Source organism: Babylonia areolata, chromosome 29 (genome assembly GCF_041734735.1).
Source record: "Babylonia areolata isolate BAREFJ2019XMU chromosome 29, ASM4173473v1, whole genome shotgun sequence".
In the NCBI taxonomy this organism is placed as follows: domain Eukaryota; kingdom Metazoa; phylum Mollusca; class Gastropoda; order Neogastropoda; family Buccinidae; genus Babylonia; species Babylonia areolata.
The window spans coordinates 1,321,682-1,448,599 of NC_134904.1; the positions used below are offsets into that span (position 1 = coordinate 1,321,682).

The 126,918-nt window shown below is 43.9% G+C and overlaps 7 protein-coding genes and 7 non-coding genes across 18 annotated transcripts in view; 10 read left to right on the plus strand and 4 right to left on the minus strand.

The window, feature by feature from the left end:
* LOC143302262 (putative NADH dehydrogenase) overlaps positions 1-5,220 on the minus strand; it is a 20,529-nt gene extending 15,309 nt beyond the window's left edge. Inside the window, exons 1-3 of the mRNA XM_076616854.1 lie at positions 4,916-5,220; positions 1,524-2,693; positions 274-460 (exon numbers count right to left, since the gene is read on the minus strand). Coding sequence (XP_076472969.1) covers positions 274-460; positions 1,524-1,722 — 386 coding nt within the window. The 5' untranslated portion in view covers positions 1,723-2,693; positions 4,916-5,220. The remainder of the gene's footprint in view (positions 1-273; positions 461-1,523; positions 2,694-4,915) is intronic.
* Positions 2,704-5,195, minus strand: LOC143302263 (tRNA-specific adenosine deaminase 2-like). The gene is given in 3 exon segments (XM_076616855.1): positions 2,704-3,590; positions 3,592-3,788; positions 5,115-5,195. Coding segments are annotated over 2 exon segments (522 nt in total). The 5' UTR covers positions 3,748-3,788; positions 5,115-5,195; the 3' UTR covers positions 2,704-3,224.
* Positions 5,221-5,858: 638 nt separating the features above from the next.
* LOC143274817 (uncharacterized) lies at positions 5,859-26,913 on the plus strand. The gene is made up of 8 exons (XM_076578746.1): positions 5,859-5,997; positions 7,384-7,576; positions 8,278-8,468; positions 12,607-12,775; positions 13,115-13,311; positions 16,015-16,137; positions 20,009-20,248; positions 22,997-26,913. The coding sequence occupies exons 1-8, from the start codon at positions 5,977-5,979 to the stop codon at positions 23,408-23,410; spliced, it is 1,548 nt and encodes a 515-aa protein (XP_076434861.1). The 5' UTR covers positions 5,859-5,976; the 3' UTR covers positions 23,411-26,913.
* A 2,762-nt stretch (positions 26,914-29,675) lies between these two features.
* On the minus strand, positions 29,676-48,738 carry LOC143302271 (uncharacterized). 4 transcript variants are annotated; one of them, XM_076616868.1, is made up of 9 exons: positions 48,648-48,738; positions 47,710-47,786; positions 45,894-45,964; positions 44,290-44,412; positions 41,437-41,551; positions 40,816-40,885; positions 37,139-37,340; positions 35,864-35,906; positions 29,676-32,395 (listed from the first exon to the last, which is right to left on the minus strand). In XM_076616868.1, exons 1-8 carry the CDS (start codon positions 48,661-48,663, stop codon positions 35,876-35,878), a joined length of 705 nt encoding a protein of 234 aa, XP_076472983.1. In that variant the 5' UTR covers positions 48,664-48,738; the 3' UTR covers positions 29,676-32,395; positions 35,864-35,875. The 4 variants fall into 4 exon arrangements, with proteins under 4 accessions (XP_076472983.1, XP_076472982.1, XP_076472981.1 ...); XM_076616867.1 differs by having other exon boundaries at positions 37,127-37,340; XM_076616866.1 differs by lacking the exon at positions 35,864-35,906.
* A 45-nt stretch (positions 48,739-48,783) lies between these two features.
* On the plus strand, positions 48,784-58,339 carry LOC143302272 (large ribosomal subunit protein eL6-like). Its single transcript, XM_076616869.1, has 5 exons — positions 48,784-48,879; positions 49,044-49,235; positions 50,504-50,552; positions 53,821-54,005; positions 58,127-58,339. Exons 2-5 carry the CDS (start codon positions 49,044-49,046, stop codon positions 58,286-58,288), a joined length of 588 nt encoding a protein of 195 aa, XP_076472984.1. The 5' UTR covers positions 48,784-48,879; the 3' UTR covers positions 58,289-58,339.
* On the plus strand, positions 51,494-51,564 carry LOC143275114 (small nucleolar RNA SNORD31). Its single transcript, XR_013053366.1, has one exon. It is a non-coding gene; the product is annotated as a small nucleolar RNA SNORD31 (small nucleolar RNA).
* LOC143275115 (small nucleolar RNA SNORD31) lies at positions 52,237-52,304 on the plus strand. Its single transcript, XR_013053367.1, has one exon. It is a non-coding gene; the product is annotated as a small nucleolar RNA SNORD31 (small nucleolar RNA).
* Positions 52,578-52,646, plus strand: LOC143275116 (small nucleolar RNA SNORD31). The gene has a single exon (XR_013053368.1). It is a non-coding gene; the product is annotated as a small nucleolar RNA SNORD31 (small nucleolar RNA).
* LOC143275118 (small nucleolar RNA SNORD31) lies at positions 52,850-52,918 on the plus strand. Its single transcript, XR_013053370.1, has one exon. It is a non-coding gene; the product is annotated as a small nucleolar RNA SNORD31 (small nucleolar RNA).
* LOC143275119 (small nucleolar RNA SNORD31) lies at positions 52,940-53,008 on the plus strand. Its single transcript, XR_013053371.1, has one exon. It is a non-coding gene; the product is annotated as a small nucleolar RNA SNORD31 (small nucleolar RNA).
* On the plus strand, positions 53,199-53,267 carry LOC143275120 (small nucleolar RNA SNORD31). The gene has a single exon (XR_013053372.1). It is a non-coding gene; the product is annotated as a small nucleolar RNA SNORD31 (small nucleolar RNA).
* LOC143275113 (small nucleolar RNA SNORD31) lies at positions 53,562-53,629 on the plus strand. Its single transcript, XR_013053365.1, has one exon. It is a non-coding gene; the product is annotated as a small nucleolar RNA SNORD31 (small nucleolar RNA).
* Positions 58,340-61,652: 3,313 nt separating the features above from the next.
* On the minus strand, positions 61,653-97,569 carry LOC143302270 (eukaryotic translation initiation factor 3 subunit C-like). Its single transcript, XM_076616864.1, has 22 exons — positions 97,512-97,569; positions 95,498-95,621; positions 94,937-95,002; positions 93,961-94,037; positions 93,056-93,168; positions 91,936-92,061; positions 91,445-91,496; positions 90,273-90,340; positions 88,829-89,101; positions 86,710-86,972; positions 83,520-83,616; positions 82,310-82,422; positions 80,920-81,043; positions 79,679-79,717; positions 78,157-78,354; positions 76,589-76,714; positions 75,881-76,034; positions 72,668-72,861; positions 68,209-68,412; positions 67,141-67,300; positions 62,932-62,982; positions 61,653-62,131 (listed from the first exon to the last, which is right to left on the minus strand). The coding sequence occupies exons 2-22, from the start codon at positions 95,587-95,589 to the stop codon at positions 61,947-61,949; spliced, it is 2,775 nt and encodes a 924-aa protein (XP_076472979.1). The 5' UTR covers positions 95,590-95,621; positions 97,512-97,569; the 3' UTR covers positions 61,653-61,946.
* Positions 97,570-101,416: 3,847 nt separating this feature from the next.
* LOC143274893 (uncharacterized) lies at positions 101,417-109,732 on the plus strand. 2 transcript variants are annotated; one of them, XM_076578876.1, is made up of 2 exons: positions 101,417-102,220; positions 104,515-109,732. In XM_076578876.1, exon 2 carries the CDS (start codon positions 105,527-105,529, stop codon positions 107,309-107,311), a length of 1,785 nt encoding a protein of 594 aa, XP_076434991.1. In that variant the 5' UTR covers positions 101,417-102,220; positions 104,515-105,526; the 3' UTR covers positions 107,312-109,732. The 2 variants fall into 2 exon arrangements, with proteins under 2 accessions (XP_076434991.1, XP_076434992.1); XM_076578877.1 differs by lacking the exon at positions 101,417-102,220 and adding an exon at positions 102,338-102,412.
* Positions 109,733-126,918: the final 17,186 nt, after the last annotated feature.

The following is a 126,918-nucleotide window of genomic DNA, read 5'->3' on the forward strand; positions in this document are numbered from 1 at the left end:
TGAATCCTTCGGATACATGTACTGATCTGAATCCTAAGGACACATGCATCAACCTGAATCCTAAGGTCACATGTACCAACACAATCCCTAAAGACGTCTACATGTACCAACCAAAATGCTAAGGACATGTCTACCAACCTGAATCCTAAGGACAATGTACCAACCTGAATCATAAGTACACACATACTGACCTGAATGCTAAGGACACATGTACCAATCTGAATCCTAAAGGACACATGCACCGACCCGAATCCTAAGGACACATGTACCCACCTGAACTCCAGCGTGCCGACGGTGGTGCTGGCCAGGAGGGGGGTGAAAAGGAAGTGGTTGCGGGGACTGACGACCAATACGTCGTAGCGCCGTTTGTCAATGCAGCGCAGAACGCTGTAGCTGCCCCACCCGGTGCCCAGAATCACCAGGCGGCCACGCCCCTCTCTGGTGGCGACTGCGTCTGGCGCTGAAGGATGGGTGACGTGGGTGAAAACATTGTACAGCGAATGTTACAGAATGTATCACTGCTTTCCAAGTTGATGCGTCTGTGGTGACTGCGTCTGGCACTGAATGATGGGTGACGTGGGTGAAAACGTTGTACAGCGAATGTTACAGAATGTATCACTGCTTTCCAAGTTGATGTGTCTGTGGTGACTGCGTCTGGCACTGAATGATGGGTGATGTGGGTGAAAATGTTGTACAACAAATGTTACACAGTGTGCCAATGCTTACCAAGTTTATGTATGTACAGATGTATGTGTTTCTGCATGAAAGTCACCCATATTCTGTTATTTAACTGAAGCAATGCTACATACAATATGATACATTACTGTTTGCATAAATAGTAAAAAAAATATTATTCTGGGGAATACTTGGATCCAGAAAGTGTGTGTGTGTGTGCGCGCGCGTGTACAAGTGTGTGAGTATGTGTCTATAAATGCATGTGTGTGTATATATACTGTGCGAGCACATGTCTACACATGAACAAATGTAAACAATTTGCATGTCACTCACATTAAGTGCATGCTATGATGTATGGACTGCATAGTCTATCAACATCAGTGTACAGATAAACACTACCATTCCCATCTAACATCAGTGTACAGATAAACACTACCCTTCCCATCTAACATCAGTGTACAGATAAACACTACCATTCCCATCTAACATCAGTGTACAGATAAACACTACCATTCCCATCTAACATCAGTGTACAGATAAACACTACCATTCCCATCTAACATCAGTGTACAGATAAACACTACCATTCCCATCTAACATCAGTGTACAGATAAACACTACCATTCCCATCTAACATCAGTGTACAGATAAACACTACCCTTCCCATCTAACATCAGTGTACAGATAAACACTACCCTTCCCGTTGACCGTCAGAAAACCTGGCCTTTTTTAAGGTTGCAAAACTAACTGTTACCAAAGACATTTGTGACCACCCTCCATATCTCCCCACTCTGACCCCTGAACCATTGGTATAAACAACACACCAACCAAACACTACACAACTTCACCTGTCTGTGAGGTGTTGACACAGGGGGACTGGCAGAATCCCCTGCAGCACACAGACCAAACGGGGATTTCCCCCAGCGCTGATCCCCAGACACACACTGCACCTCTCCTCTGTCTGCCGGCTGCCACTGACAGGTGGCGACGATTCCATCGCTTCAGACATCGCACGGCCCCCACAAGGTTCCTCCCCTCAAATGCCATCCTCACTCAGTCACAGCAGCTGGTTATTTGAATGAAAGTATAATGTATCCTTTATTTTCAGTGAGCACACGTCACATTCCGCTGTTGGCAGTTCAAGGAATCAATCACTACTTTGTGTCCTTGCTGTTGTCCCCCAGTCAGCAGTCACTGCTACTGGCTCAAACCACAAACCTATTTATAGATGTAGATATAGGTCAGTGGGCTCCTGCATTCAGTTCAAGCTCTGGGTGGCCTTTCATTTCTTCACTGAACAGTTGTCACTTTCACTCACTCAACTGACAGAGTACTTCATTTCCAGCAACAAGTCAGTTTTGTCACCTGACTGCCTGTCTTTTGCAAAAATGGAAGATGATTTGCCACCTGATTGCCTGTCCAATCCACAAATGGAAGATGATTTGCCACCTGATTGCCTGTCTTATGCACAAATGGAAGATGATTTGCCACCTGATTGCCCGTCTTATGCACAAATGGAAGATGATTTGCCACCTGATTGCCTGTCCAATGCACAAATGGAAGATGATTTGCCACCTGATTGCCTGTCCTATGCACAAATGGAAGATGATTTGCCACCTGATTGCCTGTCCAATGCACAAATGGAAGATGATTTGCCACCTGATTGCCTGTCCAATGCACACATGGAAGATGATATCATTTTTGAGGTACAGTATAAGACTGCAAGTTGTGTAAAATACAATGTCAGATATGAATACATACAATGTATCAAGATTTTGTTCAGCTGTATTATGTCAAAAGCTATGATGAGGTACAGTATAAGACTGCAAGTTATACAATGTCAGATATATGCATGTATCAAGATTTTGTTCAACTGTGTTATGTCAAAAGCTTTGATTCAAATGTCACTGATAACATAACACAATGAATGATCCAAGAAGCTGCTTGCCATTGGAGTCGGTCATGAACAGGTGACTTTAAGGGCACTTGGTGCAGTACACCGCCTGTTGCCAACAAGCCTGCAAAAAAATCTGAGACTGAAAGAATCACTTCGTTCTATGTCTGGCACTAACTCCTCTGCAAGCAAAGCAACAGTAAGCCTCCGTGTAAGAACTAAAATGTGTACAGAGAAAACTTTTCCAGAGACGATGATGGATAACAAACAACTTGTATGAGGATATTTTGCATTATGTATTTCATCATTTATCAGTTACCAAACATAACTCACTGTGTGACACTGACTGCAAAGAAAAATACACAATATAAAAAATAAAACTGACACTTTACAATAAAGTTTATTCCAAAAACAAAATTCACAAAATGTATCCACTTGGGCAAAGGTACGCTTTTTCACAACATTGCGGAGATGAAAAGGTGAAACCATCATGTAGACACTGGTTTGATTTTTTCACGATTGCAAAATTGAAGAGGAAAAACTTCACAAAGACACAAGTTTGACTTCTGACATGACTGCAGAATCGAAGAGGTAAAACCTTCATGAAGACAAGTTTGACTTTTGACATGACTGCAGAATCGAAGAGGTAAAACCTTCATGAAGACGCCGGTTTGATTTTCCGCTTGTCTTGTGGTGCATGAGGGTTCTCCCCTTTGTAGAACTGTTTCAACAGCAGTACAGCCTCCTCAGCCAGGACTCCCCTGATGATGTCATAGCCGGGACCTAGTGACGTCAACCCATCTGACGCAATGTTCAGAATGGAGCCGCAGCCTCCGAACCGCTCGTTGTTGCAGCCGAACACCACCAGCGGGATTCCCACCTGCCTCAGAGCGGCTGCACACATAATGCATGGCTCCACTGTCACATAGAGAACAACATCTCGGAACACGTCACCGTGGTCGCGTCCCTGCTCGTCACACCACGTCATCACTCTCTGCAGGGCCACCATTTCTGCGTGGCCCTGTGGCATTCCGTGTTTCATTCACCACGTTCCCGCCCGTCGCCAGTTCCTGGTGGTTTTGGTAAACCAGAATGCATCCCACTGGAACCTCTCCCCTGCACAGAGCTTCCTGGGCATACTGCATCGCTTTATGCATCCATTTCTCGTGATCCTCCATCTTGTTTACCAGGGTGGGGGCAGGCCTCTGGAAGAATAGCACTGAAAATTGTTACACACATGTAGTGTCCTCATTATACACAAGCTGTAATGTATCCTCATTAAACGCGTTGTGATGACTCTTCATTACATACACGTAGTAATGTATCATTATGTAGCAATGTACCCTCATTACATACACGTAGCAATGCATCATTATGAAGCATCATTACACACATGCAGCAATGTATCTTTATTACACACATATAGAAATCTCATTAGTGTGTGGAGTAATGTGTCCTCATTACACACATGTAGTAATGTATCTTCATTACACACGTGTAGTAATGTATCCTCATTGCACACGTGTAGTAATGCATCCTGATTACACATATATAATCATAATCTATCCTCATTACACATTGCACACGTGTAGTAATGCATCCTGATTACACATATATAATCATAATATATGCTCATTACACACATGTAGCAATGTATCCTCAGTACACACATGTATCCTTGTCACACATACATAGCAATGTATCCTCAATACATACATGAAGCAATGCAACAACCTTAAATAAGGTCTAGTTTGGATGAGATCAATGGTTACTTTTTTTTCTAAATGTCTGAATTTCACATCCTGTTTAAGAGCCCGACACTTTTTTTTGAAAAAATCTTTAAAAAAATTTTTTTTTAATTTAATAATCAAAAGCCTAAACTTCTTCATCAAAAACAAACCTAATCATTGGACTTCTCTGGTGAACAAAAGTCCTGAAAAATGTGTCATCCTGTTAATGACAGATGATCACAACAAGACTACGCCGACAACAACGACGATTATTAAGAAGAAAATGAAGTCAAATGATTATGCAAAAATTGTGTCTGCACCACCCTGGGAAAGTGGTTACCTATTAGTGCTTATGCTAAGATATATATGTATTCTTATTATATTTTCACACACTTGGTGACTTACATTGTTGGCCCTACTATGTATATTTTCCTGACTGAATTGAAGCTGGATACTAGCACAATTCCGTAACTGCTTCCTATCTTTAGATAGATCTGTAAGAAATGCAGTGACCTTTCCTTTCACAAAGGATTTTTTTTCACTCTAAGGTGGGAGGGGGGTATTTCTTTCAAAACGTATTCAAGCTAGTTCACACACGCATCCTTGTACTCATCACCGTGATGTGTTTGAAACATGTAGAACGGTATATGTATTGTTATCCTGCCATGGGTCGGATTTCCTTCCTGCATTGCCGATGTCCGACACACCAGTGACCCCTCTCTTGTCGTACGTTTAGTGGTTTACTCATAAGTTTTCAATATGTTGATTTTTTTTTAAAACCTGTATGTCCCCGCAATTTCAACGTGACAGCGAACCTGAGAATTTTATGCAGTGACCGTAGTTTTTGACGGATACGGCAAGAAAAAAAAACCATGCACTTCGCTGCCGTCTTGCTATTCGCTGAAGTTCGTGTGCACCCCCCTCCAGTTGACACGCGGTGTTTATCTTTATAGGCCATAGTCCACAACTCTTTTCCATGTATGTAAGAAGAAATACATATAGAAAAATATAACGGCTTGGCGTGGAGGGATTGGTGGCAGAGGGTAGCGGGGTGGGATGAGGAGATAGAAAGAGGTTCAAATCTAATGACAGCTAAGGACGAAAAAGAATACTAACATATAGCTTGCTGTTTAACAGAACTGAACCAGACACGCACTGAGACTCCCCACAACAAGAATCGCAGCAGGTCAAGCCGGCCGCCATTCTGAAGTGGCTGCACGGTAAACTTGACACTGAGCTGGGCTACAGGCAAAGGAGAGGACGGTCCAAGATGAACTGGCGACAGATAGAAGAGAGACATCAGACTTGCCCAGATATTGGGTGGCACAAACAAACAGGCTCAGAATAGCAGAGAAGAAGTTGCCTCTCATGTTGAGGTGAAATATATTCTTTGGCTGTTTCATTGAGCTGCCTCAGCGGAAAAAGCTCAGCTGCAGTTCCGTCTGATACACATTCTCGGGTGGGGAGGATAAGGAGTGTAGCGACACTCCTAACTGTGGAGTTTGGTCTTGGAATTTTTCTCTTCGCGATTTTCTGTGACGTCACACAAATCAACCATGATTTTTATGACGTGAACACAGAGCATGCAGGAAAGCACCTCAAACATCGACAGAAGAAAATTCCTGTTGTTCTTCCACGTTTCAAATAGTGTGCAAGTTTGACCAGTAACAAGTCGCAATGAGCAGCCTTGCATTTGTTGTAAGTCATAAGCTCATTTTTCATGTTTTCTCACGCTTGGTCGAAACGCCATTTTGGTTTCCATACTCGATAAATCAAATTTGTGAAGCACTTTTTTCTGTAGCAGACGCTTTTTGAGTTATTGTCCATTTGTTGCTTTCGATTTTGACATTGTGTTTGTAGGATTTATTTATCATACTTTGGGTGCAGGAGTAGAGTTGATGGTTTTCAAGCATTAACCGATACTTGATTAGGTTGTGTTATTTCATAGTCAATAAACAGCTTAATAAGTAAATAAATTATAACATGTGATTCGTCATATTCATAGCAGCGGTCAAATACTTTCCCACGTGTATTATCATTACTCAGTTTTACACTTGCGGTATGGCATCTGCAGTGCATTGTTTGAAATCACATGAAGGGTATCATTTTGATGGGAGATATTTTCACACACATCATTGTGTATGATTATAATTAACAGTTTTACTAAAGCCTAAAGGCCATGTTTTGAAAATACACATTGCATGCATATGCACACACAAATGTCAGACACTAGTTATGTAAACATTACTTTCAAGTGGTTTATGTCACTCACACACTGTGAGTATATTATTATTATCTTTCAGTACCATTGACTTAGAACATGGAACTCATCCATTGTATTTGTAAGTTAAATGGGTGTACTGACCCATGGTGTGTTTGGTCCAGAATAAACAGAAATTTATATACTGTATGTGATTGTGCACTATGATTCATTATAATGTCATCAAAATACACACACACACACACACACACTCACTCACTCACTCACACATACACACATACACACACACACACACACACACACACACACACACACACACACAAGTATACTCACACACACATGTATACACACACACACGCTCACACACAACAAATGCATGCACACACACTAACACACACACTGATCATGATGACATGACATAAGTTCATATAAGTGGCCTCTGTGATCTTAAAGACTCAAAATATTTCTCCCCCTATAACAGAGACAACATTAGTTATAATTTGATACAAAAGGAATCTAACATGAATGCAATATAGCAAAGCCACTCAAATTGTTCATTCATCATGGTTCAGTTATATCCGGATTATTAATTTAAATGCATGATATGTACATACGTATGTGGACAAATCTTCTGTAGAGAAAGTTCTGAATGATAATTGATAGTCTTGGAAAATGAAATGAGTATTTATCAGTAAGTTTATAATGTATTTTACACACACACACACACACACACGCACACATGTATATATATAGAGAGAGAGAGAAGAGAGAGAGAGATGTTAAATAATGGATTCAAATTGGTACTACCAAGTGTTTTGTCAGTATTATATTTCAGAAAGAAAAAAAAATCATGTCATTTTTAGACCCATCCTAGTGTGCGAATCAAAGGCAGCGAGAACGTGTACAGCCCAGTACAGTGTGTGGATGACCTGTGTCCCATTGGGGCGCCTCACATGCACTGCCCCTTCTGCGTGAAAACAGAGTCCTACACAGACCCGGTCATCCTCAAGGCGCACTACCGCGTCAAGCATGTGGACAAAGGAATAGAGTTTGCAGGTAACGTTTGTATTTCTTCTGTCGTGTACTATAATGATATTCATAGTTTTCTGAATTTGGTGCAACATGGCTTGTCTTGATGCTTGTTAATGTAGTTTTTAGCTGTGAAGATGTAGTGGGAGTGAATGTTTTTTGGACACTGACTTTTGGTTTACACTTACAGTTACTTACATTGTTACATGTTCATGCCAGTACTTTGGTTTACATTTTATCCTGTGATCATACCAGTAATCCTTAGCCAACTGTTCTGACTAATACCCTCATGCAGGCTGTTTGCTTGTATGCTATATAATATTTAGAAAGAACAGCTTTATAGTGAAGTTTCCTTAGAAGACCTTTAGTTCTGACAAACATAGTGTCTGCTTAATAGAATATGTACATATTATTAAAGATCCCATTATTACTGTGAAGAGTTTGGTCAGTTTAGGAAAGTACAGAAAGTGCAGCAATGGAAGGGGAGTGAATGTGCTAGCTGCTGTTAGGGAACAAAGTTAGTGATGTTAGTGTTAGGGAACAAAGTTAGTGACCTTTGGGGGAGTTGACTATATTAGTGGGTGTTTAGAAAAGAAAAATTAATTCAAGATTACATCAGATAAGATTAGTCTAGGTTTATCTTTGATTTCATTACTCATATTTTCAGAAAAGATGGTATATTATAACCCATTTCTTCATGCTGTTTGTTTGTTTTATCTTTTTAACAGGTCTGAAGATATTGCGTTGTTGTGAGCACTGTGACATTGTTGGGGTCATCAAGGGAGAGAAGAAGTTTAAGGGAGCTCACTGGCATTGCTACCGGTGTCGCAACGGATTCAACCGACGAGACGAAGCCATCAAGCACTACAAGACCCATTTCAGGAACCCACAGACCACCTTTCAGATCTCCATCACACAGGTGGGTGTGGGCAACGCTAGTCTGGTTTATGCAGGGTCTGTCATATATATATATATATATATATATATATATATATATATATATATATATATATATATATATATATATATATATATATATATATGTGTGTGTGTGTGTGTGTGTGTGTGTGTGTGTGTGTATGTGTGTGTGTGTAGAACATATCATAAATGCCACAAGCTCTGTGTCTTGGAGCTGTCAGATTCTGCCTGCAGTATTATCATTATTATAGATATATAGTGCCTGTCCTTGGTCAGAGACCAGACTCCAAGCGCTCTGAGTCATTTGCACAACAGGCTGCCCACCTTGATAGAGCTGACTGTCAGCTGTGTTCAGACACTCATCATTCGTTTCCTTTGGTAGGCTTCAGTCATGCGCGCACCAGATCATGTTTGTGTTTGTTAGGAAGAGAGGAGAAAGGTAGGAGAATGGTTAAGATGCTTATCTTCCAATACAGTGTCCATGAGGGTCAGGGTTTGAACCCCGGTTTCAGCCTTTCTCCAAAGTTTGACTGGAAAATCAAATTGAACTTTTAGTCATTCGGATGAGACAGTGTTGTTGAATGTCTCATTCGTCATTTATCAGATGGATTCCCCCGTTTCCTCGACAAAGGCGGCAGCACATCGCAGGTCCTCCAGTCCTCTGTAGAGCTTTCAGGCCACTGGGATTGGGTCAAGCCAGGTTTTCTCTCAAAGTGCTCGGTGGAGCGGGCAGGACTGCAGCAGATGTTCTGTTGTCTGGCTGCCTGTTCTGCAGGGGCACTGCTCTGTGTCGCCGATACGGAGTTTCATGTACAGGTGGTGTTTCAGGCAGTTGTGGCTGGATGAGACAATAAACCAAGGTCTGGTTTGTGGCGTGTCGCTTGGCCCACTGAAAAAAGAACAACTCACGGCAAATAAGTGTTGTCCACTGGCAAAATTGTTAGGAAGAAATCCACTCTGATAGGCACACAAATATATATGCGTGCACTCAAGGCCTGACTGAGCGCGTTGGGTTATGCTGCTGGTCAGACAGTTGCCTAGTAGATGTATTATGGCATAGTATGGATATGTCAGAACGGTGTAGCAGATGTATTATGGCATAATATGGATATGTCAGAACGGTGTGACAGATGTATTATGGCACAATATGGATATGTCAGAACGGTGTGACAGATGTATTATGGCACAATATGGATATGTCAGAACGGTGTGACAGATGTATTATGGCATAATATGGATATGTCAGAACGGTGTAGCAGATGTATTATGGCACAATATGGATATGTCAGAACGGTGTGACAGATGTATTATGGCACAATATGGATATGTCAGAACGGTGTGACAGATGTATTATGGCATAATATGGATATGTCAGAACGGTGTAGCAGATGTATTATGGCATAGTATGGATATGTCAGAACGGTGTAGGAGATGTATTATGGCATAGTATGGATAGGTCAGAACGGTGTAGGAGATGTATTATGGCATAATATGGATATGTCAGAACAGTGTAGCAGATGTATTATGGCATGATATGGATATGTCAGAACAGTGTAGCAGATGTATTATGGCACAATATGGATATGTCAGAATGGTGTTGCAGATGTATTATGGCATAATATGGATATGTCAGAACGGTGTGACATGTATTAAGGCATAATATGGATATGTCAGAACAGTGTAGCAGATGTATTATGGCATAATATGGATATGTCAGAACGGTGTGACAGATGTATTATGGCATAGTATGGATATGTCAGAACGGTGTAGCAGATGTATTATGGCATAATATGGATATGTCAGAACAGTGTAGCAGATGTATTATGGCATAATATGGATATGTCAGAACGGCGTGACAGATGTATTATGGCATAATATGGATATGTCAGAACAGTGTAGCAGATGTATTATGGCATGATATGGATATGTCAGAACGGTGTAGCAGATGTATTATGGCACAATATGGATATGTCAGAACGGTGTGACAGATGTATTATGGCACAATATGGATATGTCAGAACGGTGTGACAGATGTATTATGGCATAATATGGATATGTCAGAACAGTGTGACAGATGTATTATGGCATAATATGGATATGTCAGAACAGTGTGACAGATGTATTATGGCATAATATGGATATGTCAGAACGGTGTGACAGATGTATTATGGCATAATATGGATATGTCAGAACGGTGTGACAGATGTATTATGGCATAATATGGATATGTCAGAATGGTGTGACGCCTCCTTGAAAAACTGAAACTAGGGAGAATGTCAGTGTTTAGTCCATGGCCCCATACTGAAGGGGCTAATCCAACAGAACACAATACATAATTCTCACTATCTAACAAAGGTAAGTTTTAACAGGCATGAGTTCTACTTACAATATTAAGAGACCACAGTGCATAGCCTCTTGCTTGCTTCATAATTTACATGGCTTACTTAAAAAGACCTGTCTTGTTTCTTGTTGACAACAACAAATTTAGCCTGAAATCACAATGGTTCTGTATAATAGTGAATACTTTGAATGAATTAATTCCACTCTAAGATCAAGAAAAGCAGGGCAACAAAACAAAAAAAATGGATTTCATCTTCTTTAGCCTGGTTCACACAGTCGGTACATTAGTTGCTGTTCATTTTTGTTTCTGTAGCTGCTGATTCTTCATTCTTGGGCTGCAGCTTCCACATTCACTGAAAGGTACACGAGTGGGCTTTTATGTGTTTTTACCCCGCCATGTAGGAAGCCATACTCTGTTTTTGGAGGTGTGCATGCTGGGTATATTATTGTATCCGCAACCCACAGTACACTGACATGGATTACAAGATCTTTAACATGTGTATTTTATCTTCTGCTTGTGTATACACACGAAGGGGGTTCAGGCACAAGCAGGTCTGCGCACATGTTGACCTGGGAGATCGAGGAAAAATCTCCTCCATTTACCCACCAGGTACCAATACAGAGATTCGAACCCTGGACCCTCAGATTGAAAGCCCAACGCTTTAACCTCTCCTCTATTGCGCCCTCTATTGCGCATGGACCACTCCTCTGTTGCGCCCTCTGTTGTGCATGGTCTCTTGCCTGCTTTATAAATATACATGGGTAAATTAAAGAAACCCATCTTGTTTCTTGTTTGACAACAACATGTTTAGCCTGAAATCACGTGGTTCTGTATAACTATAATACTTTGAATGAATTAATTTCACTCTAAGATAATGAAAAGCAGGGCAACAAAACCTAACAAAAAAAAAAAAAAAGGATTTTGTCTTCTTTAGCCTGATTTACACAGTCAGCACATTAGTTCCTGTTCATTTTGTTTCTGTATCTATGTGGAGTGATGGCCCTGAGATACTGCATCTGCCTAGGAAGTAAGAGAATCAGAGCGCATTGGTTTGAATCCTGGCACAGTCACCAGTATTTTCTCCCCCTCTGCTACACCTTGAGTGGTGGTCTGGACGCTAGTCATTCAGATGAGACAATAAATTGAGGTCCTGTGTGCCACATGCAGTTAGAGCACGTAAAAGAACCCAGGGCAACAAAAGGGTTGTCCCTGGCAAAATTCTGTAGAAAAACCACTTCGATAGAAAAAAAACAAAAACTGCAGGCAGGAAAAAATACCGGAAAAAAAAAAGAGTGGCGCTCTGTGTAGCGACACGCTCGTCTTAGGGAAAGCAGCCCAAATTTCACACTGAGAAATCTGTTGTGACAGTTCAGTTCAGTTTAGTTACTCAAGGAGGCGTCACTGCAATCAGACAAATCCATGTTTAATTACACATACTTAACCGTGACCCACTAGTGCAGACTCCGGCAGGGGTCTGACATTCCTGTCCTGTGCAAACTACTATCCACCTATGCGGAGAAAACAAAAGTAGCTACGGTAACCTCCCCTTTGCCCCCCTGATTAGCGCCCTCTTTTTCCGGCAGCCATTATGACTCCTGTTCCTGTGCTCTTCATATGGCCATGATATACTCTGCACCACATCTGCTAAGCAGATGCCTGACCAGCAGCGTAACCGAACGTGCTTAGTAAAGTAACAAAAAAGAGGAATACAATACAATAGCAATGGCAAGCAATATGAGAGACACAGTGAAATCAGGGAGACGTAACGTGTTTGTGTGTGTGTGTGTGTGTGTGGCAGGACCTGAACAGCCCGGTGCCCTACCAGCAGACCCAGGACCCCCCCCGCACCACCACCCCTCAGTCCACCCTGCACACCACCCAGCCCGACAGCACCGAGATCATCCACCCCGCCCTCACCCAGGCCGTGTCCTGCATCGCCTCCCCTGGCGGCGCCACCACCGATCAGGGTGAGTGTGGAGGGAGGAGTTGGGGTTCAAAGTTGAGGTTCAAGGTCCGCTAGCCTTTTATGGGGCAGTAAATCATACCTGCTGTGTCTAGGGCTCAGCTTTGGTGAGCACTGGGGGAAGAGTTGGGTTAAAAGTTGAAGTTCAAGGTCCCCATGGCTTTTAACGGGGCGGTCTTTCTCTCTTTCTCTTTCTCTCTCTCTCTCTCTCTGTCTCTCTCTCTCTCTGTTAATCCCCATACTGCTCCACATTAGAAAAATAAAGTTGACAATGATAAAAGAGATAGATAAAAAAATGAAGAAAAAAAAAATCTCAGTGCCTTACCTCCCCTCCTGACACCAGACATAGGCGGCAGTACGGTGGCGCTGACCAACGGCAAGATTCACGACGGGGCCGTGCACGTGTCGATCGAGGCAGCGTGTAACTCTGTGGATGTGACGGAGGAGGACGAGCAGGCCATCATCGTCATTCAGGAGGAGCAGTTGGAGCCGTCCGACCTTGACCCTGCCTTCTCCACGCACATCGTCAACAATGAAGTGGTAGGTTATTGTTGGCTGCTTTTCTTCTGTGTTTTTTTATTATTTTTACTGCACACGCCTCGTCTACAGCAACAACCAGGCGGTAGGTGATGACGCCTTGAAAAAAAAAAAATTATTACGAAGATTGTTAACAGCTAGATGGTAAGTGTTGACACCTTTTTTTAAATTCTTTTTTTTATACTGCGCAACCATGTGGTATGTGTTTCCACTTTTTCTTCTTCTACACATCATCAACAACCAGGTAGTAGGTGTTGACACTGTTTACTTCAAAAATTGTCAACAACTAAGTGGTAGATGTTCATGTGTTTTTTTTACACACGTTGTCAACAACAAGGTGGTAGGTGTTGACACTTCAAAAAAAGATACTGCATACATTGTCAACAGCCAGTTGGTAAGTGTTGACACTTTGACTTTGTTTATTTCAAACATTATCAACAACCAGGTGGTAGATGTTGACACTTTGTTTACTTCATTGTCAACAACCAGGTGGTTGGTGTTGACACTTTGTTTAAATGCACACATTCTTAACAACCAGGTGGTAGGTGTTGATGCTTTGTTTACTGCACGTATTGTCAACAACCAGGTAGTAGGTGTTGACTCTTTGTTTACTGCATACATTGTCAACAACCAGGTTTTAGGTGTTGACGCTTTGTTTACTGCACATGTTGTCATCAACCAGATGATAGATGGTGACACTTTGTTTATTTCAAACAATATGAACAACCGGGTGGTGAATGTTGACACTTTGTACACTTCATTGTCAACAACCAGGTGATTGGTGTTGACGCTTTGTTTACTGCACACATCGTCAACAACCAGGTGGTAGGTGTTGACATTCTTTAAAAAAAAATGTTTTTGTAGATACTACGCACATCAACAACCAGGTGGTAGGTGATGACACTATTTACTACACACATCGTCAACAATGAGGTGGTATCTGTTGACTTTGTGCTACACCCTTTGTTCACTGCACTCAATGCCACATTGTCACCAACAATGTGGTTCCTGTTAAGTCCCCGACAGCCGCCACCATCCCCTGTCCACACTGCGTCAGAACCTTCCGGGCGCAGATTGGCCTGACAAGTCATCTGTGCACCCACAGAGCCCAACCCACCCACCCCCAGGATGACTAGATGGTCCTCGTCGATCCCGACGGACGAACCACACCTATACAGGAATGAGTTTTAAAAAAAACGTATATGACATTGTAAAACACAACGAGAATCATATGTTTGATTTATTGGTGTTGCATAAATCTCCATCATAATAATAATCTCTTGGTCGGAAAAGTGAAATGGAAACTCAGAGTGAGCGGCATGGGAGTGGCGATGCAGATGATGTGGCAGCCACAGAAATGACAAAGTTCTGTTTTGGGTTACACAATATATGTTCATGATTTGCTGCTTGGAATGATAATGGACATGATCCCTGCCATGTATTTGTTTGGTCTTTTCACTGTTATCCGCGTGAAATTTGGCCCAGCTGAGCAAACCGATAGGCCTAGTTTGCATCAGTTTGACATGGTAAGTATATGTATCACCAAAACATGGAGTATAATACAAACTCCTCCGTTTTGCTTTTGTTTTGACTGTGTTTTTATAAGTGCTGTGTTGAGAGCAGAGTGTGGTTGGCAGTGTGTGTGTGTGTGTGTTTAACTGATGTGTTTGTCTCCCCCTGCACAGTATGCCTGTGTGTGTAACTGATGACTGAGGTGTTGTCTCCCCCTGCACAGTATGTCTGTGTGTAACTGATGACTGAGATGTTGTCTCCCCCTGCACAGTATGTCTGTGTGTAACTGATGACTGAGGTGTTGTCTCCCCCTGCACAGTATGTCTGCGTGTAACTGATGTGTTTGTCTCCCCCTGCACAGTATGCCTGTGTGTGACTGATGACTGAGATGTTGTCTACCCCTGCACAGTATGTCTGTGTGTGTAACTGATGACTGAGGTGTTGTCTCCCCTTGCACAGTATGTCTGTGTGTGTAACTGATGACTGAGGTGTTGTCTCCCCTTGCACAGTATGTCTGTGTGTAACTGATGACTGAGGTGTTGTCTCCCCCTGCACAGTATGTCTGTGTGTGTAACTGATGACTGATGTGTTTGTCTCCCCCTGCACAGTATGTCTGTGTGTAACTGATGACTGAGATGTTGTCTCCCCCTGCACAGTATGCCTGTGTGTGTAACTGATGACTGAGGTGTTGTCTCCCCCTGCACAGTATGTCTGTGTGTGTAACTGATGACTGAGGTGTTGTCTCCCCCTGCACAGTATGCCTGTGTGTGTAACTGATGACTGAGGTGTTGTCTCCCCCTGCACAGTATGTCTGTGTGTGTAACTGATGTGTTTGTCTCCCCCTGCACAGTATGTCTGTGTGTGTAACTGATGACTGAGGTGTTGTCTCCCCCTGCACAGTATGTCTGTGTGTGTAACTGATGACTGAGGTGTTGTCTCCCCCTGCACAGTATGTCTGTGTGTGTAACTGATGACTGAGGTGTTGTCTCCCCCTGCACAGTATGTCTGTGTGTAACTGATGACTGAGGTGTTGTCTCCCCCTGCACAGTATGTCTGTGTGTGTAACTGATGACTGAGGTGTTGTCTCCCCCTGCACAGTATGTCTGTGTGTAACTGGTGACTGAGGTGTTGTCTCCCCCTGCACAGTATGTCTGTGTGTGTAACTGATGACTGAGGTGTTGTCTCCCCTTGCAGAGCGTGGTGAGCAGCGACAAGGAGAACCGGGACAAGGGGGGCGGAGGTCTGGCGGAGAGAGTGCGGCTGCTGGAGCAGGACAAGGCCCTCCTCAACAAGGAGATCCACAGGCTGCGAAAACAGGTACTCACCATGTCTGTCCGTGCTGTGCTGTCTTGTCTGTGTTGTGTTGTGTTGTGTTGCCCCCAGGTGGAGAAGTACTTCTAACAAAGTGCACACCTGTTCAGAGAAGTACTTCTAACGAAGTGCACACCTGTTCAGAGAAGTACTACTCCTAACAAAGTGCACACCTGTTCAGAGAAGTACTTCTAACAAAGTGCACACCTGTTCAGAGAAGTACTTCTAACAAAGTGCACACCTGTTCAGAGAAGTACTTCTAACAAAGTGCACACCTGTTCAGAGAAGTACTTCTAACAAAGTGCACACCTGTTCAGAGAAGTACTTCTCCTAACGAGGTGCACACCTGTGCAGAGAAGTACTAATGAAGTGCACATCTGTGCAGAGAAGTACTTCTAAGGAAGTGCACACCTGTGCAGAGAAGTACTTCTCCTAATGAAGTGCACACCTGTCCAGAGAAGTACTTCTCCTAACGAAGTGCACACCTGTGCAGAGAAGTACTTCTAAGGAAGTGCACACCTGTTCAGAGAAGTACTTCTAAGGAAGTGCACACCTGTGCAGAGAAGTACTTCTAAGGAAGTGCACACCTGTTCAGAGATGTACTTCTAAGGAAGTGCACACCTGTTCAGAGAAGTACTTCTAAGGAAGTGCACACCTGTTCAGAGAAGTACTTCTAAGGAAGTGCACACCTGTGCAGAGAAGTACTTCTCCTAACGAAGTGCACACCTGTGCAGAGAAGTACTTCTAAGGAAGTGCACACCTGTTCAGAGAAGTACTTCTAAGGAAGTGCACACCTGTTCAGAGAAGTACTTCTAACGAAGTGCAAGTCTGTGCAGGGAAGTACTTCCAGGCATGCCTGCCATTACTGAGGGCCCGTATTTTGTCCCGGAAAATTGATGAAATGGACAGGATGTCCGGGAAATAGGATATTTGCTGCATGTCCCACAATTTTTTTAAAATGTTACTGTAACATTTTTTTTTCCTGAAGTATCTAGTGGGTACATGTATACTGTCAGATGGCTTTTTTTCCTGACCATTGCCGATGACATTTCGTTATAACTTACGGAAATGCTGCCGAATGTTACTGAAGCCACTTCGTGAAAAGCTGGAACTGTCCGAACAGCACTTTCATTTTGTGAAAGTCTGCTCGATTTCCGTCACCGGCGAAATAACTTCGGCAAGACCAATGTGCATGTAGGTAGGCACTGACTTTTTGAATGCGGACAACCTTTTGAAAGTGGAGGCATGTTTCCTTGTTTACAACTGTTGCTTCTGGCTGTCAAACGACTGTTGTACGTTTGCTGAGATGTTCCTGAAAATAATACCGCTTCCCTGATTCTAATGACTGTGTGTTCCTGAAAAGCAAGTTTGGGGGGTAGGCATGCCTGTACTTCTAACGAAGTGCACACCTGTGCAGAGAAGTTCTTCTAATGAAGTGCACACCTGTGCAGAGAAGTTCTTCTAATGAAGTGCACACCTGTGACTCCAGGTAGGGAAGCATCTCTCCTGAGAAAGTGCACACCTGTATCCCTAGGTAAAGCAGTACTCCTACCAAAGTGCACACCTGTGTCCCCAGGTAAAGCAGTACTCCTAACAAAGCACAGACCTGTGTCCCCAAGTAAAGCAGTACTCCTAATGAAGTGCACACCTGTGTCCACAGGTAAAGCAGTACTCCTAACGAAGTGCACATCTGTGTCCACAGGTAAAGAAGTACTCCTAATGAAGTGCACACCTGTGTCCCCAAGTAAAGCAGTACTCCTAACAAAGTGCACACCTGTGTCCCCAAGTAAAGCAGTACTCCTAACAAAAAGCACGCCTGTGTCCACAGGTAAAGAAGTACTCCTAACGAAGTGCACACCTGTGTCCCCAGGTAAAGCAGTACTCCTAACGAAGTGCACACCTGTGTCCACAGGTAAAGAAGTACTCCTAATGAAGTGCACACCTGTGTCCCCCAGGTAAAGCAGTACTACTAACAAAGCACAGACCTGTGTCCTCAGGTAAAGCAGTACTCCTAATGAAGTGCACACCTGTGTCCCCAAGTAAAGCAGTACTCCTAATGAAGTGCACACCTGTGTCCCCAGGTAAAGCAGTACTCCTAATGAAGTGCACACCTGTGTCCACAGGTAAAGCAGTACTCCTAACAAAGCACAGACCTGTGTCCCCAGGTAAAGCAGTACTCCTAACAAAGCACAGACCTGTGTCCCCAAGTAAAGCAGTACTCCTAATGAAGTGCACACCTGTGTCCCCAAGTAAAGCAGTACTCCTAACGAAGTGCACACCTGTGTCCACAGTAAAGCAGTACTCCTAACAAAGCACAGACCTGTGTCCCCAGGTAAAGCAGTACTCCTAACAAAGCACAGACCTGTGTCCCCAAGTAAAGCAGTACTCCTAATGAAGTGCACACCTGTGTCCACAGGTAAATCAGTACGCCTAATGAAGTGCACACCTGTGTCCTCGGGTAAAGCAGTACTCCTAACGAAGTGCACACCTGTGTCCCCAGGTAAAGCAGTACTCCTAACGAAGTGCACACCTGTGTCCCCAGGTAAAGCAGTACTCCTAACAAAGTGCACACCTGTGTCCCCAGGTAAAGCAGTACTCCTAATGAAGTGCACACCTGTGTCCTCAGGTAAAGCAGTACTCCTAACAAAGTGCACACCTGTGTCCCCAGGTAAAGCAGTACTCCTAATGAAGTGCACACCTGTGTCCTCAGGTAAAGCAGTACTCCTAACAAAGTGCACACCTGTGTCCCCAGGTAAAGCAGTACTCCTTAGGAAGTGCACACCTGTGTCCCCCAGGTAAAGCAGTACTCCTAACGAAGTGCACACCTGTGTCCTCAGGTAAAGCAGTACTCCTAACAAAGCACAGACCTGTGTCCCCAGGTAAAGCAGTACTCCTAACAAAGCACAGACCTGTGTCCCCAGGTAAAGCAGTACTCCTAATGAAGTGCACACCTGTGTCCTCAGGTAAAGCAGTACTCCTAATGAAGTGCACACCTGTGTCCTCAGGTAAAGCAGTACTCCTAACAAAGTGCACACCTTTGTCCTCAGGTAGAGAAGCACCTCTCCTGATGAAGTGCACACCTGTGTCCACAGTACTTCACCTAACCAAGTGTGCCCAGTACTTCTAATGATGTGTACGCCTGTGTGTCCCCCAGGCAGAGAAGTACTTCTCCCAGCAAAGGGCACACCTGTGTTGGAAGGTTCTCCTAACCAAGTGCACACAAGTGTCCCCAAGCAGAGAAGTACTTTTCCTAACAAAGCGCACGCCTGTGTCCCTTGGTTCTCCTAACCAAGTGCACACAAGTGTCCCCAGGCAGAGAAGTACTTTTCCTAACAAAGTGCACACCTGTGTCCCTACGTTCTCCAAACAAAGTGTACACCCATGTCCCCAAGCAGAGAAGTACTTCTAACGAAGTGCACGCCTGTGTCCCTCGGTTCTGCTAGCCAAGTGCACACCAGTGTCCCCAGGCAGAGAAGTACTTCTCCTAACGATGAGCACACCTGTGTCCTTTAGTTCTGCTAGCCAAGTGCACACCAGTGTCCCCAGGCAGAGAAGTACTTCTCCTAACCAAGTGCACGCCTGTGTCCCTTGGTTCTTACGAAGTGCACACCTGTGTCCCCAGGCAGAGAAGTACCTCCCCTAACAAAGCGCACACCTGTGTCCCTAGATTCTCCTAAACAAGTGCACACCTGTGACCCGAGGCAGAGAAGTACTTCTTCTAATAATGTGCACACCTGTGTCCCTTGGTTCTCCTAACAAAGTGCACACCTGTGTCCCCAGGCAGTGAAGTACATCTCCTAACCAAGTGCACACCTGTGCAGAGAAGCATCTCCCCTAATGAAGTGCGTACCTGTGTTTGTCCCCCTCGCCTCCCCAGGTGGAGAAGCTGGAGGAGACGGTGCGGGCATGCAGGAAGCGGGAGGAGGAGCTGAGGGGGCGGCTGGGCAATGCCACGGAGCGGGGCATGGCTGAGGTGCTTGCCAAGATGGAGGCCGACCACCGCAGTCTGCTGCGCCAGCAGCTGGACTTCCTGCAGCAGGTGGTCAGCGCCTCCCGCTCCCCCTCCACCACCTCCACTGTGCTGCAGCTGACCGACCACAACGGTCAGGAGATACAGGTGAGGAATGGGGTGGGTGGTGTGTGTGTGTGGTGTGTTGTGGTGTGTGTGTGTGTGTGTTGTGGTGTGTGTTGTGGTGTGTGGTGTGTGTTGTGGTGTGTGTGTGTGTGTGTTGTGGTGTGTGTGTGTGTGTGTGTTGTGGTGTGTTGTGTTTATCCATTCAACCCTTGGGAGTTTACAGGCTCAGTAGGCTTTGCTTCCATGCAGAAAAAGAAAACTGCAAAAAAAAAATATACTGTGTTCCATCTGATTTATGTGCGGACACATCTGTAAAGACTGTAGAAGTTAGCTCCCTTCCCTTGCAGATCTATGACCATCAGAACAGCGGAGGAGGCAGCTGATGTCCGAACTATGTGGGCTAAAATTTGATTATAGCACAGAGTGTCTTGTCCAAGTTACATTCCCCACTCTCTCGGCCAAGGGGGTTTTAGGACAGTCAGCGTTGGGGATGGTTCCCAAATACCAACTTGCCCCCCAAGGCTGCAGCACTAAGAGTCAGCGCAATCTTGCGTCCTAGTTTGAGTCACAGTCCTTCACAAAAGACAAAGCTGTAAATAATTTCCCATTACAATAGAATTAGAAAAACCATTGATAATACAGCTCTCACTTTGCTGTTGGCCCAACTGTAAGCTTATGTCAATCTGTGATATAAACTGAGCTTTGGGCCAAGGTGTGTTAGTAGTAATGATATAACAATGATGATGATGATAATAATGATGATGATGATATGATGATAGTTTATTTTTCCCCTTTAGTGGGGTGGGGGTTGGGGGGAGGAAATCATCCCTATTGCGCCTTTCCTTAAGATACAGTAATGTTGAAGGCACATCACTTGAGTATTAAAAAAAAAAAAGAAAAAAAAAAAGAAACAAAGAAAAAAATTTACAAAAATAATCATAGTCAAATGCACGCGCATCACAGAAACATGTTGTGTTTACAACTGTACTGCAGCTGAACGACCACAATTAGGGGATACAGGTGTGGGGGGGTGTCGTGGCATGTTAGTAATAATGATAATTAATAATGATGATGATGGTAATAATAGGGAGGGTGTGCAGACCCACTGTCATTGGATTTTTGTCGGGGACTCGCCGCTTATTTTGAGCGAGAACCATGTGCGCATGCCCATCTCCATTTCCATTTTTTCCCAAGTCACCTAAAGGCTAAAATTTTGTTGTGGAAATCACTGTTTTGACGAAAGGATTTTGCACATTTTCGGTGATTATTTTTGCAAGTTTACAACACATATTTGGTTGTATAATTACACCCATTATTTGCTTTAGTCTTGAACTCTTCTATGTTTACTTTTAGCAAGTTTCTTGTCATATATCTGCCATTATGCATTCGAACTGACCCATTTATAAACTCTGCTGAAAAGTTGTCGGAACAAAAGCAGTGCAAACTCCGAGAAGCCAGTCAGGGTGGTGGGCTGCCCGTGTCGTCATATGACCTACTTCTTGCACTTCGAGCAACGAAAAGTCCACCACGAAAGCGGGATGCACACCCTCCCTAATAATGATGATAATGATAATGTGATGATAGTTTATTTCCCCCCTTTAGGGGTTAGTAGTTTGCACAGGTCTGGGAATCAGCCCCCAGTGGGTCAAGGTATGTATGTTCAGTTAAACGTGATTTTAGGTGGGGGGTGTGGGGGAAAATCATCTGTAGTGCGCCTTTTCTTAAGATACAGGGGAGGGGGCGGGTTGTGGTGTGTTGACCCATTTAACCCTGGGGAGTTTTCAGACTCAGTAGACTTGGCTTCCATGCCGTATTGATACAGGGAAAAAATGCCCCCCAAAAAATACTGTTTAACAACACATACTTACCGTGACCCACTAGTGCAGACTCCGGCAGGGGTCTGACATTCCTGTCCTGTGCAAACTACTATCCACCTATGCGGAGAAAACAAAAGTAGCTACGGCCGTCCTTTTTCCCTCTAAGTTATGTGTGGACGCATCTGGAAATAGTATTTGTATTTGTATTTCTTTTTATCATAACGGATTTCTCTGTGTGAAATTTGGGCTGCTCTCCCCAGGGAGAGCGCATCGCTGCGCAACATCACCACCCATTTTTTTGCATTTTTTCCTGCGTGCAGGTTTATTTGTTTTTCCTATCAAAGTGGATTTTCTACAGAATTTGCCAGGAACAACCCCCTTGGGTTCTTTTACGTGCACTAAGTGCATGCTGCACACGGGACCTCGGTTTATCGTCTCATCCGAATGACTAGTGTCCGGACCACCACTCAGGGTCTAGTGGAGGGGGAGAAAATATCGGCGACTGAGCCGTTATCTGAACCAGCACGCTCAGATTCTCTCGCTTCCTAGGCGGACACATTACCTCTAGGCCATCACTCCACATGTATGTATATGAAGGAACGTGAAAACCATTTTAATGAGACAAATTATTTTGTTTCCACAATACTCAAATGTAGGGTAACTTGCGTATTTGATCATCAGCATGCAGATACACACAAAGGGGGTTCAGGCACTAGCAGGTCTGCACATATGTTGACCTGGTAGGTAAGAAAAAAACCCACCCTTTACCGACCAGATGTAGTGACCAGGATTCAAACCTGGGACCCTCAGATCGAAAGTTCAACACTTTAACCACTCAGCTGTTGCGCCGGTCGGCTTCCATGATGACGATGTGTCAGAATAACGACCCTGCTGACTGACACGTGTGTGTTTGTGTGTGTGTTGTGCGTGTGCATGTATGTGTGTATGCATGTGTGTGTGTATGTGTGTGCAGGTGGTGAGCGCAGCGTCTCTGGAAGCCTTCCTGGCCAGCACGGTCAACGCCAGCTCGGGGGGTGGGGGTGATGGGGTGCAGACCTCCCTGCCCACCACCACCATCATCCAGGCGGGGGACCTGGCACTGGAGCAGATTTCAGGGGCCGGTGGGGGTGGGGGCAACACGACGACCGTCATCGCCTCCTCGGAGGTGCCGGGCACCTCCTCCACGACCGCCCCCCCCCCTCGCCTCCAACTACGTCATGTGTGTGCACAGCGTCAAGACGGAGAAGGACGAGCAGGGGGAGGAGGAGGGAGGGGAGGAGGGGACGAAGAAGGAGGGGGAAGAGGTTGGAGGGGCAGGCATTCAGACTGCCAAGGTCGCGGAACCCGAAGAGGAAGAAGAAGAAGAACCGCCCAGCAAGAAACATAAAGCTAAATGATGACTGTGTGCGTGTTGTGTGTGTGATGGTGGTCAGCACAGTTCCTTGCCGGAGCTTCCTGCGACAGGTAAAACACTGGTTGTGTCCAGCCGACCCAGGAGTCAGGACTGCTGGAGCATCAGGAGCAGGCAACTCTTTCAGCTTATGGGACAACTCTGTTGTGCCTGCATTCCTGACATCACAAGAAACCGTAGACATTGCCCGGCTGTCGGATGAAGGTTCATTGACAGTGGCATGAAAGACCCAGCGTTGGTGTTGGGGCATTGTTAGCGGTGTGATGTGAGAGGCTGACAGTGACATGAAACACCCAGCGTTGGTGTTGGGGCATTGTTAGCAGCGTGATGTGAGAGGCTGACAGTGGCATGAAAGACCCAGCGTTGGTGTTGGGGCATTGTTAGCGGCGTGATGTGAGAGGCTGACAGTGACATGAAAGACCCAGCGTTGGTGTTGGGGCATTGTTAGCGGCGTGATGTGAGAGGTTGACAGTGGCATGAAAGACCCAGCGTTGGTGTTGGGGCATTGTTAGCGGCGTGATGTGAGAGGCTGACAGTGGCATGAAAGACCCAGCGTTGGTGTTGGGGCATTGTTAGCGGCGTGATGTGAGAGGCTGACAGTGGCATGAAAGACCCAGCCTTGGTGTTGGGGCATTGTTAGCGGCGTGATGTGAGAGGCTGACAGTGACATGAAAGACCCAGCCTTGGTGTTGGGGCATTGTTAGCGGCGTGATGTGAGAGGCTGACAGTGGCATGAAAGACCCAGCGTTGGTGTTGGGGCATTGTTAGCGGCGTGATGTGAGAGGCGAGAGAGAAGCCCTGCCCCAAGGCACTGAGGATGTTTGGTTCTTCCTTCATTCTTCACTTTGCTTCTTCGTCTTCTGTTGTCAAGGGATGCAACTCCTTCCGCATTCACCCATACATCTTTAAGTGGATTCTTTTTCCCCCCACATGTTTGACCATTTTTGCACTGCTATCTAGGAAGCTATATTGTTATGAGGGGTGTGCGTGTTAGGTACATTCATGTTTACATAACTCGGATTATCTAAAACTTACATGGATTACAGGATCATTAACATGTGAATTTGATCTTCTGCATTGGTATACACACACACATGCATGCAGGCAAACACACACACACACACACACACAGGGGATTAAGACACTAGCAGGTCTGCACATTTGTTGACCTTGGCTCAAAAAGAAAAAGAAACAAAATCCACCCTCAACCCACCTTGAGTTGATACTTCTTCTTTCCGTTACACGACTAACATCGACTTGCCGATGACTCAGTCGTGGTTCATGCATGCTGGGTATTTTCGTGTCTCCATAACCCACCGAACACTGACATGGGTTACAAGATCTTTAACGTGCGTATTTGATCTTCTGTGTGCGTATACACACGAAGGGGGTTCAGGCACTAGCAGATCTGTACATATGTTGACCTGGGAGATCGGAAAAATCTACACCCTTTACCCACCAGGTGCCGTTACATTGATTTGAACCTGGGACCCTCAGATCGAAAGTCCAACGTTTAAACCACTCGGCTATTGCGCCCATACTAGTACTGAACAAAGGAATTTTAAATCAAAACCCATTGCATCCTGCTGGGCCACTGTGCCTGTTGGTTTGGTTCTGCAGTTGCATGCGTGTGTCACCGGACTGCTGTCACTTGCAAATCAGAGGAAACATAGATTATGAGTTCTTCTTCTTCAGCGTTCCCAGGCCATGTTCAGAGTGAATGATGCTGTTCCCCACAACTTATCCTAGAGTGCTGCGGGACTTGGCCAGCTCTTTGTGCTTCAGCTTTGTGTAGAGGGCAGTCGTGCAGGACATGGGCCGGAGTTTGAAAGATTATGAATGATCATGGATGGTTTTGTTGTTTGTCATCTTCTAGAATTGACACCATCTCTGAATTAATTGCCTAAGAAGTGATGAAATGGGTTGTTTTTTTCTCGATACTTTACATTGAGTGTGAAGTGGTGGTGGTTTTCTTTCAAAGACATTCAAGGCTTTTCTAGGAGTAAGTATTTTGTGATTAATTTTCAGGGGAGAAGGGGCTTTTAGGGTGTTGATATTGTTGATATTTCCATGTTTGGATTGCAAGATACAATACGGAGGATGGAGGCTGGCTCTGTAAGTGTGAACACTGACTAGGAAGGCATGCACAAGATACAATACGGAGGGTGGAGGCTGGCTCTGTAAGTGTGAACACTGACTAGGAAGGCATGCACAAGGCCTGTCCACCCATCCTCCTCAGGGCAGCAGTGTAAGCAGGGTCAGAGGTAAGAGGTCAAAGGAATTCTTAGGCAAAACAAAACAACAACAACAACAACAAAAAAGCAGTTTAGCTTGTGTCTTTCCTGTGGTTTTCATCAGACTTGATATCATGACCAGCCATGTTGACATGATCCCAGTTGAAATTCAGGGTCACATGTTAAAGGTCTAGATCAACACATTGCGTACTGTAGTAGAAATAATGATAATAATGTACATTTATATAGCACCCTTTCTAAGAGCTTGGGTCGCTTTACATGAAAGAAAAATATTACAAGTTATGTAAATCATTCATGACCACTCTTTCTCAAAACCCCTCCTCACCCTCCCTCCTCCCAATCTTCATACATCCAAAGTGAGCTGACATGGGTGTTGTTGGAGAACAAGGAAGCTGAGTGTGCTTATAGATTGGTTTTAATAGATTGGTTTTAAAAAGATGAGTTTTTTGTGATGAGTGAAAAGCAGAGATAAAATCCGATGCAGGGATATGATGAGGAAAGTTGTTCTCGATGTGAGGAGCAGCAAAGAGGAGAGAACGTTCACCATAGGTTCTTGTACTGACATGAGGAAGTTTCAAAGGGTAAACAGTCAGAGGAAGATACTGTTTGGAGTAATAGGAGAAGTTTGAAAGGTACAAAAGAGATGACTTGTTTCTGTGTGCAATGATATGGTTGATTAGGTGGTTGACATTGGTATTTTGAAAGCAACCAAAAAGTGCAGAGGTACAGTACTTGCACAGTGGAACTTTTCCACAGGTGTGCCAGAGTCATAGGGTTAGTCTTTTTTCTGTTTCAAGGAGGCGTCAAAGCGTGAGGAATGATCCATGTATGCTACACTACATCTGCTTTATTTTTATCATAAAAAAGAAGCAGTTTCCTGACCCATGCATAGATTCAAAACACTGTTTTATTCAGAAAGGAGCATTCTGATAGATACCACAAATAGATAATGTAATAAATCATAAAGAAAACTGGAGAACTCAGTTAATGAAATTTTATGATGGAGACACTGTGGTAGAGTTGATTAAGCGTTGGACTTGTGATCCAGTGTTGACCAGTGATCAGGGCTGGAGGCCCCGTTTCGCCATGTGTTGTGTCCTCAGGAAAGGCAGTTGACTCCAGTTTTCCTCACTGCACCAAGCTGTAAATGGGTAACTGACTTTTTTAGGGAGGGTTAAAACGGTGGAAGGAGAAGACTGGGCCCTGCCTTGCAATGCCGAGCTCGACACAGTGGATACGAGTTCACTGCTCCACATTGCTATACTGAGCTCCAGACACAGTGGATATGAATTCACTGCCCCACCTTGCTATACCGAGCCGTCGACACAGTGGATATGAATTCACTGCCACACCTTGCTATGCCGAGCTCAAGACACAGTGGATATGAATTCACTGCTCCACATTGCTATACCTAGCCCCAGACACAGTGGATATGAATTCACTGCCCCACCTTGCTATACCTAGCCCCAGACACAGTGGATATGAATTCACTGCTCCACATTGCTATACCGAGCCCCAGACACAGTGGATATGAATTCACTGCTCCACATTGCTATACCGAGCCCCAGACACAGTGGATATGAATTCACTGCTCCACATTGCTATACCGAGCCCCAGACACAGTGGATATGAATTCACTGCTCCACATTGCTATACCGAGCCACAGACACAGTGGATATGAATTCACTGCTCCACATTGCTATACCGAGCCCCAGACACAGTGGATATGAATTCACTGCCCCACCTTGCTATACCTAGCCCCAGACACAATGGATATGAATTCACTGCTCCACATTGCTATACTGAGCCCCAGACACAGTGGATATGAATTCACTGCCCCACCTTGCTATACCGAGCCCCAGACACAGTGGATATGAATTCACTGCCCCACCTTGCTATACCGAGCTCCAGATACAGTGGATATGAATTCACTGCTCCACATTGCTATACCGAGCCCCAGACACAGTGGATATGAATTCACTGCCCCACCTTGCTATACCGAGCCCCAGACACAATGGATATGAATTCACTGCTCCACATTGCTATACCGAGCCCCAGACACAATGGATATGAATTCACTGCCCTGATGGCTGAAAAAGGCTATGGAACTTAATCCTATTAATTTTTTTTTTTTTTTTAATACCAAATTGAAAAAATAAAATAAAAATCTTGCCTTGTACAGAAAAATATTTGTTGTCAAGAGCCAAATACTTCATGCAATTTATGGACAGGGATGGAGGGAGTGGTTGTGGAGGAAAAAAATGTTTGAAATGGGAGAGGAGTTTCGTAATCAACGTTTTTGCTCTGCAACTCACAATGTATACATATACATACCTGCTCACATTTCAGCTTGTTTTGGTTACTGTGCTTTTGGGTTTGCTGGACTGAACTTGAGAAAAGACAAGCCCAGGACATTTTATGGCAGCTGTGCAAAACTGGACAGTGACGTGAGCGGAGTGTTTTTGGTGAACAGACTGTGGACGTCTCACCGATGATGTTTCTGCTCTTCCACCGCTTCGTTTCCTGTGCATGGTTTGATGGCAGGATGCAGTGGAGTGTTTGAACTTTGAGGAGTTGTGTGTGGAAATAGGCACCTGAAGGGTATGTTATTTTGTGTGTGAATACAGGCACATGATATATAGGCACCTGAAGAATGAATATATCCACATAGAGAATGTGTGAATATGTGTTATTGTGTGTGTGTGAATAAAGGCACAAGAAGGTTGTGTGTGAATATAGGCACCTGAAGAATGTGTTGTGTGTGAATACTAGCACCCGAAGAATGTGTCATTGCATGTGTCAATATAGGCACAGAAAAATTGTGTCTGAGAATATAAGTGACTGAAGAATGTGGTATTGTGTGTGAACATAGCCACATGGAGAAAGTGTTACTGTGTGTGAATAATTATAGGCACCTGAAGAAGAGAAAAGTGTGGACAGACTGGGATAAACATGTGTTCTAAACTGTCTCTGTGTGTATTTGTTTCAGTAAATGTGTGAGAATCTGTTTTTTGAAGGAAAGAGTATGCATGCACACAATACATTCGTAAGAATTGGGGGCACTCGATTTCACTTTGTTTTCATGGCTTCTTTCAGTTTTTACAGCTTGTACAACTCTGTAAGGTGGTGAGGGAGGTCTTAACACCAGGAAAATAAACCTTGCCCTGCCAGTGTCAACAACAGTCTGCAGCAAAAAACGGGTGGCAAAGGAGGACTTTGTTTTCTTTATGAATAATGGGCACAGGGCTGTGTCTATACTGTGTGGAGAGAGAGATTGGAGAAATTGGATAGTTTTTTTCTTTTCTTAATGAAGGATGAGCACAGTGATGTGTGTGTGTAGAGAGAGAGAGAGAAGGAAGGACATTCTATTTTCTTTTCTTTTTTTCATGAAGGATGAGAACAGGACTCTGTGTGTGTGTGTGAAAGTGTGCTCAAAGAAAGAGAAAATAAACAATGGTCTTTGGTGTTTTTTTGGTATGATGCATATATCAGTTTCCAGTTGATACATACAGGTTGTACGTTTGCGCATATCTCGAGTTCAAAGCGACGATTGCACAGCATTCCGAGGCAAAGAGTCAGACAGACCAGTGTCAGACTTCACTCCCACAGTAAATCACCACCCAGAGTACAAATCCACAGTGTCCTGAGACTGACGGAAGTATCAGTGTGTCTTCTTGTAACACTGAACTAAGCGCACAACTTCAAGAGAGCACTCTTCCTTCATAATCAGATGACAATTACAGAGAAACACAGATGGATTCCGAGTTCCGGAATCTCCTCAGATAACACACATTTATTTTCAGACTGCTACGTCCTTTGAAGCAGGTGACTATGACCTAGAAACAAATGGATTCTGAATTAAAGAATCTCTTCAGACAACACACATTTATTTTCAGACGATTACAGAGAAAGACAGATGGAATCTTTCTTCAGACATTTATTTTCAGACCATTACAAAGAAACACGCGTAGAACCTTTCTGCAGGCAACAGATTTATTTTCAGACCATTACAAAGAAATACAGGTGGAATCTTTTTTCAGACAACACATTTATTTTCAGACAGTAACAAAGAAACGCAAATGAAATCTTTCTCAAAGAACACACACCATTACAAAGAAACAGATTAGATCTTTCTTCAGACAACAGATATTTATTTTCAGACAGCAGGGCTTTGGAGATCTAAGGGGAATGTGTACAAGGTGCACAACATTTCTAGCAACACAAACATGCTTTGTGTTTTCAGCTGACTCATCAATTCAACATGCATTGTCACTACATTACAGATGAGATCTACCAATACATGTTGCAAGTGACGAGGTGGATGTGACAGCCCACTGGTCACAGCATGGATTTTAATACAAGTGTACATTAATATTATGACCAAGCTTGATCCCGAAAATATGCAACCATACAGTGACACGCCCAACGGATTTTAATGAACACACTGTCGATACAAGCGAACACCAAACTGAACACCAGCCACTCACCGAACACAAGATGTACAAGTTTTGAAAAGACACATCTCGCAAAAACGGAGTATGGTTGCCTACATGGCGGGATAAAAACGGTCATACAAGTAAAAGCCCACTCATGTACATACGAGTGAACAAGAGAGTTGCAGCCCACAAACGCAGAAGAAGAAAAGACATACTGCCCTGTGGTACAAGACAAAGCCATGTACACAGATCCGAACATCAACACATGGACACATCAGTCTGACAATGCACATTGTAAAACACCTGACAAATGACCAGTTTAGTTGTGCTGGCTTTGTGTGTGTGTGATTTTGTTTTTCCTTAATGCTTCAATAAATGGTAAAATCCTCGAGTAATGAAAACAAAACACAGTTCACTTTGATAAAGAAGATTGTCCCCAGTCAAAATAATGTGCACTGCAAAAATTGACAGAAAACAGCTGTAGCTTTTTGTGCCTTTATGTACTGCACAAAACTATGCCACAGCTACTGTTTTCTCAGCTTGGGCGGACGTGTATTTTGCAAACAACAGGAATCAGACTCCTGTCAAGAGTCTGCACCAGAGGGTCATGGTATCCTATGTGTGCCAGGAATTAGCTCAGTCACCACCATAGGCGACTTTAGCCGACACCAAGGGGGCATGTTAAAAGGACCGTTTTTCACACTGTAACAAAGCTTGACAGCTGCAGCCAACTCCCCCGCACAATAGGACACTGACCAACTTCCCTCCCCTTGACTGAGTTTGAAGTGAACTCTACTGTTGTTCTGACATTGACCTAATCATGTGACTGAGAGCAGTGAGTCTAAAATATTTGGCACAGGGTAGTGTTTTTCACACACAAACTTGGCAGAGAAAGAGTTAAACACCGTTAATGAGTGAATGGATGCTTTTGTGCCAAAAGGGGAACAAGAGTACAACAGTAAGTCACAGATATGTGTCGACCAATGTGCAGCAGTAAGTCACAGATATGTGTCGACCAATGTGCAGGTGTGTGCTTTTGCTCATGGACATTTCAGCCACAGAAATAATAATCATATACAAATCCAGCAGCACACAACACAATGAGACAGTGATAATGTATAAGCTGAAACACAGAACTGAAAGCTGCTATTTCACAATTTAAAAAGTACCAACCAAACCGGAAACAACAAACTCACATTCTGCCTGAGAGAGACACACACAGAAAGATACAGCTAGAGAAAGAAAGTGTGTATTTTTTTTCCAAAGATTTTGTGGTCAATGAATATGTCCACTGAAATAAGTCACATTGCACACACACACACGCGCACACACACACACACGCACGCACGCACGCACGCACACACATTCAAAGCGTTTGTCCAGGCATAACAGAGACCAAAACAATTCTCTTCAGTACATAATCTTTTTAAAATTATGTTTTCCGTACAAATTCAGACACACTAACTAACTTTTGATTCAAATGAAAACAAGCAGCCCATCGCTATCAATCATAACGTGATGTGGAGCTCTTTCTGAACAGATTGGGCTGAGCTGTGATGAGCATGGACATCCACACTCACAGCCCATCAACACACAGTGACACTGACACACTGACACTCACTCACAGCCCATCAACACAGTGACACTGACACAGTGACACTCACTCACAGCCCATCAACACAGTGACACACTCACAGCCCATCAACACACAGTGACACTGACACAGTGACACTCACTCACAGCCCATCAACACAGTGACACTGACACCGTGACACTGACTCACAGCCCATCAACACAGTGACACTGACACAGTGACACACACTCTAACACATACTCCAAACATGGTCCAGCAAAACCCTTACAGAATATAATGAATGACTCAAGCGCTTGCAGTCACACACACACACACATGCTCACACACAAAGACATGCACACACACACAGAGTCACTGACAACACACTCACATACAAGACGCACACACACACACACAGAAACAAGAACACAGTCTCTTACACAAAAACAGGCACACATACAACACACACACACACACACACGCACACAGAGCACACACTCACATATAGACCACACACACAAAGCACACTCTCACAAAAAGACATGCACACACCCTTGGCCCCCCACCCACTCTTACACAGACATGCACCCCAACCCCCTCCACACACACACACACACACAGAGCAGTTCAGTGAGGGATGTCGATGACCAGATCCTCCTCCTCCTCCTCCCCCGTTCCTCCATTGCCCGTGGGGTCACTGAAACCAACACCTCCAACATCAGATTATTGCCACCACCCCCACCCCACAACATGTAACACAACAACAACAACTCTAACCACACCACCTCAGACAAACTTCTCCAAAACTTGGCTCCTTTTCTAAACGTGGGAGAATCTCAGAATCACTTCCAAGTTTTCACTGATATTCTTGTGACACAAAACTATCTCCAAAGTGCAGCACTGAGTGAGTGAAACCTGGGTCCCTCATGGTGATGTATGTCCCAGTGCATCATTCAACACCTCACCTCACCTACACCCGTCTGGAACACAGGATGCCAACAAGTGCTTTCCAGCCATTATGGTCCTGTGCCAGGCGCTCCAGCTGTCCTCAGGTGTATACTATGCACAACATGTCTACCTCCAGGTCGTGGCGCCTCAATTTTTTTGGCCAGCCTCTTTTCCTTTCACCCTGCAGGTTTCAGGTGACAGCTTGCCTTGTGGCAATGGCTGCAGACTTGGTAAGCGTGTGGTCAGCCGATCCATCCCCCAGCGTCTTTGGAGGATGTCTTCTGCCGTCTGCTGTCTTGTTCGTTCCCACAATTCTTCATTAACGGTTCCTTCTTGCCAGCGAATCCAAAGAATCCTTGTGAGGCAAGTGTTCAAAAATGTCTGGATTTTCTTCAGTGGTTGTCCCAGTCCATCCCCTCCATACAAAGCAGGACAGGTGCTTTGTTCGTACTTCAGACATTCTTTGTTCTATTTCAGCACCCGATTCCTTGCTTGTAATATTCCTGACAAAGTTCAGTTTTTCATTTGTGGATCTTTGGTCATTTGTCTGCACAACAGATTGTGTCTTTTTCTTCTTCTCCTCCTCCCTTCACTCTGTGATGGGGTGATGCACAGAAGAATTGTCCACCGGATTCTCCTCTGTGAATGCCAAGACGACGACTGGATTCCTCCAGGTCTGCTGGTTCTAAAAGCCTGGTTTTATGTGCTGTGTCTTTAGCAACAAGTCCAATCTGACAGAGCCCATCCCTCTCTTTGTTGGTTCACTCCCATAATGTGGCAGACAGCACTGAGGTTACCAGTAGCACAGTACTGGGTCACATGGTTACCAGTAGCACAGTACTGGGTCACATGGTTACCAGTAGCACAGTACCGGGTCACAAGGTTACCAGTAGCACAGTACTGGGTCACAAGGTTACCAGTAGGGTCACATGGTTACCAGTAGCACAGTACTGGGTCACAGGGTTACCAGTAGCACAGTACTGGGTCACAGGGTTACCAGTAGCACAGTACTGGGTCACAGGGTTACCAGCAGCACAGTACTGAGTCACAGTGTTACCAGCAGCACAGTACTGAGTCACAGTGTTACCAGCAGCACAGTACTGGGTCACAGGGTTACCAGTAGCACAGTACTGGGTCACATGGTTACCAGCAGCACAGTACTGGGTCACATCGTTACCAGCAGCACAGTACTGGGTCACATGGTTACCAGTAGCACAGTACTGGGTCACATGGTTACCAGTAGCACAGTACTGGGTCACAAGGTTACCAGTAGCACAGTACTGGGTCACACGGTTACCAGCAGCACAGTACTGGGTCACAGGGTTACCAGCAGCACAGTACTGGGTCACATGGTTACCAACAGCACAGTACTGGGTCACACGGTTACCAGTAGCACAGTACTGGGTCACAGTGTTACCAGCAGCACAGTACTGGGTCACATGGTTACCAGTAGCACAGTACTGGGTCACATGGTTACCAGTAGCACAGTACTGGGTCACATGGTTACCAGTAGCACAGTACTGGGTCACAGGGTTAGCACAGTACTGGGTCACAGGGTTACCAGTAGCACAGTACTGGGTCACTGGTTACCAGTAGCACAGTACTGGGTCACATGGTTACCAGTAGCACAGTACTGGGTCACAGTGTTACCAGCAGCACAGTACTGGGTCACATGGTTACCAGTACCACAGTACTGGGTCACATGGTTACCAGTAGCACAGTACTGGGTCACATGGTTACCAGTAGCACAGTACTGGGTCACATGGTTACCAGTAGCACAGTACTGGGTCACAGGGTTACCAGTAGCACAGTACTGGGTCACAAGGTTACCAGCAGCACAGTACTGGGTCACATGGTTACCAGTAGCACAGTACTGGGTCACAGGGTTACCAGTAGCACAGTACTGGGTCACATCGTTACCAGCAGCACAGTACTGGGTCACATGGTTACCAGTAGCACAGTACTGGGTCACAGGGTTTCACAAGGTTACCAGTAGCACAGTACTGGGTCACAGGGTTACCAGTAACACAGTACTGGGTCACTGGTTACCAGTAGCACAGTACTGGGTCACAGGGTTACCAGTAGCACAGTACTGGGTTACAGGGTTACCAGTAGCACAGTACTGGGTTACAGGGTTACCAGTAGCAGAGGACACTGTCTGGACTGACCATGTGTCAATTATGTATTCCTTGAAATTTTAACATTCTGACCATGACAGTGAGTGTGTGTGTGTGTGTGTGTGTGTGTGTGTGTGTGTGTGTGTGTGTGTGTGAGTGTGTGAGTCATGAGTGTGTATGTGTGTGTATGAGTGCATGTAAGTGTTGGGTATGTGTGTGTATGCATGTAAATACATGTGTGTGTGAGTGTGTGAATGTGTGTCTGTGTGTGTGTGTCTGTTTTCATTTTTGTCTTTTTCTTGACTTGGCATGTGTAAATAAAACAATATTGAACACAAGCATTAAAAAATGAAACAAAACAAATCAAATCAACATAGGAAGCACACACTTTCCTTCTAAACTGCAGTTAACACTTCACACAAATGCATACCGCACCACCACCACAGCTAACATTTTGATTTTGATTGTTAAAGGTTCCCCCCCACCCCACCCCCTTTCTCTTTCTTTCATTTACTAATGGTCTGATGCATCAACACAAAGATCTAACTTCCCCATTGTGCACTGCCACCCTCTCCCACTATCCATATATGCTGACCCCCCAAAAAAATCTTTCCGTTGGGAACAGATAATAACATCAAGTTCTGGAACAACCAATTTTCAAGAACGCACTAAGTTTTCCCTTTTCTGTCCTGGAGAAACCTGTTCACTGTGTCCCTTCCTGAAGATCTGGCGGTGTTGGATTTGTTTGTTTGTTGTTTTGCAGCAAGAGTTTCCTCTCCATCTTAACCAGCTCACTCATTCGCTTATGACACCTAGACAGCTTTTCAACTGAGTTCACTTTCTCTTAACTCTTCCGTAAACGGTTACCAACTTGTGTGCATGCATACAGCGTTCAAACTTTCCCATCCCCTCAAAGGTTAGTCCACCCATGAAAAAAGAACCCCTCTTTGCCTCTTTGTTGTTATTTTTTCTCCTGTAACACGTGAACCATGGCCATAACATAAGGAAAAGTAACTGATTTTTATGTGTTTCTGTAACAAACACTGCTGTTCCAATATGGTAGGTATGTATGCTACAACTCTCTCTGCATTCATACTCACCTGCTCTGTCTTCTACTTATCCACTTTCTTCTTCTTCTTTGCACTGAATAACATTTTTGCAATCCGTCACAAAACATTGAAAATGAAGGAGGAGAAGAAGAAAAAACAACAACAAAGAGACACCTAACAACAGAAATTTGATTAGGAAAAAAAAACAGTACACACAGACAGGTCAAAATAAAAAATGAATGACTTCAGGCAAATATTCACAATGTAATATTTGTAACAGTAAGCAAAAAATTAGCCTTTTATTTTCTAAACAGCAGACAGACATGCTGTTTTTCATCTATGTGGCTTATCATCATGTTTACTAAAGTATCTTAAAAACATTAACACTTTGTACCCCATCAGTACAGCTGCACTGCAGTTTCTGTGGACCAGCTCTACAACAGCTAAGTGCAAAGTGAAAGCCACACTTCCTAAATAAAACATCTTCAAAAACCACGCTCAATCGCCATCAAAACACAGGTGAACCTTCCAGAGGCTAAAGCCAACCAGTCAAAATAACAGAGTGAGAATATAACTGACTGAGAAAGCGAAACTAAAAATGCCCACAGCAGTACGGAAATATCTGCACCCTGTCCAAGGGAAGTAACCAGGTATTACAGACTGTATTGTATTGTATTGTACTGTATTGTATTATATTACTCATTTTGTCACAACAGATTTCTCTGTGTTAGATTCAGGCTGCTTTCCCTAGGGAGAGCGCATCACTACAGTGAGAGTGCCACCATTTTTTTCCATTTTTTTTCTGACTGCAATTTCATTTGTTTTCCTATCAAAGTGAATTTTTTCTACAGATTTTTTTTTTTACCAAGGGACAACCCTTTTGTTGCCATGGGTTCTTTTACATGCACTAAGTGCATGCTGCACAAAGGACCTTGGTTTATCATCTCATCCAAATAATTAGCATCCAGACCACCACTCAAGGTCAAGTGGAGGGGGGATAAAATACCGGAGACTGTGGGATTCGAACCAGTGCGCTCCGATTCTCTCGCTTCCTAGGCAGGACACATCACCACTGCACCAACCAACACTCCACACACAGATAAAAGCAGTACTTGGGGTACAAAGTGTTAATAAACAGATGATGATATTGATGATGATGATGATGATGGCAGGTTCATCGAAAACAAGGACCAATGAATTAAAAAAACAAAAACCGAAAAATAAACACTGATGGGGAATGGTGTGCGCATACATATCTTTCACACGGGTGAGCGAGTTATATAAAGTCAGTGGTATGGGTCTTACTGTACACACATTTGCTGATACCTGGCATGGTTGGAGTTGTCGTTGCTGAAGATGTCCATGGGCAGGCTGGCCGTGGCCTTCTCAATGCCGAACACGTTCTGCTTGGCGTCCAGGTGGCGCTCCAGCTCCTCCCGCGTCATCTGGCCGGGGATGGCGGAGGAGGTAGGCAGGATCAGGGAGGAGGAGGAGGGCTCTGTCGCATCCGCCGCCGCTTTGGGGGCACCTGCCACACAGGGGGAGGGGAGGTCAGGCTGTTTCCTGTTGCTGCTGTTTGTATGGTATTGTTGTTGTGTTGCTGCTGTTTGTATGGTATTGTTGTGTTGCTGCTGTTTGTATGGTGCTGCTGTTTGTATGGTATTGTTGTTGTGTTGCTGCTGTTTGTATGGTGCTGCTGTTTGTATGGTGCTGCTGTTTGTATGGTATTGTTGTTGTGTTGTTGCTGTTTGTATGGTGCTGCTGTTTGTATGGTATTGTTGTTGTGTTGCTGCTGTTTGTGTGGTGCTGCTGTTTGTATGGTGCTGCTGTTTGTATGGTATTGTTGTTGTGTTGCTGCTGTTTGTATGGTGCTGCTGTTTGTATGGTATTGTTGTTGTGTTGCTGCTGTTTGTGTGGTGCTGCTGTTTGTATGGTGCTGCTGTTGCTGCTGTTTGTATGGTATTGTTGTTGTGTTGCTGCTGTTTGTATGGTATTGTTGTTGTGTTGCTGCTGTTTGTATGGTGCTGCTGTTTCCTGTTGCTGCTGTTTGTATGGTATTGTTGTTGTGTTGCTGCTGTTTGTATGGTGCTGCTGTTTGTATGGTGCTGCTGTTTGTATGGTATTGTTGTTGTGTTGCTGCTGTTTGTATGGTGCTGCTGTTTGTATGGTGCTGCTGTTTGTATGGTATTGTTGTTGTGTTGCTGCTGTTTGTATGGTGCTGCTGTTTGTATGGTATTGTTATTGTGTTGCTGCTGTTTGTATGGTGCTGCTGTTTGTATGGTATTGTTGTTGTGTTGCTGCTGTTTGTATGGTGCTGCTGTTTGTATGGTATTGTTGTTGTGTTGCTGCTGTTTGTATGGTGCTGCTGTTTGTATGGTATTGTTGTTGTGTTGCTGCTGTTTGTGTGGTGCTGCTGTTTGTATGGTGCTGCTGTTTGTATGGTATTGTTGTTGTGTTGCTGCTGTTTGTATGGTATTGTTGTTGTGTTGCTGCTGTTTGTATGGTGCTGCTGTTTGTATGGTATTGTTGTTGTGTTGCTGCTGTTTGTATGGTATTGTTGTTGTGTTGCTGCTGTTTGTATGGTGCTGCTGTTTGTATGGTATTGTTATTGTGTTGCTGCTGTTTTGTATGGTATTGTTATTGTGTTGCTGCTGTTTGTATGGTGCTGCTGTTTGTATGGTGCTGCTGTTTGTATGGTGCTGCTGTTTGTATGGTATTGTTATTGTGTTGCTGCTGTTTGTATGGTGCTGCTGTTTGTATGGTGCTGCTGTTTGTATGGTATTGTTATTGTGTTACTGCTGTTTGTATGGTGCTGCTGTTTGTATGGTATTGTTATTGTGTTACTGCTGTTTGTATGGTGCTGCTGTTTGTATGGTGCTGTTTGTATGGTTGTTTTGTGTTGTATTGTGTTGAGTTGTATTGTGTTGCACTCCACTGTACTGAATTTTACTAAAACCCTCTTGGCTGAGACAGCAGGGATGTAACTTGGGCAAGACACTCTCCACAATGAATTGTCAAATTCTAGCCCAGATATTTGGGACAGCAGTTGCCTCCTCTGCTGTTCTGATGGTCATAGTCGGATACGACTGACTGTCACACATATTGTATTGTATTGTACTGTACTGTACTGTACTGTACTGTATTGCATTGTATTGCATTGTTACTCTTCTTGTCACAATAGGTTTCTCTGTGTGAAACTCTGCTGCTCTCCCAAGGGAGCAGTGACATTTCTTTCTTTTTTTCTTTTCTTTTTTTTCTGCTTGCTGGTGCATTTGTTTTCCTATCCAAGTTAATTTTCCTACATAATTTTGCAAAGGGCAACCCTTTTGTCAACACAGAATCATGGCAAAACACATAGTCACAGCTAAACACGGAGTCACCACAAACACAGAATCATGGCAAACACGGAACCACAACAAAACACACGGAGTCACCACAAACGCAGAATCACGACAAACCCATCTAGATACTAACCCTTTGACTGCTGGTGACTATGTAACACTCATTGCTGACAGACCTGGCCAAACTTGATTTATCTACTGAGATAATAAAGCTATTCTGATTCTGATGCCCGACTGAGATAGGAGTGAAGTGACGGGTCAAGGATATCAAGAATTCATCCTCTTGGGACTGCATTACATTTTGTCCAGCAAAATCAATAACATCGCTTAAAAGAAATGACACTTCAGAAACATGCCACCCTGTTTTCACTTGACAAGGTTCAGCAGTGAAGGGGTGAACAGAGAGGAGACAGGGAGGGAGAGGGGGGTGTCACTAACTGGCTTTGACAGGGAGAGGGGGGGTGTCACTCACTGGCTTTGACAGGGAGAGTGGGGGAGTGTCATTCACTGGCTTTGACAGGGAGAGGGGTGTGTCACTCACTGGCTTTGACAGGGAGAGTGGGGGAGTGTCACTCACTAGCTTTGACAGGGAGAGGAGGGGTGTCACTCACTGGCTTTGACAGGGAGAGGGGGGGTGTCACTCACTGGCTTTGACAGGGAGAGGGGGGATGTGTCACTCACTGGCTTTGACAGGGAGAGTGTCACTCACTGGCTTTGACAGGGAGAGGGGTGTGTGTCACTCACTGGCTTTGACAGGGAGAGGAGGGGTGTGTCACTCACTGGCTTTGACAGGGAGAGGGGGGGTGTCACTCACTGGCTTTGACAGGGAGAGGAGGGGTGTGTCACTTACTGGCTTTGACAGGGAGAGGGGTGTGTCACTCACTGGCTTTGACAGGGAGAGGAGGGGTGTGTCACTCACTGGCTTTGACAGGGAGAGGGGTGTGTGTCACTTACTGGCTTTGACAGGGAGAGGAGGGGTGTGTCACTCACTGGCTTTGACAGGGAGAGGAGGGGTGTGTCACTTACTGGCTTTGACAGGGAGAGGAGGGGTGTGTCACTCACTGGCTTTGACAGGGAGAGGGGTGTGTCACTTACTGGCTTTGACAGGGAGAGTGTCACTCACTGGCTTTGACAGGGAGAGTGTCACTCACTGCCTTTGACAGGGAGAGTGTCATTCACTGGCTCTGACAGGGAGAGGGGTGTGTGTCACTCACTGGCTTTGACAGGGAGAGGAGGGGTGTGTCACTCACTGGCTTTGACAGGGAGAGGGGTGTGTGTCACTTACTGGCTTTGACAGGGAGAGGAGGGGTGTGTCACTCACTGGCTTTGACAGGGAGAGGAGGGGTGTGTCACTCACTGGCTTTGACAGGGAGAGGGGTGTGTCACTTACTGGCTTTGACAGGGAGAGGGGGGTGTGTCACTCACTGGCTTTGACAGGGAGAGGGGTGTGTCACTCACTGGCTTTGACAGGGAGAGGGGGGTGTCACTCACTGGCTTTGACAGGGAGAGGGGGGTGTCACTTACTGGCTTTGACAGGGAGAGGGGGGTGTCACTAACTGGCTTTGACAGGGAGAGGGGTGTGTCACTCACTGGCTTTGACAGGGAGGGGTAGGGGGGTGTAAGTCACTGGCTTTGACAGGGAGAGGGGTGTGTGTCACTCACTGGCTTTGGTTTTTTTGGCGGATGTCTTGGCTCTCTTCTTGCCACTCTCCTGGCTGCCACTGGCCGCTGCCTGCCATCACACAGCACACTGTCGTCACTTCATTTCCTGCTTTCCCCCTCAACATGTTGATAATCAATTTTTTTGTATATTTTTTTAAATGTTTTCCAAAAACACTTTTGTTTTATTATGTCTAACTGCAGTTTAACATGATTCTTGTAAAATACACAGACAGACGCACAGCTGCCCCTACATAACAAGACACACGATCTTTCTCTCTCTTAGAGTAGAAGTAAAGTTGCTAGAATCTTAAAAACACACATTGTCAATTTTTTTCCTATTACATCATGCTGAATAATAGAGTATGGCTGCCTACATGGCTGGGTAAATAAACAAAACAGCCATACATGTAAAATGTTACATGTCTGTCTGAGTGTGTATGTGTGTGTGCCTGAAATCTGATTGAATGATACAGGAAACGACCCCCCCAGCCCCTAGCCCCCCCACACACCCTCTACCCTCTTCCCACATAACCCCACCCACCCACCCACACACTCCCCCCCCTGCTCCCCACATAACCCGCACACACACATACACCCCTCCCTCAACACACCCATACAGACCTGTGCCAGTATAAAGGAAGCAATGTTGGTGGGGGAGGCCAACTGTGAGGCCCCTTCCCCCACCGTCACCCCACTGCTGTGTGCTGCCCCTCCTGCCGGTCCACTCACCCGCTTCCTGCCACATCATCATCGTCGTCATCATCATTGTCATCACAATCATTATTATCATCGTCATCATTACAATCATCATCATCGTCGTTGTCATCATCATCATCATAACAATCATCATCATCATCACAATCATCATCATCTTCGTCATCATCTTCATTGTCATCATCACCTTCCTGTCGCATCATCATCACCACCTTCCTGTCACATCACTGTCGTGATCATCATCATCACATTCCTGTCACATTATCATCATCATCATCACCACCTTCCTGTCACATCACTGTCGTGATCATCATCATCACATTCCTGTCACATCGCTGTCGTGATCATCATCATCACATTCCTGTCACATTATCATCATCATCATCACCTCCCTGTCACATTATCATCATCATCATCACCTTCCTGTCACATCATCACCAGTCGCACAGGGATTCACTATTCAGCCAGACTACAGAAGGACTGACCGTTTAGCCAGACTACAAGGGGACTGACCGTTTAGCCAGACTACTGACCGTTTAGCCAGACTACAGAAGGACTGACTGTTTAGCCAGACTACAGGGGGACTGACCCTTTAGCTAGGGGACTGTTTAGCCAGACTACAGGGGGACTGACCCTTTAGCTAGGGGACTGTTTAGCCAGACTACAGGGGGACTGACCCTTTAGCTAGGGGACTGTTTCGCCAGACTATAGGGGGACTGACTGTTTACGTAGGGGACTGTTTAGCCAGACTACAGGGGGACTGCCCCTTTAGCTAGGGGACTGTTTAGCCAGACTGCAGGGGGACTGCCCCTTTAGCAAGGGACTGTTTAGCCAGACTATAGGGGGACAGACCCTTTAGCTAGGGGACTGTTTAGCCAGACTACAGGGGGACAGACCCTTTAGCTAGGGGACTGTTTAGCCAGACTACAGGGGGACTGCCCCTTTAGCTAGGGGACTGTTTAGCCAGACTATAGGGGGACTGACCCTTTAGCTAGGGGACTGTTTAGCCAGTTTCAGTTTCAGTTTCAGTAGCTCAAGGAGGCGTCACTGCGTTCGGACAAACCATACACGCTACACCACATCTGCCAAGCAGATGCCTGACCAGCAGCGTAACCCAACGCGCTTAGTCAGGCCTTGAAAAAAAAATAAATAAATAAAAATAAAAATAAAAAAAAAACAAAAAAAAAACGGGGGTATAAATAATAGATAAGCTTACATAAATAAATAAATAAATAAATAAATGAATAATAATTATAATATAGAAAAAGGTAGTAGTAATAATAATAGTAGTACTAATAAAATGATAATAATTAAAAATAAATAAATAAATAAATAAGACAACAATGGTGATAAATAAGGCCAGACTACGGGGGGACTGACCATTTAGCTAGGGGACTGTTTAGCCAGACTACAGGGGGACTGACCCTTTAGCTAGGGGACTGTTTAGCCAGACTACAGGGGGACTGACCGTTTAGCCAGACTACAGAAGGACTGACCGTTTAGCCAGACTACTGACCGTTTAGCCAGACCACAGGGGGACTGACCGTTTAGCCAGACTACAGGGGGACTGACCGTTTAGCTAGGGGACTGTTTAGCCAGACTATAGGGGGACTGACTGTTTACGTAGGGGACTGTTTAGCCAGACTACAGGGGGACTGACTGTTTACGTAGGGGACTGTTTAGCCAGACTACAGGGGGACTGACCCTTTAGCAAGGGGACTGTTTAGCCAGACTATAGGGGGACTGACTGTTTACGTAGGGGACTGTTTAGCCAGACTACAGGGGGACTGACCCTTTAGCTAGGGGACTGTTTCGCCAGACTATAGGGGGACTGACTGTTTATGTAGGGGACTGTTTAGCCAGACTATAGGGGGACAGACCGTTTAGCTAGGGGACTGTTTAGCCAGACTATAGGGGGACAGACCCTTTAGCTAGGGGACTGTTTAGCCAGACTATAGGGGGACAGACCTTTTAGCTAGGGGACTGTTTAGCCAGACTATAGGGGGACAGACCCTTTAGCTAGGGGACTGTTTAGCCAGACTACAGGGGGACTGCCCCTTTAGCTAGGGGACTGTTTAGCCAGACTATAGGGGGACTGACCCTTTAGCTAGGGGACTGTTTAGCCAGACTATAGGGGGACTGACTGTTTATGTAGGGGACTGTTTAGCCAGACTATAGGGGGACAGACCTTTTAGCTAGGGGACTGTTTAGCCAGACTACAGGGGGACAGACCCTTTAGCTAGGGGACTGTTTAGCCAGACTATAGGGGGACTGACCTTTTAGCTAGGGGACTGTTTAGCCAGACTACAGGGGGACAGACCCTTTAGCTAGGGGACTGTTTAGCCAGACTACAGGGGGACAGACCCTTTAGCTAGGGGACTGTTTAGCCAGACTATAGGGGGACTGCCCCTTTAGCTAGGGGACTGTTTAGCCAGACTACAGGGGGACAGACCCTTTAGCTAGGGGACTGTTTAGCCAGACTATAGGGGGACAGACCTTTTAGCTAGGGGACTGTTTAGCCAGACTACAGGGGGACAGACCCTTTAGCTAGGGGACTGTTTAGTCAGACTACAGGGGGACAGACCCTTTAGCTAGGGGACTGTTTAGCCAGACTACAGGGGGACAGACCCTTTAGCTAGGGGACTGTTTAGCCAGACTATAGGGGGACAGACCCTTTAGCTAGGGGACTGTTTAGCCAGACTACAGGGGGACTGCCCCTTTAGCTAGGGGACTGTTTAGCCAGACTACAGGGGGACTAACCGTTTAGCCGGCACGCCATCTCTGTGGTGAGTCTCCCCATCAGTGTCACTGGAGGCTGTGGCGTCAGAGTCACCAGACGAGTCATCAACCTTCTCGTACTGCAGCAGTCTGTCCAGCAGAAAACTGCACACCACACACACACAGTCCTTCACTGTAGTTTCGGTGTACAAGTGGAACTGACAAACACAAGACAGTTTCTTTTGTTTTTTTCACTAAAGTTGCTTGCAACAGTGCAAGTGAATGGAGTATACATTTTTTGACTCGCTTGTGTAAACAAAGTGAGTCTATGTTTTAACCCGGTGTTCGGTTGTCTCTGTGTGTGTGTGTGTGTGTGTGAATCATACCCAGATTCAAACACTCGACTATTGGCCGCCGTTCTTTCTCTGTTTCTGGACCTTGCGATTGGAATGAACTTCCTTTTTCGCTTCGTCAAGTCTCCACACTCAGCTCTTTCAAGTCTGGCCTTAAAACCCACCTCTTCCCAAAATAGCCTCCCTTGCCTGCCCTTCCTTGTCTTTAGTTTCTACAGTATTAGAGTTATGCATGCGTGTGAATGACTGGTGCGAAAGCGCTTTGATTTGTCTCTGCACAAGATCCAGCGCTATATAAATACCATTATTATTATTATTATTATGTGTCTGTGTGTCTGTGGTAAACTTTAACATTGACATTTTCTCTGCAAATACTTTGTCAGTTGACACCAAATTAAGCTAAAAAAATAGGAAAAATTCAGTTCTTTCCAGTCATCTTGTTTAAAACAATATTGCACCTCTGGGATGGACTCAAAACAAAAAAAATGAAGCCTAATTATATGCAAACTGCATTTACTGTTATATTTATATTTTTTGTATTCTCTAAACTTGGCACTTTGATCTGATATTCTGACCCAACAACAAGAGCAGTCATTCTTATCATTTTTTGTTCAAACAGGAACTTCTTTTGCTAAGCATGAAAGTTTTATTTATTTTGCAAACGTTTTGGTGCAAATAGTAAAAAAGGGAAAGTACTCTGTAGTTAATGCTAGAGGACCTAATTTGCTTGAAACTGATCTTTCTCATCTTAAAAAGCTTGGATTTTTTTTTAAAGTGTATCACAAGTGAGTCTTGAAGGCCTTGCCTCTCTTGTCTTTTTTTCTTTTTCTTTTTTTTCATGTGCTTTTTTTTTGGGGGGGAGGGGGCTGGGGGGGGACTGAAAAAAAAAAGAAACAAAACAACCAAACAGAAGAGAGAGAGATGAAGAGGGAGAGAGAGACAGAGACAGGGAGACACAGAGAGACAACAGAGAGAGACAGAGACAGAGAGAGAAAGAGTGACAGAGAGAGGCTAAACGTAAACTGGCTTTTGTTAAATTCAAATTCAGTTCTCAATAAACCCCTTCATGATAACTCTGTTGAATACAATAGGACAAAAATCCACAGGAAAAATAACAATCATTATCTTTGGGTTTACAATACTGTATACAAGTCTCAGTCTTAGATCAGGAAATAGCTGTCACTTGAAATGTATGGCAAAGGTGCAACAACACATGAGGAGGAACATTATCATATCGTTAATATACATTATCATTTATGATTGTGTCCCTGACGAAGACAACAGTCAATTCACCTTCTGTCTCTGGCCACCTTCAGCAGCTTTCTTTGGGCTTTGCGCAACTCTTCCAGAAAACACTCCTGTTCCTGTGTTCAACAAAAACAGCCAGTAACTAAATGAGCGTTATATTAATGATTACAAGTAAAATGCACACATCTCACACCCTGTAACCAGCAAATAATAAAACATATCACATAATTTGTCTGAATTCAAAATGCACATTCTTCTTCTTCTTCTTCTGCGTTCACTCGTATGCACACGAGTGGGCTTTTACGTGTATGACCGTTTTTACCCCGCCATGTAGGCAGCCATACTCCATTTTTGGGGGTGTGCATGGACACAACAGATAGACAGATGGATGATAGTTTATATGTATGTGTTATATATATACTTCTTCTTCCGTGAGCTGCAACTCCCATGTTCACTCCTATGTACATGAGTGGGCCTTTATGTGTATGACCATTTTTACCCCGCCATGTTGGCAGCCATACTCCGATTTCGGGGGTGTGCTTACTGGGTTTGTTCTTGTTTCCATAACCCACCGAACAGTGACATGGATTACAGGATCTTTAACGTGCGTATTTGATCTTCTGCTTGCATATACACACGAAGGGGGTTCAGGCACTAAGCAGGTCTGCACATATGTTGACCTGGGAGATCGTAAAAATCTCCACCCTTTACCCACCAGGCGCCGTCACCGTGATTCGAACCCGGGACCCTCATATTGACAGTCCAACGCTTTAACCACTCGGCTATTGCGCCCGTCTAAAATGCATATTAATAACTCACAGCATGTAACCAGCCAACCTTAACCCCTTGAGTGCACCCAGACAAAAATGTTTGTCCCATTCCAATTCCGGCGCACAAACAATTGCCCCAGGATGGAAATTTCCATCCGCATCATTGTAGGAATTTTCCTATTATAATATATATAATATATGCAGATAATTCACATCACTTTAACTAGCCAACCATAAAAATTAAAACATACATATTTCATCTGCATTTGTATTTGTATTTCTTTTTATCACAACAGATTCTCTGTGTGAAATTCGGGTTGCTCTCCCCAGGGAGAGCACGTCGCTACACTACAGCGCCACCCATTTTTTGGTATTTTTTCCTGCGTGCAGTTTTATTTGTTTTTCCTATCAAAGTGAATTTTTCCTCAGAATTTTGCCAGGAACAACCCTTTTGTTGCTGTAGGTTCTTTCACATACGCTAAGTGCATGCTGCACACAGGACCTCGGTTTATCATCTCGTTCAAATGACTAGTGTCCAGACCACCACTCAAGGTTTAGTGGAGGGGGAGAAAATATTGGCAGCTGAGCCGTAATTCAAACCAGTGCGCTCACATTTTCTCACTTCCTGGCGGATGTATTACCTCTAGGCCATCACTCCACTTATATATATATAATTATGTCATATAATAATGTCACTCAGCCAAGCAGTAATAAAACAAACATATCACACAATAATATGCCAATGATTAAAATGTAGGTTAATAACTCACATCACTTAACCAGCCAACAATAAAAACGTGTTACATAACAATATGTCTGATTAAGATATATGATCAAAAACTCACATCACCTAACCAGTTAACAATAAAAACATATTACATAACAATTACAATGTGTCTATAATTACAATGAATGCAAGTAGCTCACAACACTTTATAAGCCAACAATGAAATATCTATAGTAATATACACACCACATAAGTGTATGCAAATAACATGAATGACATATCACAACTGTACACAATACAGTTTATATGACTTCTCTCTAAATGGATTAAAAACAGACAGACACACACTAAACAGGAAACTCACATATACAAGCAGCTTCAATCTCTTCTTCAGAGCTTTGTATTTTTGCTTGTAGTCAACATCTGTATCAACGTAAGCATCTGCACATGTGAGACAGATGGATCATTAGATCATCAGGTTTCAATATTTTGCAACATGCCAACCAAAAAAAAAAAGAAAAAAAAAAGAAATCATTATACAGACTAAATCACTGTGCAAGTAAACACTAAGATTCACTATATAAAAGAATAACAAAGGCAGCAAAAGCATTTCATATGTCATTATGTGAAACACTATAAACTTTGTCAGTTTGTGACAACCAGAACTTTTTATCCATAATAAAACAGTGCATCAACCATAACAGCTAGCTGGTAAGTCAAGACAGTATTATACTAATGAAATACTTTCAAAGTATGGTAGTTGAGAAAAAACAAGTGCTGGTGAGCAACAAAATATACATGTGAAATAAAAGTATTATTTCTAAAAACTTTATTATATTGAGTTACAATCATTTGTGTCAAAAATGGAAAATGATATAATCAACTTTTTAAAAACTCTAATTTGCAAAAAATAATGTGTAATTGTGTTCATGCATACATGTGCATACTCTCAATGTGTGTGTGTGTGTGTGTGTGTGTGTGTGTGTGTGTGACTGACTGGTTTAGGACCACTCAACACATGAAATCAAGGTTCCATTATCGATGGACGACCAAGGACATAAACATTCGAGCAGTTTGGTTGCACTGCTGCTTGCTAGTGACAATGGTGACTCGAAGTAGCTCTGTATCTCATACGATGAACGACTGAAGCATATCTAATTAACTGCAAAAACCTCAAGTTCCTAAAGAAGCGGTATCGAAATTTTAGTCTTCCGTAACCAAGTCAAATGCATGGCTGCAGAAAAGCGAACAATCTAAACGACAATTAACAGGAAATTATAGCATAACATTTTTGCGTTTTACCTGGTACAGGCATCATTCTGCAAGGTTACCAAGAAAAAGAACGCCCAAGACGACGATTGAAAATGAATTATTCTCAAGACCGGAAATGATGATATATTTGTCTCCTCCTCTTGGCCACGTGACTTCCTTTTCCGCTTCGTACCAGAGCAAGGTGGGTTTAGAAACGGGAGAAAGCAAAGAATCGGAAACAAACTGTGCATTTACTAAGTCATCTTAATTTTGACGCATAAATGTAAGTAGCAGAAACATCGTTGTTTATCGATTCAGCCTTTTAATTTGTGTAAATCCAAATCCTTCATGATTATATTGAATGAAATGTATGCCCTGCTTTCGAAGTCCATTGCACATGATCGTGTATTCTCGTTCATTCATGTATTCCTCTTCTTTTTTTCACAGATGGCTCCTACCGCTGGATCAGATGGCAAGGTCGCCAAAAAACCCCGATTGCCACGTAACTATCCTACTGAGGACAAAAAGAAACGCTTGCACCCACGCCAAAAGTTTTTTGGACAACAAAAGCGCAAGCTTCGTGCCAACATCACTCCTGGCACTGTGTTGATTCTCCTTGCCGGTAGACACAAGGGAAAGGTAGGCAGTATTACTTTCTCTTCCCCCTATGCATAGCAAACATAACTAGCAAGCTATTACTTACCGTGCCTACCAACTATGAAAGAAAGTTGATATTGTTGTCATCTTCAGCCCATCGGACATGTATAGTGTGCTCCGTGTTTTCGTTCACATTTTATATATCAGTCTACTGCATGCATTAGGTATTTTCAGGGATACAAATTCATCTGTACGATTTGAAAATAGTGTTTTCAAAATCCCATGTCAGATTTTAAAAAGAATTATTAGCAATTGTTGTGTGTTACATTGCGGAAACCCACCACCTAACCAAACTGGAAAAAGGAAAATATTGGATGGTCAACAGTATCTACATTAGTGATAGGCCTACACTTGCTGCATATCACCATTAAATATAAAAGAAAAGTATTGGATGGACTACAAAATCTGCAATAGTGATACACTTGCTGCATATCTCCATTAAATTTAAAATGAAAGGTTCAGATTCAATAGTAACTTCTTAAGCATTTACCATGGCATGTAAAAGATCAGCCAAGTGGAAACATTCAGATTCAATTTTAAGCAAATGCTTTCGGTTCGTCATGAACTTAACTGTTATTATTGTAATTGATACATGAATCGCATACTCCTTCGAGGTAACAGGTGAATCCGTCATGTGGGTTACAACCGTGTGTGTGTGTATAGGGTGGTGCCTGGGTTTGTATGTTGGTTGAGGGTTGAGCTTAGGTATGTGAGACTGCAAATTGGTGTATGTGCATTTTGTATCTTAATGTGCATTTGCACACCTGTAGTTACACACACGAGTGGTTGTACACGTTTACCTCATTGATTTTATTGAGTATATTTACTTTTTGTTTGTTTTTTTGTTCATTTCGTGCCAGTTGTTTTATACAAACCAGGGGTAGGCTCTTGAGGCATGACCAGGACATTTGGTTTATGAGTCAATGGGGTCATCTACTCCATTTGAGGGGGCAAATATTTTAAATCAGATGTTGTGTAGCATATGTTGGATCAGTAGGCATGCTTTGCCTCATTCATTAAATTGAATCTGAAACAAGCCACGTGGTCTCCTGTTTACCAATATTGGCACAAGAAAGTTCGGGCATTAACACTGTAGTAGGTCTGTACTTCTGTTGACATGGGAGTTGTGAATCAGAAGAAGTCTCATTTAAAATTGAAACCATTGTATATTTTATCAGTCGTGGTATTTAGGTAATGGTGTGTGGAAGTGGACTGGATACCTGCAGTGATGTTCACTGTGTGTGTTGCAGAGAGTGGTGTTCCTGAAGCAGCTGAACTCTGGACTCCTCCTTGTCACAGGTAAACTGCCTTATACAGTATTGTGAAAAATCATCAAACTCCAGAATTCATCTGTTTAAACAACTATGTGTTGTGCCCTTATTCTTTGGTCACACTGATGAAGACTGAACAGACTGGAGAATGAAACAAATCTGACAGTCATTAGGCTTAGCTGAACAGGCTGACTTTCCAAATGTTTCTGACAATGATGTCGCATCATATGTAACGTATGTAAGACCTATGGACACAGATCGTTTTCTTTTCAATCGCTAAAGACATGGAACAAGTTCCCTGATAGCCTACGTCATTCTGATTCCCTCGCATCTTTTAAATCTCATCTGAAAACTCACCTTTTCCCTCAGCAGTAAGTTCAATTGTGGCAGGTCCACTTCCTTTGCGTTAGCTGTGCTTGACTATGTATGTATACATATGTATGTGTACATAACTACATGCATGTATATGAATGTGTATTGTGTGTGCGTGCGTTTATGTAAGTTTGTGCCTGCTTATGTGTGCGTATGTGTTAGGGTAGCTGTTAGATACACATGTATTTTTAAACTGTATGTATGCAGTGTGTGTGTGTGTGTGTGTGTGTAGTCATATTTTAGTGTGTGTATGTAACATAGATGTAATGTTTTATGTTAACAAAGCGCTTTTGTAAAGAACCTAGAGCAGCTTTCTGGATAGTGTGCTATATAAGTATCCATTATTATTATTATATGTGTGTCTTCATTGCTTCTTTCTATCCATGGCTGAGTATTACACAACAGCTAACTGTGTTAAAACTTAAATGTATTGTCAAATGTCATTCAGAATTATATGTCCTGCCAAATATCCTTGTCCCCATTTATGAAGGCGGAGAGAAGGCAAACTATATGTTCAGTAAGTTATCATCTTAGAAGAATGTTGTCTCGTATATATCTTAATTCAAAGACACCATTACCATACTGGATGTTACAGTGGGCTGGAATGATGATTTTTTTTTACCGCCCCAGTCTGATTTTTCTGTGACTGATGGGTAGTTCTGACAGCCCTTGCGTACGAAAAAAAAAAAAAAGTGGATGCACTGTGTGGAATTTTGTTCATGTGTCTTGGCAGCAGAGCCACTGTACTTTTACAATGCTGTTATCCTTGAAATTGTTTTATCCGTTATCGCTGAGACTGAATGTGGCATGATGTTGAGGAGACAGGATGCTTGATGCACTGCTTAACTTGCTCGGCTTTGTGCAGTACAATGTTCTAGTCCCATGTAGGTGAAACAGTAACATGTATTGAAGTAACAGTGGTTTCTCGCCCGGTCTGATCACGGTCAGTCACTGACAGTCATGCCATTAAGTAAACCATTTTATGATGAAAAGAATAAATACTTTACTGCAGAAACAGTCAGAATGCACAACAGTGTGGCATCCATATTTTACATTTTTGTTGTGTCTGTTTCAGGCGTTAATGATGATTATTTACGGCCCTAAACTCATTCAGTCATGGCTGGTTTAGATTTTTTTTTTGATTTTTTTTTTTCCCAAATAAAACTTTGGAACATGGTGTTTAGTCAGCTTGTTTGTTAGATACATGGTTATGTTCACTGGTCTGTCAATGGAATTCTGTCACAGCCGATAACTTTGTCATTCACCTTGTTATGATGTAGGTGCCTAGTGTATGATAGTATGTCTTCAGTTAATGTTGTCTTTATAACATCTGTTTCTGGCTTTGATGATGAATTACTTACCGCCCCAGTCTGATTCTGTCATGACTGATTGGTTTGTCTGATAAAGCTGTGGAGAAAAAAAGAACGTGCATTTTCAAAGCACGGGCTATCACAGTGTATCATTCTTAATTCTTTTAGTTTTGTGATGGGATCTTAATAAATCCCCAAGACCAAGTAAGGCTTCCTTGTTCAGTGGTAGCATTCTAATGTTTTTCATTGTTTTTGTGTGTTTGTGCCTTGCGTATGTTGTTTTGTTGGTGCCACAGTCAGTCATAGAAGACAGTCGCAGAAATGCACTGTTACTAAATTTTTTGTCACAATGTTTGTTGCATCTGTTTCTGGTTTTGATGATGAATTACTTACCGCCCCAGTCTGATTCTGTCATGACTGATTGGTTTGTCTGATAAAGCTCTGGAACGACAACAACAAAAATAGCAAACTAATTTTTATTAGATTTCTGGTTCTTTTATGACTCAATCGTAAGGAATTGTTTTGTCAGTGTCAAGCTTACCACTTAGTCATCTTGTTACACTTGTGACTGAAACATGTTTAGTTGATTGACAGAAGAAAATTACTAAATCTGTTTCTGGAATATTAGTTACATCTGTTTCTGGTTTTGATGATGAATTACTTACCGCCCCAGTCTGATTCTGTCATGACTGATTGGTTTGTCTGATAAAGCTCTTAGTTACATCTGTTTCTGGTTTTGATGATGAATTACTTACCGCCCCAGTCTGATTCTGTCATGACTGATTGGTTTGTCTGATAAAGCTCAGGAACAACAACAACAAAGAATAGCAAACAATAATTTTTATTAGATTTCTGGTTCTTTTATGACAGAATTAGTTTGTCAGTGTCCACTTTTGTCAGTCATCTTGTTACACGTGATAGAAATACGTTTAGTACAGTTACAGAAGAAAATTACTAAATCTGTTTCTGGAATATTAGTTACATCTGTTTCTGGCTTTGATGATGAATTACTTACCGCCCCAGTCTGATTCTGTCATGACTGATTGGTTTGTCTGATAGAGCTCTGAATCAAGAATTTTTTTTAATTTTTTTTTAAATGCAGTTTTCTTTGTGTCTTGGTTCTTTGTGCCTAGATCTGGAGAAAACTTCTCAACACCAAGAAGAGGTGCTTCTGGTCTGTTTTGCAATGTGTGTTTTTGTGTGCTTTGATATTTTGAAGTCTTGTTTTACCTTGTTTTTGCGTGTTTTTGTATGTTGAACTGTTTGATCAGTGTCATATGCTATTGTTAGTTCTTGATTTACACCAGCACCAGTGTAACAGTGTGTCTACTGTCCATGCACTGGGTCTGTTCTGGCTTTGATGATGAATTACTTACCGCCCCAGTCTGATTCTGTTATGACTGATTGGTTTGTCTGATAAAGCTGTGGAACAGAAACATGTTTGACATCAGGAGATGGAATTCTGTAAAAGAAGTACTGTGGTTATGATTGATAACTAATTGTTGTCAGTGAAAGTGTGTGGTAAGAACCTGGGCCCAGCAAGCTGACCTTGTTGACAGAAAGGTTTGTGTTGTGATGTGTAAAGGGAGGTTTGTGTTGTGATGTGCTGTGCAGGCCCCTACCACCTGAACGGCTGCCCTCTGAGGCGCATCAACCAGGCGTACGTCATCTCCACCAAAACCAAGTTGGACATCAAGGGCCTGAAGATCCCTGACCGCCTCAACGACGAGTACTTCCGCAGACAGAAGCTGCGCAAACCCAAGCACACAGAGGGCGAGATCTTTGACACAAAGAAGGAGGTGGGTACAGGCCCTGCACGTACATAGCCTGGCATTGTGTCGTATTTCTGCATTACCTTATGGCAAACATGAATATCAGGTCTCTTAACCTGTCACTGTGTCATACTTCTGCCTTACTTTTTGGCGTCATGGGTGCCAAAACCTGTGCTCAACCTCTCAGTGTGACATACTTCTCTTCTACCTTTAGAAAAACATGCTGACAGTGCGTGTACAAAAAAACCCAATGGTCAAGCAGTCCTTGGAAAGCACATGATGAGATACCATGATGGACTAGAGTCGCTGACACACTGCTGATCGATTCATATGGTTTTCTGAGTGGCTTTCCTTATTTTTGTTCACTTGAGAACTGTTTGCATAGGTGAATGTTGGTCTTAACTTACCCTGACCTGACCTACAGATGTTACAATGAAAAACAAAGAGTGGGTTTGATTGTCTTTGGGATAGTTTTCTTTACATTTTCAACTGTTGAGAAGTAAGTATATAGCAGTTTTCAACTTTATTTGATAGTGTTGTGAGAGGTTTATTGCTTCTGTCATTTCCTGTAGGTTTTTTTGTTTTTTGTTTTTGTTGTTGTTTTTTTTTATTGGATTGCTGAGAGTTGTGTAGCGTATGAAAAATGTGAAGCTGGAGCAGCAGGTTTATGCAGCCTCATGTTTAGAGAATGGTAGCTGACTGGTGGTAGTGTTACTTAGAAATGAGAGATGTCTGTTATCACTTTTAGATTGAAATTCCCTCTGCTCATAAGGTCACTCCCATTCTCAGTTCTTGCAGCAGCATTTATCTTCATGCTGAGGTGTAGTGGAAGTCCAGCCATAAAGCATTGGCTCTAATCACCATTTGCATGTCTGACTTGTCACATTCCTGCAGTTCAGATATGCAGTTGAATGTATTCATCCATTTGGAGGTGGGGGGGTGGTATCCTGTTTTGACAGTTAATTTGGATGGAGGTGTTGACATGATGAGCTCACCAGGCTAGAGTCTCTGACTCCTGATGTATACAAAGGTTTGCTGATCAACACTTCTGTCAAATAGAGGTCTGACCTCTGTTCTGGTGTTCTTGTTGATGCTTACAGCGTGGTTAAGAAATTGGGCTGTGTTACACAGTACAGATCTGTTTTGAGTGTCAAGGAAAGTCTGAGCCTTTGGAACTGGTGCTATTTTGTTTGTTTTGATGCCACATTCTCTAAAGGCCAGACAGGACATTTTCGAACTTGAGTCGGAAATTAGAAGACTTGGGAATGGCAATTTCTTATGACTTTATTTCTTGGCTTTTGTGTTAGCTCTTTCAAACTGAAACAGAAATCGGGGAATCTGACCCCAAAAATGATTGTTGTGAGGAAAAGCAGTATCTTCTAATACTGTTAGAGAAGTTTGTGTATTTGTTGTGGCCATCTACATATGCTGCATGTTTCTTCCATGTGTGAGGCCATTTGGGAAGGGGCTGGAGCACAGTGAAGGGGGAGGGGGGGTGTGGACAGTGTAGAGAGAATTGTAAGTAATCAGTGGAAAGCACATGATGAGATACCATTATGGACTAGAGTCGCTGACACACTGCTGATCGATTCATATGGTTTTCTGAGTGGCTTTCCTTATTTTTGTTCACTTGAGAACTGTTTACATAGGTGAATGTTGGTCTCCACATATCCTGTCATGATATGTTGACATTCCTTTCCTAAAGAAGATGGTTGCACTAAATAGGTGGGTTGGAAGAACGCCAGACAATCGACAGACAGAAAATACAAAAAAAAAACTTAGATGTATGAAGAGCACAAGAACAGGAGTCATAATGGTTGCCGGAAAAAGAGGGCGCCAGCCAGCGGGACAAAAAGGAGGTTACCTACTTCCGGTAGGTTATCAGCCGTAGTTTCGTTTTCTCCGCATAGGTGGATAGTAGTTTGTACAGGACAGGAATGTCAGACCCCTGCCAGAGTCTGCACTAGTTGGGTCACGATAAATATGTTATTTAAACGTAATTTTAGATAGAAAATTTCCCTTTGGTTGTCTTGGATATTTTTTTCTTTTGAATTGTTTAAGCGTTGAGAAGTAAGCATGTAACTGTTTTCAGCTTTATGTAATAGTATTGTGAGAGGTTTGTTGCTTTTGTAATTTCCTGTTTTAGTCATTTGTGAGGCTGCTGAGTTACTATGTGACAAAAGCTGGAGCAGTAGGTTTACATTGCCTGAGGTTCAGGGAGAGGTAACTGAATGGAGGTACTGTTACTCAGAAATAGAATTGACAGATGTTTCTGTACAAGTCCAGCCATGAAATACTGGCAGTGGGCACTTCTTGCATGCCAGGCTGTCGCATCCCTGTAGGTCAAGTGCTTTCTGTTGCATGCATTCATCCATTTGGAAATGGGAGGGAGAGATTCTGCGTCTTGACTGTTGTTTTGGATGGAAGTGTTGACATGATGAACTCACCAGGCTAGAGTCTCTGACTCCTGATGCATACAAAGGTTTGCTGATCAACACTCCTGTTACATGCTAGTTCGGGGTCTACCTTCAGTCCTGCTGCTGTTCTTGTTAATACTTTCAGGATGATTGAGAAATTGGGCTGGCTTAGCCTTACGCAGCACAGATCTGTTTTGAGTGTCAGGGAAATCCTGAGCCTTTAGAATTCAGTTGCATTTTGTTTCCTTTTAATGCCACATTCTGTGAGCCAGACAGGACATTTTCAGACTCGAGTCTGAAATCAGAAGAAAGACTTGAAAGTGGCAATTTCTTATATTTCTTGACTTTTGTGTTAGCTCTTTCAGACTGAAACAGAAATCGGGGAATCTGACCCCAGAAAATGATTGTGTACAAGTAAAGCCAAGAGTGGGAAAAGTGATATCTGCTAACACTGTTAGAAAGGTTTACGTATTTGTTGTGGCCATCTACATATGCTGCATGTTTCTTCCATGTGTGAGGCCATTTGGGAAGGGGGTGGAGCACAGTGAAGGGGGAGGGGGGTGCGTGGACAGTGTAGAGAGAATTGTAAGTAATCAGTGGAAAGCACATGATGAGATACCATTATGGACTAGAGTCGCTGACACACTGCTGATCGATTCATATGGTTTTCTGAGTGGCTTTCCTTCCTTGAACACACAGTTCAGTCAGCTCAACAACAGCAATGCAAGTAGTCAATAGTGATTGTTTGAATAAACCACTTTTTTGCTGGCTATTCTTTTCCTTTGTTTTCTGAGAAGTTTGTTTGCTAAGGGCCCAAGAAAAAAATGTTCAACTGGATTAGGCCTTCTGTATCTCGACTTGCTCAAGTGTTTGAAATTATATGAATGGAGAGATGTAAGAGATAATTGCAGTCAGTAATGTCCATGTTTTTCAGTCATGGTAGTTTCTGTTGTTTCTGGTTATGCTGTTGTGCCATACATGGTGGCTTGTCCTGGGAGAATTGTTTACATTATTTGTGTTGGACCTCTGAAACTGACAGCATAGTGGCACTGGCTTTGTGTGTGGGAGAGGATGTGTTCATTTAAATAGTGAAAATAGATTTTCCCTGCATTGTAGGCTGAAGTACTTACCATCTTTTTTCTCTCTTCTTTTTTTGGGTAGGAGTTGGGGGGTGACTTTACCAGTACCTTTTAGTTTATTGGTAACTTCACACATTCTCTGTCAGGTTTGAGCAGGCTGAAGAGACTTTCAGGGAGATGGAGTGGCATGTCAGTGAGAATGCAAGGAGTTCACTTGCTTCTGCGAAGAAAGAGCCTAGTTATGATAATGTAAGGTCTTGAGTGAAGCGGGTGTGGAATGATGATATTCCATGAATGGACTAGAGTCGCTGACTCCTGATGTATTCATATGGCTTTCTGACCACCACCAGCTGAGTGAGAGTTGGAACATGGTAGTTGGCATGGAAAATGTTTCTGATTGTCCACCCTTATCCCAGCCCTCTCGTCTGTCCATAAAACTGACGTCTTTCTGAATTGGCTCCTCCCCCCTTTCCATCCACAGATTATCTTGTGTTCTATCTACATGTATTGATAAGTTTTGTCTTTCATTCCTTTGGTTATGTGTTGTGCATACACATAGATTGTGAGTGAAGGCTGTTTGGTTTGTCAGTGGGCAAGGTCCATTACTGTACAAATGCGTCATTTTATTGTATTATTTGTTGCGTGTGTTCAGGTGTACACAGTGTCTGAGGAGCGCAAACAGGACCAGGCAGAGGTGGACAAACAGCTGTTGGACGTGATCCGCACCAACCCCGAGAAAAAGATGCTGTTTGGCTATCTGGGGGCCATGTTCTCCCTCAACAACAAACAGTACCCTCACCTCATGCAGTTCTGAGTGCTTGGATTCTGTGTGTTGGTCCTCTGTCAATAAATATGTCAAGTGAGACCGCTGTGTTGAGTGTCGTGTGTTGAGTGAGGGTCACTGTGCCTGTGTGAATGATCACAAAGTGGGTGTGGCATGGTGGTGGTGTACACATGACGTCAGTCATAACCTGCATGACACACATAAATATTCCTCAGATCCTGTCTGGCCTCAAATCAGCTTGCATAGTGAAATTGGTGCCAATTTTATTTAGCACCTAACATCATTCCTCTGACATAACGTATTATTTTACTTTTAAGGATATATTTAGATGGAATATTTCACTACTGTGCTTTCACAGAAACTTTATGTTTATATATTTTTTATTGTTTCTTATGTCCGGGTATCCAAACATGAAATTACAGCACAGGAAAAAGACAAAATTTATTATTAAAACCATCACTTAGACATCAATAGAAATTTTGACATAACATATATAAGGCGTAATTTCAAACCGTAAAGAGCAAACACATAGAAAACGAAATATAAAATGAAAACAAAATATATTTAGAAACACATCGAAAACAAAATATATTTAGAAATGGATAAAAAGCTGGTTCATAGTCCGTGGGTGTGGTCATCTGAACATTCTCCCTACACCTTGTTCATTGCACATAATGTTGGACTCTTGGACAGGGGAAGGATTTCAAGATGAATTCAGCCTCAACATCTGGAGTATCCAACAGTACACGCCAATGAGAAAGGTGGAAGAATGGTAAAGACACTTGTCTGCCAATCCAGTGAGGGTCAGGGTTTGAATCCTGCTCTCTTAAATTTGACTGAAAAATCAAACGACGTCTAGTTGTACAGATAAGATGATTAACTGAGGTCCATGTGCAGCACATTATTGGCTCATTGAAAAACCGATGGCAATGAGATAGTTGTTCTATGGCAAAATTCTGTAGAAGACATCCACTCTGATAGGTACACTAACACATGATGTGCATGCACTCAAAGCCAAAACGCATTGGGTCATGCTGCTGTCATCTGCCTAGCACATGTGTAGCGTATATGGATTTGTCTGAATGCAGTGGTGCCTCAGAAAGAAACTGAAATTGAAAAAAATGATACTGCAGGAACAGTGTGAATGTGCTGGTGCCGCCGTCATGGTGACCACAGCTGTGCTCAATTTACTCTGTGCCCAGGTCCACCGCCAGTGTGTGTGGTGTACCTTACATGGTGCTGCAAATCTTGACTTGTGAATATCTCCAATATTCCAAAGTTTCAAACAGTTTGTACTGAATAGGCATGACAAATCCCTGAAAGAATGGTCATTGTCTGCGATGAGGTCAACTACGCTGAACAGCATCGGTGGGAGAATTTCTGAACTGATTTCCAAATTGACATGTCCAAAATTAAATCCATCACTTGTTTTAGTATTTGAGAAGTGTTTAACAGAAACCATGGGTGCATGTGGGTGGGTGGGTGTTTAACATGGCATCAAGAGAGGGAGTATTTCAGTCACCTTGGGTGTGGGTGTCTACATAAAATGACATCAAGAGGAGTATTTCAGTCACTGTGGGTGTGTTTGTAACATGGCATCAAGGAGTATTTCAGCACCATGGATGTGGGTGTTTATGTAACATGGCATCAAGAGTGGGAATATTTCACATTGGGTGTGTAACATGGCATCAAGAGAGTATTTCAGTAACTGTGGGTGTGTTTGTAACATGGCATCAAGGAGTATTTCAGCACCATGGATGTGGGTGTTTATGTAACATGGCATCAAGAGTGGGAATATTTCACATTGGGTGTGTAACATGGCATCAAGAGGGAGTATTTCAGTCACTGTGGGTGTGTTTGTAACATGGCATCAAGGAGTATTTCAGCACCATGGATGTGGGTGTTTATGTAACATGGCATCAAGAGTGGGAATATTTCACATTGGGTGTGTAACATGGCATCAAGAGGGAGTATTTCAGTCACTGTGGGTGTGTTTGTAGCATGGCATCAAGGAGTATTAGTCACCTTGGCTGTGGGTGTGTTTGTAACATGGCACTGAGAGAATATTTCAGTGACTTTGGGTCATGTAAGGGGGTGAGTGTCTGAATTCTGATTTCAGGCAATTTAATATAACTAAGGGGATTCAGGAAAAGCAGGTTGATTGAAAAAATAATGTGACAGAAGACCTTCCGGTGACATTAAAGGTTGGAGAAAAAAAAACAACCAGATAGATATTACACTGGCTAAAATCCGTCAGAATGCAACCAGTCTGGCAGGAAAAAATCAGTCTGAAAATGTTGGATCTGATATGCATCCATGAATTCTGTGCCCAAAGAACTCAAAGTTAGAACCGATTCCCAAATCCAGTCCAGCTGACCACAACAGGACCACTTGAACCTGACAAAAGATTTCTATAATTGGGTTCACAGCCAGCAGCACCTCACAACACTTACTGCTCACTATGCCTTCTGGTATGCAGGGCAGCAACACAGAACCGCCACTCGTCTGTTTTGGGCAAGTCTGAGTGGCACTTCGACTGTTCTGTCGGGTGTTCTTTGGCCTTCCTCTCTGGTGTCCTGTGAAAGGCTATGCGGGTGATGTTACCCAACTCTCTTTACATGTGCGCAATCCATTTCCACTGCCTTGTCATCATGAGGGTCTCTTCACTGCATTGCTAGTTACTTGGAGAGGGTATTGGCCGAGATTCACAGGATTCTTCAGAGGCTGTTCGTGTTGAAGATTGACAACTTCATATGATTACTGTCATCCTCACAGCAGAATTCTGAGCCATACAGCAATGTGGAAAGTGAGCAGCAAACCATTTTCAGCTGGGTGTTGGTGCTGTACTAGGTGGATCTCCAGAAGCTGTTGAGCATACTGAAAGTGATTGTGGCCTTGCTGAGGCATCTTTTGATGTCACTGCCTGCTCCCCATCATGCCAAGGCGCACCAAGTTGTGGGTACATCTGCTCTGTTCACTTGGATTGGTCAGCTGCTCACAATGCCCTTTTTTTCTTTTTTTATACAATGTACACAAACCTGGCTCCTTTTTTTTTAATGTACAAGTGACATCACATAAAGCTTTCTCAGCCCAACAAAAAAAACATAACACAAACAAAATACAACAACCTTTCTCACCAATCAAAAAGACACCACACCAACCTTTCTCACCCAATACAAAACACACCAACCTTCCTCACCAAAAACACAAACCTTTCTCACCCAATACAAAACACCAACCTTTCGCACCAAAAACACACCAACCTTTCTCACCTAATACAAAACACATCAACCTTTCTCGCTCAATACAAAACACACCAACCTTTCTCACCAAAAACACAAAAAAACTTCCTCACCAAACAAAACAAACCTTTCTCACCCAACACAACATGGGATAAGGACAATGATTTATTCAAACCGTCATTACCAGACAAAATCCACTGCATCAAACAGGGATGCAAACCATCGCCAGTTGTTCCCAAACATAGGCACAACATCATCAGCACAACGCCAGCTGTTTCCCAACACACAGACCATGAGCAATGCCTCACAAACCAAGCCACACTCATGTCACACACTCCCACTGTGCACGTCACGATCTGCATCTCCATGTTCTCTGTAATGCAGCCTCCCAGCCACACACACCAGTGCATGATGGGAAGGGAAGGGAGGTAAGAGGGTGGAAGGAACTAGTTCCGCTCCCTGTAGTGGTCACGGTCTCCCCGGTTGTAGTTGTCACGGTCTCTGTAGTTGTCGCGATCTCTGTAGTTGTCCCTGTCGCGATAGTTGTCCCGGTCCCGGTAGTTGTCCCTGTCCCGGTTGTAGTTGCGGTTCCTATCGTAGCGCTGGTTATCCCGCCGGTCGTTTCTGCGGCCTGCAAGCAGCACACATGAGAACGTGCAGTCAACACACACTACAATCACTCAACAGTTGCTTTGGTTTTCACATCTTCACACGAAGAAATGGTACGTGAAGCTTTCGTTTGTTTTATTCCTAACAAAAGCAGATTATAATTAAACTGAAATTGTTTTCCTACAATAACATTTTTATCGTACAATTTTACCATGACCCACTGGTGCAGACTTGGAGTAGGGGTCTGATTCCCCGTCTGAAAGCAGCAGCAGCTAGTGACCTCCCTTAGTATATTACCTCCCTTCCTTGTGCCCCTGCAGCACCCTCTTTGAAAAATCTGGGTTTATTTATCAGGAATAAACATGTAACTTGAGCCCCACTATCCCCTCCAAATGAATGTGAAAAATATATTTCTTGATTGTGTAAGGTCTGATAGATGCAAGTGGACAGAGTAAAAAGCACACAAGCACAGTTCTCATTTTGTGTCATACACCTGAACAGGGGCCAGCCACCACAGAACAGGTTTCTCTCTCTTTGTGCACAAACACTACTTTCTGTTGTTCCAGGGGCAGCCTGGCCCAACAGCAATGTTTCCCTATCCACCAAGTTGGTCAAAGTAAGCAAGTAGGTTTGCTGAGGACCTGGGGACTCTGACCCTAAACACTATCTATACTGATCCCCCATACAACACCTTTTTTCATACTGCTGTTCTACCTTGTACAGACGGGGCAGCAAAGGACACAAGTTAAAGCAAAAATGACTCCTTCACACATGATCCAAGCAGTGACAGCAGAAGGAAGGTGAGAAGAAACCCATACACACCTTGGAACTTGTTCCCTCCCCAGTTCTGGTTCTGCTGGTAGTTCTGAGTGTCTGCAAAACACAAGGTGATCCAACCGTTACTTCTACACTTATACTAGTAACCATCCTCAATCTACAAACATTCCTGACACAACTTAGGTGTACTCTGATAGCTTTAACTCTATCTGATATATATAACATATACATACACCACGTAATAAACAGAACCTGACACAACTTGGGTGTACTTAAAAGCATTAACAGCATCAAGAAGTCTTTAAATGGTATACACATACACCACATCACAAAGATGACCAAAGAGCAAGGTTAGTACAGAAATTATAGTGAAGAATCACAGTTTGCTCACTGCTGAAGTGGGGAAGTGTTATTTTATAAGTTTCTGGTTGGGGTTTTTAGCTTGAAAAATGTTGACTATGCAGTTGAAAGGATGTTGTGAATACTAAGTGACCAAACTACTCTAGGTACATTATCACAACTGGTCTTCCATTTATCTTTTCACAAAAAAGTGATACAATACGGTGTGCATACAGAAAATGACTGTGTGTTTAAAATACCAGATATCAGAAAGAAAAAAAATCTGAGCTTACCCTAATTCCATTTTCTACTTTTGGATAAAAGTATATGATATATCATTGATAAAAAATGTGTTCCTTCTGTTTTCTTTTTGTTGATAAGCGTTCGTTAATGAATATGGTATGTATATTCTAGATGTTACTATATTTACAAGCTTTTTAAACACACTGCTGCTTAGGTCAAAATCAAAATTTATTATAACACATCAAAATTTAATATAAAACTCTCTGAACAACATTTCATATTTGAAAAGAAAAAAAATCACTCTCACTCTTTTACACACACACACACACACATACACACACACACACATACACACGCACACATACACACACACACATACACACACACACATACACACACACACACACGCACACATACACGCACACACGCACACACGCACACACACACACGCACACACACACGCAAACACACAAACATATAGGCTTCTGAAATAAAATGAGCATCCAGCTGAAGAACACAAGGCTGAGAGACTGTTTTTTCCACACACAATCTCATCATGACACCAGTGATCCACCATCTCACAATATTTTCTTGCGACCGCAAGGAAGCAGTACAAATCTCCATTTACTCAAGCATACACACACACTTTACGGTAACAAATACTTATCTAGAAAAAATAATAACAACAGTAATAATAATGAATCATTTTTATGTTGTGCATAATCTTGATGAATGCAACTCATTGCACCAAACACTCTCCACTCACACATTCATGCTCTACCACCACATAGTAACAACCATTCTCCGAAACACAGTCTGTAACATAACTAATTGGATGCAAGGCAAAATATATTTGTCTTGAGACTGATTTTATATTCACTCAGTGTCAAACTGTTACACAGACAGGATGGTAGCAAGTTACAAATTTCAGGAGCAGTGAAACTAAAACCATGTTCCATAACTGTCTTCATTTTACATTTTGGAAGATCTAAGAGCTTTTCACTGGAAGAATAAAGAGAACAGTTAACAAAATATAGAAAGTAGATATGTAACTGGCTCTCTGCCTCAGAGACATTTCGTACGGCCCATTACTGTCTTTGAAGGGTTTACATTGTTCTCCAACTTAATAGGAAATTTTCTTCTCTTTATTCATCTTTGCAATTAATCTGAAAATGAATAAATAACTAAATAAAACACAGACGGGTTGTTAAGTTGTTTCCTGTACTTGTTTTCCTCCACCATCATGTTGTATATACACACACATTTATATACAGACACAACAGACCCAATCCCCTACACAAAGAGGTGACCCAGAACAGAACGACGAAAGCACAACTGGGTGGACAGCCACAATTCAGGCCCAGGAACATGGATAGGACAAAGGGAAGGAAGACACTGTACACACAGTGGACACATCACATCACCAATTAATAGCTGGACAGCCACAGAATAGACCAATGAACATGAACAGGATAAAGGGAAGACACTATTGGACACCTCACACCATCACTGACTGGACAGCCACAATACAGGCCCAGGAACATGGATAGGGCAAACAGTGGACACCTCACACCATCACTGACTGGACAGCCACAATACAGGCCCAGGAACATGGATAGGGCAAACAGTGGACACCTCACACCATCACTGGCTGGACAGCCACAATACAGGCCCAGGAACATGGATAGGGCAAACAGTGGACACCTCACACCATCACTGGCTGGACAGCCACAATACAGGCCTAGGAACATGGATAGGGCAAACAGTGGACACCTCACACCATCACTGGCTGGACAGCCACAATACAGGCCCAGGAACATGGATAGGGCAAACTGTGGACACCTCACACCATCACTGCCTGGACAGCCACAATTCAGGCCCAGGAACATGGATAGGGCAAACAGTGGACACCTCACACCATCACTGGCTGGACAGCCACAATACAGGCCCAGGAACATGGATAGGGCAAACAGTGGACACCTCACACCATCACTGGCTGGACAGCCACAATACAGGCCCAGGAACATGGATAGGGCAAACAGTGGACACCTCACACCATCACTGGCTGGACAGCCACAATACAGGCCTAGGAACATGGATAGGGCAAACAGTGGACACCTCACACCATCACTGGCTGGACAGCCACAATACAGGCCCAGGAACATGGATAGGGCAAACTGTGGACACCTCACACCATCACTGCCTGGACAGCCACAATTCAGGCCCAGGAACATGGATAGGGCAAACAGTGGACACCTCACACCATCACTGGCTGGACAGCCACAATACAGGCCCAGGAACATGGATAGGGCAAACAGTGGACACCTCACACCATCACTGGCTGGACAGCCACAATACAGGCCCAGGAACATGGATAGGGCAAACAGTGGACACCTCACACCACAGCTGGCTGTACAGCCAAAGAACGGGCCAAAGAACATGGACCATCCAACTTTTATCTTCTGCTCTGTGTTCTTGTTCTTTTTTTCCCACTCTTTTTTCAACCAAAATCTGATTACACCAAACCCATACATGCCAAAAGGGGAATATATGTTTGCAGGAAAAAGAACAACACTGTAGTACACACAGACACACACACACAGTCAACATCCACCAGGGAAGAGGGGGACAGGTGGGACACAGAACAAAATCTTTTCCCCACAACCACAAGCCAGCCATGCCCCCAAAACCCGACCCAACCAGAGCCAGCCACCCGTGTGTGTCTGTCTGGCTTACCACCACATGATTAGAAAACATTCTCTGTTGGACACAATGCCATGCATCACTGTCAGTAGCTTCACCATGTTAGTCACCTCAAACACATGATTTGAACACATTCTGTCACACACCCGTCACTGTCAGAACCATGTAAGTCAAGTCATACACATGATCTGAACACATTCTATCCCACATTGTCAGCAACTTTACCATGTTAGTCATATGAAGCAGAAAAATGCAAAAGAAAAACAAACACACAAATAATTCCAGACCAAAAAGGCAATGCTAAAATGAAAAAAAAAGCCCAAACAAACAAACAAAAAACAACAACACAACAGATAATAAAGAAAATTGTGGAAAAGAATAAAAAAAAGAAAGAGTTAAGAAAATGCTACAAGAAAATACAACAACAAAAAACAACAAAAACTGGACTATGAAGAAACTGCTACAGATCCCGCACCCAACAACAAAAAAAGAAAACAAAGAAAAAATGCTTTTAGAATGACATCATGCTTAAACCAAAAGAAAATAAAAAGGAAAAAAAAGGAGTCTGAAAAAATACAGCAAACCCTCATCAGCAAACACAAACAAACACAACATTAACACACACTCCCAACACAACACACAAACACACCACAGTCAAACACAAACAACAACACACACACAAGCAACACAAAAACACACCCCATAACACACACACCAAACACAATTCACACAATAACAAGCAACACACACACATAAAACAACACACATAGCACACTACAATACACACATAACCAAATCAAAACATCCACCGACACCAGTCCACAAAACAATAACCCCCATTAACACCACAGCCTCACAACAAATCCCCCCCCCCCCCCAGGTGTATGCCTGTCCTTTGACTCCACATCAGCACACAGACAAGACCCCCCCCTCCCCCCTAACCCCCCTTTCCCGCCCCCCAGCACTTACTTTTCTGGAAGTAGAAGTTCCCCTGCTTGACCTCCATGATGCGCTCGTTGTTCTCCACATGGGAGGCCACTTTCTCCGCCAGCTGCAAGGCCAGCGACTGAAGACGGGTCGGCTCTGTGCGGTGCATCGACAGCATCTGGGTCGGCTCGTCCAGTGACGCCTGGGGGAGGAGGGGGTGTGGGGGGGGGGAGGGACAGCATGAGTTAATATTCCATTTCTTTTCTAGTGTAGTGTCGTGTCATGTAGTGGTTAGGGTAGGATAGGGCAGGGTAGGGCTAGGCTGGATAGTGTAGTGTCGTGTCATGTAGTGGGTAGGGTAGGGTAGGGCAGGGTAGGGCTAGGCTGGATAGTGTAGTGTCGTGTCATGTAGTGGGTAGGGTAGGGTAGGGCAGGGTAGGGCTAGGCTGGATAGTGTAGTGTCGTGTCATGTAGTGGTTAGGGTAGGATAGGGCAGGGTAGGGCTAGGCTGGATAGTGTAGTGTAGTGTAGTGTAGTGTAGTGTTGTGTAGTGTAGTGTAGTGGTTAGGGTAGTGTAGTGTGGTGGTGTAAGAATGCAGCTCAACCTTTCATACCCTTTCTAGTACAGTGTGCTGTGATGTGATGTGTTGTGTTGCATTGCATTGCATTGTATTACATTGCTTTGCAATGTAGTGTAGTGCAGTGCAGTGTAGTGTGGTGATGTGGTTAGTGTAGTGTAGTGTAGTGTAGTGTAGTGTAGTGTAGTGTAGTATAGTGTAGGGTAGCTCAACATATTGTTTCCATTCTGCTGTACTGTACTGAATTCTACCAGGCATTTCACAAACATTAGCCACAAAAAAGAATGTGAAATTGTGAGAGTGCTAAATTATCAAGTCTAGAAAAGGACAAAAAATAATCAAGGCCACACACACAACTAGACACTCATTAACCCCCGCTTCCCAACACACACTCACCCCAACACCTGCACACACACACATGCACACAAACACACATACACTCTCACACACCACCACCACCCCACACATAGCCACAACCTGAACCCACCCCCCCAAAACCCATGACAAACAAAACCAACCAAAGCCCCCTCACCATGAGTTCCTCGTTGATGATCATCTTGCTGATGATGGAGTGGACGACAAAGCGGTCCAGCTCAAACATCTGGGCCAGGAGAGGCAGGGACAGGGAGTCGTACACGCTGCTGTAGCAGAACAGATAGGTGCGCAGGCTCTCCTCCTGGATCTTCGAGGTGATCAGCTCCCGCACCTTGTCCCGCTGGAAGAACAGGTCCCACACCTGCACACACACACACACACACACACACACACACACAAAGTGGGAACCTTGGCCAATGGGTAATGTGTCCACCTAGGGAGCCAGGAAATCTGGGCGCACTGGTTTGAATCACACCGGCACTTGTCAGTATTTTCTCCCCCTCCACTAGGCCTTGAGTGGTGGTCTGGACGCTAGTCATTCGGATGAGACGATAAACTGAGGTCCTGTGTGCAGCATGCATTTAGCACACATCAAAGAACCCATTTCAACAAAAGGGGTTGTCCCTGGCAAAATTCTGTAAAAATATCCACCTTGATAGGAAAACAAATAAGATTGCAGGCAGAAAAAAAAAGGGTGGCGCTGTCAGTGTAGTGACGCGCTCTCCCTGGGGAGAACAGCCCAAATTTCAGTCAGAGAAATCTGCTGTGACAAAAAGAGTAATACAAATACAAATGATAGTTTCAGTTTCTCAAGAAGGCATCACTGCGTTCGGACAACTCCATATACTCTACACCACATCTGCTTGGCAAATGGCGGACAAGCAGCAAAACGGACACACAAGGCCTTGAGTGCATGCAGATACATTTGTGTACCGATCAGAGTGGATCACTTAGCAGAACTGTGCCATTGTGTACTGATCAGAGTGGATCACTTAGCAGAATTGTGCCATTGTGTACCGATCAGAGTGGATCACTCAGCAGAATTGTGCCATTGTGTACCGATCAGAGTGGATCACTCAGCAGAACTGTGCCATTGTGTACTGATCAGAGTGGATCACTCAGCAGAATTGTGCCATTGTGTACCGATCAGAGTGGATCACTCAGCAGAACTGTGCCATTGTGTACCGATCAGAGTGGATCACTCAGCAGAACTGTGCCATTGTGTACCGATCAGAGTGGATCACTTAGCAGAACTGTGCCATTGTGTACTGATCAGAGTGGATCACCCAGCAGAATTGTGCCATTGTGTACCGATCAGAGTGGATCACTTAGCAGAATTGTGCCATTGTGTACCGATCAGAGTGGATCACTCAGCAGAACTGTGCCATTGTGTACCAATCAGAGTGGGTCACTCAGCAGAACTGTGCCAGAGGACATGACTCTCGTCACCATGGGTTCTTTTTCAGTGCGCCAAGTTCGTGCTGCACATGAGACCTTGGTTTATCATCTCATCCAAATGACTAGATTTTCCGGTCACCCTTTGGAGAAAGGGCAAGAGTGGGATTGGAACCCAGACCCTCACAGACTCTGTAATGGCAGATGAGCATCTTAACCATTCTGCCACCTTCCTCCTCATATATATGACAGGCGAGTCCAACTCTGACCATGAGAACATCAGTGAGGCAACTGCTGTCCCGACTGTCTGGGCTAGAATCTGATCACAGTGGAGTGTCTTGCCTGAGTGACATCCCCACTCTCTTGGCCAAGTCAGTCAGTATTAGGATGGCCCCCAAAGGCCAACTAGCCATCAAGGCTGCAGCCTAACAGCCAGTGCAGTCTTGCCTCTTAGTTTGAGAATCATAGTCCTTCACAAAAAATGAACTGCCAGTGCAGTGGAGAAACCACTGATCATACAGCTCTCCCTTTGATACTGACCCAACTGTAAGCTTACATCAATCTAAGCCAAGCCACATAAATAACTTTCAGTCTTTTCTTTTTCTTCTGCCTTCAAAGGCTACGACTTCAACATTCATTTGTACGTCACGTATCAACTTTTACGTGTATGCTCGTTTTTGCTGTGACTGCCATATAGGCAGCCATACTCCGTTTTTAGGGGTGTGTTCTGTAACATGTGATATCCCTGCTGGACTACAAGTTCACTGTCATGACATCAAGAACAAAAACAACAACGTCCCCATGAATAAACAAATAAACAAGCCAACAATATCGAAAATAAAGAGTGAACAGAAAGTAAAGTCTCCCAGACCAACTTCACCATGTACAGCCAACATTATATTCTGGGGTCTAAGGAGTCAAACCTCAGTGTCTCAGACATCAGCCAGCGATTTATGTTGCACACACTATTCCCCCCACCTCTGATACCAACACTCAGGGTGGGTCTACACATGTGCTGTCTCACCATTCTATGACAACAAGTGTCAGCTCTGCTGCTCAAACTAACTCGTAAGATAAGAATTACACACATGCTGCCATTTATTCAATCACCTCACAAGACCAACTTGTTAATGTACAGCCAACCTGAGGAACTGGGGTCCAGGTAAACACACCTCAGTGACTCAGACATCAGCCAGTGCTTCATGTTGCACACACTATTCCCCCCACCTCTGTCACCAACACTCAGGGTGGGTCTACACATGTGCTGTCACACCATTTTATTACCTCAGCTGACCTTAATGAAAGTGTCTGCTCTGCTCAAACTAATTCAGAAGGTAAGAATTACACATGTGCTGTCTTACTATTCTATCCCCTCACAACAAGATCCACTTCTCTGTGTACAGCTGACCTGAGGTACTGGAGTCCAGGGAAACAGACCTCAGTGACTCAGACATCAGCCAGTCATTGATGTAGCACACACTATTCCCCCCACCTCTGATACCAACACTCAGGGTGGGTCTACACATGTGCTGTCTCGTAATGGGATCTGAGCAATGGTTTAAAAACACAGAGGCAGAATTTTTTTTCTTTTCCGAATTGAAATCTTAATTAAACAGTTATTAAAGAAACTATTTTACAACTAGTATCACCTGAAAAACATTACAAGCATGGTTGCTGAGTGTTTGCAATAACAACAAAACAAAATCATATAAAAATGACCTACAATACCCCGACCCACAAAAAAGAACTGTAACTTCTTTCTTTCTTTTTTTTTTTAGCATATGAAGATCAACTTCTCTGTGTACAGCCGACCTGAGGTTCTGGGGTCAAGGTAAACAGACCTCAGTGTCTCAGACATCAGCCAGTGATTGATGTTGCACACACTATTCCCCCCACCTCTGATACCAACACCCAGGGTGGGTCTACACATGTGCTGTCTCACCATTCTCATACCACAACTGATCTAAATGGAAGTGTCAGCTCTGCAATGTAAGCTAAGAAGAAGTAAGAGAAGAACTATATGTATAAAATCTCTTCCTAACACTGGAAATCACAAGCCACGGACCAAGACATGGACCAGCAGCACGGTTACAGTATGGCTCGGTTCACATGTTCTGTGAGCAAGAACTGAAGGATGTCTACATCATACTCATTCATAGCCACTCACAGTAACAGAACACATCACCTGAAGACAGAAAAGACCTCAGACTGTGGTAAAAGGAACATGTATCATCATTTATCAGTCTTAAAATTTCAACTCCTTACCTTGTGTGTGTGTGTGTGTGTGTGTGTGTGGCTGATGTCACATGCAGAGGTCCATGGCAGCAGACCAGTGCAGCAGAGTCAGCCATCAAGTTCATGTGGCACACACTTTCCCCCCAAACACTGGACACTGCTGTCACATCCACCTGGGTCTACATGTGTGCTCTATCTCCACCCCATCCTCCACCCTCATACACTAATCCCGAAACAGTTCCAGCACATAACTGTGACCCCCCCCCCACCCCCATCATAACCTGACAACCCATGCAGGGCCCCTCACCTTAGTGTTGGTCTTGTCAATGATGAAGTTCTTACAAAACCCCTCCTCCTCCCCTTTCCCATCGCATCCTGACAACCCATGCAGGGCCCCTCACCTTAGTGTTGGTCTTGTCAATGATGAAGTTCTTACAAAACCCCTCCTCCTCCCCTTTCCCATTGCAACCTGACAACCCATGCAGGGCCCCTCACCTTAGTGTTGGTCTTGTCAATGATGAAGTTCTACAAAACCCCTCCTCCTCTCCTTTCCCATCGCATCCTGACAACCCATGCAGGGCCCCTCACCTTAGTGTTGGTCTTGTCAATGATGAAGTTCTTACAAAACCCCTCCTCCTCTCCTTTCCCATCGCATCCTGACAACCCATGCAGGGCCCCTCACCTTAGTGTTGGTCTTGTCAATGATGAAGTTCTACAAAACCCCTCCTCCTCCCCTTTCCCATCGCATCCTGACAACCCATGCAGGGCCCCTCACCTTAGTGTTGGTCTTGTCAATGATGAAGTTCTACAAAACCCCTCCTCCTCCCCTTTTCCCATCGCATCCTGACAACCCATGCAGGGCCCCTCACCCTGGCATTCATCTTGTCACTGATGATGAAGTGTCGTCGATGATTCAAGTTGTTACATGACCCCCCCCCCCCCCCGCCCCCCCCAAAAACCCTGACAACCCATGCAGGGCCCCTCACCTTGGCGTTCATCTTCTCGTTGATAATGAAGTTCTTGCAGGCGCGCCAGTCCCCGGCTTTCATGGCCTTGGAGGCGGCCACCACGTGCTCCCTCATGCTCTCGGGGGGCCCCGTCAGGGTTTGCCGCTCGCTCATCTTCATCACGTGGTGAAAGTTCTTGCTGATCATTCTGCGACGCACGTCCAGCTCATGAGCTGCACACAGGAAATTGGTTGTTGTTTTTTTATCGTTTTTTTAATTCTATCTTTGGGTTTACAATTTAAACATAGTGTCGCAAGAGGTCATCTCGTTAATAATTCTACAGCTGCTCACAGGAAAGTTATTCAAGTTTAGAACAACCGATAATTCTTGTGCCTGTTAATAGACAGCGTTTTGACAATTTACCCAGAAATGAAAGAATCTGGTGATAAATGCTCCACGAGCGACACTGCTGGTGAGTTTCACTTTTTGTGGGCCTTGTTTTTCTGAAAGCGTCAGACAAAATTTTTTATCTAGAATCCACCCAAATTCCATTAAATTCAATGAACTGTTTTCTTAAAAACAAAAGAGTACTGTTAGAACTTAATTCCTTTGTTTCTTTCTTCATTGTTCTTTTCATTAATAGTTTGTCATTTGATAGGAAATTTTTTTTGCTTATTTGTATAAGAGAAATATTACTTGTTGATGTGTATAGTGAGTGATTGAACGAATGGGCCTATTTGCAGTTTTTGACAACACTCTTTTCATTTCCACGATGTGTGTAAAAGATGAATGTATGCAATGTTTCAATGCCTCCAGGGGGCACACGAAATAAACTTTGTGCCTTGCCTTGCCTTGCCTTTGCCATCAAAATTAAAGAATAATGAGGCTGGGTGAGTAAAGGACTGATAAACAATAAACAGTGCTAACTCTCTCCATGTACAGGGGACACAATTTCAAGTCAATGCTGAATATGCTACGAATTCAGCTAGCACAGAGGTAAATGAGTGGTTCACTGGAACAAACCAGACACCTCCTCCAAAAGGACGCTCCGGGCTTGTCCCTTACACCAATCGTTTGACAAAGTACCTTTTATTTACCTGTGTGCTAGCGGAATTGATAGCATATGCAGCACTGATTTGAAATTGTGTCCCTTGTACACAGGAGGGAAATCATCACTTCATGGCTGGGTTTATGTCAATCACCACGGCAACCTAACTTTCCTTTGCAATAATGATAACGTTAATTCCAAAGACTTCCGAAAATGATCACTTCCAAGCAAATTCATCTCTGTGAAAGAAATGAATATACAAATAAAAAAAATCACTGACAAAGTAACAGGATGGTTGTTGAGCGTTAACAAGTCAAGAAGAACAAAAACAAAATCAAGTAAAATAAGAACCTACAAAACACCAAAATAATAACTAAATCAACTGTAATGTCTTTATTTTCATGATGATGTGAAGACCAACTTCACCTTGTACAGCCAACCTGACGTACTGGGGTCTACAATGTCAGACCTCAGTGACACAGACATCAGCCAGTCATTGATGTAGCACACACTATTCCCCCCACCTCTGATACCAACACTCAGGGTGGGTCTACACATGTGCTGTCTCACCATTCTATCAACTCAGTTCACAACACTGACCTACACATGGTCTGTTTCACTATTCTATCACCTCACAAAAAATGGCTTATGAAATCCAGCCCAGGTACAAAAGAAATTCACTGTTCAATGTGACAAGGAATATGTCAACAGATGGTCTGCAAAAAATGTGCAAGTCTGCTTACAAAATGGTAGCCGCAGTTCCCAATCCACCAGTACGCCACCCACAACCCTTAACAGAGAATAGCCCTGGGAAGAAACACAGCCACCTTTCTGGTGACTAACACAACACAGTTCCCCCCCTCTCCTCCCCCCATCTCCACCAGCCAGGCACAGAATCTCCAACAGACACTAACACCACAGCTAACAGCCCCCCTCCTCCCCCCACTACCCACCAGCCAGGCACAGAATCTCCAACAGACACTAACACCACAGCTAATAGCCCCCCTCCTCCCCCCACTACCCACCAGCCAGGCACAGAATCTCCAACAGACACTAACACCACAGCTAACAGCCCCCCCCTCCTCCCCCCACTACCCACCAGCCAGGCACAGAATCTCCAACAGACACTAACACCACAGCTAATAGCCCCCCTCCTCCCCCCACTAACCACCAGCCAGGCACAGAATCTCCAACAGACACTAACACCACAGCTAACAGCCCCCCCTCCTACCCCCACTACCCACCAGCCAGGCACAGAATCTCCAACAGACACTAACACCACAGCTAACAGCCCCCCTCCTCCCCCCATCTCCACCAGCCAGGCACAGAATCTCCAACAGACACTAACACCACAGCTAATAGCCCCCCTCCTCCCCCAGCCAGGCACAGAATCTCCAACAGACACTAACACCACAGCTAATAGCCCCCCTCCTACCCCCACTACCCACCAGCCAGACACAGAATCTCCAACAGACACTAACACCACAGCTAACAGCCCCCCCTCCTACCCCCACTACCCACCAGCCAGGCACAGAATCTCCAACAGACACTAACACCACAGCTAACAGCCCCCCCTCCTCCCCCCACTACCCACCAGCCAGGCACAGAATCTCCAACAAACACTAACACCACAGCTAATAGCCCCCCTCCTCCCCCCACTAACCACCAGCCAGGCACAGAATCTCCAACAGACACTAACACCACAGCTAACAGCCCCCCCTCCTCCCCCCACTACCCACCAGCCAGGCACAGAATCTCCAACAGACACTAACACCACAGCTAACAGCCCCCCTCCTCCCTCCACTCCTCCCCACAACACCCACCAGCCATATACAGAATCTCCAACTGACATCACCACAGCTAACAGCCCCCCTTCCCACCACCACACCCACCAGCCATATACAGAAACTCCAACAGACACCAGCACCACAGCTAACAGCCCCCACCCCACCCCACCCCACCCCCACCCACCAGCCATGTAGGGGATGTCCAACAGACACCAACACCACAGCTAACAGCCCCCCACCCCACCCCACCCCCACCCACCGGCCATGTAGGGGATGTCCAACAGACACCAACACCACAGCTAACAGCCCCCACCCCACCCACCAGCCATGTAGGGGATGTCCAACAGACACCAACACCACAGCCAACAACCCCCCCTCTTACGCACTCCCCCTCACCCCACCCCCACAAACACCCACCAGCCATGTAAGGGATCTCCAGCAGCATGGCAGACACGAGGTAGACGCACTCCAGCAGCTCCAGGTTGATGTGCATGTGGTAGGGCAGCAGTCGTCGCTTCTCAATCTTCTCTTGCTCCGGGGTCCGCTCATGCTGTCGCTGGGGCACCAGGCCCTGCCAACACACACAGCCACCACTCAGGACACACAGTCATGGCATGTAGGGTACTACTCGTGCTGTCGCTGGGGCACCAGGCCCTGCCAACACACACAGCCACCACTCAGGACACACAGTCATGGCATGTAGGGTAGGTAGGCCTAACTGTGAACAATCCAGCCGAAGTGACCAGCTCAACGTCTGTATTGTACAGATAACAGGTCATACAATCGTCAAAATGTAGCTGTCCTGTTTTTGAAGGCTTTCTCCAACTGGTTGCACCATGAAAAGTTGTGTGTACCCCTTCTTTTCGACGTTTTTTTTTTCAATGGTTCAAATACCAGGGATGTCTGAGGGGTAAATGCAAACAGGCAAGTCTAACTGCAAACAATGAGTTTGGGTCCATGCATGTGGACAATGAAAAAAGAAGAGGTCTTGAATCCATTAGATATAACATCATTAGATATAACATATCAGTGGAACATCGCACCACACTGTTGTGTCGCCGGTTTTGATAACACATGCACACCCGCATGCACACACACACACATACACACACATCAAGGACAGACCTGAGCAAGGAGCTCCTTGGCACGGTTGGAGCTCTGGATGTCGACCAGAGCGTTGTGGGCGTCCCTGACCTGTCCCTGACGGAAGGCACACAGCCCCAGCTGCACCAGGGTGCGGTTGTACAGGATCTGAACACACACACACACCACATCAGTCAATCATCGTTATCACAGCAACAGGATCTGAACACACACACCACATCAGTCAACCATCGTTATCACAGCAACAGGATCTGAACACACACACCACATCAGTCAACCATCGTTATCACAGCAACAGGATCTGAACACACACACACCACATCAGTCAGCCATCGTTATCACAGCAACAGGATCTGAACACACACACCACATCAGTCAACCATCGTTATCACAGCAACAGGATCTGAACACACACACACACACCACATCAGTCAACCATCGTTATCACAGCAACAGGATCTGAACACACACACACACCACATCAGTCAATCATCGTTATCACAGCAACAGGATCTGAACACACACACCACATCAGTCAACCATCGTTATCACAGCAACAGGATCTGAACACACACACACACCACATCAGTCAACCATCGTTATCACAGCAACAGGATCTGAACACACACACCACATCAGTCAATCATCGTTATCACAGCAACAGGATCTGAACACACACACACACCACATCAGTCAATCATCGTTATCACAGCAACAGGATCTGAACACACAGCACACCACACCACAACAATTAACCATCACCACAGTAAGAACTAAGTCAATTACAATAATAATGATAACTTTAATAATAATAAGATATTTTTAATAATAAGAATAATAAGAAGAAGAAGAATAAACACAACAGCAGTAGCAGTAGTGCCAGTAGTAGTAATAATACATGAATAAATCAACGACAACAAACAATAAAAACGAAATAAGTCATAATAGCCATCATGACAACAATAAACGAAAACAAAAGGAGAGAGAAATGAGTCCATCATACAACCCCCCCCCCCCTTTTTTTTTCTCTCACACTCCCCTCACCCTGTAAACCCTCCCCTCACCCTGTAAACCTCAATATGCAGCTGACACATCTTCATCAGTCATCTGATATTTCAGGGCCCCCACAACCACAACCACCCCCTTCCCCCACCTGTGTGGGGACGTCAGAGTCTGGATGTTGTCCTGAAGGTGTAACATCAGCATCAGGTCACTACCCTCCTCACCACACCACAACCCCCCTCCCCCAACCACTACCCCCCACACATACCACAACCCCCCTCCGCACATCACTAACCTCCTCCCCCCATTACTACCCCCCTCCCTCCCCCACCACAACAATCCCTCCCCCCACTACTACCCCCCTCCGGCTCCCCACCACTACCCCCTCCCCCCCAACCACCACAACCCCCCTACCCCACACAACCCCCTCCCTCCCCCTCCACTACCATCCTCCCTCCACTACCCCCACCCCCACCACAACTCCCCTCCGTCCCCCCACCACAACTCCCCTCCGTCCCCCAACCACAACTCACCTCCGTCCCCCCACCACTACCCACCTCCCCCCACCACTACCCCAACCCCCTGACCTGTGTGGGGACATCGGAGTGCTGGATGTTGTCCTGGAGGTGTGACATCAGCATCAGGTCACGGGCCTTGAACCAGCGGTCGTGCAGGGCGTGGTGGTAGATCTGGCACAGGATGGCGCGGGTTCGAAGCCGGTCCGTGGAGTCCTTGGCGTAGATGTACTTGCACAGCTTGTCCATCATCTGCTCCGACGTCATTTTCTGGGGGACACATGCACCGCTGGTAAAAACGTCCAATCACATTAAGTACACTTGCACTCATATGTATATGCGTGTGTCAAAACTTCTATGTTATGTGTTTGTATTATCTTCAATTCATGTTTATACCTTTGACTCACTTTCTGGGGACACATGCACTACTAGTTATGATTTCCATTCAGTTTGATTTTTTAAAAATTAAGTGCACTTGCCTTGCATTCATATCTATATATGCATGCGCCAAAACTTCTACGTTAAGTATCTGTATCATTTTCAATTCATGTTTATACCCCAGACTCACTTTCTTGGGACACATCCACAACTGGTTATTATTTCCAATTAGATTAAGTACACTTGCATTTATATTGTATGTGCATGTGTCAAAATTTCTATGGTTTGTGCTTGTATGATTTTCAGTTCATGTTTGTACCCTTGAGGCACTATCCCTTCCCACAATACTCCTGGCAATAAAGACATTCTATTCAAATGATGTATTGCACTGTCAATCTTTTCTTTATTATTCTATTCTATCAAAACAATAGAGGCAACAATATAAAATTACCATATCACTGCTTAAAATGTTGTTCTTCTTCTTCCCTTACCATTAATTTCTTCTTTTTCTATTTATGAGGATAACTGACATGTTACTATCCAGTCATCACTTTAACTTTTACATTTTATTTCACATGCTGCCTGACCTCAACAGAACTCAGAATTCTTTTCTTAAATGAAGAATTCATCTCAGAACAATGAAACAGGATTTTTGTGTGTGTAAAACTGTACAGATCCTACTTTCCTCCATTTACAAAGTTTCTTTGTCCCCACCCAAAAGTCTCCTGCAGAAAAATGTAACACACACAGATTCATATCCTCTTCTCTTTCTCACACACACATTACTGCCATCGACAAAAACAGCGAAAAGCTTTAGCTACTGATCCTGTGAACTACTACCATCGGCAAAAACAGTGAAAAGCTTTAGCTACTGACCCTGTGAACTACTACCATTGACATAAACAGCGAAAAGCTTTAGCTACTGACCCTGTGAACTACTACCATCGACAAAAACAGCGAAAAGCTTTAGCTACTGACCCTGTGAACTACTACCATCAGCAAAAACAGCGAAAAGCTTTAGCTACTGATCCTGTGAACTACTACCATCGACAAAAACAGCGAAAAGCTTTAGCTACTGATCCTGTGAACTACTACACAACATTAACAACTTAATCTACCTTCAGATACAAAATCTGAACACATCAAAACTCTATCCCCAGAAGACAACTACACAAATCAAACATACTCAGTTCCGTATTTCCCAAACTATGCTCACCGTTTTGTCGGTGGTCTCTTCAAAGGCTGTGTGATCAAACTGCAAACACAATGAAACTCAATCAGCCACACCACTTTTTCCACCATCAGCCATTTTCTGGTTTCTTCCTCAAACTGAACAAGATGACAGAACGAAAACCAACATTCACAACACAGAAACAGTCATCAGGGAATGTCCCTCTCTTCCATTGCTGCTTCCCCTGCACATCAAGCACCTGAAATTACAGTGCCTACATGTGAGTGGAAGCATGTGTGAATGTTCCCCATTTCTTCTCACACCACCCATCCCCTGTGGAGAATTTGAAACCAAGCTGAGATTTAACATTTTACGTGATGGGGACTGAGCAATGTTCTTGCTTCCTGCCCACTCACACCCTTCTCCCAAGCACCTTCCCAACTATGGTACTGCCAGTGACTGCTTTTTCACTTTGGGTTCAAATGCAATGTATTCTGGTCATGAAATGACAGGTTGTGTTTTTTTTCTTATTCGATTTTTTCTTTAAATAGCTGTTTAACTTTTTATCTCTCTCTCTTACGATGAGCCTGCAGGCAAATTTCTGTAAACTATGTGTCTCAGGCATTTAAGAGATTGATTGATTGATTTTAAGTGATAAACACTTTGTTAGCTGCAATGTATGTCACAGAAATGACTTGAGGCATATAACCAGGTGACATGGGCAATGAGGAGCAGCACTGTGGGTGAGACACAAGATGCTATTCCTTTAGTCAGGCCATCATCCCTCAGTATGGGGTGAACAAATAACAAAATTTATACACTGTTACAATACTTTCAAGGAAACAATTCTTATCATTACAAAACTTTTACTTATTTAAGTCCAAAAAGAATGTCAACAAATGAATATGGGTGAGATGGAGATGGAGACAGAGAGAAAAGGGGGAGATAAAACTGTAAAAAAATATTTTTAAAAATATATATATAAAAAACACCTTCAAAAACCCTGTCATACAGGCTCATACATGAACAAAGTGTACAAAGGCTAAGTACTTTATGTTGATATAACACACACAAAAAGTCCGACTCAAACAAGTACAACACTGTGTGTACAAAATGAAAAGATAACATAAACAAACGATTGTTAACCAGCATACAATGTCAAGCCTCCTGCTATCTAGTTTTCAGTTCTGCCTGTTTACAGCAAAATTTGAAGAAAAAAAAACAAAAAAAACAACAACAACAGAAGATAAAACCAAAGTGTCCAAAAGAGCCAGCATGACAGATACCTTGAAATAGATGTGCTCAATACGCCGCAGGTAGGCCCGACAGATCTCCTCACTGGTTCCAGTCTTCTCAATGTAGGCCTGCAGGCTTTCCAGCAGCCCGCACACCCGCTGCTCGTCTTTCAGCCTGACACACACCGCACACAGCTGACAACAGGCACTGACCTAAACCCATCTCAATGACTAAACCCCTACATGTGAATGGCACATGAACTGCTCCACATGACAAAACACTGACATGCCAATAGCATATGAGTTTCTCTCAATGACAAAACACTGACATGCTACTAGCATATGAATTTCTCTCAATGATAAAACACTGACATGCCAACAGCATTATGAATTTCTCTCTCAATGACATAACACTGACATGCTACTAGCATATGAATTTCTCTCAAATGACAAAACACTTGACATGCCAACAGCATATGGATTTCTCTCAAATGACATAACACTTGACATGCCAACAGCATATGAATTTCTCTCAAATGACAAAACACTTGACATGCCAACGGCATATGAATTGCTCTCAATGACATAACACTGACATGCTACTAGCATATGAATTTCTCTCAAATGACATAACACTGACATGCCAACAGCATATGGATTTCTCTCAAATGACAAAACACTTGACATGCCAACGGCATATGAATTGCTCTCAATGACATAACACTGACATGCTACTAGCATATGAATTTCTCTCAAATGACATAACACTGACATGCCAACAGCATATGGATTTCTCTCAAATGACATAACACTTGACATGCCAACAGCATATGAATTGCTCTCAGTGACAAATCACCAGCTTCAGACTGGGAATGCATCACACTTATCTAAATTCTGTATTCTCCTCATGTTTTTTGTTGTTGTTTTTTTTAAAACAAAACTTCTCTTTAAAATCTGACCATTTCCTTTCACATAACAACTCTGCGTTCATTAAATATCACCTGGTGACAAAGGGTACATATCCACACCACTGTGTACTAATTAATCAATGTTGACTAATGAACATGGCAATAAACTCCACATCTTGTATCAACTACAGTGGACTAATCAATCTGCCAACAAACTGTCGACAAACTGCGCATATCCACACCACAATACACTAATCAGGGTGCACTAACGAATCAGTCATCAATACACTAATCAGAGTGGACTAACGAACCTGTCAACAATACACTTATTAGTGTGGACTGACGAATCTGTCAACAATACACTAATTAGTGTGGCCTAATGAACCTGTCAACAATACACTAATTAGTGTGGCCTAATGAACCTGTCGACAATACACTAATTAGTGTGGACTAACGAACCTGTCGACAATACACTAATTAGTGTGGACAAACGAACCTGACAACAATACACTAATTAGTGTGGACTAACAAACCTGTCGACAAACTCGGTGCTGTGAGCGTCACAGGCCTGCAGCATCTTGGTGAACTCCTCGTCCAGTCGTTCCATCACCGTCAGGATACAGCCACGCACACGGTACGGGGACGTCTGCACACACACACACATACACATGTATATCTATGATGGGTGCAACAGCTGAGTGGTTAAATCACTGTACTCTCAATCTGAGCATCCTGGGTTCGAATCTCGTTAACGGCGCCTGGTGGGTAAAGGGTGGAGATTTTTCCGACCTCCCAGGTCAACATATGTACAGACCTGGTAGTGCCTGAAACCCCTTCATGTGTATACACAAGCAGAAGATCAAATACGCACATTAAAGATCCTGTAATCCATGTCAGCGTTCGGTGGGTTATGGAAACAAGAACATACCCAGTAAGCACACCCCCGAAATCGGAGTATGGATGCCAACATGGCGGGGTAAAAATGGTCATACACGTAAAAGCCCACTGTCGTACATAGGAGTGAACATGGGAGTTGCAGCTCACGGAAGAAGAATATATATAACACATACATATAAACTATCATCCATCTGTGTCTATCTGTTGTGTCCATGTGTTGTGTCTATGTGTTCTGACCATGTACTGAGCCCATAACATGTTATATATGTGTTATTTCTGCTGTATTTATGTGTTATGTTTATGTGCTGTGTTAGTGTGTTGTGTCTATGTGATGTGTCTATCCATGTGTTGTGTCTGTCTTCTGACCATGTATTGAGCCCATAAGATGTTATATATGTGCTATGTCTGCTGTATTTATGTGCTGTGTTAGTGTGCTGTGTCTATGTGATGTGTCTATGTATTGTCAATGTGATGTGTCTGTCTGCTGTGTCTGTGTGTTGTGTCTATGTGATTTATCTATCTGTTCTGTTTTTGTGCTTTGTCTATGTGATGTGTTTATCTGCTGTGTCTGTGTGTTGTGTCTATGTGATGTGTCTATGTGCTGTGTCAGTGTGTTGTGTCTATGTGTTGTGTCTAGTTGCTGTGTCTATTTGTTGTGTGTATGCAGATGTATGTGTTGTGTCTGTATCTTGTGTCTATTGTGTGCATACAGATGTATTTGCTGTGTCTATCTGTTCATGTTGTGTTATATGTTGTGTCTATATGTTGTGTGTCTAACTGTTGTGTCTGTATGAAGTGTCTACATGCTGCATGTCTCTCCACAGTAGCCAGGGGATGATGCCTCACCTCCAGGTTCTCGTTGTCCTCAGCAATGTTCTCCCCCACGCTCAGGTCGTCCATGTCCGTCAGCATCTTCATCAGGGTGCTCAGGTTGTCCATGCACCTAGACCACAAAGGGGACACAGTTAACATCTGTCCTACACCACATCTGGGACACATTTAACATTTGTCCTACACCACATCAGGGACACAGTAAACATTTGTCCTACACCACATCAGGGACAAGGTTAACATTTGTCCTACACATCAGGGACACGGTTAACATTTGTCCTACACCACATCTGGGACACATTTAACACTTGTCCTGCACATCAGGGACACAGTAAACATTTGTCCAACATCACATCAGGGACACAGTCAACATCTGTCCTACACCACATTAGGGACATGGTTAACATTTGTCCTACACCACATCTGGGACACATTTATCACTTGTCCTACACATCAGGGACACGGTTAACATTTGTCCTGCACCACATCCGGGATACAGTTAACATTTGTCCTACACCACATCGGGGACACAGTTAACATCTGTCCTACACCACATGGGGACACATTTAACATCTGTCCTACACCACATCAGGGACACAGTTAACATTTGTCCTACACCACATCTGGGACACATTTAACACTTGTCCTACACCACATCAGGGACACGGTTAACATTTGTCCTACACCACATCAGGGACATGGTTAACATTTGTCCTACACCACATCAGGGACATGGTTAACATCTGTCCTACACCACATCAAGGACATGGTTAACATCTGTCCTACACCACATCTGGGACACATTTAACACTTGTCCTACACATCAGGGACACGGTTAACATTTGTCCTGCACCACATCAGGAACACGGTTAACATTTGTCCTGCACCACATCAGGGACACAGTTAACATTTGTCCTACACCACATCAGGGACACAGTTAACATTAGTCATACACCACATCAGGGACATGGTTAACATTTGTCATACATCACATCGGGGACACAGTTAACATTTGTCCTACACCGCATCAGGGACACAGTTAACATTTGTCCTACACCACATGGGGACACATTTAACATTTGTCCTACACCACATGGGGACACATTTAACATTTGTCCTACACCACATCGGGGACACAGTTAACATTTGTCCTACACCACATCAGGGACACAGTTAACATTTGTCCTACACCACATCAGGGACACAGTTAACATTTGTCCTACACCACATCAGGGACACAGTTAACGTTTGTCCTACACCACATGGGGACACAACATTTGACTTAACCACATGGGGACAGGTTTTTTTTTGTTTTTATGGGGACAACCACATGGGGACAGTTTTTTTGTTGTTTTTATGGGGACACAGTTAACTTTTGTCATACACCACAAGGGTACACAACATTTGTCCTACACCACACCGGGGACACAGTTAAAATTTGTTTTAATTTCATATGTAAAAAAATTTAAAAAAAATAAAAATAAAAACAGGGGTGACAGTTCACCAGTTTTTCTGAGCTTTTCATTCTGAACACACCTACTTTATTCAAGGCAAATATAACAACAAACACTGTTACAATGTTATAATTAAATAATTAACTAATCAAAAATATATATATATACATATATGAGTGGCACTGCAGTATAGTGATGCTCTCTCCCAGGGAAGAGCAACCCCGATTTCACACTGAGAAAACAGCTGACAAAATAAGTAATACGGTACAATACATACCATGCCAAAACCATCAAAATTACACACACTGTTAACTAACCTGTCACAACAGGCAGTTCAGCAGTGCAAGAGCCATGAACTCTGACCAGAGTGAACTAGACAGCCAGCTGTTGGTTTGATGCCATGTCCGCAGTAAAGCAGAATGACACAGCTGCCAACCAGTTAGAACCTAGCCTTCCTACATACCATGCCCACAGTAATGCAGAATGACACAGCTGCCAACCAGTTAGAACCTAGCCTTCCTTCATACCATGTCCACAGTAATGCAGAATGACACAGCTGCCAACCAGTTAGAACCTAGCCTTCCTTCACACCATGTCCACAGTAAAACAGAATGACACAGCTGCCAACCAGTTAGAACCTAGCCTTCCTTCATACCATGTCCACAGTAAAACAGAATGACACAGCTGCCAACCAGTTAGAACCTAGCCTTCCTTCATACCATGTCCACAGTAAATCAGAATGACACAGCTGCCAACCAGTTAGAACCTAGCCTTCCTGCATACCATGTCCACAGTAAAACAGAATGACACAGCTGCCAACCAGTTAGAACCTAGCCTTCCTTCATACCATGTCCACAGTAAAACAGAATGACACAGCTGCCAACCAGTTAGAACCTAGCCTTCCTTCATACCATGTCCACAGTAAAACAGAATGACACAGCTGCCAACCAGTTAGAACCTAGCCTTCCTTCATACCATGTCCACAGTAATGCAGAATGACACAGCTGCCAACCAGTTAGAACCTAGCCTTCCTTCACACCATGTCCACAGTAATGCAGAATGACACAGCTGCCAACCAGTTAGAACCTAGCCCTCCTTTATACCATGCCCACAGTAATGCAGAATGACACAGCTGCCAACCAGACACCAGCCCTTCCTTCACACCATGTCCACAGTAAATCAGAATGACAGTGCTGCCAACCAGACACCAGCCCTTCCTTCACACCATGTCCACAGTAAAACAGAATGACGGTGCTGCCAACCAACCAGAAACCAGCCCTTCCTTCACACCATGTCCACAGTAAATCAGAATGACAGTGCTGCCAACCAGACACCAGCCCTTCCTTCACACCATGTCCACAGTAAATCAGAATGACAGTGCTGCCAACCAACCAGAAACCAGCCCTTCCTTCACACCATGTCCACAGTAAATCAGAATGACAGTGCTGCCAACCAGAAACTAGCCCTTCCTTCACACCATGTCCACAGTAAATCAGACTGACAGTGCTGCCAACCAGACACCAGCCCTTCCTTCACACCATGTCCACAGTAAATCAGACTGACAGTGCTGCCAACCAACCAGACACCAGCCCTTCCTTCACACCATGTCCACAGTAAATCAGACTGACAGTGCTGCCAACCAGAAACTAGCCCTTCCTTCACACCATGTCCACAGTAAAACAGAATAACGGTGCTGCCAACCAACCAGAAACTAGCCCTTCCTTTATACCATTTCAACAGTACTGACTCACATGTCCCACATCTCGGGGCGCATGCAGGTAGCAATGTTGGGGTTGTAGTCAAAGATGGCGGCGGTGATGTTGAAGAGGATCTTGATGTGCATGGCTGGGCCCAGATTGTTGGCGTCGGACACCCCCTTCAGCTCCTGAAGCAGCTCGATCATCTGGGACCGGTCCGTACCCTTCTTGCCCCTCGCAGCCACGATCTCGTACAGCTTCTTGGTCACCGCCTCATGGTTGATCTCCTGGTCCTTGGCAAACATCTTTGGCTTCTCCTGGATACACACAAACACACACACGCACACACACACACAACCAGACACATGCACACAACACACACACCAACACACATGCACACCAGCACACACACATGCATACACACCAACACACACACACACCACACCAACACACAGATTGTGTCAGTATTCTGCTATGATATTTTGATATTCACCAACACAGTCACTGCATTGGGTTTGTCTTTAACCCTTTCGCTGCCAGGAAAATAAAATTTAAGTGAAATCTATTTGCCAGGGTTTTTTCACAAAAAATTGGGTATAAATTTTCCAAAAATTCTGTGCTCTTTCTTATTGGAGAAAGACCCATAAAAGTATATATTTTCTGAAAGGTAAATGAATAAAGAATACAAAACACATGATGTTTTCCCATTTTGTATATTTTTAGTGACATGCTGTTGTTCTGAAATCAGTGTTTTGTTTTTTGTCACATTTTCAACTTGTTCATTACAAACATTAGTCAGGTAATTTGCACAAAAATATCTATTTTCTGGAAAAATGGATATCTGCAAACACAAAATCATACTAGAACAACCACAATATATATATACATTTTTAAGAGACAGATACACAATACATTGTGACTTCTCCAAGTGATAAGATGGATGTGAGGCCACGCTCCCTCAGTCTCCACCCCCCTCCTCTTCACTCCTCTCACATGGTCACTTGATCCAGTTCTCATCAGACCGCGTTGGCTGAGTGCCAAGAATATCGCTCACACTGTCCTGCTACTCATTCGGTCATGTTCTGTCGTCTGCTAACATCTGTACAGCTGGCATCACTCACTGACAGTCGTATCTTGGCCACTCTCTTGATTGCTCCCTTTATTTTCTATCAGATCGTCCTATAAATGTTCATCACTGTCTTCTCCTTCGAATTTACGCTTCAATTCTTTCTGAGCATCAGCTAAAGAAAAAAATTTTGGTTGATTTAGTTCGTCACAATCGCATGTCTTGAGCACGGCATCAGTCCGACATTTTGCTGAGCGAGTGAAGAGAGAAGTCAGGCAAACACTGGGACAGTGTCCCAACCAAAACATTTATAAAGGACTGCCTCATGACGCAGATGGGGTTTCTAGCTATGAACAGAATCTAGAGAGATTCCCCAGGCTAAAGCTACCCCTATTTTTGTCAAACCAGGGAAAAGTCTGAATATTTCGATGACGAGTTATCTCGTCATTGTGGCAGCGAAGCATACATGCTTGTCATGATGAGTTATCTCGTCATTGTGGCAGCGAAGCATACATGCTTGTCATGACGAGTTACCTCGTCATTGTGGCAGCGAAGCATACATGCTTGTCATGACGAGTTATCTTGTCATTGTGGCAGCGAAGCATACATGCTTGCCATGACGGGTTACCTCGTCAGTGTGGCAGCAAAGCATACATGCTTGTCATGACGAGTTACCTTGTCATTGTGGCAGTGAAGCATACATGCTTGTCATGACGAGTTACCTCGTCATTGTGGCAGCGAAGCATACATGCTTGCCATGACAAGTTGTCTCGTCATATAGGCAGCCTAGGGTTAAAAAAAATTAAAAGAAAAGTTAAAAGAAATATGTGAGGCTTATGAAAGTCATGAACAAAGAAACTTGCCAGGGCTTACGAAAATCATAAAGATGTGAGGGACCTTTCAAAAACTGGATTCACAGACACTTCAAAAATCGCAATCAAGTTATCTCTTGAAATTCAGATACATCCTCTCTTGAAATTCATAAAACAAGAGACATGTTGTGGCCTTCACAACAAGACCATGATCTTTTCACCATAAATAAACCGTTCACTGAAACACTTGAGACTAACACTCCAACAAGCAACTGTCCTTGACCTTCGACCTTACCATGATCATGGGCGCTCCGCCTTTGACCTCCTGCCACTCCTCCTCGTCCTTGGTCTTCCTCTCTGACCTCTTGGCCAGCTTGTCTTTCTTCTTCTCCTTCTTCTTCTTCTCCTCCTGTTCGGTGGTGGACTTGAGGAAATACTCTGCCGTCAGTTTGCCCACAGCGGGGATGTCCTCGTCAGAGCTGGAGGACTCCTCCTCAGAGCTGGACTTCCAGAACTCATCGTCACTGTCCTCCTCATCATCACGGTAACCGTCTGGACGATCCTTCACCTGAGGGCAGAAACACTTCACTCATCAGTACTAGATACCCATCTGCCCAATCCTATACCTAGGGGCAAAAACTCATCAGTACTAGGTACCCATCTGCCCAATCCTACACCTAGGGGCAAAAACTCATCAGTACTAGGTACCCATCTGCCCAATCCTACACCTAGGGGCAAAGACTCATCAGTACTAGGTACCCAACTGCTCTATCCTTCACCTGGGGGCAAAACTCATCACTCATCAGTACTTGGTACTCACCCGCTCTATCCTTCACCTGGGGGCAAAACTCATCACTCATCAGTACGAGGTACCCATCCACCTGATCCTTCACTTGGGGCAAAGAACACTTCACTCATCAGTACAAGGTACCCATCCACCTGATCCTTCACTTGGGGCAAAGAACACTTCACTCATCAGTACTAGGTACCCATCCACCCTATCCTTCACTTGGGGCAAAAAACACTTCACTCATCAGAACTAGGTACCCATCCACCCGATCCTTCACTTGGGGCAAAAAAACACTTCACTCATCAGTACTAGGTACCCATCCACCCTATCCTTCACTTGGGGCAAAAAAACACTTCACTCATCAGTACTAGGTACCCATCCACCCTATCCTTCACTTGGGGCAAAAAACACTTCACTCATCAGAACTAGGTATTTTGGTTTTCATGAAGAAAGAACACCACGCACCATGCAATAGCACCACGTACATATCCACCTATTTTCAGCTCAACCAGAGATATCTAGAAGACAGAGATATATTGGGGAAAGAATGAAGCTTTTCTCCTGTTTAAATCGTGGCCAAAAATGAAATAACTGTACTTTTCTATCCATAAGAATTATGCATGTGAGAGTGCATCACTGTGTGGGGGTATCTGCAAGACAGCACATATGCAAACATGAATACAATCACAATGTCTGCGCATCCCTGTTTCTTGTATTTCAGTTCTATCAAAGTGAATCAGTATATTCAATAAAACAAATACCTTTCAAATTATTTTCAAAATATGAAAAACGTCAATGTTTCTCCCTCTCACACACACACAACCAAATCTGAGAGAATCCTCCAAGATTACATATATATTCAATTGTTTAAGCAGATGGTAATGATTATATACAACAACAAAAGGGAGAAGAGAGAAAGAGAAGAAAAAGAAAAAAAAGCAAAACTCACAAACTTGGCTGCCTTCATTGGCTTGTCTTCCATCTGTGCAGGAGCAGCATCAGAATCCTCCGATTCATCTGTGCAGAGGGGTGGAGTGTTTAAAAATTTTTTTTTTTGTATTTCCACATCAAAAGCATCTATATGTGTATAGTGTTGGTGTGTATCTGTCTGTGTGTTGGTGCACACATGTGTATGTCTGTGTGCACTTGAGATTGCATACACAGAAAAAACCATAACAGAAAAAAAGGACACAAAGAAAAATATCCTGCATCTAATTCCAAACAACGTGGTCGCAATGTTCCTGGAAAGCATATCTTACAACTGACAAATTGTTTGGATCCCAAAACCTTCACAACCAAAATGTAACACCAGCTGCAAACTTTCAGCAAAACTGCCTTTTAGATGTGAAAAAAAGACAAAAAACAAAAAAATAATGCTAACAAGAATTTACACCACAAAAAAAAAAAAAAAAGGTTCAAAGAGAAAAGTATTTTGTATAAAGTGTAAATAAATTCATCTTTATCCATTCGCTTGGGGAAAAAAGTCATTTCCACTAAAATTTGTCTGATTTTGTTTTCTGAAGTTTTGCAATTTGAACAATTTCTTTGTTGTCTGAACAGTATCAAAGTGCCCATTTTCGAGTTCACTGAGATGGGCTCCAGCCTTGGGAGCTAGTTGGCCTTTGAACTTATTGAAGACCATCCCAACTCCAACTGTCCTAAAGCACTCTTGTCCAAGAGAGTAGGGATCTAAACTGAGCAAGACACTCTTCACTATTATCACTGTAATCAAATTCTAGCCCAGATGGTCTGGACAGCAGCTGTCTCCACTGCTGTTGATGGTTATGGTCAGGCACCACAGACTATCACAGAAAATTGGCATTTTTGTTTTCTCTGCATAGGCGGGTAGTTGTTTGCACAGGACAGGAATCAGACACCTGCCGGAGTCTGCACTGGTGGGTTAAGGCTAAGTATGTGTAATTAAATTGGCATTTTCATTCTGTTCAGAAAAACGCAAAAGGAGCTGTAGAAGAAAGACAGGTTAACCAATCAGGTTGGCAGAAAAAAGAAACAGGCACAACACCTTTATCACACAGTTCTCAGTCTCACCAACCAACAGCAGGAGGTTGAAACAGTAAGAGATAATGACAGGGAGAGCAAACAAGTCCTTGTGATATTTACCTTCCTCATTTCTCTCCTCCTTTTCTTCTTCTTCATCTCCTTCATCAGGGTTCTGCAAGTCAGAAATGAATGACAAATGCAGAGACAGCACAGTGCTCATCAGAAGAGCCTAAAATATCTTTCACAACTTTCAACAAATGAACACCGCATCTTCATATTTTGTTACAAATTTTCACAATCGCAGTTTTAAGAAAAAACATTAAAATGGATGTCAGTACTACACCTTTGCAATCTGGAAAAGCTATGGACTGAATTGTGTTAGACGAAGCATTGAAACAAACTGCTTTTTGTCAGAGGAGAATCTACAATCCAGAACTTTCTCTCAAACACACACACAGACACACACATATGTACACCTCCCAATATCCTCACACACACACACACACACACACATTTTTTACTGGCATTGTTACAGTTTGTGTTTCCACATGAACCAGAAGCGAACCCCAGCCCCCAGACCAGCGTGAGCGAGGCAAGGGGAGGGCACTCACCTCGCGGTACTTGGCCATCTCGGTCTCAAAATCACGGCAGTACTTCCTCAGCTTCTGGCGCAGGGTGGTCAGCCCCTTGGAGTTGTTCTTGCTGATGGTCTCCCGCCACTCACGGTCCTCCCAGCACTGTAACACCGCAAGATACCCGCCGTCACACCTTACAATAATAATAATAATTACTATTCATACAGCACTGAATCTTGTGCAATGACAAATCAAAGCGCTTTCACACCAGTCATCCTCACGCATGCATAACTCTAAACTGGGGAAACTGAAGACAAAGAAGAGGCAGGGAGGGGGGTGCGGGGCAGAGGCAATCATGGGAAGAAGTGGGCTTTTAAGGTCAGACTTGAAAGAGCTGAGTGCGGAGACATGACAACGCAAAAGAGGAAGTTCATTCCAAATGCAAGGTCCAGAGACAGGGAAGGAACAGGGGCCGACAGAGAACAGTTTGAATTTGGGTATGAGTAAACAGAGTGGACCCAAAGCTGATCGTTGAGAGCGAGATGGGGTGTAGAGGTGAAGGCAGCCACAGAGATAGGGAGGGGCAGCTTTGTGAAACAAAATATAAAAAAACAAACAAACAAAAAAGAAACAGACAAACAATCAATACAGAACTGAAAAAAGAAAAAGAAAAAAAAGAAACTGTGGAAAAAAAGACAAAGTGGTGACACAGACTGTGGATGGCTTTCTACAGTGCACCATGCTACGTGGGAAGAAAAATCATAAAGGGTCACTGGGTGGGATGGACAGGGGAGGTGCACACTGCTGATGATTATATGCATGCATCCCATGGATCTGATATCAGAACAGTGAAATAAATAGGACAATAATGATACAGTATTAAATAAATATGACAATAATGAAACAGCATAAGATAAATATGACAATAATGAAACAGTATTAAATAAATGACAAAAATGAAACGGTAACAACAAATAATCAAATTAAAAAAATCTTCCACATCATCATTTACTGTTACAATCAATTACCCAGTGCCTCAAACCACCAAAGTATTCTGCACCAAAAAGCCAGTATGTATTTACTGCTCACACGGACACACACACACACACACACACACACACAGACAGATGGACGCACACACACACACAGCCCATACCTCATTGACAAAGTCAAGCAGCTCCACCAGACAGCGCAGGTAGAACCTGGGGATGCCTTCCTTGTCCACCACCTTCTTCGCCTTGTCGTACGACTTGCACAGACCCTCAAAGTCTGCACAGTCAATGTTCATTGCGACCTTAACACCTCAACCTACTTCACTCACTTCAGTTCTGTCAACCCTCAATCACAACACATCTCTCTGCATCAAATTCGGAGACTGCTTCTCTAAGGGACAGCACATATCCAACAATTCTTTTTTTTTTTTCCTTAACCTTTTTGTATGCAATAATGTATGCAAGTATGAGTTTACCAGTCTATGCATCTTATTCTACAGGATTTTGCCTGGGCCATTTTTTTTCCCTTGGAGATTAGGCATGAGGAGGTCAATGTGTTATTTTGTTGTTTTGCAATGTGTTGTATTGAAACAGGGAAACAAACTACCCTACAAAAATAGCTAACCAGTTCACTTTCTGTAACTTTATGATGCACCAATATACAGTAGGTAGATACGGTAGGCGAAGCACACAAACTGCAGCAAGTAAAAAGCATCTACAAAACACAGCATATAATAAAATACCTAAAGTCCGCAAAAATACAGAAACAACAACCTTCCATCATGAAAGTAAAACTTTACCTGTCTGCTCAACTCAGACTATCAAAATATGTACTTAAAGTGATGCTCCTTTCAGTGAGTTCGTTTGTCGTTTTCTCAAGTCAGCACAAACGGCTTTTTACCATCAGAATGAGAAAGGCGTTATAAGCAGTTTTTATATACAACACCATAGAAACACAGGATATGAATGCCACACCAACGCAAGCACACATACACACTCTCACGCAGACAAGCACACACTCCCCAGTATACTATTGTAAACCACCACCCAAAAACGTTTTAAAAATCACCTGTCAGAACACTGGCCATGTCTTTGATCTTCTTGTGGTTACGCATAGTCTTGATGATGTTGCGTAAGTCTTCATAGCTGAAAAGGACAGGTCACTTTCCACACATCGCTAAGCACATGAGATAAACAACCAATCAGCACCTCACTCTCATCACTTATAGTTTTCTCCCACTCCCCCCCTCCTCCAACTAAAAAACAACAATAAAAATTTTTTTAAATCCAAATTATACTCCCAACTCCCAAACTATAGTAAATCAACATCATCATTAAGGTATAAATGCTTGGAACAAACACATGTGTATAACATTCCTGACAAGTCCAACAAATAAAAAAAAAATTGACAAAAAGCCTTTCTTATCTTTTCATCTAATATCTATTCTGTGTTCCTCCCACATGAAAACCGGACTGTCTGAAATCAGAATGTGTCAGTCAGACAGTGTATGCACAGCAGCCAGCCAACAAGGAAAAGACCAAATGGATGGGAAGTAACTATCATACAATGATACAGCACTTCCTTTTCAATACCATATTCTCACCATCCCAAAGACACAAATATGGAAAATAACTGATTTAACTACATAACACAATTCCCCACCCTTACTATTAGTTTTGTTGTAATTTGTCAAGTTAAAAAAACGAAGTATGTGTCATGGCATCAAAGTAAACTTGTTATCAGATAAATTCCACAAAAAGAACCATGAAAGCTGAATACTAACTGGAAAGTGAGAAAAGAAACCTGAAAGCAAGACACAACTAAAGAAAATAAATGTTCTCCTCAATACTTCATGGCACAATTCCTTACCGCCACAGTTATAATTTGTCATGTAAAATAAAATATGTGTAATGGCAACAAAGTGAAATGATCATTGAATAATTTTCAAGAAAAAAAAAAATTGAAAACAAGGCAAAAAACTAGAAGAAAAGGCAGAAAAGCAGAATGCATTCAGAGTTGTAACACAGCTGGTTTCAGTCCCTACCGCTTGTCTTTCTCACTGCGCACAACCCTCTTGGTGTCCTCTTCATCGTCACTCAACTGATAGGCCCTGAAAGTAGGGAAACAAACAAACCACATATATCACACACCACTATCACAACATTAACAATTATCTGACTGTATGTACAGTACACTCACAAGCATTAAGTCATCTAGAGAGGGCAAGGGAGTGAGGTGGGGGCGTGGAGGTGGGAGGGGTCAGGAGGGGGTTTGGGGGGGGGGGGCAACCATTGGTAAATTAGTAAAATAAAACTCTTATTTATTCAATACCACTGAGACCCAGAAATCATTTGAAATAAACAACACACACTCACATGAACAATAGATAACAAATAAACCAAACAAAAAGGTTTTTTTCTGATTTGCAAAATGTGGTCTGTCCACAATGTCTTATGAGTAACTGATCAATTAAGTTTACTAGTAATGCGTATCAACACTGATACAAATGTATGCATGCATATTCTGTCATTGTGTCCATGACATTCACCAATACACTGCAAACACACACACACACACACAGTGACACACACACAAAGAACCTCACCTGACTGGAATGGCAGGGCGTTGGGTCTGTACCTCCTCCTCACTTTCTGACTCCGTTTCAGAGTCTGACCCCGCTTGGAAAAACCGAGACATCTTTGTTCACTGCCTGTTTTGTTGTTCAAAACCTGCACGTTGTACCACAGGACATGGTCAACCTCTTCAGATTTCCTTGGGAAAATCAAGATTTATTCAGTTCATCCTTGCCTGTTGAAATAAAGTCCAACTATAAATTCATGCACACAGACGGACAGACCATAATCCCACCCCTCCTAACAACAATTTTCATATATAGTTATCAGGCTGGGGAACTGTCCAGGAGAGTTCTAAAAATCAGCCTTTGGTAAAACTTAACCAAATCAGCCCCTGAAAAGTTCAGAATGTTCAGCAGGAAGTGGTTATATACTGTCCATCTGATGATACACAACTATTAATTATTGATGCAGTTGATTCTGTGCAAGCATCTTTGCAGATGTCAGATACTGCCACCTGTCTTACTTTCTACAGTCATTATATCTGAGCCATAAAACTTCCTTTTTCCACACTTCCATAAGCAGTGTGTCTGGACAACTGGCTCTATTTCTCATCATATCTGCTGATCTGGACTTTCAATGTTGTTTTCAGTTTTCAGAAAAAGCCATGTGATCAATCTGCATGGTTTATGTGGTTAATCTTCCAGCAAGTTCAACTGTTCCAGACAAGTGCATAAACATGTTTTGTTGTTTATACTTTTCAACTTGCTCTGAAAAAATAAAAGCCCGTAAAACTGTTCTGTTCTTCAACCACATAATCGGCATCAATTTGCTGATAAAGCTGTCATGACTGGTGCATATGTACCCAACATCCACCAAATGCTGACATGGATTACTCATTTACATGAGATGAAGTGAGTTTTGATAGTTTCAGAATTTGTTGGTAGTATTTTAAATTGTGTGCTATTTAAGACTGTGTGCTGACGTGTGTGTGTGCATGCGCATGTGCTTGTGTGTATTGTGGGTATGTTCAGGTGTGTGTATGGAGGGGGAGGGGGGGAGGGGGTTGAATTATTTCTAATGATGTTTGGTATCTTGTGTTCTCCTTATTCATTCGTGGGCTGCAACTCCCACATTCACTTGTATGTACATGAGTGGGCTTTTATGTGTGACCGTTTTTCCCCGCCATGTAGGCAGCCATACTCCATTTTCAGGGGGTATCTTGTGTTCAATTTTTCCTTTTTGATATTTACATATGTATTCTATTTGTAAATGCCTAGGTCTTATTTTCAAGATTAGGCGTAAATGCTCATAATAATAATGTTAAACCTGCATAGAACACATGATCTTCTGCATATTATAAGTGATATCTACACACAATGGTAAATTCTGGACACTTGGTCAGTTGGTTGGAAGATGGTCCAGAATCCAGCACTCACTGTAACTACTAAACTCGTGTAAGTCTTAGTCTAACCATTCAGTCACAGCATCTGGTCATGAAAATGTCAAACATTATACATATTTTTCAGTGTTATGATACACAAGTGTTTTATCAAAATTACTAAATATAATAAATTAAAACATTTATCATTTTATGACTGGCAGTGGCAGCCTGTTGCCTCACACTCATGTTACAGCAGGACGAAACCTTGCCAAGCAGACAGCGACATGTGACAGTGGCGCTGTTGTCGTGTGCACTGTGGTCCTTTATAATCATATGATTTCGGTTGTTTTTTTCTCAGCTTACACCTTACCACTACAATGATGAATGCCTAGTGACACCTACAGGTGCCAATCGCCCATCAAAACTCCCATTTCTGTTACGACTTTCCACCATCTGCCTGAATCTACGTATGGCGAATAATGGTGGCTTACATCAGAAACACTTCGCAATTTCTGCTTTGCGATTACTACCCTCTAGTTGAGTTTCGTGAGTTCGTGTCAGCACTAATAAGTACTGGGAAGTATATTAAATCAATTTAATCATTTCATACAGCGCAAACATGTTCATAATGGGGGTAAAATTGTAATTTTTCAACACATTACCTTTATGACCGGCAGTCTCGCCACATGGAGTCGCTACGTCACTAAATTATGTGCACATTCCCAACATTAACCGGAAGATGCTTGGCGCCTGCCAGAGATGCAGAAAACTGCGAAACCAATTCTTTCCTTCGAAGCAGGTTTCAGTTTCAGCTTCAGTTTCTCTAGTTGGCGTCACTGCGTTCGGACATATCCATATACGCTACACTACATCTGCTAGGCAGATGCCTGACAGCAGCATAACCCAACGCGTTTGTCAGGCCTTGAGTGCATTTTTTTTCAAGGCCTGACAACTACTACAGTATAAGCGCGTTGGGTTACTAGTACTGACGCTGCTAGTCAGGCATCTGCTTTGCAGATGTGGTGTAGCGCATATGGATTTGTCCGAACGCAGTGACGCCTCCTTGAGCTACTGAAACTGAAACTGAAACTGAGTGCATGCTTATTTATTTCATTTATTTGTGTACTTATCAGAGCCGAGTGGATTTCTTTGGGCGGCATAATTTTGCCTCAGAGACTGAGGCCGGACATCACCGGCTCTCGTTGCTATGGGTTCTTTTTCAGTGCGCCAAGTGCGTGCTGCATACGGGACCTCGGTTTATCGTCTGATCTGAAATACTAGACGCTCAGTTTGATTTTCCAGTCAAACTTGCGAGAAAAACTGAGGCGAGAGGGGGATCAGTTCCGGCGCCCACACCGGTGGGGCAGCCCGGCGGCTCACGGACTCGCTGTATTGGCAGCTGAGCGCTATAATTACCATTATTATTATGAGCATTTACGTCTAATCTCTTGAAAAATAAGCCCTAGGCGTTTACAGACAGAACACACACGTAAATATCAAAAAGGAAAAAATCTGAACACAAGATACCACTGAAACATTACAAGTTTACGATGATTCAATCCCCCGCCGACTGGGATATTGATGGGCTGCTAACTTCAGTGAGGAAAAACTAGCAAAACTGGTAAACACATGGACAAACCAAAGTACGTCGGGATGGAGACCACTGAGCGCAGAGAAGACGGGCGAACAACAATGACCACTGAAGTCACTGAGACCAAGATCAATGTCAGCACGGTGAACAACAGCTGGAAACAGTGAAACAGTTTAAATACCTTCGCGCCATCATCAGTGAAGAAGGACCCTGGACCAAAATTCTGGCAGTGGAAATGAGATACTTCAGGAGACTCCTCGGTGTCTTCTGCAAGGACCACACAACAACTGAAGAAGTCAGGAAAACCATCAGTGGTCGATATGAAGACCTACACTGACTACAGTGGAAAAGGGAAAACGAAGTGGTATGGCCACAAGTGGTTCTCCAAGACCATACTCAGTTCAAGGAACAGTGCAGATGAAACGAAAACAAGGCAGACAGCGAAAGAAGTGGACAGAAAACATCACAGGGTGGACAAAGAGGAGCTTATGCCGAAACTCAGGCCCATCCCACGACCGCTAGAAATGGAGAATAGAATGTTGGTGATGGGTTCAGCAGGGCAGCACTGACCCCCACGACCACACCAGGTTCAGTCAGGGATCAGTGACAGTGACACCGAGAAGTGTGTGTGTGTGTGTGTTAGTGTTAGTTTCTATCTGTGTGTTTGTTTGTTTGTTTGTGTGTGTGTGTTTCTCTATCTGTATGTGTGTGTGTGTGCCAGTGTGTGTCTGCCTGCCAGTGTATGTGTGTGTGTGTGTGCCTCTGTGTGTGTGTGTGTGTGTGTGTGTGTGTGTGTGTGTGTGTGTGTGTGCCTGTGTGTATGTGTGTGTCTGTCTCTGTGTGTGCCTGTGTGTATGTGTGTGTGTCAGTGCGGCGTGTGTGTGTGTCTGCCTCTGCCGTGTGTGTGTGTGTGTGTGTGTGTGCGTGTGTGTGTGTGTGCCTGTGTGTGTTTGTGTGTATGTGTGTGTGTGCCTGTGTGTGTGTTTGTGTGTGTGTCTGTGTATGTGTGTGCCTGTGTGTGTGTGTGTGTGTGTGTGTGTGTGTGTGTCTGTTGTCTGTCTCTATCTGTGGGTGTGTGCATGCGTGTGTATTAGCGCAGCGACACGAACCGGTTTGTGTGATCCCCCCCACCCCCCAGACCCCCAGCCCACCGCCCCACCCCCGGCCTCCCCCACCCAAAAAAAGGGTAACAATTTCCGAACCAGATCCCAGTTCTAATAATTATGTCAGTTTTGTGCGAAACTACAGGCCAGGTTGTTATCAAGAACACGAGAAAAACAACTTGAATCTTCAAATATCCACTACATTTGGGAGCCCACAAAGAGTGTCATGCGAAATGTGTTGAACTGCTTAAACACGTAAATTTGATTTGTAAATAACTGAAACTTCCACTGTGCATTTGTTGGCTGTAGGATAAGAAAGGTGTGCCATTTTCTTCAGTGCCCTTTGTGAAGGTGAGGTGGTTTATTTTTTTGGCAGTGCAAGTGAAACAAACACAATACATATTGCCTGGAACATTTTTTTTTAAAGACAAACACACACAATCACACTGAACAAAATAAAACATGAAATTAATCATGAGGGGGTTGGGGAGGAAGAGAGCAAGCGAGCGAGCGAGAGAGAGAGAGATTGAGAACGAGAGAGACGGAGTGAGAGCAAGAGACAGAGAGGGGTGGGTGTGGGAGCGAGCGGGGAGGCGGGGTGGTGGTGGTAGAGACCAAGAGCGATAGAGCGAGAAAATAGAAACAGACACACAGACAAAGAGCCAGAGGGGCAGACAGACAGACAGACAAACAGACAGAGGCAGAGACAAAGAGAGCGAAACACAGAGAGAGGGACAGGTAGAGAGAGCGCGCGAGAGAGAGACTGACAGGAGAGAGAGAGACAGAGAAGGAGCAAGATCGAGAGAGCGAGAGCGACGGAAGAGAGACAACGAGAGAGAGACTGGAGAGAGAGAGAGTCAGACAGAGAGAGAGAGAGAGAGACAGGCGGAGAGAGAGACAGAGAGAAGGAGCAAGAGCGAGAGCGACGGAAGAGAGACTACGAGACAGACAGACAGACAGAGAGTCAGAGTGAGGCAGACGGAGAGCAAAAGCGAGAGAGAGAAAGGGACAGAGAGAGAGGCAGATACAGAGCGCGCGGGAGTGCGAGCGAGAGACAGACAGGCATACATACAGACTGATAGACAGACAGACAGACAGACAGAAGAGAGGGATAGAAACAGACAGAGAGACAGAGGGCAAGAACGCGAGAGCGAGAGCATGGGACTATGATAAACAAAGACAGAGACAGAGACAGAAGCCTGGAGAGAGAGAGAGAGAGAGAGAGAGAGAGAGAGAGAGAGAGAGAGAGAGACAGAGCCGACGCGGAAGTGCCATTTAAGACAGCTTCCAACTCAGGTCATTTACTGTCGCACACAACACAAGAATGTGACACCTAAAAACGTTGAGTCGAAATTGGTAGAAATCCTCTCCCTTGTTCACTGTCGATACAGAGTCTCTCTCTGTGTATGTGTGTGTGTGCGTGCGCGCGCGCGCGTGTCGGGGGGAGGAGGGGAAAGAGGGGAGTTAGTGATAGTGTTCAGAAGCCGAGTGTGTGTGTTTGTCAATGCGCGCGCGCGCGCGTGTGTGTGTGTGCGTGTGTGTGTGAACACGCACGGTGTGTGTGTGTTTGTCTATGCGTGTGTGTGTTAGTGTGTCAATGTGTGTGTGTGTGTGTGTGTGTGTGTGTGTGTGTGTGTGAACACAAAGACCTATATATCACAGACTTCACAGTGAGACACACTTCAGTCACAGACCGGAAAATGGCATCCGCACCGCAATTAACCGGGCACGGTATTTAGTCCGGACATCCAGACTCTACCGTACGACTTTACCACGGTATATTGTGGCGCGTGCCACGTTTCAACACAGTGGACCGTGTGCAGTGACGGTGACTATAACTCTGGTGACCTCGGAGATCTGGAGGACCGGCTGCAGTCATCCGGAATTGGACTCGGACTGAGATACACTGGACATGATACGACGCTTATTGCCGTCTGCCATTACACTGAGATCAGTGGCCACGGCCGTGTTTATAAGGCCCGGTTTGGGTCAGAATCCCGGGCCAGTCTCGTGGCCCTTTCTAAGTCTGAGGGGAAAACTAAGTTAAACTGGAGCGTCTAGTCATTCTGATGAGACGATAAACGACCGCGGCAATGTCCCGTCATCAGGTGTGCCCGCCGCGGCAGATATATACTTGCACTGACGCACTTGTCCGACGCACTCTGCTGAAAACTGAGGAACCCGTGGCAACTGACATAAACCTTGTCCGCCTATGCCTGCACTCAGGGCCTGACCAAAGCGCGTTGGGTTATGCTGCTTGTCAGGCATCTGCCTTGCACATGTGGTGTAACGTAGGGATTTGTCCGGCGAACGCAGCAACGCCTCAATCCTTGAAAAACTACTCAGTGAAACCGTGAAGACGGGACAGATGTAGCCTAAACTGTATACAATTTTTAATTTGCGAAGTTGGAAGAGTAACGACCAGTATTAGTAAGCGCGAGTCTTGATTGAAGATAATTCAGCCGTGTTGTCTTTATGGCAAGTGATACCAGTAACCCAACCCTAAACATAGCTTCCTCAGCGAAACTGTGCCGGTGCAAGGGAAACAATTCAAACAGGAAGCGTGGCCATTTAGCAACGCTCCCATTGGAGACTGAACCGTTTTGGGATGCCATCGACCTGTCAAAAAATTCATCAAATAATCAATCGCACTCTTGCCAATCCTTCAAGCTGTGTGGTAAGTAATGCATGGAATATTTGATTAGCGACAGCGATTGATTTGTAGGGACCAGTTAAGTGAGCAGCGTCTGAAGCGGAGGTATGTGTGCCTGGTGTGCATTGTCCGTGTGGCTGCAGAAAAAGAAGTGTGGCACTGGTCGCTGCTTCGCATTAAGTCAGCTGTTTCTGGTGGCATTACGCCAACACCCAAGTAGGTCTGATGTCTTTTCCCTTCACATTTAGAACAACATGTTGGCAGTCGATCCCTATTTCTCCCCCAAGAAGCCGAACTGTTAATACAATTTATCCGGACCCTTCCAGTGGATTGGTTTGAGGTATGTAAAGATTTGCTCACCGAAAAACGGGAAATATATCAGCACTTGATACCAGTATGAGTATTGGTCAAACTCTATTTTAAACTGACTTTTTTTTTAACATGATAAAGCAAGCAGGTGCTGGATCTTTAAAATTTGTTTTGATAAAGGTCGCGGTTTCATTGTGATGAGTTAGATACTGAGCTGAAGCAGAATCATTCATACATAATTGTCATTGTGCAAAATGCAGCCCAGAAGGATCAAGACTCGTACAACACAGTAACCGGGGATACTTAGTGACAGTACACACACTGGTTTCTGTTGAGATTCAGAAACGATAATCAGCCTATGTCATAGTACATCAATTACTTTCTGTTTAAATTTCATTGCTCATTATTGAATCAAAACTGTCTTTTAAAATTAATATTCTGAGGATCCAGCAGTGAAAGTTTGAATACTGTTGTCATATTGCTTGGCTGTCATTTTATTTTGTATGTATATATATATATATATATATATATGCATTGAGATGAATTGGTGCACATGCACACATAGCATGCTCAGTTAGAAGTACTTCAGACTACACACACACACACACACTATATATATATATATATATATATATATATATATATATATTGTGGCTGTGTTCTAGGTATGAAGTGGAGAGTGACTGTGTGTCAATGGACTAAAACATATGAATTAGTGAATATATATATGTATATATGCATTGAGATAAATTGGTGCACATGCACACGTATATATATTTTTAGCGATGTCTCTTCTTAAAACATAAAGACCATGCCTTTCATTTGATTAAAAAAACAAAAACAAAAAAACTAACAAAAAACCGAAAAAACAAAACAACAACAACAACAACAAAAAAAAAACCCAAAAAACAAACACCCCCCCCCCCCAAAAAAAAAAACAAAAAAACAAAAAAAACAGGAAGATAATGTCCAGCTCCATGGAATACTGGAAAAGGAAGAAAATCAACACACAGTCTTTTCCAGTAGAGTAAGTCTTCTCAGTTGTTATCTGACAGTGACACAGAGTTTTTAAGTGCAGTAACTGAGTAAGTCCTTTTAGCTGTTATCTGACACAGGTTTTAAAGATACTTTTGCAGTAACTGAGTAAGTCTTAGTTGTTATCTGACACAGAGTTTTAAAATTCCTTTGCAGTAACTAAGTCTTCTTGGCTGTTATCTGACACAGAGTTTTAAAATCCTTTTGGAGTAACTAATTTTTCTAAGCTGTTATCTGACAGAGTTTTAAAATCCTTTTGCAGTAAATCTTCTTATCTTAGCTGTTATCTGACACAGAGTTTTAAGATCTTTTTGGCGTAACTAAGTTTTCTAATCTATTATCTGACACATAGTTTTTAAATCCTTTTGCTTATCTTTGATGTTATTTGACACAGAGTTGTTTTGTTTTTTGTTTTTTTAATTATTATTCCTGTTCAGTGCCCCACCCACTTATTTACTTATGAATTTATTTGTAACTCAGACTTTTAATGTTTCATAAGTGAAACTTTCCTTTTTGTGCACATTAACCTTTTAACTTATAATTTTACTCCTTGATTTGAATGTTAAGCTGCCTTGTGTTTGTGAGCATTTGATATGAATTTTCTTTTTTGTTTAGTTGCGGTTTGTACTTGACCTGTTGTACTTGTAGAGGTCTGTAATTTTATGTGATTTTTCACACACACAGACGCATACGCACACATGCATGCAAACAAAGACATACATGCACACACATGCACAGACACTTGCATGGACACACACAGACACAATTTTCTTTTCCAAGAGACTGTTAGATTATATGTTGCACACACAGGTGTTACACAGAGAGAATAGAGAGAGACATGCAAAAAAAAAAAAAAAAAAAAAAAAAAAAGGCAGAATAAGAGAGAGACAGAGAGAAAGAGGTGTCAAGAAATGATTAAATATTAGTAACAACTAAATTGCTGTTTACTAACAGAGTGCCGGCATATGTTTCAGGGTCGCCTTGGTTACCCAGGCTCTGGGGCCAGTCAGCCCTGACCTTGACCCTGGAAGGGTCAGCTGGCATCAGCTGAGACACACAGTTATCAGCGCTGTGTGGAGGCGTGACCCCAGTGTGATTTACCACCGGTCAGACAGACTGGCCACTCAGCATTGGTTCGCCGGGTTTGACATATTGACTACTCATCCTCCCACCCCACCCCCTCCTCCACAAACACACACCCCACTCTCCACTTGTAGAGGACTGGTCCCACATGACAGTAACTCACTCGTCTGTTTCTGTCTGACCGGCTGTTGAGGGAACAGGCTGCTGATAACGGGTGTGACGAGGACAAAACTCACTGTGCACTGTTATCAGGCCGTGTTGATTTGGTGCTGAGCACGTGTTGGGCTTCCCCTGTACACAGCTGTTTGCCCTGCACCGGGTGGATTGGCGGGGTGTTTGTGTTCACTGGGTGGATTAGTAGGGTGCCTGTGTTCACCGGGTGGATTAGTAGGGTGCCTGTGTGTACTGGGTAAATTGTTGGGGTGCTTGCTGTGGTTGGTTTGTTGAGCGGGTGTGGGAAGAAGGATGGAAGGGAGGCGGCGTGAAAGCTGTGCACTGTAGATGGTGAGGTCAGTGACAGAATGGAAAGAGAGAGCGGTGACGTTACCTGACGGCCGCACGGAACAGCTGGGTGTGTCTTGCTGACAGCAGCCAGTGGGAAAGGTTGAGTCGAGCGTGGTCTCCCTTTTGGTTTCTTTCGTTGTTGGCGTGAGTGATCCTTTCTTTGGTTTCCCTCCCGCCCTGTGTGGTGAGAAACAGGGAAGGTGGTCCTGCCCTGTTTTCCTTGTTTGGGTGACAGCGTGTGCACATTGTCGGCAGCGTTTAAGGGGTGCGGGGCTGTGTGTCGAACTGTGAATGATCTGGCAGCAGCAGAAAGCCAGCGGTGAGAGCGAAGGAAAAGAGGTGCGTGCATCGTCCACACCTGCGCTGTCATGACTGTTGGTCTGACACGTCGTCAGCAAGATGTCAGCCGCTCTGTCTTCCTGTGCCATACTTTGTGTCCCCTACAGACACCTGTGTCTTCTCCTCCTGATCATCCTGATCTGGGGAAGTGCTTGGGGAGTGACTGGCTCTGACACCAAAGGAGTCAGCAGGAGAAGAAAACCGGTGGTGCAGCACACCAGTCCCTCCCCAGTGAAGAACGCCCCCGACAGCAAGGCAGAAGGCTCCACCAACGCCAGGGACACGTTACTGGCCACCATTATTGATGGCACACACTCGTCCAGCAGCAGAGTTGGCCCACAGAGAAACTTGTCCAGTGACACCGGCATCAGTGGATCGGTTCCTGTGCGGTCCAAGGGGGGCAGGGAGGGTGAAGGGGTTATGGAGGGTCATGGGGTCACGGAGGGTCATGGGGTCACGGGGGTGGAGGAGGTCACAGGGATGGAGGAGGGGAACAGGAGGGGCAGGTCGACTAGGTGGTACAGCACAGGGGAGTGGCTGCCGGCGAGCGGGGTCACCCCGGACCGCTCAGTCAACCTGGCTGTGCTGCCCATGCTGGCGCTCTTCTTCTTTGTCTTTGGCGTCTGCATCAAGTGCTACTCGTGGGTGCGTGACCAGGACCGCAGGAAGGCACGGGGCCAGCTGGACTTTGAGGACGGGGACGAGGTGAACTATGGCATCATCACGGCTGGGGAGCAGGGCTACCGCGAGGTGGACATCCGCTCTGACTCCACCTCCATGTATGACACCGTCACCTCCTTCCGCTCCTTCCGCCTCCCTTTCAACGAGCACACGGTCACCTCTGTAAAGTCCCTGCCCAACCAGCCTTACGAGACCTTCCGCTCCATCGTGCTGAAGAAGGCGGATGAGGGGGTGTACGACAGCGTGCAGTCATACAAGGCCTTCCTGGAGAAGAGCATCAGCGAGGTGGACATCGAGGTGGAGCTGGTCAACGACTACACCCCCAGGCCGCGCAGCAAGAGCTACGACCAGAGCCTGTTGAGGACTTCCCAGGAGGCGACCGGCAGGTCCAAGCGGCGACGCCTGCGGCACCACTCGGGTGGCCGGGGGCTGGAGGGTGGGGTGAAGACGCAGGCAGAGCGGGAACGCTACCGCCGACACTCGGACAAGTCCACCCCGCACCAGCACCCCCCCACCGCCCTCCCTGATTCCATCCGCAGCAAAACATTCCACCGGCGCAGCTCCCCGGCCATCCTGGAGCCCCTGCTGCAGGGCACGGAGTTCAAGGTCCCCCTGGAACTGTCTGACGAGGAGGAGGAGGGGGTGATGGGAGGAGGACCTTGCCCCCCAGGGTTGTCTTCCCTGGAGCGGCAGTCGTCCAACTCCTCGTCCTCCACTGGAGGGCGCTCCAGCGGCAGCGCCCGCCCCCACCACCACCACCACGAGTCCTCGCACCGGCAGCGGCGCGACAAGCTGCGGCAGAAGCGTGCCTCACAGGACTGGCTGGCGGAGAGGGCGGCCAAGAGTTCTAGTCACAGCAGCGGCCACTGCTCCGACAACAGCCCCCAGAGCTCCTCTTCCTCTGTCAAAGGCAGCAGCAGTTCCAACGAACTGGACTCGGACAGCGATGTCACCGACAGCGGCCTGGTGGTGGACCTGCAGAAACCAGCCAAGCAGAGCTGCTTCAAGAATGGTGCCGGCCGCCACATGGCCACAGCCACGGTCACCACGGCCGACTCCTCCCCTGGTGGCCAGCAGGAGGCCGGGAAAGACCTGGCCCGTAAAGTGCATCGCTTCAAGGTCAGCTTTGTGGATGACGCCACGCTGTCTGCGGCTTCTGAGTAGTGATGGTGACTGCAGCTGTTCTGTGGGTTGGTTTGTTTTTGTTGTAGTTGATACTGAAGGACAGGATTAATGGTTCATATCTATTATATATATATATATATCAGGATATTTAGTGGTCTACCTCTTTAAAAGCACTAGTGGTATTGTCTTTTAAGTCACTAGCTAGTGATAACATGTATTATTTAACTTTTAAGTCACTGGCTACAGATTAACGTGTGGAATTATCTTCTGTCACAGGCTACAGTGAACACCTGTAGTCACTGGCAACAGGTAACATTGTCTTCACTTAATGGCTACAGTGAACACCTGTAGTCACTGGCAACAGGTAACATTGTCTTCACTTAATGGCTAGAGAAAACATTTATTATCTTCAGCCAGTGGCTAGAGGCAACAGTGGACAAAGGGTTTTGGAAGTGTTGCAAGAAATATCTTAGGTTCTTCTTATCTGTTGCTGAGTTTGTGTAGTGGTGGTATTGGTTTAAAGAACAACAGCAGTGCTGTGAAGAAATGAATTACAGTGTAATTGGGAAAATATCATGTCAGTCTGAATCTGTCAGTGTAATACCACTGACAGCCCAAAGTATGTATACAACATTGTAGTACTGATAACTGCCAGTGATGATGATGATGATGACAGCAGCAAGCACTGAGCCTGGTGTGGTTATCACCGGCTCCCCACCCCCACACCGCCCCTTTCTACACACACACACAGCAGAAGAAAGATGCATGCACACATGCGCATGCTTGTACACACACACACACACACACACACACACACACACATGCATGTGTACACACATAAATATACATGTATGCGCATGCATGTGTGCACACACTGACACCGACACAGACACCCACTGACCCACCCACTCACCTACATGCGCATACACACACTTGCTCCCCAACCTCTACAAACGCTCAGGATGAATGAAGTCATATCCTGATTGTCTCAGCTTGTGAGTGGATGAACTGTGCTGTCTGTTTGGGATCAGTCATACTCTGTATCAAAGTTGACCTTGCTTGGCGCCTTGCTGTTCATGCTTCTTGATCGTTGCTGTAGAATTGCCGTCAGCTGTCATTGTTTGACAAGCTGATCAGTTTGACACTGTTTCAAAACAAAAGTTGACCTTTGGTCTGCTTGGCTTATAACTCACTAACTGCTCATGCTTTTTTCATAGTGTTTAACTCATTGAGTCCTGCAATAGAACATTACTTTGGTACCAAAATTCATTTCATTATAAGGGTTTTCATAGTCCAGCATATGCAAAAACTGCAAAAAACATAGTGAACTGACTCCTGCAGTGTTTCTGGATGTGCCCCCATGTAATTTAGAGGAAAAACAGCATGTAGTTTTGTGTTTTTTTCTGCATCAACATGGCATGGATGTCTGCCGAGGCTGTAATCTCCCCAGGGTTGAATGGGTTAACACAAATTATACAGCTTTCTTCTCCTTTTTTGTTGTTGTTATTGACAGTTTGCTGTTTGGAGAGTTAACAGAGTTTAATTCGTTCATTGTATTTAATAGAGGTGAATTTGGGGGATTTGTTTCACAGCGTTTGGGGATTGTGTTTCTTTAAGATGTTTTGGGATTGTGTTTGTTAACAGAGTTTAGTTTTGGGATTGTGTTTGTTAACAGAGTTTAGTTTTGGGATTGTGTTTGTTAACAGAGTTTAAATTTAATTTGCGGATTGTGATTAACAGTGTTTTGGGATTGTGTTTGTTAACAGAGTTTAGTCTGGGGAGTGCATGTTTATTTTTTGGGAACAGAGTTTTGTGAATTGAGGTTCTCTTATCCGGAGTTCAGTGTTCAGTTGAAGTCCCATGGCTACATTGAATATAGGTGTGAGCTGTGCATGTTTCTGATTACAATGAGATTGTGTCATAAGGTTTTCCCTGCTCCCCCCCACCCCTCTCTCACTCTCTTTCATGCTCCATGATGGTTTCTGTTTATTACTTTGTTGTTGTATGTATCAGATTTTTGTGTTGTAGGTATATAGATACAACCAACCAGGATCAAAAAGTGTATATATTCATTTTTTTCCAGCAAGGTCATAGGCTGTTCCTCCACTTGCACACAGCACAGCACATGACGTGACACGACACGACATGACACAACACAACATGACATGACATGACACAACGCAACCTGACAACACAACACAGCACAACACAACACAACACAACGCGACATTACACACATCTCCCCATACACATACACCAACACAACACAACACACCTCTCCCTACACACCCACACCCACACAGCACACCACAAAACACAACCCCCCCCCACACACACACACCTCTCCATTACACACACACAACACACCACACCCCTACACTTACCCCACTTCATACACTCACACCACACCTCCCTTCCACACACACACACACAACAAAACACACCTCATCCCTAGACACACACACACACACACACACACACACACACACACACACACACACACACACACACACACACACACACACACACACACACACACACCTCCCCCCCTGGACACGCATACATACACACACACACACACACACACACACACACACACACACACACACACACACACATACCAACCTACCACCTCCCCCCTACACACACACACACACACACACACAACACCACACACACACACCCCTAGACACACATACACACACACACACAACACCCCCCCCCCACCCCCATACACACACACACACACACACACATACCAACACACACCTCCCCCCCTGCACACACACACACACACATACCAACACACCACACCTACCCCCTAGACACACACATACCAACACCCCCACACCCCTACACACATACACACACATACAACACATCACACCTCCCCCCTAGACACACACAGACACACATATAACACACCACACATCCCTAGACACACACACACACACACATACAACACACCACACCCCACCCAGCAGTATCCTCTGCACCTCCCCCCCCCCCTCCTCCTGCACCTCCACCCCCTTCCCTGTTATCATCGAACAAGAAAGCAGCCCTGTGTGTTGCATGAAAAATGCATGAGGCAGCATCAGCTTGAAGCAGATGTGACAGATCTTCCGTGGACAGATTTCATGTTCATGGATCCCTGACCACCCCCCACCCCCCCACCCCCCTTTACCCCACCTCCCCAGCCCCTACCCTCCATGTCTCGGCACACACAGTTGTGTGGAAGCGTTATAATCCATCAGTAACATCAGTGGTTGGTCACATGCTCTAACAACGAGAGATTTCCAACCATATTAAAATACCATTTTACACTTAATGTGTTATAAGATGCAGCAGCATCTGAACACTTGCTTCGTTTCCAAGTTCTTGGCACAGATTCTCAGATTTATAGTGTGTATTAGGGGAGGGGTGGTAGTCATTTCTCGCCACCGATACTCAGATTTGTAGTGTGAATAAATGGAGGGAGATTTGTAGAGTGTATTTTGATACATATGTAATTTGTATACTTATGTATAAAAGAATTGTCGTTAAATTTTGAAGGCAGTGGTTGAGAAGAGTTTGCATGGTCTTACTGTTTGTTGTAGTATGCTTCTGTCAAATCAATTTTACTCCTCTCCCTCCCCCCTCCCACCCCCCAAAACACTCCCCCCCACACCCCTCACATCAGTGTGCACTGATACATGTGCAGAAAATACAGTGTCCTACAATTCAAGCACAACTGTGACAGTGGCCAGTTTGGTCAGTAAAACCCAAATCAATAAAAAAAGGGGCATATCCAGAGAATTGCTCAGTTCTGATCCCGAAAATAAAATGTCATAGAATTCAACCACTGGCATGACAGTGGCCGGTTTAGTCAGTAAAATGAAAAGCAGTCGAAAGGGTAAATATCCAGAGACTTGGACGATTCAAAATATGCAGAGGAATCTGAACAATGGGTTTTTCATATATATATATATATACAAAGGCAGTATGTTTGACAGTTGAAGACGTGTGAGAGGTAGTGACTGGCACACAGAAGTGGTGGGTTGGGAGGAAGCCTGAGAGATGTGCACCCAGACACCAGTTTTCAGCACACACAGACACAGGCCATGGTGTTGGTTTCTTGGTTTATTCTGTCTTTTTACACATTTTTTCACTGCTTTATTAAGATGATATGTGTACTGAAAGAAGTTCAGGAAACCATAATTATATATACCCCAATCCAGGAGAAACTGACTTTCAAAATTTCTGTGGGTGGCACAGTGCAGTGGTGATACACACTCTTTCTGAGGAGAACAGCCCGGAATTTCACACTGGAGAAACCAGTACAGTGACTTGTCCTCAATTCCTCTCACGCTTCCATGTCATCAGGGTTTCATCACGGAATGATTTGGCCACAGGCAAGACATCACAGTTTGTGAACCGACTGTCACACAGATAAGGCACACTGATGGTTCAGAAGGAAGGAGAGGGAGGAGTGATGTATATATCTGACACACAGAGGGGGTGATATTTGGTGGAACAGGTTTTGTCTTTGTCATGTCAAAGAATGCATCACGTGTGTGTGTGTGTGTGTGTGTGTGTGTGTGTGAAAAGGAGAACAAAAAACAACAACAAAAAACAATGAATGCTGGACCTGGTAAAATGAAGTGAAAAATAAATGGTGTAAGATCAAAGGTCCCCATTTTCTTTGGTACCTTTCATCTCACACCAATTATTTTCCACTTCTAAAGGGATAGATTCTGTGTGTGCATTTCATAGAGAGGATGTATATATGTGTCTGCATGTCACACACACACACACAGAGGGAGGGAGGGATGGAGGGAGAGAGATTTAGTAATGATCAGGTTTATTTTTAACACCCATCAGAGTTGATATGGATGACAGGGATAAAGGCCCAAGGAAAGTGTGGGGAGTGACCTTTCTAACACAACATTGACACCAACACAATGACAGGTTTGTGTGTGTGTGTGTGTGTGTGTGTGTGTGTGTGTGTGTGTGTGAAGTGGCATGGAATCAATTTTTTTATGTTACACTTAGTTTGAATTTACAAATGTTCTCATTATTTTTTTGGATGATAGTACTAATCAAATTTGGCATGGCGATCACTGACAACAGTGACAGTGTTTGCCCTGTTGTTGTAAACTTATTTCCTTCATAGGGCAGTGTTGATGTGAGGTGTGTGTTTCTTGTGAGTCAGATGCTTTTGTCAGGAAAAGTGGGGGGTGGGGATGGGTGGGGGGAGGGATGAGGAGAGGATTGGGGAGAGGGAGCATGTGTGTGTGTGTGTGTGTGTGTGTGTGTGTGTGTGTGTGTGTGTAAATGATGTCCTCTCGAATCCGTTTAAAAGTAAGTGTGTGTGTGTGTGTGTGTGTGTGTGTGTGTGTGTGCAACCAAATGTTTGAAAATGATCTATAATAGTATCATTTACAATTTTACCAGAAATTGTAACTCTGATGTCTGTCAGCTTTGTTTGACCATACCTGCACAGATCTCTATGGACTATTGTTTTCATCCCACTGCCAGTTGTTTGAAAAAGGGGTTAAAAGTTGTTTTTTTTAATTATCGACCATTCCATTTACTTTGAAGTTTACACATTAACGCTGCCAGGACAATGACTTCTGCAGCAAAGAAAAGAGGGGATGATAATGTTTGTTCAGCCAGTTGAAATCATGGTTTGGCTTGAAGGACAAAGAGGGGTTGATAATGTTTGTTCAGCCAGTTGAAATCATGGTTTGGCTTGAAGGACAAAGAGGGGATGATAATGTTTGTTCAGCCAGTTGAAATCATGGTTTGGCTTGAAGGACAAAGAGGGGATGATAATGTTTGTTCAGCCAGTTGAAATCATGGTTTGGCTTGAAGGACAAAGAGAAAAGAGGGGATGATAATGTTTGTTCAGCCAGTTGAAATCATGGTTTGGCTTGAAGGACAAAGAGGGGTTGATAATGTTTGTTCAGCCAGTTGAAATCATGGTTTGGCTTGAAGGACAAAGAGGGGATGATAATGTTTGTTCAGCCAGTTGAAATCATGGTTTGGCTTGAAGGACAAAGAGGGGATGATAATGTTTGTTCAGCCAGTTGAAATCATGGCTTGGCTTGAAGGACAAAGAGGGGATGATAATGTTTGTTCAGCCAGTTGAAATCATGGTTTGGCTTGAAGGACAAAGAGGGGATGATAATGTTTGTTCAGCCAGTTGAAATCATGGCTTGGCTTGAAGGACAAGCCAAGAAAGAACAGATGCTGGTGGGTGTTGAGTCAGATGTCACTGTCTCTGTTCTCAATCTCCCTGCCGTGTTTCCTGATAAGGACAGACCATGAGTCACCCATGGAATCACACACACAGTCACCCATATGCACACGTGTGGACATTACTCACGCAGTGGACATTACTCACATAATCACCCATATTGTGCGCAAATACATGGACATTAAATGCAGAATCACCCACATGCACACATGCACTGACATCACCCATACAATCATGCACACATGCATGGACATTACCCACACAGTCACACACCCATATGCACACATACATGGACATTAACCACACAGTCAGCCATGTGCACTTCACACATACTTTGACATCATCCACACAATCACCCACATGCACACATACACTGACATCACCCACACAATCACCCAAATGTACATATGCATGGACATTACCCACACAATCACCCACATGCACACATACACTGACATCATCCACACAATCACCCAAATGTACATATGCATGGACATTACCCACACAATCACCCAAATGTACATATGCATGGACATTACCCACACAATCACACACATGCACACATACACTGACATCACCCACAGTCACCCACATGCACACATGTGTGAACATTCGTCATCACCTAGATTCACCCATATACACACTTGCATGGACATTATCCACAGAATCATCTGTGTATCATGTACACACACAAGTTTGTAAACTGCAATGTGGTGCATTGTATGACTGAGGAAACTGGAATGTTTTTTAACTAAAGATTCTTTTTACTGTATGCATATTAGATTAAGTATTACTTCATTTCATATCCAGCTTGCCACCTGGAGATATGTCTTTTTTTTGGACATTGCTTCATATAAGATTTGATTTTTAATGGTGTTTGATTAAGAAAAAAAAAAGGGAGGGGTGGTGAGGGGGGGGGGGATACAATGAATGTGTAAGGGACCCTATGTTGTTGGCATTAGTGACAGAAGTTGAGGAAGTTAGGTTTTATGAAGATGTTCACATTCTGTGTACTTACAGTTACACATCATTGAGCGAAGAGAACAAGAGTGCTGTTGTTGAAACATGGTCAGAAATAAATGTTGATTAGGTTGAGCGTGGACTACACCTCCTCACCAGTTAGGTCACACTCACAGTCAGGGATGAGAGAGAGAGGGAGAGAGAGAGAAACAAAACAACAAAAAATGTGTGGTGCTTTATAAATTTTTCATTCCCCTTTTAAGACCTTCCTGGGGGAGGGGGGGGGGGGAGAAGAGAAAGAGAGAGAGAGAGAGAGAACAAAACAACATATAAGGTCTGTGGCTCATCATTTATTTTTTGTTCCCCTTATAAGACCTTCCTGAGTGGGGGAGGGGGGGGGGGAGAGAGAGAGAGAGAGAGCAAAACAACATAAAGGTCTGTGGCTCATCATTTATTTTTTGTTCCCCTTTTAAGACCTTCCTGGGGACAAGAACAGCAGGCTTTGTATCTCTGAAACCAGGGGAGTGGATTGGAGTTGTAGCAATCTGTCACACCCCCACCCCCCAATCTTCAGTAAGGGGAAAGTTTACTCAGAGGAATATTGTGAGTGACTGATGGTTTGAGAGGCGACGCCCACTTGGTCCGGTTCCGGTGCAGCAGCCTTTTAGTACCCCCATTGTTTTTTTGCCCCGGGGTAAGATCTGGCTGACCCTGATTAACCGCAGGGTCTTTGTACACTAGCCTGGAAGGATACTTGGAGGGTGAACTGTATCTACCGGAAGTGAGAACTGACCCCCTCTTGTCAGATTTTAACCCCCCCCTTGTAATGGGTATGGGTGTTGATCTTGACCAGCCATAACAAATGATCCCCAGGGTTTCTTCCAGGTTAATCCAGAAATACCCCCCAGGGTAAAACCCTGCAGGGGGGGTAGTTTGGACTTGCTGCACCGGCACCAAGTGGTTATTGTTGCCTGCAGGGAGCTTATGTCCTGGGTTGGTGCCCTGTGTGCATTTGAGGGCCTCATGAAAACTGTGGGGGTGACTCAGCAGTGCAGGGTCTCCTCTGCTGTGTGGCCTTCTGGCCTCCTTATATTGATAGATGCCTGTGACAGAAGTCCTGGAGGATGAGCAATATGAGGATAATTCCACGGAAACAGTGGAAAAGATTGAGCAGCTTACACAAAAGGAAGTGAGAAGTAATAGAATAGGTTGAGTGTGGAGTGAACCTTGCCTTTTGATCATGTGTTATTTTGGAATTTTATGCACTGAACCTGTATGGTAAATAACTTATCAGTGTGTGTGTGTGTGTGTGTGTGTGTGTGTGTTTAAATAGGATAATGGCAACGAAAATTCTTGGCAAGTGGTGGTGATATGGTATGTAAAAATTTGATCTAATGATTGCTCTACATGATTAAGTGTACACCTTTTTTTGTAATGTAGAGAGAGAGGAGGGGGATGAGAGAGTTTAATGTACTGTGAATATTTGTTATGTCCAATTTGATTGTTTGTTAAGATGTTGACATGCTTGCTTAAAGAATATTCCATATTTTTCCTGTAATTAACATTCAGAGTATGAGTACTATGTAGAAGTTTGAACTTGGAAAAAATAGTATAAGCATTTTGACTGACTGTTCTTGAAATATGAATTGATCGTGTTGTTCATTTTGATCTTAAGGCTGGGCATGCCTGTCTTATCACTGGCTACTAGATATGTGTGTGTGTGTGTGTGTGTGTGTGTGTGTGTGTGTGTGTGTGTGTGTGTGTGTGTGTGTGTGCAAGTCTGAACATCACCAGTTTTATGAAATTTGATGTTAGAGTTGTCATGGAGGTGGACTTTGCACAGAGAAGAAACAACAAAACACAACCAACACCATCCCTATCACGGGCATTAAATGGATAAACAGATGCACGCATGCATGCACACACATACACACAAGTATGCATACATGACACAAGCACACACTTTCTCTCTCTTGTCACATTTTGTAAACAGACATAAAAATCAAATTGAACATAAAATGTACGAACATACACACACACACACAGGCACACCTGCCCATTTGCAAACACAATATCCCTAACGCAGCAGCGTGAGGCCAAAGTGCCGGTGGATGATGTAAAGAATTGGGGTGAGGGGTGTGGAGAGGGGAGGGGTGTAAGAGAAGGGGGATGTCAGGGGCAGTGGGGGTGTGGGGGGGTAGAGTGTAGAGGTCAACCTGATCCATGGCAATTCTGGACTGACAAAAAAACATGGGCGTGATTGTCTCCCTTGGTGTGGATGTTGTTGAGAAAGATGTGGGTGTGGTTGTCTACCTTGGTGTGGACATGTTGTTGACAAAAACGTGTGTGGTTGTCTCATGGGTGCGGTTATCTCCCCCTTTTTTTTCTTTCTTTTTGCATTTGTTGACAAAAACATGGGTGTGACTGTCTCCCTTGGTGTGGACGTGTTGACAAAGACGTGGTTGTGGTTGTCTCCCTTGGTGTGGACGTGTTGACAGAAACGTGGGTGTTGTTGTCTCCCTTGCTGTGGACATGTTGACAAAAACGTGGTTGTGGTTGTCTCCCTTGGTGTGGACGTGTTGACAGAAACATGGGTGTGGTTGTCTCCCTTGCTGTGGACATGTTGACAGAAACGTGGGTGTGGTTGTCTCCCCTGGTGTGAACATGTTGACAGAAACGTGGGTGTGGTTGTCTCCCTTGCTGTGGACATGTTGACAGAAACGTGGGTGTTGTTGTCTCCCTTGGTGTGGACATGTTGACAGAAACATGGGTGTGGTTGTCTCCCTTGGTGTGGACATGTTGACAGAAACATGATTGTGGTTGTCTCCCTTGGTGTGGACATGTTGACAGAAACTTGGGTGTGGTTGTCTCCCTGGGTGTGGATGTGTTGACAAAGACGTGGTTGTGGTTGTCTCCCTTGGTGTGGACATGTTGACAGAAACGTGGGTGTGGTTGTCTCCCTTGGTGTGGACATGTTGACAGAAACGTGGGTGTGGTTGTCTCCCTTGGTGTGGACATGTTGACAGAAACGTGGGTGTGATTGTCTCCCTTGCTGTGGACATGTTGACAGAAACTTGGGTGTGGTTGTCTCCCCTGGTGTGGACATGTTGACAGGAACGTGGGTGTGGTTGTCTCCCTTGGTGTGGACATGTTGACAGAAACTTGGGTGTGGTTGTCTCCCTTGGTGTGGACATGTTGACAGAAACGTGGGTGTGGTTGTCTCCCTTGGTGTGGACATGTTGACAGAAACTTGGGTGTGGTTGTCTCCCTTGGTGTGGACATGTTGACAGAAACGTGGGTGTGGTTGTCTCCCCTGGTGTGGACATGTTGACAAAAATGTGGTTGTGGTTGTCTCCCTTGGTGTTGACATGTTGACAGAAACTTGGGTGTGTTTGTCTCCCTTACTGTGGACATGTTGACAGGAACGTGGGTGTGGTTGTCTCCCTTGCTATGCACGTATTGACAAAAACATGGGTGTGGTTATCTCCCTTGGTGTGGATGTGTAGAATAGAACGTGTTCATGATTGTGTCTCTTGGTGTGGACACATGTGTAGAATAAAGCATGTGTGCTTTTGTCTCTCTTGACGTGCACGTGTTGTGGTCATCTCCCGTCGGTGGGTGTGTCAGCTGATAGTGTGGTTGTCTCCCGTGGTATGGGCGTGACAGTGCATGCATGACTGACTGGCATCAGTGACGGTCATGCAGGGTAAGGACACTGAAACACAGATCGCGAGGTGGAATCTCATTGCAGCTTCACCGGCATTACTGAATGAACTCTTTGCAGTGAATACTCATTACCTGCCCCAGCTCTATAATAATAATGATAATAATAATAATAATCGCTCTCCACAGGCACTGGAAACATAGTGCCACCTGTTCCCATACCTTGTGTTCATTTGTTGTTGATGTTTTGTGAACCTGTTGTTGAACTGAGACCATGTGTGGAATGCTGCGTTTATTATCTGTACAATATTGTTGCTGTGTTGCTGCTTCTAGTTCTACTACTATCACTGCAACTGGTGGATTTTTCTTTTGGGTTGGGATGGTTGTGGTGTATGTGTGGGGTGGGGAGGGAGGGGTGGAGAAAAAGGGGGAGGGGGAATGTTGAATGTTCTGACATTCCCTTCCTTTCTGGCAAAGTGAGGGACAGCATGGGGATGCCCCTCAGTGCTTTCTCTGCAGAGTGTGAGAAAGGGTGGGGTTGTGAGAAAGGGTGGGATTGTGAGAAAGGGTGTGAGAAAGGGTGGGGTTGTGAGAAAGGGTGTGAGAAAGGGTGGGATTGTGAGAAAGGGTGTGAGAAAGGGTGGGGTTGTGAGAAAGGGTGTGAGAAAGGGTGGGATTGTGAGAAAGGGTGTGAGAAAGGGTGGGGTTGTGAGAAAGTATAGGCAGCCTTGACCCCATCCCTGCCCCTGTCCACTGGGCGTTACTTCTGTGAGTGTGTGTGTCTCCAATGAAAGCTACTTATGTGTGAGTGTGTGCGTGTCCAATGAAAGTTACTTCTGTGAGTGTGTGCGTGTCCAATGAAAGCTACTTCTGTGTGTGTCCAATGAAAGTTACTTCTGTGAGTGTGTGTGTCCAATGAAAGCTACTTCTGTGAGTGTGTGTCCAATGAAAGTTACTTCTGTGAGTGTGTGTGTCCAATGAAAGCTACTTCTGTGAGTGTGTGTCCAATGAAAGCTACTTCTGTGAGTGTGTGCGTGTCCAATGAAAGCTACTTCTGTGAGTGTGTGTCCAATGAAAGTTACTTCTGTGAGTGTGTGTGTCCAATGAAAGCTACTTCTGTGAGTGTGTGTGTGTCCAATGAAAGCTACTTCTGTGAGTGTGTGCGTGTCCAATGAAAGCTACTTCTGTGAGTGTGTGTGTGTCCAATGAAAGCTACTTCTGTGAGTGTGTGTGTGTCCAATGAAAGCTACTTCTGTGAGTGTGTGTGTCCAATGAAAGCTACTTCTGTGAGTGTGTGTCCAATGAAAGCTACTTCTGTGAGTGTGTGTCCAATGAAAGCTACTTCTGTGAGTGTGTGTCCAATGAAAGCTACTTCTGTGAGTGTGTGCGTGTCCAATGAAAGCTACTTCTGTGAGTGTGTGTGTGTCCAATGAAAGCTACTTCTGTGAGTGTGTGTCCAATGAAAGCTACTTCTGTGAGTGTGTGTCCAATGAAAGCTACTTCTGTGAGTGTGTGTCCGATGAAAACTACTTCTGTGGGTGTGTGTTAAATGAAAGCTACTTCTGTGAGTGTGTGTTAAATGAAAGCTACTTCTGTGAGTGTGTGTTAAATGAAAACTACTTCTGTGAGTGTGTGTCCAGTGAAAGCTACTTCTGTGAGTGTGTGTTAAATGAAAGCTACTTCTGTTTGTGTCGTATGAAAGCTACTTCTGTGAGTGTGTGTTAAATGAAAGCTACTTCTGTTTGTGTCATATGAAAGCTACTTCTGTGAGTGTGTGTTAAATGAAAGCTACTTCTGTGAGTATGGATCACAGTTTCTTCTGATGCTCTGTGAGTATGTGTCAAATGAGCTCTGCTTCTGTAAGTATGTATCAAATGAAAACTATTTCTGTATGTGTCGAACGAAAGCTACTCCTGTGAGCATGTGTCATATGAAAACTACTTTTGTAGAGTCCAGTGAAGGCAAATGGGTGGACACAGGGCTCTCTTTTTTTGTGTTTTCTTGTTGTTAATTTCGAGATTTGTAACTTTTCTTTGAAAGCAAACGAAGTTGTACAAAGGAATAGGAAGTGCCTGACACGATCACCTTGCTGACTGTTGTTACATGCTCTGGTTCAGTCTTCAGGAACAAGATGCAGGAAATAAAAGTAAAGTTAAAAAAAAACCCCAAAACCCTGCAGTCAGCAAAATGCATCAACACCAGCACTGTTGTTACAAAAAGTTGGAGCAATATTTCTGCACCCATTTTCGTCCTCTTTTTATTTCTTTTATTTAAATTAATAATAATTTTAAAAAAAATCTAAAAGAATGTCCAGAGCAGAGCCAGTATTATGTTTATGTTGTTGGAACAGTTTTACCCTAGTTGTACAGAAGTTGTATGGGAGGTGTACAGACCAGGGGAGGGAAGCCCTGAAGTGGAGGGAATGTTGTATGATCCCTTTTTACAGTCTCCTTTTGGTTTTCTTCCTCTTCCCATAGTCCTTTTTTTTCTTTCCTTTTTTTTTTTGCCAGTAGATTTTCTTGCCACTTTTACGGTTTGTTTTATGCGAGAGAGTTATTTTGTGTTATTTCAGATGTTAAAATCTTGTGTTGAACATCATTTTATTTCAAGACCTGCCTTGTTTGTTATTTCAGATGTTAAAATCTTGTGTTGAACATCATTTTATTTCAAGACCTGCCTTGTTTGTTTCCATACCGTTGTGTGTGAAATTTTCCCAGTGTCATCAAGCCGTTACGAATGCATCGTCTTTTCCTGTCATTTGTTTGTTCTTGCTCTTAGGTCTTCATCCTGTTACAATGCACATGATTCTGTCTTTCTATTGTTCTTGGTTATTCTGTCTTTCCATCTTCAGCCTGTGTGCCTCATCAGTTGGTGTGAATGTACTATGGTGTTGTGTGTTCTTCATGACGCAGTGGTGTGTTCAAACTGTGTGCCTCATCAGTTGGTGTGTATGTACTGTGGTGTTGCGTGTTCTTCATGACGCAGTGGTGTGTTCAAACTGTGTGCCTCATCTGTTGGTGTGTATGTAGTGTGGTGTGTGTTCTTCATGACGCAGTGGTGTGTTCAAACTGTGTGCCTCATCTGTTGGTGTGTATGTACTGTGTCGTGTGTTCTTCATGACGCAGTGGTGCGTTCAAACTGTGTGCCTCATCTGTTGGTGTGTATGTACTGTGTCGTGTGTTCTTCATGACGCAGTGGTGTGTTCAAACTGTGTGCCTCATCTGTTGGTGTGTATGTACTGTGGTGTTGTGTGTTCTTCATGACGCAGTGGTGCGTTCAAACTGTGTGCCTCATCTGTTGGTGTGTATGTACTGTTGTGTGTTCTTCATGACGCAGTGGTGTGTTCAAACTGTGTGCCTCATCTGTTGGTGTGTATGTACTGTGGTGTGTGTTCTTCATGACGCAGTGGTGTGTTCAAACTGTGTGCCTCATCTGTTATGTGTGCGTGTACTATGGTGTGTGTTCTTCATGACGCAATGGTGCGTTCAAACTGTGTGCCTCATCTGTTGGTGTGTGTGTACTATGGTGTGTGTTCTTCATGACGCAATGGTGCATTCAAACTGTGTGCCTCATCTGTTGGTGTGTGTGTACTATGGTGTGTTCTTCATGACGCAATGATGCGTTCAAACTGTGTGCCTCATCTGTTGGTGTGTGTGTACTGTGTCGTGTGTTCTTCATGACACAACAGTTTGTTCATCTGTACTTGTGTGTATCTTTCCAGTATTGTGTGATGTACAACTGATGGGTCTGCTGCTAGGAGTTGTGTGTTGATCTTAGAGCATTTTACAAATTGTAAGTATAGACATATTTGAGGTATTGCACATTGGCCATGTGATCATATCAGCCATGTCCATCTGTTTAGTTGACATTGATGCTACCATTGTACACGACTGTCATAAGTCCTCTTTGGAATGTTGTATATTTATTTCCAAGTTTTCCAGTGTGTTTTGTTGCTTCAGTTTTCCTTTCAGTTCGCTTTTTAAAAATGTTTTATTTATTTATTTTTTTTTTTACCTGACAATGTTCAGTGTTCATTTTTCTGTTCATTATAACTGTGTGATGTGTTTCATATTGATGTTTGTTTGCTGTGTCATTGAAGATCGACATGTTCCCCTGTTCAACTGCAGTGTTCTGTTTGTTCATTGTTATACGATTGTTATATGCCATGTACAACTGTACATTTTACGTTCATTAGACTTTGTGTGATTGTTGTACTTTGTACATTCATGAAACTTTCTTGTGATGTGTTCATCTTGTTCTGTGTTGTACATTTGTGTTTCTCATTACTTTATTTTGAATCGGTCTTGTTTTCTTTTCTCAAGTCTGAAAGATGTTTATATCTGCACTATTGCATAGAATATATTATAATCACTACTCCATGCAACATTTCTCTATATGTGTGTATATGTATATATATATATATATATATATATATCTGTGCACTGTTGCATGGAGTAGTGAATACAGTTTCTGAATATACAGTGTCTGTACAATTGTTGGCGTCCTGCACACGTTTCCTCCTTGGTAGATTGCCTGTGAACAGTGTGAGTGGGAACACGAAGTGTACGTGTTGACCACTGGAGCAGCATGAACCTGTTAAGGACAGCTCACCCCGGGGAGAGAAACACTGGATGGCACTGAAATGAAGTGGATGTGGAACATAGCATTGTGTTAACATCAACCCCCTGTTTTCTCCAGTCTCCTTTCTCTCTCTCTCCCCCCACGGGAGAAGTCCACTCACCCACCGTTCTGTTTGTTGGGCTTTTGTGGAGTTGTCCCCCTTTATCCCATTCCATCTCTTGGCCCTACTGTTTAGCTTTGTGTGTGTGTGTGTGTGCGCGCGCGCGCCTTTGTGTGTGTGTGTGTGTGTGCGTGTAGGGGAAGTGCCCTGTTGTATTTCTCCCTGTTATTGAAGAATAAGCGAGGGGTGGGGTGGAGTGTTGGGATGTTTTCCATTTCGACTTCCTGACTTTTAGAGAACTGTGTAATTTGTATGGAAAAAAAATAAAATAACCAAAAAAAAAAAATGTAGTGCCTTTTGGAGGTAAAACTGGAGACGTGGACTTTTTCTTGGAACGGCTGAAGTGTGTGGGGTGATGGAAGAGAGAGGGAGAGAGAAAGTGGAAGTGCATGTTCATTTAAGGTGACTGGATTTTGGAATGCTTGGATTGAGGCAGGTGGTTGTGAATAGTGGTTATGTAGTGTGGGTCACAATGACCCAGCAATGTCTTTAACAGCTCATAACTCCAGCTTTTTCAGGATTCACATGCTTTGAAATTCCAGGACATCCCCACATTGCTTTATATTGCTATGTCCAACACATCAAATGAATAAATGGATGGGAGTTTGAAAAAAAAAGAAAAAAAAAGCAGATTTCTGTTCTATCATTCCAGCGATTTTTCTCCCCCCCCTCCCCCCTTTTTTTCACTTTGTTTCAGTATAGATACACACTTCAATGGTTCATGGACCTTGGTGACAAACTTTTCAACATTAAAAAATCAGTCACTCCCATCTGTGCAAATAGCGAGGTCTGCAGAAAGTGTTTCACTTGCCTTGCTTTGTGGCTTTCAAAAGACCTTTTTTCGACAGATACATTGATTGTTCTTGAGCAATGAGAAAGGAACTGGTATCACTTCTTCGGAAAGTTCAGGTATCTTTTGACCCACAGAGCACTGGAAAGGATGCTGAATGTACTGCCTCTCTCTATTTCTATATATACGTGTATAACTATATGTATAGATAGATTGTGAGAATGTGTTGAGGTACACAGAATATGATGTGTGGTGATAGTGTGTTCATGATACACTTAGCTTTGTCTGACTAAGTGCATAACGCAGCATCCTTGACACTCCGTTTTCTGAACATATTTTGTGCACTTAGGAAGTATGTAATAGCAGAATAACAGTTATCAAGTTTTTAAAACTTCACATGGATTTCAGAAATAGCACACACACACGTGGGCACACACACACACACACACACACACACACACACACACACACGCACACGCACGCTCACACACACACTGCACATACACATGCACATACACACACACACACATGTCTAGATATTGAACAAACATTGGATGAATGCTCAATTCTTTTCCTCCACAAACAAAAGTCACAGAATAATAATGGAACACACAAGAGAAAAAAAAACAGTTGTAAAGAGTCAAAAGACTGCAAGAGAAAAATCAGTACAATTATTATCAAGTCATGAAAAAATCACTTGCAAGGGAAAAAGCAAAACAAACCCATCAGCATTAACATCAGCCTTCACATCGAGCATTGTAATGTGTCTCCTCAAACATCATTCAAAAACTTCATTCTGATGACGATGATAATGTTTACGACAATATGAATGATAATATAGCACCTACCCTCAGCCAAGCTCTGGGCGCTTTGTAAACACGGAGTCATTGGCACAGCAGGCTGCCTACGAGAACAGAGCCAGCAGATCATTGGCACAGCAGGCTGCCTACAAGAACAGAGCCAACAGATCATTGGCACAGCAGGCTGCCTACGAGAACAGAGCCAACAGATCATTGGCACAGCAGACTGCCTAGAGAACAGAGCCAACAGATCATTGGCACAGCAGGCTGCCTACAAGAACAGAGCCAACAGATCATTGGCACAGCAGACTGCCTACGAGAACAGAGCCAACAGATCATTGGCACAGCAGGCTGCCTAGAGAACAGAGCCAACAGATCATTGGCACAGCAGGCTGCCTACGAGAACAGAGCCAACAGATCATTGGCACAGCAGGCTGCCTACGAGAACAGAGCCAACAGATCATTGGCACAGCAGGCTGCCTACGAGAACAGAGCCAACAGATCTGCCTTTGGGCGCTCATCACTCGTTCCTGCTTCCTTTCTTCCGCCCTATCTTCCAAGACTGGCAGCAAATGCAAAACCAGTATGCACATGCACACACTCAAACACATGCGCGCGTGCACACACACACACACACACACACACACACAGAGACATGCACCACCCCACACACACTTGTAAACACACATGCCTTTTGTTCAACAACATTCAATTACAGTGAAATGGAAATGCAGTTTTCCGATCATGAGTTTTTTTTAACATTAGTTGCATCAAACTACATCTGATTTTTCTCAGCAAGTGACCCGATTCCTTGTCCAATGAAGGTGGACATAGGCTTGGGGCAAACATTTTAATCAACACTGGAAAAAAAGAAGAAGAAAAAAAAAGAAGAAAAAAAGAAGCTTTAATCAAACTGATCACTTCTTGTTTCCATGGGCATTCAGATTATTGGTGATGTGGTGAAAAATGGGACAATATTATTCTTGATACTGCATATAGAAAAACCAACAAAAAAACTAACAACCGCATGCAGGAAAAAAATACAAAAAGAAGAAGAAGAAAAAAAAAGGTGGCGCTCTCAGTGTAGGGATGTGCTCTCCTTGGGGAGAGCAGCCCATAATTCACACAGAGAAATCTGTTGTAACAAAAAATTAGTAATACAATACAATACAATAATAGAAGATAAAGACCTAGCCATACACTGTACGCTGGTATACAATACAATAGAATACAATACAATAGAATACAATACAATAATAGAAGATAAGGATCTTGTCATACACTGCATGCTGGTATACAATACACAATACAATACAATAATAGAAGATAAAGACCTAGTCATACACTGCATGCTGGTATAATACAATACACAATACAATACAATAATAGAAGATAAAGACCTAGTCATACACTGCACGCTGGTATACAATACAATACACAATATAATAGAATAGAATACAATACAATAATAGAAGATAAAGACCTTGTCATACACTGCACGCTGGTATACAATACAATGCACAATATAATACAATACAATACAATAATAGAAGATGAAGACCTAGTCATACACTACACACTAGTGTACAATACAATACACAATACAATACAATACAATACAATAATAGAAGATAAAGACCTTGTCATACACTGCACGCTGAAGATACCTAATGATGATTGGTGTGGAGAATATTTTTGCATTGCTGCCTGTAGCCAAGTCATATGGTGTCCATATCAGGACTGGAAACATTTCAGTGCTGAGTTCATGAAATCTTAACCGAAATAAGTCCAGAACAGACAATCTGGCACAACACGTTCAGCAATAAGTTCAATTGTGGCAGATCCACTTCCTTTGCATTAGCTGTGCTTGAGTATGTGTGTATACATATGTATGTGTACATAACTACATGCATGTATATGAATGTGTATTGTGTGTGCGTGTGTTAAGTTTGTGTCTGCCTATGTGTGCGTATGTGTTAGGGTAGCTGTTAGATACACATGCATGTTAAAATGTATGTATGCAGTGTGTGTGTGTGTGTGTGTGTGTGTGTGTGTGTGTGTGCATGCATGCATGTGCATGCGTGCGTGCGTGCGTGCGTGCGTGCGTGCGTGCGTGCGTGTGTGTGTGTGTGTGTGTGTGTGGTCACATTTTGGAGTGTGTATGTAACATAGATGTAATGTTTTATGTCAACAAAAGCGTTTTTGTAAAGCACCTAGAGCAGATTTCTGGGCAGTGTGCTATATAAGTATCCATTATTATTATTATTATTATTATTATTACGTCGAGCCATGTTCATGCACATAAACCCAGGAAAAGCCTCTAACACTGATCACTCCATCAGTTCTTCACCAGAGGAGTAATCAAAATAAACATTAACAAAAATACAGTTGTGAATAATGCAAATAATTACATATAAAAACAGGCACACACAAAACAACAACAACAACAACAAC

What these genes read in the sequence shown, in the direction of transcription:
- LOC143274817 (XM_076578746.1), top strand. Translation starts at nt 5,977, where the DNA reads ATGAGCAGCCTTGCATTTGTT. An exon ending in ACATCGTCAACAATGAAGTG is followed by an intron (nt 13,312 to 16,014) that starts GTAGGTTATTGT and finishes CTCCCCTTGCAG; the next exon opens with AGCGTGGTGAGCAGCGACAA. An exon ending in TCCACAGGCTGCGAAAACAG is followed by an intron (nt 16,138 to 20,008) that starts GTACTCACCATG and finishes TCGCCTCCCCAG; the next exon opens with GTGGAGAAGCTGGAGGAGAC.
- LOC143302271 (XM_076616865.1), bottom strand. An exon ending in GATGGCGTGCCGGCTAAACG is followed by an intron (nt 41,552 to 44,289) that starts GTTAGTCCCCCT and finishes ATGATGTGGCAG; the next exon opens with GAAGCGGGTGAGTGGACCGG. An exon ending in CGCCAAAAAAACCAAAGCCA is followed by an intron (nt 37,341 to 40,815) that starts GTGAGTGACACA and finishes CCTGTGTGGCAG; the next exon opens with GTGCCCCCAAAGCGGCGGCG.
- LOC143302272 (XM_076616869.1), top strand. Translation starts at nt 49,044, where the DNA reads ATGGCTCCTACCGCTGGATCAGATGGCAAGGTCGCCAAAAAACCCCGA. An exon ending in TGGACTCCTCCTTGTCACAG is followed by an intron (nt 50,553 to 53,820) that starts GTAAACTGCCTT and finishes TGTGCTGTGCAG; the next exon opens with GCCCCTACCACCTGAACGGC. An exon ending in TCTTTGACACAAAGAAGGAG is followed by an intron (nt 54,006 to 58,126) that starts GTGGGTACAGGC and finishes GCGTGTGTTCAG; the next exon opens with GTGTACACAGTGTCTGAGGA.
- LOC143302270 (XM_076616864.1), bottom strand. Translation starts at nt 95,589, where the DNA reads ATGTCTCGGTTTTTCCAAGCGGGGTCAGACTCTGAAACGGAGTCAGAA. An exon ending in CGCCCTGCCATTCCAGTCAG is followed by an intron (nt 95,003 to 95,497) that starts GTGAGGTTCTTT and finishes CCCTACTTTCAG; the next exon opens with GGCCTATCAGTTGAGTGACG. An exon ending in ACGAGAAGATGAACGCCAAG is followed by an intron (nt 68,413 to 72,667) that starts GTGAGGGGCCCT and finishes GTGTGTGTGCAG; the next exon opens with GTGTGGGACCTGTTCTTCCA.
- LOC143274893 (XM_076578876.1), top strand. Translation starts at nt 105,527, where the DNA reads ATGTCAGCCGCTCTGTCTTCCTGTGCCATACTTTGTGTCCCCTACAGA.